Genomic DNA, 144,179 nt, shown 5'->3' on the forward strand with positions numbered 1-144,179 from the left:
AGTCATGGGTTCTATTTCTATGACACATATGTTATTTGCATATTGGTTTGTGTCTGTTCGCTTATATAATGCATAGTACCCTTAAACAGCAGTAGAAGTTAAGTGTTTCAATAGACTTGATAGTAATACCCTATAGATTGTAATTTTTTTTTTTTTTTTTTAAGTATATTACAATTTGCAGCATAATGATTTAAAAGTAAGACAAAATGCCCATTAGTTTAAGAAGTTAATGTGGTTCAATGGGCTAGTGCGCATGTTCTAATCGTCTAAGGTGGGACAGTCGTAGGTTTGATTCCTATGATAGATATGTTTTTGCATATTGCTTTGTGTCTCTTCACATATGTAATGCATCGTACCCTTAAACAGCAGTAGAAGTTAACCATTTCAATAGACTTGATAGTAATACCCTATAGATTGTTATTTTAAGTATATTAAATTTTACAGCATAATGACTTAAAGCTAGGTCAAAAATGCTTAGTAGTCGAAGAAGTGGCTCAATGGGTCAATGCATATATTCTACGTGTTTATATTGGGACAGTCGTAGGTTTGATTTTCAAGACAGATGTTTTTGCATATTGCTTTGTGTCTCTTCACATGTGTAATGCATGGTAACCTTTAACAGCAGTAGTAGTCAAGTGTTTTAATGGCCTTGATTGTAAAACCCTAAAGATTATTTTTCTAAGTATAATATATTTTGCATAGGGGTGAGCGGGTTCGGATTTCTGAATCCGAGCCCCCCCCGATCCGAGGCCGATCCAAGTCAGGCTCGACTTTTCCCGCCTGACACGGATCTGAAATCGAGGCAAAACGTCATCATCCCGCCTTCCGGGTCTCGTGGGTTTTGGATTCTATATAAGGGAACCCGCGTCTGCGCCATTTTCTCACTCGACTGTGGACAGTGAAGAGGGAGGGTGGGAGGTAGGGCTGGCTGGGCTGTGTAGTGTAGTGTAGTGCAGTGTAGTGTTGTGCTGTGCTGCTATTGTCCATAGGGGCTGTGTCTTCTCCTCCAAAGTCCATAGGGGCTGGCTGGACTGTGTTGTGTAGTCAGTTGTCCATAGGGGCTGTGTCCACTCCAAAGTCCTGTGCAGTGTCCCAGTCCTAAAGGGGTGCTGTAGTGTTGTCCAGGGGGTGCTCTGTCCATCAGGGGTGCTCCCCCCAAGTGCAAAAAAATATATATTTTTCCTGTGTTTGTGAATTGTGTGCGCAGTAGCCGCACGTGCATCAACAAAGTAGCGCCAAGCGTGCGCCTGTGTCATAAGTAAAGGGCCGGCTGGCTTGACCGTTAAGGGGTGCTGTAACCCCCAAAGCGCACTCCAAAGCGAATAAAAAATTTTTTCTGTGTTTGTGAATTGTGTGCACTGTGGCTGCACGTGCATCAACAAAGGAGCAGCGCCAAGCGTGCGCCTGTGTCCCATAAGTAAAGGGCCGGCTGGCTCATTTCTTAAAGGGTGGTGTAACCCACAAAGTGCACTAGTCTCCAACAAAAATAAAAAATAATTTTCTGTGTTTGTGTGCGCCTTAGCCGCACGTATATATCAATATAACATAAATGGAGGATCAAACTTTCTCCAATAAAAATAAAATAGGGAAAGATCAAGAACCACTTCCTCCTAGTGCTGTTGCTGCTGCTGGGAGTTGTTCATCATCCCAGAGAGGAAGTAGGAACATCACTACTTTTACTAAACAATTGACCCTCCAACAGTCCTTAGCGAGGAGGATGAAGTACGACAGCAGTCATCCTGAAGCAAAACGTATAACTGAGGCCTTGACTGCTATGTTGGTGTTAGACGTGCGTCCGGTATCCGCCATTAGTGCAGTGGGATTTAGACAATTGATGGAGGTAGTGTGTCCCCGGTTCAAAATCCCGTCTAGATTCCACTTCACTAGGCAGGCAATACCGAGACTGTACAGAAACGTCAGAAAGTGTCCTCAGTGTCCTGAAAAATGCGGTTGTACCCAATGTCCACTTAACCACAGACATGTGGACAAGTGGAACAGGGCAGACTAAGGACTATATGACTGTGACAGCCAACTGGGTAAATGTATCACCTTACGCAGCAACAACAGCAGCGTCACCAGTAGCAGCATCTCAGAAACACCAGCTCCAAGGCAGGCTAATCACCGGTTTCAGTAAGAGGCACACCGCCAACAACCTCTTAGAGAAACTGAGGGAAATCATCGCCCAGTGGCTTACCCCACTTAGACTCTCCTGGGGATTTGTGATATCTGGCAACGCCACCAATATTGTGCGGGCATTACATCTGGGCAAATTCCAGCACATCCCATGTTTTGCTCACACAATAAACTTGGTGATGCAGAATTTTCTGAAAAGCGACAGGGGTGTGCAGGAGACGATTTGGGTGGCCCGACAAATTTCTGGCCACTTTTGCTATTCAGCGACTGCGTGCGCCTGTGTCATAAGTAAAGGGCCGGCTGGCTTGTCCGTTAAAGGGTGCTGTAACCCCCAAAGTGCACTCCAAACAAAATAAAAAATTCTTCTTTTTTTTTTCTGTCTTTGTGAAATGTGTGGGCTGTAGCTGCACCTGAATCCTCAAAGCAGCAGCAACAAGCGTGCGTCTGTCTGTTAAAGGGTGGTGTAACCCCCAAAGTGCACTCCAACCAAAATAAAATAATCTTTTTTTCTGTGTTTGTGTGTGAAATGTATGCCTAGTAGCCGCACCTGCATCCTCAAAGCAGGAGCGCCAAGTGTGCGTCTGTCTGTTAAAGGGTGGTGTAACCCCCAAAGTGCGCTCCAACCAAAATAAAATAATCTATTTTTCTGTGTTTGTGTGAAATGTATGCGCAGTAGCCGCACCTGCATCCTCAAAGCAGCAGCGACAAGCGTGCGTCTGTCTGTTAAAGGGTGGTGTAACCCTCAAAGTGCGCTCCACAAACAATAAAAAAATTCTTCTTCTTTTTTCTGTCTTTGTGAATTGTGTGGGCTGTAGCCGCACCTGCATCCTTAAAGCAGCAGCGACAAGCATGCGTCTGTCTGTTAAAGGATTACATCGGTGACAGCATCCAAGTAGGCATGTCAGACAGTCCGTACCTGTACTGGCAGGAAAAAGAGGCAATTTGGAGGCCCCTGTCAAACTGGCTCTATTTTACCTGAGGGAAATTCCATCTTGCACCTCTTTTTTTTCTTCGCATTATGTACTGTTTGGGGCCTAGTTTTTCAAACTGCCATCCTGTCTGCCACTGCAGTGTCACTCCTAGATGGACCACGTGTTTGTGCCGCTCACTCGTGTCGCTTAGCATAGTCATCCAGCTACCTCGGTGCAACCTTTTGGACATAAAAACACTATTGTGAGGTGTGAGGTGTTCAGAATAGACTGGAAATTAGTGGAAATTAAGGTTATTGAGGTTAATAATAGCATAGGAGCAGAAAAACCCACAAATTCTGTGATTTTAGCTGTTTTTATGCTTTTTTTTTAAAAAAAATACAGATCCAAAACACAAAACCCAGAACCCAAAACACGGAAGGGTGGTTTTGGCAAAACCAATCCAGATCCAAAACACGAAGAAAGATCCAGATCCAAAACCAAAACACAAAACACGAAAAGTGGCCGGTGCACACCCCTAATTTTGCAGCATAATGACTTAAAGCTAGGTCAAAAATGCTAATTATTCTAAGACATTCATGTGGCTCAATCGGTGAGTGTACGTGTTTAAAGTAGAACAGTCGTAGGTTTGATTCCTGTGACAGATTTGTTTTTTCATATTGTGTTGTGTCTCTTCACATATTTAATGCTTAGTAACCTTTAACAGCAGTAGTATTCAAGTCTTTCATAGTAAAACCCTATAGATTTTTTTAAGCATATTACTTTTATGTCATTATGCAGCAAAATGTAAGACAAAATGCTTTTTAATCTGTTAAGTTCATGTGGCTCAATGGGCTAGTGCGTATGTTCTATGTGTCTAAAGTGGTACAGTCGTAGGTTTGATTCCTATGACAGATATGTTTTTGCATATTGCTTTGTCAGGGCCGTAGCTAGGGTAGTGCAGCCGGTGCAATCGCACAGGGCACCACAGGTCAGGGGGCACTGTTTGGGCCTGTCAAATTTCTGTTTATTATCATTCTTGCTTGTAGCTTCCTCTTATTTCATCCCCAGCCTCTCTTATCTCTTCCTTGGCCCTTCCCCGTGAAGTCATGGCCCTTTTTTGGGTGCATTATGTCCCTTTGAAAAAATGAGGGGGGCGCCAATGCTCTTTCTGGCACAGGGCACCAAAAAGTCTAGTTACGGCTCTGTGCTTTGTGTCTCTTCACATATGTAATGCATGGTAACATGTAGCAGCAGTAGTAGTTAAGTGTTTCCATGGACTTGATAGTAAAACCTTATAGATTTTTTTTTTTTTTAAGTAGATCACATTTTGCAGCATAATGACTTAAAGCTATTTCAAAAATGCTCCTTAGTCTAAGAAAATCATGTGGCTCAATGGGTTAGTGTGCATGTCCTACTTGTATAAATTGTCGTAGGTTCGATTTCTATCACAGATATGTTTTTGCATATTGCTTTGTTTCTCTTCACATATGTAATGCATGGTAACGTTAAACAGCAGTAGAAGTTAAGCGTTTCAAAAGACTTGATAGTAATATCCTATAGATTGATATTTTAAGTATATTAAATTTTGCAACATAATGACTTATAGCTAGGTCAAAAATGCTTTTTGGTCTAAAGGTGTGTACACTCAGGATGATTTTTTTGTTGACTGAACGATAACGACGTCGTTATCGTTCAGTCGTTCAAAAAATCGTTCAGTTTCAGGGCCAAAGCAATGAACGGCAACTACCAATGCACGCTCCCATTTGTAGTTGGTAGTTGCCGTTCATCGCCAGATAATGTCAGGTTAAACTTGTTCAGGGATGAGGGAGGGAGCCCGGCACTGAACAAAATCGTTATTGATTTCGTTCAGTGTTGTGCTCTGTGTTGTTAATAACACTGAGCACACCCCTGCCGGGGACACACAGGATGATTTTCGTTCGGGGAGAAAATCGTCCAGTGTGTACACACGTTAAGAAGTGAATGTGGCTCAATGGGTTAGTGCACATGTTCTTTGTTTTTAAATTAGGACAGTTGTAGGTTTGATTCCTAACACAGATATATTTTTGCATATTGCTTTGTGTCTCTTTACATACAGTCAGGTGCATAAATATTGGGACATTGACAGAATTTTCATATTTTGGCCTCTATTCACCACCACAATGGCTTTGAAATGAAACAAACAAGATGTGCTTTAATTGCAGACTTTCAGATTTTATTTGAAGGTAATTACATCCAAATCAGGTGAACGGTGTAGGAATTACAACGGTTTCTAAATGTGCCTCCCACTTTTTAAGGGGCCAAAAGTAATGGGCCCATCAACTCAAAAGCTATTTCATGGACAGGTGTGGGCTATTCCCTCGTTATTTCATTATCAATTAAGCAGGTAAAAGGTCTGGAGTTGATTCTAGGTGTGACATTTACATTTGGAATCAGTTGCTGGCGACTCTCAATATGAGATCCAAAGAGCTGTCACTATCAGTGAAGCAAGCCATCATTAGGCTATAAAATCAAAACAAACCCATCAGAGAGATAGAAAAAACATTAGGTGTGGCCAAATCAACTGTTTGGAACATTCTTAAAAAGAAAGAACGCACCGGAGAGCTCAGCAACACCAATAGACCCGGAAGACCACGGAAAACAACTGTGGTGGATGACAGAATAATTATTTCCCTTGTGAAGAAAAACCCCTTCACAACAGTTGGCCAAATAAAGAACACTCTCCAGGAGGTAGGTGTATATGTGTCAAAGTCAACAATCAAGAGAAGACTTCACAAGAGTGAATATAGAGGGTTCACCAGAAGATGTAAACCATTGATGAGCCACAAAAACAGGAAGACCAGATTAGAGTTTGCCAAACAACATCTAAAAAAGCCATTACAGTTCTGGAACAACATCCTATGGACGGATGAGACAAAGATCAACTTGTACCAGAGGGATGGGAAGAGAAGAGTATGGAGAAGTAAAGGAACTGCTCATGATCCAAAACATACCACCTCATCAGTGAAGCATGGTGGTGGTAGTGTCATGGCGTGGGCATATATGGCTGCCAATGGAACTGGTTCCCTTGTATTTATTGATGATGTGACTGCTGACAAAAGCAACAGAATGAATTCTGAAGTGTTTCGGGCAATATTATATGCTCATATTCAGTCAAATTCTTCAGAACTCATTGGACGGCGCTTCACAGTGCAGATGGACAATGACCCGAAGCATACTGCAAAAGCAACCAAAGAGTTTTTTAAGGCTAAAAAGTGGAATGTTATGCAATGACCAAGTCAATCCCCTGACCTGAATCCGATTGAGCATGCATTTCACTTGATGAAGACAAAACTGAAGGGAAAATGCCCCAAGAACAAGCAGGAACTGAAGACATTTGCAGTAGAAGCCTGGCAGAGCATCACCAGGGATGAAACCCAGCGTCTGGTGATGTCTATGCGTTCCAGACTTCAGGATGTAATTGCCTGCAAAGGATTTGCAACAAAGTATTAAAAAGTGAAAGTTAGATTTAGGATTGTTTAGTTTGTCCCATTACTTTTGGCCCCTTAAAAAGTGGGAGGCACATATAGAAACCGTTGTAATTACTACACCGTTCACCTGATTTGGATGTAATTACCCTCAAATTAAATCTGAAAGTCTGCAGTTAAAGCACATCTTGTTTGTTTCATTTCAAAGCCATTGTGGTGGTGAATAGAGGCCAAAATATGAAAATTCTGTCAATGTCCCAATATTTCTGCACCTGACTGTATGCAATGCATAGTAACCTGTAACAGCAGTAGTAGTAATATTCAAGTGTTTAAATGGACTTGATAGTAAAACCTTATAGATTGTTCTTTTAAGTATATTAAATTTTGCAGCATAATTACATAAAAGTAAGACAAAATGCTCATTGGTCCAAGAAGTTCACATGGCTCAATGGGTTAGTGCACATGTTCTATGTGTTTAAAGTTGGACAGGCGTAGGTTCGATTCCTATGACAGATATAATTTTGCATATTGCTTTGTGTCTCTTCACATATGTAATGCACAGTAACCTTTACCAGCAGTAGTATTCAAGTGTTTCAATGGACTTGATAGTAAAACCCTATAGATTGTTTTTTTTATCAAGTATAATATATTTTGCAGCATAATGACTTAAAGCTAGGTCAAAAATGCATATTAATCTAAAAAGTTCATGTGGCTCAATGGGTTAGTGCACATGTTCTATGTGTTTAAAGTGGGACAGTTGTAGGTTCCCTTCCTATGACAGATATGCTTTTGCATATTGCTTTGTGTCTCTTCACATATGTAATGCATACTACCCTTAAACAGCAGTAGAAGTTAAGCATTTCTATAAACTTGATAGTAATGCCCTATATATTGGTATTTGAAATACATAACATTTTGCAGCATAGTGAACTAAAGCTAGGTCAAAAATGCTTATTAGTCTAAGAAGTTAATGTGTGTCAATGGGTTAGTGCAAATGTTCTATGTGTTTAAATTAGGACAGTAGTAGATTTGATTCCTAAGACAGATATGCATGGTAACCTTTTACAGCAGTAGTATTCAAGTGTTTCAATGGACTTGATAGTAAAACCCTATAGATTTTTTTTTTTTATCAAGTATAATATATTTTGCAGCATAATTACTTAAAGCTAGGTCAAAATACTTATTATTCTAAGAAGGTTTTGTGGCTCATTGGGTTAGTGTACGTGTTTAAAGTGGGATAGACTTAGGTTTGATTCCTGTGACAGATATGTTTTTTTTTATATTACTTTGTTTTTTCACTTATGTAATGCATAGTACCCTTTAACAGCAGTAGTAGTCAAGTGTTTCAATAGACTTGATAGTGAAACCCTATAGTTTGTTTTTTTAAGTATATTGAATTTTGCAGCATATTGGCCTAAATCTATGACAAACTACCTCTTTATCCAAATACGATCACCTGGTTTAATAAGCTAATGCATACAGTATGTGCTATGATACATATGTTTTTTGCATATCGCTTTGTGTCACTTCACTTATGTAATGCCTGGTACCCTTTAATAACAGTAGCAGTCAATTGTTTCAAATGTCTTTTCTCTAAAACCCTATAGATTGTTTTTTTGTTTTTTTTGTAATTGAATTTTCAGAATAATGGCTTAAAAGAATGATTAAAAAAAAATATTTTTTCAAAAGAATATCATGTGGCTCAATGTCCTGCAGCTTTGGAATGGGACAGTCATGGGTTCTAAATCTATATCAGAAATGTTGTTTGCATTTTGCTTTTTGTTTGTTCTCTTATGTAATGCTTAGTACCCTTTAACAGCAGTAGTAGTCAAGTGTTTTCAAAGACTTGATAGTGAAACCTTATAGATTTTTTATTTTTTTTTAAGTACTGTATAATGAATCTTGCAGCAACATTTTTGACAAAGTACCTATTTATTACAAGAAGAACAAGTGGCTCAAATGTCTTGTGCACATGTCCTACAGCTTTGAAGTGGAGTAGTCATAGGTTCTAATCCTATGACAGATATTTTTTTTGCATGATGCTTTGTGTCTTTTCACTTATGTAATGCATAGTACCCTTTAACAGCAGTAGTAGTCAAGTGTTTCAATAGACTTGATAGTGAAACCCTATAGATTGTTTGTTTGTTTGTTTGTTTGTTTGTTTTTAGTATATTGAATTTTGCAGCTTAATAACTTAAAACTATGACAAACTACCAATTTTTCCAAAGAAAATCATGTGGCTCAATGGGCTAGTGTACATGTCCTACAGCTTTGGAGTGTGTTGGTCATAGGTCCTAATTCTGTGACAGATATGTTTTTTGCATATTACTTTGTGTCTCTACACTTATGTAATGCATAGTACCCTTTAACAGAAGAAGTAGTAGTAGAGTTTTTTAACCACTTGCCTGGCAGTCATATCAGATACGACCATGCCAGACAGGGCTTTACCTGACATGCTCGTATCAGATATGACCAGTCAGAAATGCCCACCTGGAGGCTGTGGGAAGCCCCTCCAGTGTGTCCCTATCACTGGTGGCCACAGTGATAAGGCATCCGGCAGCACCCCTCTCTCTGCATGGCTATAGGCTCCAGTGTATTCTAATCACTGTAGTGATCGGGGAGCCTGTGTGACCTTCCTCCCTGGCAGCCGGTGCCACTTTGGCCCACCCTCTCCTCCCGGCACTGCAGTGACTCCCTGCCCTTAGAGAAAGATACTCATTTAGGATATCTCATTCGATTCATGTAGATTTTCATACATATAAATAAAACAAATGAATAATATAAAAAAATAAATAACAAAGAACACCTTTATATCTTATTGCTAAACAGGAGGCTTGGTGTTGTTTTAAATTATTCTTTAAATTGATTTTTAAGGTTATTTCTCTTTTCCTTTTATTATATTTTATTATTTACAAATGTTATACTTACTGAATTATTTATATATTTTAAGTTATTTTTTACTTGTAATAAATGTTAGTGCAGGATTATCATAATGCACCTATAACACAATTATATATTGCAATTGTGTAAAAGATCTATTTGTGAGACAGAGTACTAACAGCATATAAGGAATTGGATTTAGGTGCGGAAGATCAAACAATTAACTAATGAAGCCCTGGAGGAATATAAGGAGACACTATTGATCTAAAGCTGGGTACACACAGAGATTTTATGTCCAACCAGCCAACTAGTTGATTGGTTGGAATGAAAATCTGGTAAGGTATGAAAGCAAATGACAATCTGCAATTTACTCCCAAACGCCGGAAAATGGACAAAAACTGTTTGAACAAATTGTTTAGATCAAACATTTAGCAAACTTGTCTGACGACCATTTTCATCTGTTTTCTGGCATTTAGGAGCAAATTGATGATCATCAGTTGCTCCCATACATATAGGTACTATAATGTATATATGTATATTCTGTGTGGTTTTACTATGTGCAATATATTTCAGTGCCTTATCTATCTCTCACTTTCATCCAATTCTTATCCCCCCCCCCTTTTTCTCTACGCTAAAACTAATGTTATCTGTATGCAACATGTGTCTAAATAGATTAAAAATAAAAAGAAGAATGTTTTTAACATACCGATTATCAATTGTACAAACCTCTGTTTAGCTTGTTAAGATTAACCCCTACTACTGCTATCCATTATTGGGTAATCAATTTATATCTCAGTAATGATTGACCACCTCCTAGTTCAAGTGATATATTTAAAGTTTGCTATATATAAATGAGTCTGTATGTTTTATTTCCATTTTTAGTAATCTAAATGTTCAGCTGTATAATATGCTTCTCCCAATCTGATTATATTAATTGACTGACAAGGTTCGTTTTTTATCATATGTTTTGAATCAACCAATTAATTATTCTAAGTGAGCTTGCAGTGCTATAAATTCGAGACAAAGGCAGCTCACTTACACCTTGACAAAGACGCCTGAGGAGCGTCGAAACGCGTAGGTGCTATTACTTGAACTATCCCTGGATCCTCACTGTGCTATCTTGATACCTGTCCTGCTTGGTTATTACCATCAACGCTGCCAGATTCTTCCACGCATGCCCCGAACCACCTGGCTACCACAGAGCATGGAGACTCTCATTGACTGAGACTACATAGGTTCTACAGTTCCTCGCACTCGGGTTGAGCTGTGCCGCTGCAAGTCATCTTAGCGCCTGTACAGCCCGGTCCCTCTGCTGAACATCACAAGGGGAATGTCAGCAAACATCAGCTGTGCCTCCCGCGCTTCACGCTGTAAGCTGTTCGCGGGGACTGAATCCCTTCACTACGGGAGTTACTGCCGCTACAAACAGAGCCGTCATACGGAGATCCAAGCTCCCTAGACAACAGGTGAGAGCTTTCCATCGTGACACCGTATCATAGACCGCTCACCTATTCACAGGCAATATTGGGCTACTTAAATATTTCTCCTGCCACTTAAAGGATACTTTACAATACGGTGGTGATAAGTGTATCAATTTGAATCCTCATTTTTTTGGATATAATCCTTATACAGCCAGCGGGCCCGCAGCCATTCAATTTGGACATTGGTATTTCTACAGAAAGATCACTAATGTGATATTATGCACAGTCTTTTTTAAACAGATCATCCAGGGTTATATGTTTATTCATCTATTATATCATTTTAATTGTTAATAAACTTGTTTATTTTAACATACGAACCTTGTCATATATTACCTATACCCTCTGACACACCGGCTGCTTTTTCTATATATTCCATACGTTACCAGATTTTCATTGCAACCAATCAACTAGTTTAATGGTTGGACAGAAAATCTTTACATGTGTATGGAGCATATGTCTCTAGTCTTGAGAAAGTCCTGATACCTTACAGGATGAAACGCATTGACCTTTCACCCTTCAGCTACCTTTTGCTCCAGACAAGCCAGAGTGGCCATTATCTATCCAAGAGCCTGATTGCCAGTGGCAGGGATAGACATCAGAGTTTTTTACTTGCCGCATTCATTGCTACCTTCCACTGGTGTCTGATACCTGTTCCTGCATGGACACCATCTTCCCGTCCATAGGAACGCTAACAGCAGCAGCTGCCTATAACCGCACACAGCGTTCAACCCTGGCCACTTTCAGATATCTACTTCTACATACTGATGAAAGTATCCGGTCCTGGACCTTTCTGTGTGGCCATGCTAATACAGTGAGTTGGGGACATTAAAAGGTGGAACTATCTGCTCCTTTGGACAGCGGTAATTTAATAGTTAATACTCAAGCTGTAGGACCAGTGGGATTGTAACTGGTGTCCCAGTTACAATCACCAACAGCTGTGGATTGCAATTTTACAAGCTTGTCTGTGGTTCATCTATGAGAACATTGGAATTGAAACAAATAGCCACTTGCTTCCAAACTTTATGTTCAATAGATTCATTTGTAGCAACTAATGGTGCATACACACGGTCAGATTTTTCCTTCAGATCTGAACGATAACGATTTAAAAATCGTTCAGTCGTTCATATCTGAAGGAAAATCTGACATATCTGACATGCCTGAACGATGGACGATGAACGATGCGCGTTCCCGTTTGTCAGATAACGATATCTGACATCTGATGTGTTTGCAGTCAGACTTGGACGATTCCATTCATTTTAATGCAGTCAAAAATCGTTAAAATCGTTCAAAACTTTGGTAAAATCGTTCAAATCGTTCATCTGACAAATCTGACCATGTGTATGCTCCATAAGTCTTTAACAAGTTGTGGACACTGACTGCTCTTATACACAAATGATGATCTATTAGCCCTGTATACAATGCTCCATAACCAATTCCAATTATATATGGTCATTTTATTATTCTAGGGATAATATATAATTTTTTTTCCCCTATGAAATATGCTGCTATACCAAGTGTGAGTTACTATTTTCAAATATTGTCTAGATGTTTATGTGATTAAACTTATTTTGTATAATTATATACAAGCCTCCTGTGTATAAAGAGAAAGCAAACCCTGATATCCATCAATAATTGTATGGGATTACTTTATACCACTATGCACAGTAAATACTCAAAATAACTTTTGAGCTTTTTTAATAGTGCCCATGATTCACATTATACCACATAGTAGTTTATCTTAAGTTAAGACACACAGTAGTGCCCCTTATACACAATGCCAATAGTACTGCCCCTTATACACACTATGGCTACAGTAGTAGTACCCCTTATTACACAATGCCCACAGTAGTACCCTATATACAATGCCCACAGTAGTGCTGCCCCTTACACAATACCCACAGTAATAATGCCCCTTGTGCATCATTGACCCACATACAACAGATAACATGAATACATTCCTCACACACACACAAACACACACACACATAACAATAATACCCATGCACACACATTAATACACCTTCCCCAGAACAGACAGTATTAACCTTCTCCCCCCCAGTTAAATACAAAAAAAACAAATACAACCGTCTCTTTGCATAAATATATCACCTCCCTAGATATTATTTAAACATTTTCACCCATCCACTAGAACATACCAGATGGAGGAAGTGTCTGGGTATAGAAAGGAATATAGGGCCTGATTCAGAGCCGTTCGCAAGCGGCCCGATGTTCTGCGTACGTGCATGCGCACGCTTCATTATGCGCGTGCGCGAACTACACACTGCGATCGCAACTCTCTCGCTCTCCCAGCAAAGGCAGCCCAGGGTAATGAGTGATAGGAGAGGCTGTTTGTGGGTGGTAACAGGGGCAGGACACTAATAACGGGGGGTTGGAGATGCGAACGCAGGCATGCCTGGGTGTTTCAATGCCATTTTAGAGGCGTACATAATTAACAGGTGTCATGGTACATGTCACTTGCCATTTTTTTTACACTGATTTCCTCGCAACACTTGCGGTAGGGTAAAGCTACCTCAAGCACTGCGTTCACATCCGATGGTGCTCGATGTACCAATGTTTTAATACACTTCCTGGAGATGAGGTGTTGCTGGTGGGCGGTTCTGCCTGTGCGATTGGGAGTACACATACACAAAGTGGCCGCTCGCTAAGACATGGTGGGCGTGCTTATGCCTTGGTGAGCGATCGCTTCCCGTGGCGTCACTTTGAAAAATTTGCATACGCATCTAGCGAGCCTACGCAGATAGCAAATGGGTCTGAATCAGGCCCATAATTCAGAGACAGGGGACTGGGAAAGGGGTGGAGACTCGTGGCAAGGGGACGGGGTCTTGCAAGGAACAGGAGGGAGTTGATTAGAAGAGTCAGACAGGGTATATGGGTGGGCGGGGTTTCGGAAAGGGGGGGGTCTTAGCCAGGAGGGAATAGAATAGTCAGTCAGGGTAGATGAGGGGGCGGGGACTCTGTGTGAGGGGCGGGGTCTTGGCTAGGGACAGGCAAAGAGTATATTCAGTAGAATAGACTCGAGTCAGAGTAGTGACAGACAGGAGGGACAGACACTCACAGTGAGGGGACAGAGCAAGTCAGTGACAGAAGATTCAACAGAACAGAAGAAAACAGTTAGGGACCGGTAGTGACAGGTAGAGGATTGGTTGGGGTGGAGAAACTGGGGTTTCAGGCAGGGAGGGAGGGATCCTGAGCAGGCAGCTGTTCAGAGAGGACACTGAGTCGGGAAGGAACGAGTCCAGTTCAGTCACCTGGCACCCTGCCAAGCCTGCGACCTGCAGGGGGTTGGACGGTGTGAAAAGCCTAAGCTTGGCCACGCTTCTTTGTAGCAGGCCAGTCTTACAGTTTGACAGGCACAGCGGCAGCTGGCAGAAACTGCTGGGAGAGCGCCTCTTCAGCCTGGCGCCTCCCTGAACTGCAGGTGAGTGGTTTCCACCGGCCCTGGTCACGGGAGGTGTGCGGTGCTCACCTGTCTGCTGGAAACAGGAAACTTTATGCCAACTCGTGCAAACCCGGACTGAGCTGGTCCCTGAGAAGTCCCGATGGCTGTCAACTCCTGGTACAGTAGCTGAAAGAGAGCGGAAGAAAAAATGTAAGTACGGTATTATACTGTACTCATAAATGATTGTAATATTTATAAATGTACAATTTGTGGTGTAAAGTATATGTACTGTATTTAATTGTATTAATGACATATACCTGTATACATAAATTATAGAAGGGCTATCTATTTCATGTATTTACAGGAAGTTTATATGGAACTTCTTTCTTTGATGGGGATGTGCCTCATTGTAAGGGATACACACACTAGTAGAAGAGGCGGAGTGATCTAGCTGGGAGTGGTTAGGTTCCTGTCAGAAAAAAGAAGGGCAGGGACAGAGCGAGAGAGATGAGAGGAGCTGCCAGTAGACTGAGAGGGTGCTGGAGTGCTCCCCCCCCTGTGTCCTAGGTGGCAGTTGAGCAGTGGATAGGCTACTGGGCACAGGGGAGTGGATTCAGAGAGGGAGCATGGAAGTTGGTAGAAGCAATGGTTCCTGTCTTGCCAGAAAGGTGGCTGTCGGTGCTGATGTGTGTCAGGAGTGGATACAGGACAGCGGCACCCTGGCTGGTAGCTCTGAAAAAGTAATCTCCTGGACTGGTGAGCAGTGGTAGTGAGGATGCAGAGTGGTATAGCATCCGGTGACCAGGGGTAGAGAGCTGTAGTCGGAAGGCAGCATAGCTCTTTGTCGGACAGCTGATTGGCAATCCTATCTGATGAAGGCTCCGGTGGGCTTTTGAAAATGGCTGGACCAGCCCTAAGCAAGGCAACTGCTGGAAGTAGTGCTGGGGGCAGGTTGGCAGTGGCTGTGGTGCTGTCAGAGTTCAGCCGGGGATCGGCCGTCCCTTACCGTCCCGCCGGCTTCCTCTGACTTCCCAGGCAGTCGGGCGGCTGGCGCGGCGACGTGGGAGGAGCTGAGCATTCACCCTGTAGCTGTGGTGTCAGGCGACCCGGTGAGCGGGGATAGCAGTTTCCATCATGGGCGCCACCATGACACTTTCCTCTTGTCAGTACTTCCTTCCCTGAGTGGCCCGGCTGGTCAGCTGACACTGTGGGCCTATCAGCAGGCTTCCAGGGGTATACATCCAGCTCCTGTGCTCCAGGTAGTTGCCTGAACAATCATTGTCGCCGCTAGTGTAACTAGAGGAGTCTCGTTCCAGGTTCCCGTGCTTCCAGTGTGTTTCTTCCAGAGCTTCTGAGCTATCTCACCACAGCGCCTTTACTATCAACAGCCTGTGTGAAAGCTAACCCCCATCTGTCCACAGTGCCTTTACTAATCAACAGCCTGTGTGCAAGTTTAACCTCCATCTCACCACAGTGCCTTTACTAATCAACAGCCTGTATGCAAGTTAACCCTCCATCTCACCACAGTGCTTTTACCATCACAGCCTGCGTGCAAGTTAACCCTTCATTTCACTGCAGTGCTTTTACCATCACAGCCTGTGTGCAAGTTAACCCTTCATCTCATCGCAGAGCTTTTACCATCACAGCCTGTTTGCAAGTTAACCCTTCATCTCATCGCAGTGCTTTCACCATCACAGCCTGTGTGCAGGTTAACCCTTCATCTAATCGCAGTGCTTTCACCATCACAGCCTGTGTGCAGGTTAACCCCTCATCTCATTGCACCCTAGTGCATGATCTCCGGCCGGCAATCCGGTATATACTTCGTGGGATATCCAGCTGTTACCTCAGCCTACCAATAAATCTCCACACCTCTCTAGACAGCACCTCAAGTGCCTTTCTCCAGTCAGGAGTTCTATCCCACTCCCCACGTGCCTATTCCAGGCATTACCCTTGGGCCACGGGTGTTTTGATTCTCTTTTCCCTGCAGGCCTTGGTCACCAAGTCAAAGGACCGCGACCTGCTTACAGGGAGCCACACAAGCCCATATCCCACTTGGAGGGGTCACTGGCGAACACCTCCTGTGAGTTAGACTCTGCACCATTGACTAGGTCTAGCCAATGACCAAGACTTGTGGATGTGGAGATCATACGTCCAGGCCCCTCGCCTTCGCCTCCTCCCGCAGCCTCAGACCTCGGCTTTCAAAAACCCGCCTCCCAGCGTGACAGTTTGTTCAGGCCTAATGGAAGCCACAGGTGCTCAAGGTACTGGGACTCTTCAAGAGTTAACAAGCCGTATGGATAACCAAGAGACGGCATAGCGACATGTGGCTCAGTACCTGCAAGAATTGTCCGGACAATTAATGACCATACAAAATACACTGGCATCTATGTCCACGGCCTCGCCACCTGTCGTTCCTGCTGGTTCTCCAGGGTTACCTATAGGGGCTATGCCACAGAAGTCTCGTCTCCACTTGGCCACCCCTCAAAGGTTTGTCGGTACTCCACAATGTTGTTGTGGTTTCATAAACCAATGTGAAATCCAGTTAGAGTGCCTCCCCCAGAATTTCCCTACCTCCCGGTCCAAGGTCACCTATGTAATTTCATTACTGACTGGGGCTGCATTGGACTGGGTTTCCCCTCTTTGGGAACGGGCTGATCCGTTAGTTTCTAGATACGAAGACTTTGTGACAGCCTTCAAAAGGATTTTTGATGAGCCCGGCAGATCGGTTTCTGCTTCCTCCGACTTACTCCATGTCCGCCAAGGTACTTGCTCGGTGGGACAGTACGTGGTGCAGTTTCAGACCCTTGCATCGGAACTTAGATGGAACGAAAAAGCACTTAAAGCAGCCTTCCTCCATGGGTTGTCCGAAAGGATGAAAGACGAATTAGCATCCAGGGATTTACCTACGTCTTTTTCTGAGACTATTTCCCTCTACATAAGGATTGATTTACGCCATAGGGAGCGGTGGGGTAATAGAGGTCATGAGGATCGCCCTCGAGATCGTCCGACCTCAGGAAGTCAATCCTATTCCCCCACCTCCAGGGGTGAGGAACCTATGCAGATCAACAGAACCAGGCTAACCACGGCTGAACGCAATCGGCACTTTCAAAATAAATTGTCTTTATTGCGCTGCCCCTGAGCACATGTTAAAGAATTGTCCCCTGCTGGTGGGAAATGCGAGACCCTAGTTGATGTCGGGAGCATTCAATTAGGGGTCATTTTTAAGCACTCCCAATTATCTGACAGTTTATTGCCTGTATCTCTTTCCCACCAGTTCAAGACAAGGAATGTTAAAGCCCTTATAGATTCCGGTGCTGCGGGTAATTTTATTTCCAAATCTTTAATCCAGTCCATTGGTATTTCGGTGGTACCTTTACCTGACAAATTACTGCTCTCCGGTGTAGATGGAAAAACCGTGCTAGGTGAATCCATATCCTTGAAATCCCAGCCCGTGACTCTCAGGGTTGGTTGCCTGCACCAAGAGACCATTGAATTCCTCATACTTCCTAACTCTGCTTACGAGCTAGTTCTGGGTTTACCTTGGTTAAGGAAGCATAATCCTACCTTTGATTGGTCCAATATGCAAATTGTATCATGGGGACCAAACTGTTTCCATCGGTGCCTAACCCAAGTACTTCCTGTACATACCCACTCTGTGCACCCCAGTACAGGTACAAAGTCCCCCCCGACCGACAAGCCAAAAGATCCTTCTGTCTCCAGTCTACCACAAGCATATCAAGATTTTGCCGATGTCTTCTGTGAGCAGGCTGCTGATCAACTCCCCTCCTCATCGGTCATGGGATTGTGGAATAGAACTTCTCCCGGGGAAGATTCCCCCTCGGGGCCGGACCTATCCTTTGTCAACTTACATTAAGGAAAATCTAGCCAAAGGATTCATACGGCCTTCCACCTCCCCTGCAGGGGCAGGGTTCTTTTTTGTGAGCAAGAAGGATGGAGGCCTCCGGCCCTGTATAGACTACCGTGGCCTCAACCAAATTACTGTAAAAAATCGGTATCCTTTACCTTTAATTCCTGAGCTTTTCGACAAGGTCCGTGGAGCTAAAGTGTTCCCTAAACTAGATCTTCGTGGGGCATACAATTTGATACGAATCAAAGCTGGGGATGAGTGGAAGACCGCCTTCAGTACCAGAGATGGTCATTTCGAATATCTGGTGATGCCTTTTGGACTCTGCAATGCGCCGGCTATATTCCAAGACTATGTAAATGAACCTCCTTGTGAGTTAGACTCCGCACCATTGACTAGGTGTAGCCAACGACCAAGACTTGTGGATGTGGAGATCATACGTCCAGGCCCCTCGCCTTCGCCTCCTCCCGCAGCCTCAGACCTCGGCTTTCAAAAACCCGCCTCCCAGCGTGACAGGTGCCCTACCACTAGTGAGTGATCTCCTTACACTGCCCTCACCCAGAGCTTAGCAGCAGCACAAGTGAGAAGGGAGTGGAGGCATAGGGATGTAATACGGGAAATTACCCTGGGCACAGTTAGAGGAGAAATTTTGGGGAGCCCTTTCACATTCTCTTCAGTGAATAAAGGCAGAAAATACTAACATATCTACCTGTAACTAATAGGTAGTGGTTGGAAATAGAGTAAAGCCCACTTCAGCTGATTGGGCATAGGTAGGAGAGAGAGGACAGCTGCCAGCAAATAGCCAGTCCTCCCAGCTTAGTAAAGAGGTGTATCCTATTATTGTACACAGCAGCAGTCAGCAGAGGTTCATCACTATTGGCCGTCAGTGAGTAAATCATATGCACTGTACATATACAGCTCTGGTATAATGAGAGAGAGCTGTGCAGTCACACCAATAGCAGGCCGTGTTACCTGCAGTTACTATCCTCATGCACTGTACATATACAGCTATGGTATAATGAGAGAGAGCTGTGCAGTCACACCAATAGCAGGCCGTGTTACCTGCAATTACTAGCCTCATGCAGTGTACATATACAGCTATGGTATAGTGAGAGAGAGTTGTGCAGTCACACCAATAGCAGGCCGTGTTACCTGCAGTTACTAGCCTCATGCACTGTACATATACAGCTATGGTATAGTGAGAGAGAGCTGTGCAGTCACACCAATAGTAGACCGTGTTACCTGCAGTTACTACCTCATGTACTGTACATATACAGCTATGGTATAGTGAGAGAGAGTTGTGCAGTCACACCAATAGCAGGCCGTGTTACCTGCAGTTACTAGCCTCATGCCCTGTACCTATACAGCTATGGTATAGTGAGAGAGAGCTGTGCAGTCACACCAATAGTAGGCCGTGTTACCTGCAGTTACTACCTCATGTACTGTACACATACAGCTATGGTATAGTGAGAGAGAGCTGTGCAGTCACACCAATAGCAGGCCGTGTTACCTGCAGTTACTATCCTCATGCACTGTACATATACAGCTATAGTATAATGAGAGAGAGCTGTGCAGTCACACCAATAGCAGGCTGTGTTACCTGCAGTTACTATCCTCATGTACTGTACACATACAGCTATGGTATAGTGAGAGAGAGCTGTGCAGTCACACCAATAGCAGGCCGTGTTACCTGCAGTTACTATCCTCATGTACTATATCTCTAATGCTCTCTCATTAATACCAGACTGACTAAAGAGTTGGGGGAGAGAATAGTTTACTGCACTTATTCAGAGTGACAAAGCTGAAAACTGGTATATTGACATTTGATCACACAGTAAAGTAACTATTCAGTTTTGGCTTCTGATAGCAGAGATCCACAGGAGCTATTTCTGCATCTTGGGTTAAATATATTGTTATCTCTAAAAAAAAAAAAATTAACACTCAGGAGGGAAGAGTGTTATATTCACGTGAAATACTTACATTACTAAGGAGCTGCAACTGGACTTTTAGAACTTAGGACCTCATTCAGAGTCAGTCGAAGCGGCCGCACGGTCGTACGGGAAAAGGGGCCGGATATGCAAATGATTCCCTCGCAAGTTGCGTCCCTAAGTTCGGAGCGGTAGCTGGCCAACCAAGGGGAGGATGCGGCCGGAAGACAAAAAAATACGCCCCCTTCTCGTACGCATTACACGTCATCTCCGGGCATATAAGGATTAATCGAGACCATCGGGAACCATCGGAACTGGTCGTAGAGCTTAAGGTTGACCATACCCTCTCTTAAGCTCTACGATCATGTCAGTGTAAAAACCTCCCATGTCACATGTGCCATGATGCTGCTTTGTTAATTATGCACTCCCCTAAACCGTATGCACTCCCATAACACGCCGTTCGCATAATTAGGCATGTCTGCGTCCGGATCTCCACTCCCCCGTTTTCAAGCACCTTCCCCTGTTACCACCCACAAACGCCTCAATCTGTCACTCAAACTACCGACCTGGCTGTGTTCAAGGAGAGAGAAATTTCTGATCGTAGCGGCAAGTTTCCGCACACGCATTGCGAACTTTATGCATGCGCAGTATAGCGAACATCGGTGGCGTACGACCGTGCGGCCGCTTCTACTGACTCTGAATGAGGTCCTTAGTATTTAGGAGGATATCCACATTGATATATTGTTATTATATATGCATGATGTTACTACATTGTGCAGATAAACATATGTATGTCAATATACAACATAGTACACTGTTATGTCATATAATGAGGTAAATGTATGTTCTTATTTACTTGGAATTTCGTCAATCTAAAGAACGTTTTATATATATATATATATATATATATATATATTTATATTTGTGTTTACTGACCTGGAGGTGTGATGCAAGCATCCAAAAAGAATAAGGAACAGATGTATTTGTGTTATAATATTGTTTTCAACTAACATGCCCCTTCTACACACTACACTATAGGGAGTAATATTAATACTTGAGTGTATCCTTGGGCTTACATAGGCAAGTCCTATATATATGTGCTATGGGTTTTCCCAAGTAGGCCCATACCGACAACCAATACTTGGGTGGAGGCACTGATAAAATAAAGGTACACCACATAGAGGGAGGTTAAGGGTGGGTACAGTAGACTATATGGGAATTGGTAACCTGGTGACCTTTAGTGATAAAAAAGGGGTTACACGTACAGCAAGCGAGACCGAAGTGCTTGAGCCGCAGACCCTCCAACATAACCCGTTCCATTAGGTACAAAATACTCTACTCCTGGACTTCCCATGTAATTTATGATTGCAGTCATCTGTGGTGAAACACCTTTCTCATCAATTACCTAGTTCAACACAGGTGTCTGCAATCATACATTAGGTGGGAAGTCCAGAAGCAGAGTGTTTTTTACCAAATGGAACGGGTCATGTTGGAGGGTAGGCAGTACGTGTCAGAGATGGTGAAAGTGGGAGAGACACACTTGGTGTACTGCACACTGTTTCTGCAACCAGGATTTGGGAGAGGGTCAGTCAGGCACTTGGGACAGTCAGTGTCTGAAAGCGTCACCAGGGTGTGCGGTGCACACCTGTTTGCTGGAAATAGGATACATTACGCCAACTCGTGCAATCTGGACTGAGCTGGTCCCTGAGAAGTCCCGATGGTTTTCGACAGTAGCTGAAAGAGAGCGAAAGAAAAAATTAAGTACCGTACAGCAAGCGAGACCAAAGTGCTTGAGCCGAAGTCCCAGACCCTCCAACATGACCCGTTCCATTAGGTACAAAATACTCTGCTCCTGGACTTCCCATGTAATTTATGATTGCAGACACCTGTGGTGAAACACCTTTCTCATCAATTACCTAGTTCAACACAGGTGTCTGCAATCATACATTAGGTGGGAAGTCCAGAAGCAGAGTGTTTTTTACCAAATGGAACGGGTCATGTTGGAGGGTAGGCAGTACGTGTCAGAGATGGTGAAAGTGGGAGAGAGACAATTGGTGTACTGCACACTGTTTCTGCAACCAGGATTTGGGAAAGGGTCAGTTAAGCGCTAGGGACAGTAAGTGTCTGGCAGTGTCATGGGGGTGTGCAGTGCTCACCTGTCTGCTGTAAAAAAGGAAACGCTATACCAACTTGTGCAACCCAGGACTGAGTTGGTCCCTAAAAAATCCTGATGGCTGACACCTGGTACAGTAGCTGAAAGAGAGCAAAAGAAAAAAATAAGTACCCAGCAGCAAGCGAGACCAGTATGCTTGTGCCGCAGTCCGTGTCAGAGGTGGTGAGAGTGGAGAGACGATTGGTGTACTGCACGCTGTTTCTGCAACCAGGATTTGGGAAACGGTCAGTCGAGCAGTAGGTACAGTCCATGTCTAGAAATGTCACGGGAGGTGTGCGGTGCTCACCTGTCTGCTGGAAACGGGAAACTCTATGCCAACTCGTGCAAGCCTGGACTGAGCTGGTCCCTGAGAAATCCCTATGGCTGTCGACTCCTAGTACAGTAGCTGAAAGAGAGCATGTGAAAAATTAAGAACCGTACAGCAAGTGAGAACGGTGTGCTTGGGCCACAGTCCGTGTCAGAGGTGGTGAGAGTGGGAGAGAGACACTTGGTGTGCTGCATGCTGTTTCTGCAACCAGGATTTTGGGAAAGAGTTAGTCAGGCAGTAGGGACAGTCAGTGTCTGGAAGTGTCACGGGGAGTGTGCAGTGCTCATCTGTCTGCTGGAACAGGAAACTTTATGCCAATTCGTGCAACACTGGACTGAGCTGGTCCCTGAAGTCCCGATGACTGTCGACTCGTAGTACAGTAGCTGAAAGAGAACAAAAGAAAAAATGTAAGTACCTTACAGCAAGAGAGACCAGTGTGCTTGTGCCGCAGTCCATGTCAGAGGTGGTGAGGGTGGTAGAGAGACACTTGGTGTACTGCACGCTGCTTCTGCAACCAGGATTTGGGAAAGGGTCAGTCAGGTAGGGACAGTCACTGTCTGGAAGTTTCACGGGGGGGGGGTGCGGTACTCACCTGTCTGCTGGAAATAGGACACCTTACGCCAACTCTGAAATTTCCTGGAATGCAACAATTACAATTGGAGCCTGTGTGAGAGTCCCAGGAGACTAGCTTAAGAATTCACAGATTCACCTTCACCGGTGGATGAAACAATGGCAAATACGCAGCACACGCTGCCAACACGGTTTGGACCTTTGGAAGAAAGGTCACACGCCGCTGGAAGGAAAATAACAGGGCTAAAACCTGTACGGTCACGAGACAAAGTTGTCAGTCGGCCTCCCGACCCCACAGAAGAAAGACGCTGAAAACCTGAGAGGCGAAAACCTTGTAACGGTTACACCCCAAGTGGTAGCGTTTCCAATATCGGAGATAAGCGTGAGATGGCAACTGAGTCCGGGCTTGCAGCCTAGTATGGACCACGAGAGAGAACAACCTACAGCATCATCACTCCCAGGCATAGAAGTTCAGGTGCGAAAAACAACCGAGGAAGCCCCCTGGTAGAAAGGAACCTAGGTGCAGCGAGAATCGAACCTATAACCGCAGTGTGGTGAGGCAACAATGTCAACCATCATGCCGTCTTTGTCAGGGCAGCGGACAGAGACAATGCATGTTACGCTGACTATGCAGCTGCGTAGAGCACCTGCCAGCAGAGGGCGCTGTCCCTTCCCGAACCCCCACCCCCCCCTGCCGTCACCGCCACACTCCTCCTTCCGCCAACCACCCCCCCCCCCTCCGCCGCAGGGAGGCTTTATTTGCCAGGCGCCCGCTGATATTTAATTACCAGCGGGCGCCCGGCTCTTTCCCCACAGCGACAGCCAGAGCTCACTCCTGAACTCCGGCTTCCGGCTCCACCCCATGGGCATTATGGGAGAGACGTCATGACGTCTCTCCCATAGTTCTGATTAGCAGCGGACGCCGTAGCTCACACCTGAGCTCCGGCGTCCTGCTCCCCCCATGGACACTATGGGAGAGAGGTCATGACGTCTCTCCCATAGTTCCGAGGAGCGGCGGACGGCAGCGGATGCAGGATCGGGGCTAAGGGTAAGTATTGTGTTGTTGTTTTTTTTGTGGGCGTGGCACACTTACAGGCATTACTACTGGGGGCACACTTACAGGGGGCATTACTACTGGGGGCATTACTACTGGGGGCACATTTTAAGAGGGCATTTCTACTGAGGGCACATTTTACAGGGGGCATTACTACTGGGGGCACTCTTACAGGGGGCATTACTACTGGGGCGCTCTTAAAGGGGGCATTACTACTGGGGGCACTTACAGGGGGAATTACTATTGGGCCATTATTACAGGGGCATTACTACTGCGGGCACTGATACATTGGGCAATACTACAGGGGGCATTACTACTGGGGGCACTAATACAGGGAACATTACTTTTGGGGGCACTATTACAGGGGTACTACTACTGGGTACACTACTGCAGGGGGCATTGTTAATGGGGGCATTGCAGAAAGGGTACCACTGCTGTGGGCATTATGTGTAAGGGGCACTACTACTGTGGGCATTGCATTAAGGGCACTACTACTGTGGGCATTGTATTAGGGGCACTACTACTGTGGGCATTGTGTATAAGGGGCACTGATGTGGGCATTGTGTATAAGGGGCACTAATGTGTGTCAGAACGCTCGTGATTATGGCTTTTCCCATGATACCACACCCCTTTCCTTTGTCGGGTGCATGCACCTTGGGCGCGTGCAAAATCCACCAGGGGGTGCCAAAATATATCTTCGCTTACCAAAAATATTCGGCTCAGGCCGGCCCTGGCCATAGGGCTGAGAAGCTATGGATATTATCAGAGCCTCCTAATTCAGTAACCTCTGACAGTGACACAGCAACAAGTGTACCTAGGCTTCCAGGACACAGCAGTTGTCTGGGAGAGGGTTGGATTAACAGGTGAATGTAGCAGTCTCAGCTAAGGGGGGAGGCAATCAGGAAGCCGACTGCCTATATACCGGCAGCCGGCTTCCCGACTGTCTTATCCCGGCAAGGGTGAAATGCCGGGCGTCTAGATGTAGACGCCCGCATTTTCCCGACGCCCGGCATCACGATCGTAGTGATGCCGGGCGCCACGAGCGGACAGCCGCGGGGGGGAGGGTTAGGTTTAGGGCTCCCGGGGGGGACTTAGGGTTAGGCACCCCCACGGGAGGGTTAAGCACCCCCGGGGGGGACTTAGGGTTAGGCACCCCCCCGGGGGACTTAGGTTTAGGCAGCGGGGAAGGGGGTGGGTAGGGTTAGGCACTTAGAGGGGGGATTAGGGTTAGGCACTTTGGGGGGAAGTTAGGGTTAGGCACCCCTACGGAGGGTTAGGGTTAGGGGGGTTAGGTTAGTGGATACTTACCTATCCACGATCGGGATTTCCAGCGCTGTCGGGCTTCCGCTGCGTCGCACTCTGCTCCTGTCGGGCTGCCACTGACGGGAATCGAACCGTCAGCGGCCGGCGGTATTTCATACCAATTCCGCTGAGGGAGACATAGCCCTGTTGATCCATGCTGTCCCAATCATAAAGAACTACACTACAGAAGGGGTGCGTAGGCACCATTTTTATGGGCTGCTATCTCCTCAGGCACTTAACAAAGACTGGCATTATGGGATTGCAGGTGGGAGGAGCTAGGAGTTAAAGCTACAGTGTTATTAAGTGCCTGATCCAGCCCAACCGACAATCCCATGGTCCAGTGTCCTCCAGTCTTGATGAAAGAGAAAATTAAGTACCCTACAGCAAGCGAGACCAGTGTGCTTGTGCTGCAGTCCATGTCGGAGGTGGTGAGAGTGGGAGAGAGACACTTGGTGTACTACACACTGTTATTGCAACTAGGATTTGGGAAAGGCTCAGTCAGGCAGTAGGGACAGTCAGTGGATGGAAGTGTCACGGGGGTGTGCGGTGCTCACCTGTCTGCTGAAAACAGGAAACTTTATGCCAACTCATGCAACCCCAGCCTGAGCTGGTCCCGATGGCTGTCGACTCCTGGAACAGTAGTTGAAAGAGAACGAAAGAAAAAATTAAGTAACTAACAGAAAGCGAGACCGATGTGCTTGTGCCGCAGTCCGTGTCAGAGGTGATGAAAGTGGGAGAGAGACACTTGGTGTACTGCATGCTGTTTCTGCATATGGCATTGTAGTTGATTTATGCACGCCCGTTACGCTTCATGCACTGCGATGCATAAGCATGCGCAGAACACAACAATCGGCCGATTGCGTACATAATCGAAATTACGATCGGTAATGTATCAGGCCCTGAATCCTTAAAGGCAGTGGTTCTCAAACTCGGTCCTCAGGACCACAAACAGGTCACGTTTTTAGTTCACACACCAGGAGCACGGGTGTATTTATTACTCACTGACACATTTTAAAAGATCCATAGGTGGAGCTAATTATTTCACTTCTAATTCTGTGAGGAGACCTGGAAAACATGCACTGTTTGAGGTCCTGAAGACCGAGTTTGAGAACCTGTGCTTAAATGTTTTCTTGCAAAATGCAGACTGGAACACATTTAAATGTGGATGTACTATGTTGTGTTGCATAACACTTTTGTTTCTGGTTGCAGGTGAGACATCTAAATTATATGATGTTCATATTAAATCCATGTAACCAGAATCAGCCTTGATAGTGGGGGGTGTTAGAGATGAGCGTTCCGCGCAGCCTCTGTCCGCAGCCCTGCAGGCATCAGGCATTCGGACCCACCGGCTCTCTCCCTGGATTTCTGACAACATGCGCTGCTGTGCATGCATGACTACAGTGAGCGTCTTTCTCCTGTGGCTTCCTATGCGTTTGGACATGTCTCTGAGCTTCTCTTCTATTTGAAGGACATACCAGGTCCCCACAAACAGTGGCGTCACTAAGAGGGTGTGAAGTGTGTGGACCCCACCGGGTATCACCCTCCGAGGCTGTGACACCAAATTACTGGCTTCCTCTTCAGTGACCTGGAGCCCAGAGGAGCCAGCAGTGTGGGGAGTCTCTCAGGCATCCTGTCTTCTCTGGGAGTGCTGAGCACACCCCCAGAGCGATGAAACAGGGGTGTTCCATAAGGCTACACCCATTGTCTGATCCCAGTGATCCCAGTGATGCCACTGAGACCCCATTTCTCTGTATCTTCACTGCTCAGTATAGGGAGCACCCTGCTATAAGCCGATAGGGTGTATATGCCCATACCACCTGGCGCACTACAGTGCCCAGCAAACACCATATACTCCAGGCTGTATCTGACACACCATCTACTGCCTATACCTGTGTTTTACCCTTTGTCATATGCTATCTATGTCTAGCTGTCTGCTGTGTGGACTAACCTCCATACGCACACCCACTGTGCACTCCAGCACTTCTGCCAAACTCTGACAATATATTTTTTTACATCTTTTAAGAATTTAGTTTTGTTATGTATGCAGGCTCTACCCCACCCATTGTAAATGTATAGTCCATCACAGCATTTGTGTTTTCCTTGTGTGGACTGTTGACAATATGCAGATGTCCTTTTTGTCCTTGCACTTGAACACACACACAGAGAGAGCAGCTGCCAGACCTTTGGAAACAGTGCTATAGACATACATAGGGTATGTAATATGTGTTAATTATTAACCCTATCTAGTGTATAAGGAGACCAAAATGTACATTCTAGGTGTTTCTTCCACTACCTCAGACTCCAAAGCTCTGCAGAGCAGGAAACATGGGAGCTCATTCAGAGCCGCTCGAATCCAGCGTCTGCAAATTCGGCAAAGTGACGCCATGGCAGGCACTTGCTCGGAAAGGTATTAGCACGCCCACTTTGGCTGTGCGAGCAATCGCTCTGTGTATGCAGACACCCATTAGCATATGTTGAGACACCCACTAGTGCACGCTATCTCCAGGAAGTGTTTTAAAACATTGGTATATCGAGGACCATCGGTAGCGATCGCAGCGCTTGTGGTTACCTTACCCTGTCGCAAGTACTGCGAGGACTTCAGTGTAAAAAACAGGCATGTGACGAGTACTATGACACTGCCTGTTAATTATGCACGCCTTAAAAATGGCATTGAAACACCGAGGCACGCCTGCGTTCGCACCTCCACACCTCCGTTATTAGTGTCCTGTCCCTGTTACCACCCACAAACGGCCTCTCCTGTCACTCATTTCACTGGGCTGTCTTTGCTGGGTTAGCGAGCGGGCTGCGATCGCAGAGTAGTTCACGCACGCGCCAAAAGAAGCATGCGAATGCACATTCGCAAACCATCAGGCCGCTTGCGAGCAGCTCTGAATCAGGTCCATGGATTGTGGAATGGTTCCCACATCTGAAAAAAAAAATTCAGCTAAAATGGGCTGGCCCTGTAGGTCAGGGGTGGCCAAACCGCGGCTCTTTTGAGCTTTTGATGCGGCTGACGGCTCGGCAGACCTCCCACTAGTACTGAGAATGCTGGTCTCTGAAGCAAAGGCGTGCGCACAAAAATGGGGCATGGTATTGTGACCACAGATATTTTTTGGCTCTTTGCCTCTGACTGGTTGGCCACCCCTGCTGTAGGTGATAATGGGCCCCGTTTACAAACAAAGGGAAATACCAGCGGCAATTTTCGTTTAGTATCACTGTGATACAAACGAAAATTCCACTGGTATTTAGTAATACTTACCTCTCTGGCGAGGTCCTGCGAAGTCCAGCGGAATCCTCGTCCTAGGCAAGGTCCTCAGCTGGGCTGCTGGCAGCCTAAGACTGCCAGCGACGTGGCTCCAGTGATATGCGCATGCGCGACGGTCCATCTGCCGGAAAGGCACCGCCGGGTCTCCATTGCCGGCAATTGGGCCCGCGTCGCTCTCGCCATTTAAAAGATGGCGAGAGCGATGCTGTACAAACAGCGGTAAGCTAAGATTACTAAATACTGAAAAGCGGCATAACCCCGTTAGCGAGGCAGATTATAACTTAAGTGCTACTAGTTATGCCCTCCTCAACACTCTCCCTAAAATCATGCGTTTTTTTAAACCCCCCCTCTAAAAATCCTGCATTTGCCCCTGAAACACATGCAGGAAAGGTGAAGCAGGCAGAGACCTCGTATGTAGGGATGGACATCAATAGTCAATGTTTATATCTATGATATATTTTGGATACTAATGATTTTTCCATTCAATGGACTACGATGATTAACATACGTATCTGATTTTGTTTTCAAGTTTGTATTAACTACTTGCTTGGATTTCCATAAAAAGATTAGTAGATTACAGTAATAATCAAACATTTTTAAAGTTAAAACACGTCAATTTGTTTGCAAGTGACCTTTCTTATCTGTATACATGAAGCCTGTTTCTGCTGCTCTGTTCCTTTAATAGGGGGGAGGGAAGGAGAGGAGACTGTGACTAGTGTAGTGTAGGTGGACCTTCACCCTAGCTGTGCAGTCAGTGTAACTCTCATCATGGCAGACATGAGGATCTGCAGCGTCCTAGTAACTGGTTCTAACCGTGGCATCGGGCTGGAGCTGATCAAGAAGTTCACTAACAAATCAAAACCTCCAGAGAAAATCTTTGCAACGTGCAGGGACCCAGACGGTACCCGGGCAGAGGTAAAGAGGGTTGTCAGTATATCACATGCAGCATGTGTAAAGTAAACTCTGAGCACACCATTAGCTTGGCAAGCAGTGAATGGGATAACATATAATAACTTTGGCTTTTATTGTCTGCCCTTTCATGTTATAGTTGGTTATTCATCAGGTGGAGTGATTGCTTTCCAGATCTTAGCTAGAGAAAAATGACAGAAACGTATCTTTTGCTAATCCATCTCTCTCCTCTTTATGTCTCTCCAAGATTTGATAAATCTCCCCAGAAGTTTACATTTTGGTTCATATTTTACAGCAGAGGCTGTTTTATAATCATGGTGAGCATGGCTTTGCTGATTGCATTCCCTGTCTCCTGCCAGCTGGTTGTCTGTAGTATTTCTCCAGGCCAGGTGTTATCTATACTAGCAGGGGTAGGCAAACTGTTGACACTCCAGCTACTTTGTGGAACTACACTTCCCAGAATGCCTTGCAACAGTTTTGCTCTTAGGGCATGCTAAAACTGTGGCAGGGCATGTTGGGATTTGTAATTCCACAGTAGTTGGAGGGCCACAAGTTGTCTACCCTTTACCATAGGATAGAATGGGAGTTACTGTAGATGGGGGTCATAATATTTGCTCAGTTAGTCATTCAAAACAGCTGCTTGTAACAATATAATATATAGGTGGGTAAGTGCAATAGTAATGACTAAACTTCAATCAGAACAATTTAATATGGGAGATAGTTGGCAACCTCTGAATTAAACACTAATTTCTTTGCTGATGGGCTCAACTAATGAATATGAAACATGCCTTGCTGTGTACTGGAGCTAATTATTAACTGTACAGATGACAACCATATGGATCAGGGTCACAGGTTGTCGCCTATAGAACATCTCTGATAGCAGTGTCTGTGCTGGCTATGGAAGACACATACCAGGATTAGCTGTGATATTGAATGTAATGTTTGTATTATGTCAGTTTATGGTTTTCACAAACACTTACTGTATATATTGACAGTTATTTATACAGCTCACACATTTTCAATATCAGTTTTACAGGGAATATTTAGCCCATAACACATCAGTACCTGCCCCAGTGGAAATTACAAAGTATGTAGGAGTTTTTGTGGTTGGTACTCTCTCTCAAAGCTTCAATCAGCTCCTAACTGTCATTTTTCAAACACATCCTGTAAAATGACAGAAGATGAATGATTGATACTTTATCTCTCTCCACTTTCTCTCGCTCTCCAAGCTTTGATAATCCATCCCTATATTCCCTATCACATATACATAAATACACTAGGTTCCTAAACTCGGTCCTCAAGGCTCCCCAACATTTCATATACCCATGGTTGAGCACAGGTGACTTAATTAGTACCTCAATCAAATTGATTTAACCACCTGTGCTCGACCATTGATATCGCTAAAGGTGTCCATAGGCATGCGATAGACACCTTGCGCTCTGACGGCCGACATATCAGGCGACCCCAAACATGAAGCGATCCGCTGCGCGACCACCAGATATGCCGGCACCACACCCCCCACCCCCCCCGTGCATAGTGCTGCATGGGATCGTACATCGCATCCCCAGATCTTATGTGCAGCACACTGGCCGATATCATGCCCACACATGGTACGATATAGCAGTGATATTGTACCAATTGCCAGATTGGCTGCTATATCGCACCATATATGGGCAGCTTAAGACCTGAACTGTTGTGAAACCTTGAGGACCGCGTTTGGGAACCTCTGCACTAGAGTTACATTTGTCAGTATCCAGTTAACCTATAGTACCAGTGTATTTTTGGAATGTGAGAGGAAGCCCACACAAACAGGGGGAATACATAGAAACTCCACATATTGAGGTCCTTGATGAGATTCAAATCAAAGACCTCAGTACTGTGAGGCAGTAATGCCAACCATTCTGTACACACTTATGTCAGTAACATAATTTTGTTACTTACACAAACATGCTTAGCTAAATGTTAGAACTATGACCTATACAGTATATTTACCTACCTATGCGCTATATAAGTGTGGGCTGTTATTACCGAAGATGCAGCAATAGTCTGTATTCTCTACTGTACAGAGGGGATGATTCCATTCAGTGTGCTGTTAAGCTAAATAAAGGATTTCTTCTTGCACCTTCCTGAGGGTGTGAGCAGAAATACGACTAAAGTGCTGGCTGCAAGGCTGTTTTCTGGCTTACAGCAGCGCTAACAGCCTCACGGCTGGCACTTTCGTCCGAGAATGCAGCTTCTTGTTACTAAACACCAAGGTTAAGTCGAGAGAACCGTCATTCTCAGATTTAAGTTGTTATAGTCGGACTAAACGTGCAGGTGAATTGAATAGTTCCGGGGTCAACTTCCCGGAGCTATTCACCTCGCTCTGAATTGAATCACCCACATAAAGTATCAGTCCTGAATGGATAAGATAACATACTGTGGCAAATTCACAACAATTATTGGTTTAACCACAACCAGATAACATAATAATTCTCACACTATAAATCCTTGAGGTGAATTTTAGAGTAGGGATGGCCATTGATGGGTTAACCATTGATGGTCACCATCAAATGTGCCAATGGTGTTTAACATTGATGGCATATGAAACCATCAAAGGAAGACCATCGATGATTTGTACCATTCAATAAATTTCAATGCTATGAGGAATGGCAGGCAGTGGGCCAATCAGGGACAGTGGTGGAGCTTAGTGGGCCACTGAGGAGTACTATAATGTGGTTGTACTGATACAATCAGGTTACATGGTGACCAGGGAACTGCTTTCCGCATGCACATCTATTGTAGCAGTGTAAATTCCTGTGTATTGCTTGCAGTACTTTAGTTCAAAATTAGGATTATGGGCGAGTGTATCAAATAAATAAACCTAAATATTAAACCCTTTATATAGGGTAATTTTGTATTTGAAGTGGAGCTCTTGGACAAGTTCAGGGGGGTATAATGCACTAATACATTTTATATATATATATATATATAGACGAGTCCCTAAACAGCATCAGTGTATGCACATCGTTGTGTTCTGTAACCAGTCTAGGGCAATACCCTGCACAAACGCTATTCAGTTTCAGATGGTTCAAGAACTGGCAAAAAAAGTATCTTTCTGCTTGTTATTTGCAACTGACCTTAAGCCTAAATTCATGTGCGTCTTTGTGCAGAATATCACACAGTCTGTTTTATAGAATAACTTTGCTAATTTGTTTCAACATTTCAATGTATGGCATACAAAGTGTCTGTACACGTTTCAGCAGAAGAGAAAGCCTTTATTTGCAGTCACAAGTAAAAAGTAATAGTAATGAGGTTCCCATTTGGGCTCTCTTATGGTGACTATATATTAAAAGACTGTTTCTATGCCTAAGATCTTCGTTACACACTTATGTGTTCAACATTGCTCGAAGGCACACAGAGGAGATTAATCTCCTATACTTGTCTCCAAACACTTGATTTTGATACATTTGAGACACACTCTGTGTAAGTTCTAACAATTGAACAAGATTTCAGTCATATTGTGTCGTTATTTGCCACAGGATTTTGGAAGCATATTTAGGGGTCTATTTACTAAGCAGTGTTAGGGGACAGTGTGAAAAGTGATAAGGTGCCAACCAATCAGCTCCCAACTGCCATCTCACAGGCTGTGTTTGAAAAATGACAGTTGGGAGCTGATTGGCTGACACCTTATCACTTTTCACTCTGTCTCCTAACACTGCTTAGTAAATAGACCCCTTAATGTTTGAGGAATGTACATGTTTAAGGTTGAACTGCATTTCATTTATATGTTTAATACATTTTTATGATGCATTATTTTACAGCCTTGGAATTTTGTATAGATACTAGCGCAGACACCCTTTTCTGTATTTGTGTTTTTGTGAGGGTGTTCTGCAGGAATCCCTTAGGTGTCAGCGGCAAGTCTCTATACTGAACAGTATTTGGGCAAACAGCGCACCATTTCTTCTCTTTTCCAAATAAGAAATATCCCTATATAAGGGTTAATATATATGTTTACTTGTTTTATACATCTCACCCATAATCCTAATTTAGGACTAAAGTACTGCAAACAATACACAGTAATTGACACTACTACAAGAGATGTGCATGCAGAGACACCTCCCTGATCACCCTGCAACCTGTATCAGTATAACCACACTGTAGTACAGCAAGACCTGTCCATTTATTATTTGTCTATTTATTTCTATTCCTCTATTTTAATATTCCTGTCACAAAGTATAGGTGTACAAATCATTTTTTAAAACAAAATATATATATATATATATAGTTGTGTATGTATGTGTGTGTGTGTGTGTGTATATATATATATATATATATGTATGTTATTTTTAAATTGATAGACTTCTAGGAATGCACCAAAAAAGAGTCTTTCTTTTTTCTTTTGTGATAAACAAATGACTATATTGACTCCCAGATGCACCACCAACACATGACTGTCTCACTTATCCACATTGTTGTAAGTTTTCCTACCATTACTACTGATACCCAATTGTAGCCGACGCGGAATCTCTCCAGTTGAATGACTCTCCAGTCTGTGAGAGTCATTGTGGGTGGGACGAGTCACAAGCAGGACTGAGGAGTGCAGCTGGGGGAGAGGGGGGCAGGTGGGGCAAATGCCCCTGGGGTCAGAGGGAAGGAGCACCAGTGGGGGAGCCAGAGCTGCAGTTGCAATCCTGAAGAGCAGGGAGGGAGGGCAAGTGAACATTCAGTTATCATCTTCCAGGGGCAGCAATAGACTACACAGCCCCTGTCTCTGTATGGCCTTGTCCTCTTCTTATAGATAGCAGCAGCCTCAGCAGGACCATTCTGGCAGGCAGCTGCAATATATTGTGTGGCAACAGGAGAAGGACAGAAAAGATCTACATCAGGTAAGTTAGAGAAAAGGGAGTTGGGGAGTATAGATTATGACAGACAATACTATCTATTTTCCGGAAGAGCTGTCCCAACAGGTAAGTATTCATGTATACTAGCATTAAAAAATGCAGGTAGGTATGCAAATAGGGGTGGATGTATTGCAAAGTATTTGATGCTTGATACATCCCACCCCGATGGAGATTATTAGTGAGTTAATGTACATAAATGTAATAATTTGTTGCGGCTAATTTATAACTGGGATTATGTATGTACTGTATTGTAAAGGGGTTTGGTATATTAATTACATTGAATGAGGTTGTTACGATGATGCTAAAGCAGGTAATATTGTACTTCTTGAGTAAGGGTGAATTATTGATGAGGGAATGATAATGTAAGGCTATCAAACATACTCCAATATTGAGGGTGGTTGGTTGGATTCTGAGTTAGATAGATTTCTGTGCACACACGCAGGCAGCGGGATTTTGCATGCAGTGCACATGCAGATGGAAACTGATGCATTTTACGTTTGTCTGTCCTGTTCTGAGTCGGACGGAACTCAGATGGGTATGTCTTTCTGTGAAATCGGGTGTTTCAGGGTGGCAATAATCGCATAAATCCACCCTGAGGTGTGGGACTGTTGTGGGCATATATCAAAAGCTCCCATGTGAGTGGTGTGTACAGGGAAGGAAATCCTGTTTCTGATGGATGCCTTGCACCTAGCATGGGGCTGGTGTAAATGTAATGATGACAGTTGCGTCAGTTGGTGTAAAATCAATGGGCGGCCAGGGTTTCCGCTTGCAGACGCACAAATCCCGCATTAGCCCTTCAGATTCCTGTATTAGCATAAAGTAATTGAGTCTTCTGCAGCCATTTTGCATGCGACTCAGATTCAGCCCCATAGTGTTGCTAAGACCTCCATTGGTTTATTGTTAATTAAAACACTTAAACTTAAACTTAACTAAATGAAATAAGAGCCACGGACACAGAAACAGCTTGGCTAAAAGGTTACAGTTTTTATATAGTTAATTAACCTGAGAGAGGTTGCCAGAAAGTGCTGCAATCTCAGTTCTAGCCTTATCAGATGTAACCTTTCTAGAGGATGACTAAAATATTCCTCCTACAGATGCACTTGTTTTTTACGGAAGACTCGCCTCCCCTCGCAGACACAGTACTTCTGCACTAGAAGCACCTATGTCCCTCTGCACTAAGTAGGACAAACTCGCCATATAATAGAGGGTAAGTGCCCTACAACGCTTTCTTGTGCCACAGAAAGCCACAGATATGCTGCGCCTCCACTACATGGGGAAACAGAAAAAGTTAACATCTATGAAATCGAGCAAGGTTTTGGGTGGGAGAGTGGGACTCCAAAACTGCCAAAGAGGCTGTCTGCACAAACAGCCTCTCCTGTATTCTCCTTAGAGAAAAAAACACCCCTAAAGCACCCTACTGTATTGGCTCAACTAAATGATTGACGCCTAAAACCTGACACTAATCTGCCTGGTAACAAGGCTGTCACACTCAGCCAGTCAGCAAAAAAACCCAACATTTTTACATATCTTCAAGCTTATTCAGCTTCTATCTTCATGCCACACAAATTGCTGTAACGACAATACATTGTTTGTGTTACTGTTTTTAATAAAATATCAAGAACAGACAAAAGTAAAGAAATAAAAAGAGAAAAACTAAATGTAAAAATAGAATAATGCAATATTCCTAAAGGTTATTTTTATATGGTACTAGCTGAAGTACCCAGCGTTGCCTGGGTTGAAATCTTCAAGTTATTAAGTTTTATTAAGTTTTATTAAGTTTTATTATGTGATGTCGTCCAAATCCATCCAGTGGAAGGTCCAGAACAGGCTCCCTGGGACAAAGTTCTCCTTAGCGACTGAGACCCTAACCCCCCTAAAAACTGTATATACATCAATCAATCTGAGGAACCACTATTCGGCCTCGGATCGGGGGGGCTCGGGGGGGTTCGGATTTCAGAAATCCAAACCCGCTCACCCCTAATTCAGACATATAAATGTGAGCAGTAATATGAGATGAAAATGTACATTCAGGCACATAAATGTGAGTAGTAATTAGGGGTGTGCACCGGCCACTTTTCGTGTTTTGTGTTTTGGTTTTGGATCTGGATCTTTCTTCGTGTTTTGGATCTGGATTGGTTTTGCCAAAACCACCCTTCCGTGTTTTGGGTTCTGGGTTTTGTGTTTTGGATCTGTATTTTTTTGAAAAAAAGCATAAAAACAGCTAAAATCACAGAATTTGTGGGTTTTTCTGCTCCTATGCTATAATTAACCTCAATAATCTTAATTTCCACTCATTTCCAGTCTATTCTGAACACCTCACACCTCACAATAGTGTTTTTATGTCCAAAAGGTTGCACCGAGGTAGCTGGATGACTATGCTAAGAGATACGAGTGGGCGGCACAAACACGTGGTCCATCTAGGAGTGGCACTGCAGTGGCAGACAGGATGGCAGTTTGAAAAACTAGGCCCCAAACTATACATAATGCAAAGAAAAAAAAGAGGTGCAAGATGGAATTGTCCTTGGGCCCTCCCACCCACCCTTATGTTGTATAAACAGGACATGCACACTTTAACAAACCAAACATTTCAGCGCCAGAGTCTGCCACACGACTGTGGCTGAAATGATTGGTTCGTTTGGGTCCCCACAAAACAAGCTGGCAATTAATCTGTCCCTGCACAAACTGGCTCTACGGAGGCAAGATGTCGTCCTCATCCTCCTCATCCACCGATTCCTCACCCTCTTCAGTGTTGTGTACATCCTCATCCTCACAGAGTATTAATTCGTCCCCGCTGGAATCCACAACCACAGGTCCCTCTGTACGTTCTGGAGGCTGGTCTCCCTGGAAGAGTTGATAATTCATTTTATGAACATCATCTTCTCCACATTTTGTGGAAGCAACCTCCTACGCCTTTCGCTGACAAGGTTCCGGCTGCACTAAACACTCTTTCGGAGTACACACTGGAGGGGGGGCAACTCAGGTAAAATAGAGCCAGTTTGTACAGGGACCTCCAAATTGCTTCTTTTTCCTGCCCGTACAGGTACGAACTGTCTGACATGCCTACTTGGATGCTGTCACCGATGTAATTCTTTAACAGACAGACGCACGCTTGTCGCTGCTGCTTTGAGGATGCAAGTGCGGCTACAGCCCACACAATTCACAAAGACAGAAAAAAGAAGAAGAATATTTTTATTGTTTGTGGAGCGCACTTTGAGGGTTACACCACCCTTTAACAGACAGACGCACGCTTGTCGCTGCTGCTTTGAGGATGCAAGTGCGGCTACATCGCACACAAGTCACAAATACATTAAAAAAATAGTTTTTTATTTTTTGGAGCACTTTGAGAGTTACACCACCCTTTAATCAAACGGGCTCTCAAGACCCACTACTTCATCAAGGCCTTCCAGCACTCCTCCTAACCCACCTCATGCTCTTTCCTTCCTATCTTCCCCTTCTGTGTCACACCTGTCTGTCTGCCCCTCCCCTTAGAATGTAAGCTCTCATGAGCAGGGACCTCTTCCCTCATGTGCTTCTCTTTACATTTTCTTCTACTCTCTACTCCCCATTAGGGCACCTAACACTGGACCGCCAACTCCCGGCAGCTTATTGTGAGTGCTTTAATCACTATTTCAGCAATGTATATAAGTTGTGTCCTTGTCCTGCACTGTAATGTACTGTAAGTTACTTGTTTCTTGTTCACTTATTAGTTCTATGTACTATGTAAGGCGCTGCGGAACACTTGTGGCGCCATATAAATAAAGGATAATAATAATAATAATAATAATAATAACAGACAGACGCACGCTTGTCGCTGCTGCTTTGAGGATGCAAGTGCGGCTACAGCCCACACAATTCACAAAGACAGAAAAAAAAAGAACAATATTTTTATTGTTTGTGTAGCACACTTTGAGGGTGTCACCACCCTTTAACAGACAGACGCATGCTTGTCGCTGCTGCTTTGAGGATTCAAGTGCGGCTACACCCCACACAATTCACAAAGACAGAAAAAAGAAGAAGAATATTTTTATTGTTTGTGGAGCGCACTTTGAGGGTTACACCACCCTTTAACAGACAGATGCACGCTTGTCGCTGCTGCTTTGAGGATGCAGGTGGAATCTAGATGGGATTTGGAACCGGGGACACACTACCTCCATCAATTGTCTAAATCCCACTGCACTAATGGCGGATACCGGACGCACGTCTAACACCAACATAGCAGTCAAGGCTTCAGTTATACGTTTTGCTTCAGGATGACTGCTGTCGTACTTCATCCTCATCGCTAGGGACTGTTGGAGGGTCAATTGTTTAGTAAAAGTAGTGATGTTCCTACTTCTTCTCTGGGATGATGAACAACTCCCAGCAGCAGCAACAGCACTAGAAGGAAGTGGTTCTTGATCTTTCCCTATTTTATTTTTATCGGAGAAAGTTTGGTCCTCCATTTATGTTATATTGATATATACGTGCGGCTAAGGCGCACACAATCACAGAAAATATTTTTTTATTTTTGCTGGAGAGTAGTGCACTTTGTGGGTTACACCACCCTTTAAGAAATGAGCCAGCTGGCTCTTTACTTATGGGACACAGGCGCACGCTTGGCGCTGCTCCTTTGTTGATGCACGTGCAGCCACAGCGCACACAATTCACAAACACAGAAAATAATATTTTTTTTGGTTTGGACTGGAGTGTACTTTGGGGGTTACAGCACCCTTTAACGGTCAAGCCAGCCGGCCCTTTACTTATGACACAGGCGCACGCTTGGCACTACTTTGTTGATGCACGTGCGGCTACTGCGCGCACAATTCACAAACACAGAAAATATATTATTTTTGGTTTGGAGTGTACTTTGGGGGTTACAGCACCCTTTTAACGGTCAAGCCAGCCGGCCCTTTACTTATGACATAGGCGCACGCTTGGCACTACTTTGTTGATGCACGTGCGGCTACTGCGCACACAATTCACAAACACACAAAAAATATTATTTTTTTAGCACTTGGGGGGAGCACCCCTGATGGACAGAGCACCCCCTGGACAACACTACAGCACCCCTTTAGGACTGGGACACTGTACAGGACTTTGGAGTGGACACAGCCCCTATGGAGAACTGACTGCACAACACAGTCCAGCCAGCCCCTATGGACTTTGAAGTAGTGGGCACAGCCCCTATTAACAACAACAGCAGCACAGCACAACACAGCCAGCCCCTATGGTCTTTGAAGTAGTGGACAACAGCAGCGCAGCGCAGCACAGCACAACACTACACTACACTACACAACACTACACTACACTACACAGCCCAGCCAGCCCTAACTCCCACCCTCCCTCTTCACTGTCCACAGCCGAGTGAGAAAATGGCGCCGACGCGGGTACCTTATATAAGATCCAAAACCCGCGAGACTCGGAAGGCGGGATGATGACGTTTTGCCTCGATTTCAGATCCGAGTCAGGCGGGAAAAGTCGAGCCTGACTCGGATCTGCCTCGGATCGGGGGGGCTCGGATTTCAGAAATCCGAACCCGCTCACCCCTAGTAGTAATGTGAGATGAAAATGTACATTCATGCCCATAAATGTGAGTAGTAATGTGAGATGAAAATGTACATTCAGGCACATAAATGTGAGTAGTAATGTGAGATGAAAATGTACATTCAGGCACATAAATGTGAGTAGTAATGTGAGATGAAAATGTACATTTAGGCACATAAATGTGAGCAGTAATGTGAGATGAAAATGTACATTCAGGCACATAAATGTGAGCAGTAATGTGAGATGAAAATGTACATTCAGGCACATAAATGTGAGCAGTAATGTGAGATGAAAATGTACATTCAGGCACATAAATGTGAGCAGTAATGTGAGATGAAAATGTACATTCAGGCACATAAATGTGAGTAGTAACGAGAGATGAAAATGTACATTCAGGCACATAAATGTGAGTAGTAATGTGAGATGAAAATGTACATTCAGGCACATAAATGTGAGTAGTAATGTGAGATGAAAATGTACATTCAGGCACATAAATGTGAGCAGTAATGTGAGATGAAAATGTACATTCAGGCACATAAATGTGAGCAGTAACGAGAGATGAAAATGTACATTCAGGCACATAAATGTGAGTAGTAATGTGAGATGAAAATGTACATTCAGGCACATAAATGTGAGCAGTAACGAGAGATGAAAATGTACATTCAGGCACATAAATGTGAGCAGTAATGTGAGATGAAAATGTACATTCAGGCACATAAATGTGAGCAGTAATGTGAGATGAAAATGTACATTCAGGCACATAAATGTGAGCAGTAATGTGAGATGAAAATGTACATTCAGGCACATAAATGTGAGCAGTAACGAGAGATGAAAATGTACATTCAGGCACATAAATGTGAGCAGTAATGTGAGATGATAATGTACATTCAAGCACATAAATGTGAGCAGTAATGTGAGATGAAAATGTACATTCAGGCACATAAATGTGAGTAGTAATGTGAGATGAAAATGTACATTCAGGCACATAAATGTGAGTAGAAATGTGAGATGAAAATGTACATTCAGGCACATAAATGTGAGCAGTAATGTAAGATGAAAATGTACATTCAGGCACATAAATGTGAGTAGTAATGTGAGATGAAAATGTACATTCAGGCACATAAAAGTGAGTAGTAATGTGAGATGAAAATGTACATTCAGGCACATAAATGTGAGCAGTAATGTGAGATGAAAATGTACATTCAGGCACATAAATGTGAGCAGTAACGAGAGATGAAAATGTACATTCAGGCACATAAATGTGAGCAGTAATGAGATGAAAATGTACATTCAGGCACATAAATGTGAGCAGTAATGAGATGAAAATGTACATTCAGGCACATAAATGTGAGTAGTAATGTGAGATGAAAATGTACATTCAGGCACATAAATGTGAGCAGTAACGAGAGATGAAAATGTACATTCAGGCACATAAATGTGAGTAGTAATGCGAGATGAAAATGTACATTCAGGCACATAAATGTGAGCAGTAATGTGAGATGAAAATGTACATTCAGGCACATAAATGTGAGCAGTAACGAGAGATGAAAATGTACATTCAGGCACATAAATGTGAGCAGTAATGTGAGATGAAAATGTACATTCAGGCACATAAATGTGAGTAGTAATGTGAGATGAAAATGTACATTCAGGCACATAAATGTGAGCAGTAACGAGAGATGAAAATGTACATTCAGGCACATAAATGTGAGCAGTAACGAGAGATGAAAATATACATTCAGGCACATAAATGTGAGTAGTAATGTGAGATGAAAATGTACATTCAGGCACATAAATGTGAGCAGTAATGTGAGATGAAAATGTACATTCAGGCACATAAATGTGAGCAGTAACGAGAGATGAAAATGTACATTCAGGCACATAAATGTGAGCAGTAACGAGAGATGAAAATGTACATTCAGCATACTTGCCTACTTTTGAAAATGACTTTGAGGGAGATTGTAGATGGCTGCAGAATGCGACGCGCCGTTGTGGGGGCGTGGTCTGCTCCACCCAAAGGACGTGTCTAACCACCTATGGGCGTATATATTCCTATAAGCTGACGCCCTAGCTCCCCCACTGACATTAATACATCTCTACCCTGCCATATTGACATTAATAGATTCCCCCCCAGACGCACACATTCATTTATATGAATAGATTCACACACACACACACACACACACACACACAGTCTCACATACACATCCTATGAATAGATTCATACACAGGGGCCCATTTATCAAAGTGCATTTGAGGTAAATTCCCCGAAAACACCTGTTTTCGGGGGTTTACCTCAAATACTTAGTATCCCCCGAATGTATGAAGGAGGGACCGCAGCAGGTATCTCCGATACCTGCTGCGATCCCTCCATTGCCGCCGGCAGCCGCCTCCCCCATAGGTTTCTATGGGGGATGCGATGCTGCCAAATGTATCAATATCTGGAATGCGAAGCATTCCCGATATTGGCCCCAGCAGCTAACGCTATCTAAAGATAGCGTTAGCCGCTGTTTCCTATGGGCACTTACCGCATATCAGCCGGCGGAGGGATGTGCCAGATCCCTCCGCCGGCTATCGGCGCCGCTCATGTGCAGTCCGCGGGACTGCGCATGCGCAGAACCCCCGACTGCCCTCCAGAGACATCGCAGGGACGGGCTCTTTTCGGAGCCCGTCTCCCTGCTTGTCCCGGATAATACATCCGGCAGATAGGATCGCATTTTCCAATGCGATCAGGGGCGGTACTGCATGCCCTGATCGCATTGCAAAATGCGATCATTAATAAATGGGCCCCACAGTCACACACAGACAGTCTCAGCACATCCCATGAATAGATTCACACACACACACACAGTCTCTCACACACAGACACCCAGTCAGTCACACACATCATATGAAGATTTCACCTCCCCACACACATCACATTACTACACACACACACACACATACATCACATTACTACACATCACATTACTACACATACATCACATTACTACTAGGGATGAGCGGGTTCGGTTCCCTGAGAACCGAACCCACCCGAACTTCGGGGATCCGGGGCGATCCGAGCCCAAGCTCGGATCTCCCTGTCTGCCCCGGATCCCTCTCCCGAGGCAAAACCTCGAGATCTGCTGTCGGATCTCGAGGTTTTGCCTCGAGCGGCCATTTAAAAAAAAATGCCTTTGCCTTTAATGGGCAAAGTGCTGATTGGCTGACAGAGCCGTCTGTCACGGCTCTCAGCCAATCAGCATTATGGTGCTCATTTGCATGTAGCACGGACTCGTGAGATCCGTGCTACATGCATCTGTGTGATTGACAGTGACACAGAGCACAGATGGGTCAGTGAGACCCGTCTGTGCTGCTGTGTATTTCAATGACACAGATGCACGCACGGACCAGGAGATCCGTGCTACTTGCATCTGTGTCATTGACACAGAGCACTAACGGGTCCGTGAGACCCGTCTGTGCTGCTGTGGTAAATAAAAAAAAAAAAACCTGTGTAAAAAGAGAAAAAAATGGCGTGCCCCCCCCCCAAAAAAAGAGCAACCAGCCCCGGGCATTAGTGACCCAGTGCTGGGTGTGCTTAAATACAGGGGACAAACGACATAGGGGTCCCCTGTACTTAAACACAACCAGCACCGGGCTAGTCAGAACCAGAGCTGGTTGCCAAAATACGGGGGACAAACGACGTAGGGGTCCCCCGTATTCTGCGCAACCAGCTCTGGGCTCTGATCCGGTCCTGGTTCTGGAAATACAGGGGAAAAAAATGAGTAGGGTTCCCCTGTATGTTCCAGAACCAGCACTGGACTTTTTCTAGCGGGGGGCTGATGCCACAGCCAGGGGAGCCCTTTCACCGGGCCCCCCAGCCGCAGCATCAGCCCTGACCGCTAGTCAGCCCAGGCCGGGGATCCCTGGAGAGCTGGGGACCCCCCCAATAAAGGGGTCACCCTCTCCAGGGCACCCCAGGCCCAGGCTGATAGCCCGGGGCTATCCCCGCCACCCCTGGTGGCGGTGGGTGGCGGGTTGATTGTGTGGTGTGGTGTAAATAAAGAATATCAAACATTGTCTTTACAAGTAGAACTGCAAGTCCCAGCTAGCCTGCCCCGCATGCTGGTACTTGGAGAACCACAAGTACCAGCATGCAGGGCATTAAGGGCCCACTAGTACCTGTAGTTCACCTGTAAAAAAATGTTTAAAAAAAACACAGGACACACACACCGTGACAGTATAAGTTTATTAAACATACATACACACACACACATGTACACATACTCACCTATGTAACCTGTAGCATCGGTCCACTTGTCCGGTAAAGTATCCCTAGGGGACCTGTGAAAAAAACATACTCACCATCTCCTATGCGAGGTTCTGTCCTCTTCGTTCCAAAGTAGGCATCCCCGGACTTGGCAAAAAAAAAAAAACGAAAACGCGATCCACGAACTTAGTACCGTTCTATAGAACGGTACTTCCCGAATGAGAGCTTAGCGGCGGGGTATCACCATGGAAACCCCGCTGCTAAGCGTTCATTGGCTGAGAGAGGCCATCTCCCGTCTCTCTCAGCCAATGAACGGCTCCCTCCATTGTAGTCAATGCTGGGAGCCGCAAGGTTATTAAAGTTTACCCTGCGGTTCCCACCATTGACTACAATGGAGGGAGCCGTTCATTGGCTGAGAGACGGGAGATGGCCTCTCTCAGCCAATGAACGCTTAGCAGCGGGGTTTCCATGGTGATACCCCGCCGCTAAGCTCTCATTCGGGAAGTACCGTTCTATAGAACGGTACTAAGTTCGTGGATCGCGTTTTCGTTTTTTTTTTTTGCCAAGTCCGGGGATGCCTACTTTGGAACGAAGAGGACAGAACCTCGCATAGGAGATGGTGAGTATGTTTTTTTTCACAGGTCCCCTAGGGATACTTTACCGGACAAGTGGACCGATGCTACAGGTTACATAGGTGAGTATGTGTACATGTGTGTGTGTGTATGTATGTTTAATAAACTTATACTGTCACGGTGTGTGTGTCCTGTGTTTTTTTAAACATTTTTTTTACAGGTGAACTACAGGTACTAGTGGGCCCTTAATGCCCTGCATGCTGGTACTTGTGGTTCTCCAAGTACCAGCATGCGGGGCAGGCTAGCTGGGACTTGCAGTTCTACTTGTAAAGACAATGTTTGATATTCTTTATTTACACCACACCACACAATCAACCCGCCACCCACCGCCACCAGGGGTGGCGGGGATAGCCCCGGGCTATCAGCCTGGGCCTGGGGTGCCCTGGAGAGGGTGACCCCTTTATTGGGGGGGTCCCCAGCTCTCCAGGGATCCCCGGCCTGGGCTGACTAGCGGTCAGGGTTGATGCTGCGGCTGGGGGGCCCGGTGAAAGGGCTCCCCTGGCTGTGGCATCAGCCCCCCGCTAGAAAAAGTCCAGTGCTGGTTCTGGAACATACAGGGGAACCCTACTCATTTTTTGTCCCCTATATTTCCAGAACCAGGACCGGATCAGAGCCCAGAGCTGGTTGCGCAGAATACAGGGGACCCCTACGTCGTTTGTCCCCCGTATTTTGGCAACCAGCGCTGGTTCTGACTAGCCCGGTGCTGGTTGTGCTTAAGTACAGGGGACCCCTACGTCGTTTGTCCCCTGTATTTAAGCACACCCAGCACTGGGTTACTAATGCCCGGGGCTGGTTGCTCTTTTTTGGGGGGGTGCACGCCATTTTTTTCTTTTTTTACACAGGTTTTTTTTTTTTTTTTTTACCACAGCAGCACAGACGGGTCTCACGGACCTGTCATTGCTCTGTGCCAATCACACAGATGCATGTAGCACGGATCTCCCGGGTTCGTGCTACATGCAAATGGGCACCATAACGCTGATTGGCTTCCTGTCTGCCACTGCAGTGCCACTCCTAGATGGGCCACGTGTTTGTGCCGCCCCCTTGTGTCGCTTAGCATAGTCATCCAGCTTCCTCGGTACAACCTTTTGGCCTAAAAACAATATTGTGAGGTGTGAGGTGTTCAGAATAGAGTGGAAATGAGTGGAAATTAATGTTATTGGGGTTATTAATAGCGTAGGAACAAAAAAAGGCCCATTTATGTGATTTTAGCGTTTTTTTTTTATTTTTTAAGAAAAAATCCAGATCCAAAACACAAAACCCAGAACCCAAAACACGGAAGGGTGGTTTTGGCAAAACCAATCCAGATCCAAAACACGAAGAAAGATCCAGATCCAAAACCAAAACACAAAACACGAAAAGTGTCCGGTGCACACCCCTAATTACTACACACACACACATCACATTACTACACCCACACATACTGTACATCACATTACTACACCCACACATACTGTACATCACATTACTACACACACACACATTACTACACCCACACATACTGTACATCACATTACTACACACACACATCACATTACTACACCCACACATACTGTACATCACATTACTACACATCACATTACTACACCCACACATACTGTACATCACATTACTACACATACATCACATACAAACACACAGTAATAGATCTCCCTCCCTCCCCCACGGCACTGACATGAGTTATACATGTGGCAGGGGCTGCAGTGAGCTCTAACACTCACAGTCTCAGGCAGCTCCTCTGTCTTCAGTGTCCTCCGGCGTCGGCTCCTCCATCCTCTGTCATCACAGGCTAGCCAGGGAATGCTGGGAGCATCAGTCTCTCCCAGCATCAGTCTGTAAGCAGGGGAAGGCGTGCCCAGGAGACCTCACAGCAGCCACACTCCTGCCTCCCTGCACCCGGTGAGTGCGCCCCTGCGTCTTAAGCTCGGGCCCCGCCCCCTTTACCTCCGGACTCGCGCATGCGCAGTCCGGATTTTTAGACAGGGCAGAGGGAATGCGGGGGATTCAACTTACTTTACGGGGTTGCGGGAGCTCCCACCTTTATTCGGGAGACTCCCGCGAAAATCGGGAGGGTAGGCAACTCTGACATTCAGGCACATAAATGTGAGTAGTAATGTGAGATGAAAATGTACATTCAGGCACATAAATGTGAGTAGTAATGTGAGATGAAAATGTACATTCAGGCACATAAATGTAAGTAGTAATGTGAGATGAAAATGTACATTCAGGCACATAAATGTAAGTAGTAATGTGAGATGAAAATGTACATTCAGGCACATAAATGTGAGCAGTAATGTGAGATGAAAATGTACATTCAGGCACATAAATGTGAGCAGTAATGTGAGATGAAAATATACATTCAGGCACATAAATGTGAGCAGTAATGTGAGATGAAAATGTACATTCAGGCACATAAATGTGAGCAGTAATGTGAGATGAAAATGTACATTCAGGCACATAAATGTAAGTAGTAATGTGAGATGAAAATGTACATTCAGGCACATAAATGTGAGCAGTAATGTGAGATGAAAATGTACATTCAGGCACATAAATGTGAGCAGTAATGTGAGATGAAAATGTACATTCAGGCACATAAATGTGAGTAGTAATGTGAGATGAAAATGTACATTCAGGCACATAAATGTAAGTAGTAATGTGAGATGAAAATGTACATTCAGGCACATAAATGTAAGTAGTAATGTGAGATGAAAATGTACATTCAGGCACATAAATGTGAGCAGTAATGTGAGATGAAAATATACATTCAGGCACATAAATGTGAGTAGTAATGTGAGATGAAAATGTACATTCAGGCACATAAATGTGAGCAGTAATGTGAGATGAAAATGTACATTCAGGCACATAAATGTAAGTAGTAATGTGAGATGAAAATGTACATTCAGGCACATAAATGTGAGCAGTAATGTGAGATGAAAATGTACATTCAGGCACATAAATGTGAGTAGTAATGTGAGATGAAAATGTACATTCAGGCACATAAATGTGAGTAGTAATGTGAGATGAAAATGTACATTCAGGCACATAAATGTGAGCAGTAATGTGAGATGAAAATGTACATTCAGGCACATAAATGTGAGTAGTAATGTGAGATGAAAATGTACATTCAGGCACATAAATGTGAGTAGTAATGTGAGATGAAAATGTACATTCAGGCACATAAATGTGAGCAGTAATGTGAGATGAAAATGTACATTCAGGCACATAAATGTAAGTAGTAATGTGAGATGAAAATGTACATTCATAGTATTGTTTTTATTCCCCTGTCTAAGCGACACTACAGGAAGCATTACTGTTGGGGCATTACTATAGGGACACTAGGGGCACTCACTACTGAAGCAGGCATTACTATAGGGGTACTTCTTTAGGGGCATTACCTCAGAGGGCACTGCTGAAGTGGGCATTACTGTAGGGGCACTGCTGCATGGGACATTTCTATGGTGGCACTGCTGAAGGTGGCATTACTATAGTGGCATTGCTGCAGGGGGTATTACTATGGGGCATTACTATAGGGGAACTGCTGAAAGGGGCACTGCTAAAAGGGGCATTACTATGGGGGCACTGCTGAAAGGGGCATTACTATGGGGGCACTGCTGAAAGGGGCATTACTATGGGGGCACTGCTGAAAGGGGCATTACTATAGGGGCACTGCTGCAGGGGGCATTACTGTGGGGGCACTGCTGCAGGGGGCATTACTATAGGGGCACTGCTGCAGGGGGCATTACTATGGGGCACTGCTGCAGGGGGCATTACTATGGGGGCACTGCTGCAGGGGGCTTTACTATAGGGGCACTGCTGCAGGGGGCTTTACTATGGGGCACTGCTGAAGGGGGCATTACTTAAGGGGCACTGCTGCAGGGGGCATTACTATAGGGGTACTGCTGCAGGGGGCATTACTAAAGGGGTATTACCTCTGGGCATTACTATAGGGGCACTGCTGCAGGGGGCATTACTATAGGGGTACTGCTGCAGGGGGCACTACTACAGGGGGCATTACTATCGGGACACTGCTGCAGGGGGGTCATTATTGTGTGATGTCTTGATAAAAGAGGGAGAGCCTCTGAAACGTTGATTACCACAGTGGAGTGGCCTGCTTTATTACTATTTATTCCGGAGTGCCATCCATCTCTATTGAGATATATATAAACAGTAATCTCTTCTCATATAATCATCCTGACTTTGGTTTAATGACTTGATTTCACAATGTTCTGTAGTTCCGTAGAAATAGTAATGGGGTTAGGGGTGTGTGTATCCTCTTTATCAGAGTTTGAGGATGGAGAAGGGCTGGCAGCCATAGCACATGGATGATACATATCTTTTTTGGCTGAAGGTTGAAGCTGTCTCAGGTTGCATACAGCTTTTCTGCCACATTGCCATTATTCCCCCCACCTTCAAAAGAGTTCAGAGGTTGTTATTATACAGAGCACAAGAACTGGGTGAATAAAAGTTTATTCTACTAAGGTAACCTCTTCAGATGATCATAGGGCCAGGCATCGCCTTCCTCAACTAGATTTATATAGATAATTTGTTTTCCATACATTACATAGAGTCAAATGTCATAGTCTGTTACTTGTTGGCATCGGCGTGATTCAGACGAGTCTGTACAATGTTTTAAAGGGGCAATCTTTTAAAAGGCAAAAACATTTTAATTTATTGGACAGACTGTCCAGAAACCTGCCAATGCCTGCACGTTCCGGGTTTTTACATTTCCCTCGTAGACTAAGAATAGTACTTAAATAGTTCTATGTATTGTCAAATTTCATGGTATTTTGATCACTTTTATTATTATTATCCTTTGTTTATATGGCGCCACAAGGGTTCCGCAGCGCCTTACATAGTACATAAATATAGTACATAAACAGTTGAGCAGAACAAGAAAACAATGTCATACAGTTTAAGACACTACAAGACAAGTACATGGTATATAAACACTGCTGCAACAGAAGCAGGATGGCAAAAGTCACGGGTTAGGTGCTTTTGAGTATAGAGCAGATAATATAAGTAAAGAAAGGATAAGCACAAGAGGAAAGAGGGCCCTGCTCGTGAGAGCTTACATTCTAGAGGGGATGGGCAAACAGACAGGGGTGACACGGATGGGGTAGACAGTGAGCATGGGACAGAGGGATAGGATGACAGATGGCTGGATTCCTATTTTACAGTATGTGTGGAAATCATTTGAATTAAGATTTATGCCACTGACATTCTACTTTAAGAGGCAGTATTTGTAGGTGTCTGTGGAAAGCCATGGCTGTTATGTCAGTGTACGTGAAGTCTGACGGGTAGCTGAAGACACTTCATGAAGGGCTATTTAGAGAGTGTGGTTAACGTGTGAACCAGTAGTCTCAGGTAAATGTAGAAATTGGTGAAAGTAGTTATTGTAAAGAGATGTTCAGATGTAAAATAATAAGTTGTGATCAAGTGTGAATTCTATAAGGCACATTTATTGATTTGGAGGGTGATGGGAGACATGTGAGGTTTGTAGGATATTTATTCCATAGTAAATCCGCTGTATGTGTGTGGGGCCTGGATTTGGTGATATGTCACCAGATAATAAAAGCAGAAGGATGGAGAAGTAGATATAGTTGTAGGTGTGTAAAAGTTTTCTATAGTGACACAATGAGGCTGTAATTGTCAATTTTTGATGAAAAGAAATCTCATTAGTTTTTAGAGGAGGTGAGTGACTCAATAGGGCGGCAGTGTGCCCAGAGAGGTGAGATGCAGGGAGAGTTAGGGATGTTATATCCTTAGAGAAAATACAAAGGAGGGAGTTGATAAAAAGAAATGTGTAGTACATGGTGAGTTTTAGGTTTGTTATTTTTAGACAATTTTTAAAGCAATCAGTTTATTAATCTGAAATTACCTTAGATGTTGGTCAAGGTTTGTTCAACTGTTTGATTAACTGTTATGTAATCACACTTTGTGCATTTAACACTTGGTGCTTTTTAACCCCACCTGCAAACAGCCCCAGCTGCCCCTAGACTGAATATAAGGAGTGGTATCCCTTGATTAGGACAGGCTACAGCTGACTCAATTGGTCTGCTGATCAAAGGAGATAACTTGCTCTGAGTTGGAGCAAAAACCAGGCCAGATATATACCATAAACTATGCTTCACTGACCAATACAGACTATACAGGAAAAAAAAAAAAAAATAAATATCTATGCAAGAGAGGCAGTTACGTACATTAAATCCACACACAATTGCAAGCATAAAGTTCTATGCAGAATATAGGTGCAATAAGCAGGATGGGACAGTTACGTACATTAAATCCACACACAATTGCAAGAATGAAGTTCTATGCAGAATATAGGTGCAATAAGCAGGATGGGACAGTCACGTACATTAAATCCACACACAATTGCAAGCATGAAGTTCTATGCAGAATATAGGTGCAATAAGCTGGATGGGACAGTTACTTTCTAACCTCTAGCTGGAAGAATTTGTTCTTGTGCTGAATTTTACTCTCACGATGATCTTCACAAATTAAGATCATTCTGATGTATTCACTTTGCTTATACTTGGTATATAGTTAGTGGTTTTAGAATGTCACATTATTCTTAAAAAATATTTTTTTTCCTGTGTTTCCAGGAACTAAGGAATTTCGCTTTGAAACACAGCAATGTTGTGCTGCTCCAGCTAGGTAAGTATAATAAGACATCAACCAATAACCATGCCTTGCCCTAATACTAGCATGAAAATAGTATAGATTATGCAGCCGTGTACTAAATTAGCTCACAAGACTATAATGACAACAGTCTAACTTAAGGCATACAGCATTTAATATTAAACATGTGAAAGATAAAGTATTCCCCCTCCCTGTAAATACCACAATTTATAACACTGTATATGTATATAAATAAAGGTGTGTGTGTGTGTGTGTGTGTATATATACACAAGGAATGCCCTTAACTTACACTAATAAGGATTACACTATAACCAGTTAATGAAGATAATGTGTATACAAGCTGCACCTCTCTATTGACCCCCTGTTAGACAAGCCTCCAAAGTAATGTAAAAACGAAAAAAGAGAGGGCGCTAGAATATTGTTCTGAAACTCCGTCTTAATTTGTTTGCACATTCAAATATGAGATATATCAATAGTCAGTCCATAGAATGAAGTTCAAAGGTAGATCAGTCAAGCCTCCCCTGCATGCTGGTACTTGGAGAACCACATGTACCAGCATTAAGAGCCCGCTGGTACCTGTAGTTCACCTGCAAAAGAAATATTAAAATCACAGGAAATCGACACCGAAGGTTTTATTTTATTTCACATACACTAACTTATTTACTCACACTTACCTACAATCCCTGTAGCCATTCACATCCTCTTGTCCATGTAGCATTCCTGACACCAGTAAAATAAAAAAAATCCATATTCGCCTAACCCCGTGTCATTTCCTCTTCTGTCCATGGGACGGAGGTTCCCCTCTCTCAGCCAATAAACACTCAGCCCATGCATTTCTATGGGAAGTTCAGCGGCTTAGCCCTCATTTGCGTAGTACCACCCTTAGAGGATGGTACATGTCTGTGGGCTCCGTTGTGTTTATTATTATTCGTTGTGTTTATTATTTTTTTTTTGTGAAGACGTGGATGTCTACTTGGACAGAAGAGGATACGGCATAGGGATAGGTGAGGTATGAATTTTTTTACAGTTGTCTTGGACAAGAGGATGTGAATGGCTACAGGGTTTATAGGTGAGTATGTGTGAGTGTGCGTGACTTCTACTTTCACAGTGTGTGAGTCTTGTCTTTATTTTATTATTTCTTTTACATGTGAACTAGAGGTACCAGCGGGACCTTAATGCTCCGCTTGCTGGGTTTCCAAGTACCAGCATGCAGGGGAGGCTTGCTGGGACCTCTAGTTCTACTGTAAAAAAAATAATAATATAATTTATTTTTATTTTTTTATACAATCAACCCGGCACCCACAGCCCAGGCGTGCCGGGGACAGCCCTGGGCTGTCAGACCAGGCCTGAGGTGCCCTGGATAGGGGGGAACAACTTTATTGGGGGGTCCCCACCTCTCCAGGGATACTATACCAGGGAAAATACTATAAAATTCAGACACACACTCTATATATAAATTAGTTGAAGAGGTCAGTGGTCTACTCCTGTGCATAGCAGTCAGTTATGTGGACAAGTGGAGGTTGTGGTGGGCAAGGAGGGCTCATAGAGGCAGTGCAGTGTTATGTATAGGCGGCCAGGGTGATAGTACAAACAGCAAAGTGGTTTTGGTGTGAAAGGGTCAGAGGAGTAGTGCAGATAGGTAGTGATGAGTACACAGAAGTCAGGGAGGTAGTGCAGAGAGGTGGTGTTTGGTACGGAGGGGTCACGGTAGTACAGATAGATAATGGTGAGTGTAGAGGGATCAGGGATGTAGTGGTAAGCATGGAGGAGTGAGAGAGTTAGTGGTGAGACACCAGTAACTCTTGCAGTGCTGGTCAGTTGTGGGTAAATGAGACCACTACAGATGTACTAACATTGTGCCACACTGTAGTGCCCCACACATTATACCACACCAAAGTGCCCCCCACTTAAGCCACATTGTAGTGCTTCCCACGTTATGACACATTGTAGTGTCCCCCACATTATGCCATACTCTAGTGCCCGCAGTGTACTCACCAGAAGCCACAGCAGCCTCATGCAGCCGGCAGAGCAGCAGTCACAGCCTCACAATGAGTCACTCCCATGAGGCTGCACTGCTGCTAATCTCCACAATTCAGAGGAGCATGTGATGGGCTCCTCCAGTCAAAGCTCAGCATCTAATCCTCTGACCCCTCTGCAGAGACTACTGGGATTTCTTACTCAGAAGTGCAGTGCTGGGTCTGACTGCAGTGTGCCTCGGTGGTTCTCTGTGTGTAGCTGCCGGCCGGGTCAGTCACAGCTTTGATGACTGCAGCCTTCTCTAGCGGATGGTGCCGTAGGCCACGCCCTCCCACGATAGAGGGCGTGGCTACAAATCAGTTGGGCTCACCGGGATTTCAGACTCCCCGGCTGCCCAGTCCAATCCTGATCTTCTTGCTTCTGAATAGTCACTGTCGAGGAACACCCAGCACATTTCCAATACATTTCTGATACCGTGTGTCTCAATAGCAACTGCACCTCTGTGGGACGCATGCACTTTACAAGTTCATAGGGATTTTTGCGCACACGCAGTATCGGAAACATTTTTAAACTCCGTGAACATTGGCATTGCGTATGACTCCGCATCAGGCCCTCTATCTCCTATGTTCCAATTGTTGTCGGCCTGTGACAATCTATAGTTTGTCTGTTAATTAATAATAATATCTTGTTTTATTACTTGTTCTCATTTGTAATGTTCTTTGGAATATGCTGGTGTCCTATAAATAAATAAATGTAAGTAAATAATGTAACACTACATTCGAGCAAATATGTGTCAGGTAGATGACATAAAGTTAACCTACCTTCATCCAGTTTAAAGTCCTTCCGCAGCTTTGCTCTGCAATGAGCAGCTGTACTGATCTTTTTTTTTTTTTTTTACAACCTTTGGGTTACATTGTTGATAGAGATCGGAGCTCAGCCAGCAGCAGTAAAAGAAGACACAGTGACGCAGGTAGGAGAATCAATGGACACTGAAATTTAGGGGTATATTTACTAAAGTGAGAGTTTTTCGAAGTGGAGATGTTGCCCATAGCAACCAATCAGATTCTACTGAACATTTAACTAGCGCCTTCTAGAACATAATAGCTAGAATCTGATTGGTTGCTGTGGGCAACATCTCCACTTCTAAAAACTCTCACTTTAGTAAATATACCCCTTAGTGTAGTGAGGGGAGAGTTACAGTGAGTATGGGGTGAGACAGGCTTCCAGCACTCAGACCCATCTCCATGTGTGCCTCCCCAGCCATTGACCTCACCGCACGTCACTGATACAGATTAAATATGAACTTGTAAGAAGATTCCCTTAGGAATTAGCAGTGAATAAACAAGGGTTTAAAAAGGTTTCTAAAAAATTATACTTTTTTTTGTTGTTAAATCACGTTAGGTGCATTTGTAGAACAGTGTGTTCCACAAATGTGTGTACTGTACATCAATGGCAAAGCCAGAGCAATCAGTAATGCATGTTAACAATATCATACAATTTAACTGAAACATATGAGCTTGTTGCCGAGTGTAATAGCCCTAAAATATTTTCTACGCAAGTTCTACCTAAATGTTATGGTGATTTTAGGGAATCTTCAGCTGTTTCTTCATTTGTTTGTAGCTTGCAAGGTCTACCCTATTCTGTAGTCAGGCGTAGTGGTATCCTTTGCCTTGAGTTGTACTCCATTGCCACAATTTTTATAGCAACAGCCTTTATTTAATCTGAAACATTTTTCGCTCTTTTTGTCAGGTAATTCCACAATATGGGTAGCTATAGGAACAATATTTTCTTAGGGTCTTACATATTATACAACAATTTCTAAAATATACCTTTAAAATGCTTTAAACCAGATTCTGGTAACAATCCTAGTACTACACTTACTAATTACCTAAATAAGCTTTCAAATACTCTGTGCTTATTTTAGAGATGAGCGGTTCGGATTTCTTGGAATCTGAACCCGCCCAAACTTCCGGGATCTAAGGCGATCACTGGACACAGCAGACAGCACAACAACACCAGCCCAGAATGGATCAGCACCAGCCCAGGACACAGCAGACAGAACAGCATATCACCTCTCCCTAGCCCTACACTACCCACCCTCACTGTTCAGTCTCCACAGTCGGAGTGAAATGGCGCCCGCGGTGTCCCTTATATATAGAGACGAAAGTTCACGAGTCGCGAGATTTCGTCTCTATGGTTTTGCCTCGATTTGAGAAATCTGAGTAGTCATCTGGCACTTGCACACACCTTTCAAAGTTGTACTAATTGTATGTCTGTGCAGCAGTGAGATAACTATGGTCTTCGGAGCCCAGGGCAAGATGGCGAACGCCTCCCCCCTCCCACCCCACACACACATACATATAAGCAACTATATTTGCGCGCCCTCAGCGCGTTGCAAAAATGGGCGTGGTCACATACCAGAAGGGGCATGGTCACTTCAAATAGGGCTTGCCGACATTACATGCCACCCATTTCTCATCACTCTGGGAACATTGGTTTCCATATGCACCTTGCCTATACGGTGGAACCTCTGAAGAAATGTATCCTCCATGGGAAGACGGCGTCTTCAGTCGATATTCACTATTCAGGGTCACATCGTCCGGAAGATGCCTGTTTGTGTAGGAATATTAACAAAGTCATCATCATACAACAGCGGTTCAACCAGAATCGTGCCCCCTATGTAACTTTCTACCCCCTGCGTCTGCCACACCATTTCCCCCTGAGTCGTCTCTTAGAACACCATCATTTCCCCCTCCTGCATTGTCTCTCAGTCACACCATTTTTTTGGACTTGGGAGTGCAAAGTATTTGTACCCTGACATCATCAGTTACTGTCCAACATCATTCCCTACTGTCCATGTGGACAACATAGAAGGGAAATAAAAACTTGTGGCGAGTGAGCAAATTTCTTCTTTTTGTGGACTGTGTGGGCATGGAACATCACTTCCGCCCTCACTGCACGTCACTTCCAGGTACAAATACTGAAGAGGATCTATACAATACCATGTGTATTTGATGGACACAGACATGCACACGCTGACACAGATATACACACTCTGACATAGATCCACAAACACCAGGGCCAGCTTGAGGCATGTTCGACCAGTGCAGTCGAACAGGGGCACCACCCCATAGAGGGCGCACCCCTCCCAACATCCCGATTTCAGTGGGACTGCACTGTCTCGCTGTTCCACCCATGGGCCGAAGTGTCCCGCGGGTGGTCTGGTCGAGAGGTTGGGCACCCCGGAGTAGCTGAATGGTTGCAGGACCCCGGAGTAGCTGAATGGATGCTGCACGCATGGGCACGGCATCCATTCAGTGCAGGGTGAGGGTTGGGGGAAGCCAAGCTAGTGATGGAGTGCTGGGCTTGCCCACAGCCTGAAGTTACACGGGACTCGTGCCATGCGCGACTAGGGGGCAATGGCTACCCATGCTGCACAGAGCGTGGCTACCCCTGGAGCTGGCCCTGACACACGGCGACACAGATACAGACACGCCGACACCGATATAGACACGCTGACAAAGCCTACACTGACACGCTGACAAAGCCTACACAGAAATGATGACACAGACACACACACCACTTTCACACAAATGCAGCCAGCCTAAGCCACATAAATACAGTAAACGCAAAATTCATCCCCTGCCCCCGGCACCTCCCACCACTCCTCCGGCAACACACACAAATACACACCTGCGGTGCGGCTCTAGCGCTGGGGAAGGAGAAATCACTAGCTGACAGCTGTCACCCGGTGCGGCGGCAGCTCTCAGCATCAGCATGCAGAATGATAGGAAGGTTGCCTGGGTGGAGTTGTGTGCTTCAGCTGCAGCTCCCCCTGCAATCAGCCCCAGCAGGTACAGTTGCCTGCTGCTCAAGTCATCCCTGCTCACAGTAGATCTCGTCGGTGCATTGGTGGTGGGGGGAGGGTGGTGCAGGTACGATGCCCCGCCCAACCCCCCCCCACCCCCCTTAATTACGCCACTATTGTGCAGGTCTGCATCTGTTGGCAATTAAGGGAATATGTCCTTATCATCCTTTCCTTCCCCTATCCAGCCTCTCAATACGCAAACCAGACACAATTGTCATATTCAAATAAATCACTTTGTCTGCTTTCTGGGCATGTGCAGAGCCAATTCGCATATTGTATGCTACACAAACTAGTGCAAATCCAACTCATCAGCCCTATAATTCTTTGGGTAACCTCTTCAAAACAATGCAATGTGTCTCCTTAACCACTTAACTGGTGCGGTCGCATGGGATGCAACCTCAGCTAGCTGGGCTTTAGCTGACACCGTTTCATCCCATGTGACCGTGCCATTCCTCAGCTGCATCCCCTGGCTTCTGCTTGTCCTTCCTCTCTGTAGTGATGCGGCAGTCACATACACGCTGACACAGACATCACTATGCATAAGCTCCTTTATCTATTATTGTCTTCTCTAGTTATTTTATTATTTATTTTTTTGGAGCTGTTCTAGATTTAATTGTCCTTTTGTTTATGGTTTTGCACCCTTATTTGTTCTTTTACATTTTACTTCAACTTGCTGAATAACATTATTGGTAAGCTCACCACAGTTTACCTATTATATGTGAGATAATGTTGTGTAGTAATGATGTGAGGCCTATTGTAAAGTGTGAGAAATGATTGATTTCAATGGCCATATAAAGGCATGAGGCCACAAACTTTTACACAGATCACAGAACGGAGGTGATTTTTAAATCTATAATGATCTAAAGTAGGGGGTATAATTACATACACAATATTTAATCAAAAAAAGTCCTTAACACATAGAGCCAAACTTACACACAGACTTGCAATGACTTTCACAGCTCCAGAATGGTACAGACAGAGGGCCTGATTCAGAGCCGGACGCTCTGATAGAGCACTCGCTCTGAATCAGGGCCGGCCGTCTGGTTTTATGAGCGGCCTCCTGGCCGCTCGCATAGCTGCGGGTGACCACCCACAGCTATGGCGAGCGGCCATGATGGTCGTGATGGTCAAGAAGATCGCGACCATTGGGCTTGTAACGAGACCCTTGTGGTAGGGTCTCGTTGCCGCAAGCCCAAGAGTGCTTTCGGCTCTAATAGAGCCGAAAGCACTCCCACTGACATCACTTGTGATGTCAGTGGGGCCGGCCCCAGAAGGTAGGCGTTCCCATGGGAACGCCTCCGTCTGGGCAGCCACCTCCCCCGGCCCGCCCACCAAAGGGGGCGTGCTGTCACTCAACATCGACAGCACGTCCCCTTTGGTACGAGACCCGGAGCGACGGTTTGCCCGCCACTGTCCGGGTCTCGCGCATGCGCACGACGGAGCCAGCTCCGTCATGCGCATGCGCACTGGGCCAACATTGACCCGCTTGAGAGCGCATAGCGCTTGCGAGCGGGTCTGAATCAGGCCCAGAGACAGGCACTTGACACTGCCTCCTCTTACCTTACATGTTGCACTGCGTTCGACAGATCTACAGCCACTGCTACCATCCCTAGTATTCCTCTTAGCCGCTGTAACTGAGGATGTCAGTGTTGGCTACAGACCATAATATTGGTACAGTATACACTGTGTTGTTTTGTTGCCTGCAGACAAAACTCCTTTTCAGTCAAAGTCAAGGCAACACACTGGAACAAATGCTTCTTACTAGCGGCTATTTAAATCCACAAAAGCCAAATAACTGAGATCAGTAATCCAGCCCACTACCACAACATCTGGGGAGAGTGGGACGGTCCAATGTGAGAAAAGGCTGTTAGGGTTTCCAGGACAATCTGCCCTAAAACCGGAAGAGCCATGACGTCCGCATGTACAGCACTGGTGTCCATTTCCATTCACTTGCCATGAGTGCAGTGAGAACAGCTTCCACCTCTAATGTGGGGTACACACTTGAACTACAAATAGTTAGATTGGGTGATCCGCCAACGATCTACTGATTTGGCAAAGTTATACACAAATTATTTTGTGCAAAGACACTTACTAATTGGCTATCCGATCTGGCCAGAAGAACCAGCTGTAACCAGCTCATTATCGCTGGTTCCTGTGACCAGCATATGGGTTTGAAAGATATATCTTTCAGATATCGTATCTGATATGCAACACGGCCAATGCAATATATCTGTGAAATATGTCACTCTTTGCGATGCTTTACCAAGGTGAGCTATACTGTCCCAAAATGCTGTCAATTTATTTCTTGAGGTTCATAGGCGTAGCCATGTTGTCTCTGATCAGGTGAGCACCAGTATCCAGTCTCTACCTATCGTCTATGCCAGTGTTGGCTAACCTTGACACTCCAGCTGTTGTGGAACTATATATCCCAGCATGCCCTGCCACAGTTTTAGCATGCCCTAATAGCAAAACTGTAGCAGTGCATGCTGGGTTATGTAGTTCCATAACAGCTGGAGTGTCAAGGTTAGCCAACACTGGTCTATGCTTACATGACCACTTCAGCCTACAGTATCTTTGACAAGAGTGCCTCAATTAAGCCTGCATCTGACACAACACATTGACGGAATAGTGTGGTTCTTATCCTCCCATTGATTTTACTCACTAGTGAGTAAGGGTCTGAATTAGCTTGGATCGCAGTTGCTAATATGCACTCAATCGGGCGATTGTTCCGTTCTGCATATACATCGCTGCAATGGGCACTGCGATCTCAGTGGCTACGCAGACTTATTGCTGAGTGATTGACAGGAAGTGCCGTTTGTGGGGGATGATCGTGGGAGTGGTCAGCCAAACGCAGGCGTGCCAGTGTGTTTGCACGCCTTTGCAGGGGCATGCATAAATTATCCACTACAATCCCATATGCAGTGTGAGGTCTCATAGCGTGCGTGGAAGTTAGCAATTTCTCAGTAAGGTCAGGGCTTGTGCAAGTATGCGTAAGGCTGCGATGGTACTCAGTTGTACAAATGGTTTCACTATTCTGCTAAGCATTACTGATGTGTGTAAGGTAAAGTGGGTGTCCTTATGTTGTGTTCAGTTTGCATTGCTATCGCAGTTGAACGGCGTGCATAAGCAATGTTGCGATCCATAGTGAATCAGGCCCTAAGTGCTAACTCTGATACACTACCTGAATCAGCACTGCCGGACTCCTGCAAGCTGCTGTCTCTGAGTTACTACATTCACGTGGTGTGAGAGTATGGGGAACTGGTGGACTGAGAACCGGCAGATGAATACCTTACAAAGGTCTTAGAACTGGCTAAAATCAGGGCAAATAGCGGTTATTAAAAGCAATAATCTGATTCAGGGACCGGCAGCAGTCAAAGGTCAGTACACCATCCAAGGTCATGGCTGGTGGCAGGTAAGGCAAGGTCAGTACAAAATCTGAGGTTAGGCCTGACAGTGAGCAAAGGCAGAATCCAGTAACCAAGTTAAGGTCAAGGAAGAGGAAAGTAGAAAATCCAAAGTCAGTCCGGGTCAACAACAATTTAGGAACACATGTTTAGCACACTAGCACAGGTGGGACAGAGATGAAGCTGATTTAAGCCTAAGGAGCCAATCGAGTGGGGTTTGGAAAATCAGCCCGGTCCTAATGAAGGGGATAGCAGCACCTGAGATGCAACCCCCAGGGGAGTAGAGATACTGCCTGTGTTACCTAGGTAACTGGCCATGAGGCCAGAAAAGCGTCTGTGCTAATGTAACCCCCCTTTACCCACTAAAGGGACACTAGGTTACTAACTCCCATGTTGTATAACATACCCACCCTTAACCTCTCTCTAAGGGTTGTACCTTTTCCCTATCAGTGCCTCCACCCAAGCTCACTTAACTGGTATCACCTGTCTCGCTTGGGTAAGCCAAGTGTCTAGTTCTCTACCCTCTATCTCCTAGTATGTAAGATACTGTGTGTATTGTATACTGTTGCCAACATACAATTATAATAACAAACCATCTGTGTCTTTGGATTTCGATGACATCGGATTCCCCTCATCACTCCTCCAGGTAAGTAAGACAATATTACAATATTAGATATATCTTAACACCTTTTCTTTATATAGACTAGGGGTGTGCACGGGGCCACTTTTCGTGTTTTAGATCTGGAACTTTCTTCGTGTTTCGGATCTGGATTGGTTTTGCCAAAACCACCCTTCCGTGTTTTGGGTTCTGGGTTTTGTGTTTTGGATCTGTATTTTTTTTTAAAAAAGCATAAAAACATCTAAAATCACAGAATTTGTGGGTTTTTCTGCTCCTATGCTATTATTAACCTCAATAAACTTAGTTTCCACTCATTTCCAGTCTATTCTGAACACCTCACAATAGTGTTTTTATGTCCAAAAGGTTGCACCGAGGTAGCTGGATGACTATACTAAGCAACACAAGTGAGCGGCACAAACATGTGGCCCATCTAGGAGTGACACTGCAGTGGCAGACAGAATGGCAGTTTGAAAAATTAGGCCCCAAACAGTACATAATTCAAAGGAAAAAAGAGGTGCAAGATGGAATTGTCCTTGGGCCCTCCCACCCACCCTTATGTTGTATAAATAGGACATGCACACTTTAACAAACCAATCATTTCAGCGCCAGGGTCTGCCACACGACTGTGGCTGAAATGATTGGGCCCCCACAAAACAAGCTGGCAATTAATCTGTCCCTGCACAAACTGGCTCTACGGAGGCAAGATGTCGTCCTCATCCACAGATTCCTCACCCTCTTCAGTATTGTGTACATCCTCATCCTCACAGAGAATTAATTAGTCCCCGCTGGAATCCACCACCACAGGTCCCTCTGTACGTTCTGGAGGCTGGTCTCCTTGGAAGAGTTGATAATTCATTTTTATGACCATCATCTTCTCCACATTTTGTGGAAGCAACCTCCTACACCTTTCGCTGACAAGGTTCCCGGCTGCACTAAACACTCTTTCGGAGTACACACTGGAGGCCGGGCAACTCAGGTAAAATAGAGCCAGTTTGTACAGGGGCCTCCAAATTGCCTCTGTTTCCTGCCAGTACAGGTACGGACTGTCTGACATGTCTACTTGTATGCGGTCACCGATGTAATCCACCATTCTGTCAATGGTGACAGTATCATATGCAGTGACAGTAGACATGTCAGAAATTGTTGCCAGGTCCTTCATTCCGGACCAGATGTCCAAACTTGGTCCTGCCTCCCCTGCTTCACCGCCAGCGGGTTACTTAGGATACCTAAGTTGTTTCCTGGCAGCCCCAGTTGCGGGAGAAAATGAAGAAGGAGCTGTTGACGTGTCACATTCCGCTTCAGCTGACAGTGTTTTCACCAGCAGGTCTTTGCACCTCTGCAGGCTTGTGTTGGCCAGAAAGAGAGACACCACATAGGCTTTAAACCTAGGATCGAGCATGGTGGCCAAAATGTAGTGGTCTGATTTCAACAGATTGACCACCCTGGAATCCTGGCAAAGCAAATGAAGGGCTTCATCCACAAGTCCCACATGCTGAGTGGAATCGCTCCATCTTAGCTCCTCCTTCACTTTCTCCAGCTGCTTCTGCAAAAGCCTGATGAGGGGAATGACCTGACTCAAGCTGGCAGTGTCTGAACTGACTTCACGTGTGGCAAGTTCAAAGGGCTGGAGAACCTTGCACAACACGGAAATCATTCTCCACTGCGCTTGAGTCAGGTGCATACCCCCTCCTTTGCCTATGTTATAGGTGGATGTATAGGCTTGAATGGCCTTTTTGCTGCTCCTCCATCCTCTGAAGCATATGGAGGGTTGAGTTCCACCGCGTCACAACCTCTTGCTTCAGGTGATGGCGGGGCAGGTTCAAGAGTGTTTGCTGGCGCTCCAGTCTTCGGCACGCAGTCGCTGAATGGCGAAAGTGGGCAGAAATTGTTTGGGCCACCCAAAGCATCTCCTGCACGCCCCTGTCGCTTTTCAGAAAATTCTGCACCACCAAATTTATTGTGTGAGCAAAACATGGGACGTGCTGGAATTTGCCCAGATGTAATGCCCGCACAATATTGGTGGTGTTGTCAGATATCACAAATCCCCAGGAGAGTCTAAGTGGGGTAAGCCACTGGGCGATGATTTCCCTCAGTTTCTCTAAGAGGTTGTCGGCGGTGTGCCTCTTACTGAAACCGGTGATACACAGCGTAGCCTGCCTTGGAACGAGCTGGCATTTCTGAGATGCTGCTACTGGTGATGCTGCTGTTGTTGCGTAAGGTGATACATCTACCCAGTGGGCTGTTACAGTCATATAGTCCTTAGTCTGCCCTGTTCCACTTGTCCACATGTCCGTGGTTAAGTGGACATTGGGTACAACTGTATTTTTCAGGACACTGAGGACACTTTTTCTGACGTTTCTGTACAGTCTCAGTATCGCCTGCCTAGTGAAGTGGAATCTAGACGGGATTTGGAACCGGGGACACACTACCTCCATCAATTGTCTAAATCCCACTGCACTAATGGCTGATACCGGACGCACGTCTAACACTAACATAGCAGTCAAGGCCTCAGTTATACGTTTTGCTTCAGGATGACTGCTGTCGTACTTCATCCTCCTCGCTAAGGACTGTTGGAGGGTCAATTGTTTAGTAAAAGTAGTGGTGTTCCTACTTCCTCTCTGGGATGATGTATGACTCCCAGCAGCAGCTGCAGCAGTAGGCGTAGCAATGCAGGATCCTCCGGAGGAATCCCGGATAGGAGAGTCAGTCGTGCCAGCGACATGGCCTGCAGGACTACTTCCGATCCTGACTAAGGAGAAAATTAACGAGGAGGGAGTTGACGGTGTGGTTGGCAGGCGCTTGGATACAATAGGACAAAGGGATTTAGGTATCCCTGGACTGCTTACGGTCTTAGCCAAAGTTTCTGAACTTGACAGTAACTTTTTATGAACGCGCTGCAGGTGACGTATAAGGGAGGATATTCCTAGGTGGTTAACGTCCCTACCTCTACTTATTTCACCTTTACATATGGTATACATATGGCAAGACAGTTGTTGTCCGGATTTGGATAGTAATATTGCCAGACCAAAGAGGTGGAATGTTTGGTCTTCTGCCCAGGCATGACCGTGATGGGCTTTTTCATCCCACGGACAACAACTGTCTCGCCCGGAGCCTGATTTAAACAAACCACATCACCATTAGAATCCTTCTCGCCAACTTCCTCCTCAGCACCAGCTACAACAGTATCTTCATCCTGTTGTACTTCAACAGTGACATCTTCAATTGGCATATCAGCAAGTGGACTGTGGGTGCTCCTTTCAGCACTTGCAGAGGGCGTGCAAATGGTGGAAAGAGCCACCTCTTCCCGTCCAGTGCTGGGAAGGTCAGGCATCGCAACTGCCACCACACTTGGACTCTCCTTGGGGATTTGTGATATCTTCTTAGAATGCACAGTTCTTCGCTGTGCTTTTGCCAGCTTAACTCGTTTGATTTTTGTAGCAGGAGGAGGGCTTCCATAGTCAAGTGAAGCTGAACCACTAGTCATGAACATAGGGGAGGACCTTAGCCGTTCCTTGCCACTCCGTGTCGTAAATGGCATATTGGCAAGTTTACGTTTCTCCTCAGATGATTTAAATGTTTTTTTAAGGTCATTTTCCTGAACTTTGTCATTTGGGATTGTATATGCCCTCTACTATGACATTGGGCATCAGCCTTGGCAGACGACGTTGATGGCATGTTATCGTCTATGTCATGACTAGTGGCAGCAGCTTCAGCACTAGGAGAAAGTGGTTCTTGATCTTTCCCTATTTTATTTTTATCAGAGAAAGTTTGGTCCTCCATTTATGTTATATTGATATATACGTGCGGCAAAGGCGCACACAAACACAGAAAATTTTTTATTTTTGTTGGAGACTAGTGCACTTTGGGGGTTATACCACCCTTTAAGAGATGAGCCAGCCGGCTCATTACTTATGGGACACAGGCGCACGCTTGGCGCTGCTCCTTTGTTGATGCACGTGTAGCTACAGTGCACACAATTCACAAAGACAGAAAAAAAAGATTTTTTTTATTTTTTGTGGAGCGCACTTTGGGGATTACACCACCCTTTAACAAACAGATGCACGCTTGGTGCTGCTGCTTTGAGGATGCACGTACAGTGCACACAATTCACAAACACAGAAGAAAATGTTTTATTTTTGTTGGAGTGCACTTTGGGGTTTACACCACCCTTTAACGGACAGACGCATGCTTGGCGCTGCTGCTTTGAGGATGCACGTACAGTGCACACAGGGCCTGATTCAGACCCGGCCGCAAGCGCTGAGCGCTCGCAACCGGGTCGATGGTGGCCCAGAGTGCATGCGCATGACGGAGCTGGCTCCGTCGTGCACAGGCGCGAGACCCGGATAGCGACGGGCATTCCGTCGCTACAGGTCTCGCAACAAAGGGGGCGAGCTGTCGATATTGAGTGACCGCTCGCCCCCTTTGGTGGGCAGGCCGGGGGAATGGCTGCCCAAACAGAGGCATTCCCATGAGAACGCCTGTCGTTTGGGGGCGGCCCCACTAACATCACAAGTGGGGCTTGCGGCCATGAGACCCTACCACATGGGTCTCGTCGCAAGCCCGATGGTCGTGATGGTCTTGACCATCGCGACCATCATCATGGCCACTCGCTGTGGGTGGTCACCCACAGCTATGCGAGCGGCCAGGTGGCTGTTCTAAAAAAAGAAAAGCCCGGCCCTGATTCAGAGCGAGCGCTCTGTCAGAGCGACCGGGTCTGAATCGGTGCCACAATTCACAAACACAGAAGAAAATGTTTTATTTTTGTTGGAGTGCACTTTGGGGGTTACACCACCCTTTAACAGACAGATGCACGCTTGGCGCTGCTGCTTTGAGGATGCACGTACAGTGCACACAATTCACAAACACAGAAAAAATATATTATTTGTTTTGGAGTGCACTTTGGGGGTTACACCACCCTTTAACGGACAGATGCACGCTTGGCGCTGCTGCTTTGAGGATGCACGTAAAGTGCACACAATTCACAAACACAGAAAAAATATATTTTTTTTTTGCACTTGGGGGGAGCACCCCTGATGGACAGAGCACCCACTGGACAACACTACAGCACCCCTTTAGGACTGGGACACTGCACAACACAGCCCAGCCAACCCCTATAGACTTTGGAGTGGACACAGCCCCTATGGACAACTGACTGCACAACACAGCCCTGCCAGCCCCTATGGACAACAAACTGCATAACACAGTCCAGCCAGCCCCTATGGACTTTGGAGGAGTGGAAACAGCCCCTATGGACAACAGCAGTGCAGCACTACACTACACTACACAGCCCTAACTCCCACCCTCTGTCTTCACTGTCCACAGCTGAGTGAGAAAATGGCTCCGACGTGGGTACCTTTTATAGAATCCAAAACCCGCGAGATTCGGAAGGTGGGATGATGAAGTTTTGGCTCGATTTCAGATCCGAGTCAGGTGGGAAAAGTCGAGCCTGACTCGGATACGACTCGGATCGGGGGGGTTCGGATTTCAGAAATCCGACTCCGCTCACCCCTAATATAGACCTAGGTAAATACATATGAATAACAATACATTAACACTCTGTCACAATCTGATAGACTTAGACTTATAAGTACATACTGTTCCTTTACTGAACAATATATATTCTATAGATAAACAAATTCCCTTTAATATCGCTGAGAATGTTCACAACCTAGTATTGTAGATAGTGTCTCTTTCTAAGAACAAAGAAGTCAAGTCCGTTCCCCAGAAGTATGCCTTTGGAGAACAAAATCCTTTATGATATCCAACTGTACTTAAGTGTTCCTGACAAATGGTTGGTGTATGCCAGGGGTAGCCAACCTCTGTCCTCGAGAGCTACCAACAGTTCACGTTTTCCAGATCACCTACCTTGTACACAAGTGTATTCATTACTCACTAACACATTTGAAAAGATCCAAAGGTGAAGCTAATTATTTCACTTGTGATTCTGTGAGGAGACCTGGAAAATATGCACTGTTGGTAGCTCACGTGGACCAGGGTTGGCTACCCCTGGTATATGCTATCTGTTATGTTCCTGGCTATAAGTTGGCTGCTTTTCTTCCATCGGTACTTTCCATATGCTACAGTAAGTGCTTACATAAATAAATTACTGAGTATAAGAGTTCAAACTTAAATGGCTCCTTGGTTGGCTTTGAATAACTGTGCTCTCGTTCTGATCTGCAATGAATGACCTGTCCCTAGCACAGTGAACTTTTACATAAACATACAGTCAACTCAATACTCCTGTAGGGGTAAAACCCGTAGATGAAAGCTTTAAACTTGTAATATTTACATATATTTTTTGTAAGTTTCCTAAACCATACTGTGCTTGCTCACTATTCTCTAGTCTATTTAAGCAGGGAAAATGTATCTCCTTGATAACTTAATACTTTTGTCGCAATTTGGAGTTACTACAACAGAAATACCTCTTTAAGCTGAAAGTTTGAATTTAATTCAGTAATACACTGTCAGTTTATCAAGTGTACCCTTATCATACTTTTTAAAGTGTCTCACTGTGCCAATAACCTGGGGATGCTGAGAATATATATATTAAACTGCGCAGGCTTCCAATCCCAACTCTCTACAACAGGGATGGCCAGACTTTAGTACTCGGTGATCCACTTTTAAAACAAAAAAACATTTGTGAGAGGGCGTGACCTCACAGCAAGGGTCCTGCTGAAATCACACAATAGTATCTCCAATTCAAATTACTACACACAGCAGCATAATCTTATTCACATTACACCACATAGTAGTCGCTTCATTCACGTTACAACACAGTATTGCCCTTATACACAACACAATGCCCACTGTAATGACCCTTATGCTGTGCCCCTCAGTAATGCCCTTTATGCTGTGCCACCAGTAATGCCCCTTATGCAGTGCCCTATATGCTGTGTCCCCAGTAATGACCATTATGCAGTGCCCCTTATGCTGTGCCTCCAGTAATGCCCTTTATGCTGTGCCTCCAGTACCCCAGTAATGCCCCTTATGCTGTGCCCCAGTAATGCCCCTTATGCTATGCCTCCAGTAATGCCGCTTATGCAGTGCCCCTTATGCTGTGTCCCCAGTAATGCACCTTATGCTGTGTCCCCAGTAGTGCCCCTTATGCTATGCCTCCAGTAATGCCCCTTATGCTATGCCTCCAGTAATGCCCCTTATGCTGTGCCTCCAGTAATGCTCCTTATTCTGTGCCTCCACCAATGCTCCTTATGATGCGCCTCCAGTAATGCCCCTTATGCTGTGCCCCCAGTAATGCTCCTTATGCTGTGCCCCCAGTAATGCCCCTTATGCTGTGCCCCTTCCCCTGTTTAGTACTTACCTCTCTTCACACTCCCACGTAGTCGCTGGCTGCCTGTCGCTGACTGGATCTAACTAGATCCAGCCGGCGCGCAGGCTTCTCACATGGTGGATGACATCACCCCCTCAATGCATCACTGGGAACGCTAGCCTCTGAAGCGAGGTAACTTCAGAAACCAGCGTATCCCAGTTGCTGCAGCAGGTTGGTCGCGATCTACCGACAGGAGCTCCGCGAGCTACTGGTAGATTGCGATCGACCTACAGTATTGGCCAGCCCTGCTCTACAATATTCACAAGTCTCCTGATGTTCTGTTAGGCTTTGTATGGGATGCAGTGCATTGCGATTATTCACTACTACTGGTGGGCGCTACTGCCACTTGTCACTATTGGTGCTTTTCACTGATTCCCCTAACAAAGGGGAAATCCCGCCTCCTCTGACAGTATCCAGACCTGCCTCCCAAAGCTCAGGATGGCACCTGGCCCTGATCGGCAGCTGACCTCTTGATGCAGCCACTGCTGCTCCACATGCACGCTTGCAGACATGCCCCTCTTTGGGACCTAAGCCTCTCAAAAGCAGGGGTGTATTGCAACTCCGCCCCACTCACATCCTCCGGTCGCCACCAGTCCCTCCTCGTGGCTCTGCTGACGGGACCGCCCTGCAGCTCCACTGCCGGGACTTTCACCTTCCTGTCAGCAGTAAGCTTGACTGATGCCTCCTCACTGACTCCACCTCCCTGTGCCCGGCAGCCTACTAAGGCTCCGTTACCCAGGCCACAGGGAGGTGGGCACCCGAGGAAGGGAACTCCAGACTAACTGTCAGCTGCTGCTAACAGCTGTTATTAATCTCCCTCTGAACTTGGCCCTTCTTTCCCTGACAGGAACCCAACCACACCCAGCCATATCACTATGCCCCTTTTTCTCCAGTGCATCCAACACACTGTAGTACATCCTCACCACAGAGAAAAAAAAGTACCACATAAATTGATATGTTAATACATTAAATACACATATCATGAATCGTGACTACATATATATATATATATATATATATATATATATATATGTATTACCTCATAAATTGTACATTTGTAAATATTACATATATTTATAAGTACAGTACTTTTTTTAACCCTTAACCAGGGTTACACTAAGGCCGCCACTAAGGGCAGTATTCAATTAGTATAGCTTCCATGATATAGTTTCGCCTGTCCGACTTTCCGCCTACATGGTGTGTTTTGGGTGCGGAAACCCCCACTGTTCGCCTTATTCAATTTCAAACCACTCAACAAAAGACAAGCCGCAAAGTCGGAACAGGCAGAAAGTGCTGTCAGAAATGGGAAAATCAGCCTGAACCCCCCCAAAAAGATGCACGAACATTGGGGATCAATGTAGAAGTGCCAGAATAGCCCTAATAAAGCTATTTGGGGTACTTAAGCTGTTTCAATAGCTTCTTATTAGCGTCTTCGCACAAGTGGTAAAGAATGGCATTAAGCAGTATTTTTTGGTGAAAATAAGTAGTCCTGTCAAATTTGGGGTACTTGACAATGGGTGTTAGCATATTTTAATGTCTCTAAAGTGAATAACACTTGGCCCCTTCTTAGAGCACCCCCAGAACCTTGTTTCGCTAGTTTTTGAAGTTGTCCCCCACTTTGAGCTTTTTTACCCCCAAAATGAAAGTACTCTTTTGGCTTGTTTAAGTTTTTTTCCTAGGATTTTTTTTGACACAGTTGTCCTTTGGGGGTCTGTCCCAAGGGTTCTGAGTGGTTTCCCCACCTTTGCACCCCAAAATAAAAATTTTGCACTTCTTTTCTCCTGCTATTCAGTGGCGAATCTTTTCCACCTATTACATTGCATTGACTTTCCAGGTACGTGAAATCCGGCTGGAATTGAATACGGAGATAAGTTTCCTCCACACGAAAAGCCCCAATCCGCAATACTTTTCCACGGATCTCGGCTTTTCGTGTCTAATTTAATGCGGCTCTTAGCCTAAAATTATGGAATCTTTAAGTCCTCTCCTACCAAGATTTGTGTGTGCAAAGTTTGATTTGTGTTTCCTTGTTGTTGCTTAAGAGGCTTGTGTGTTTACCTGTTCATCAAATTCAGCATTATCCCTTACAATCCTACCTTCTACAATCAATTGATTTCTCCTGTGTTTCATAAAACCCACTCAAGATTAAATGGCTTGGCCAAACGTTGTGTATCTCTAGAGTATGTGAACAGCGCTCAAAAGGAAAAATGATAGATGGTATGGGAGCCGCTTAGTACTGGAGATGTCCTATCTCCAAGGGGTTTACACAGAAATAAGTTATGTACTAAGCGCTCACCTACATGCAAGGAATGGGTATAGTGTTGTAAGAATGTTGAATAAGGATTGAAAGAGGTGGGTTTGTCTAAAATGTATTGTTTTATTTCTGGTAGACACAATGCTCCAGTAACTCAATTTTGATGTATAAAATCTCCAATATTGGGTGTGTTGCTAGGATAGTTAGAGGCTCCTTTAGGGTGACTATCCGTAGTATAGATATACTACGTTTCCTCTGAGGCACCTGTGGTGCAGCAACTAAAATAAATGTGTAATCCAATGGGAAAGTCAATTAATGTCCGGGTGATAGGTGTGCCCTTTGAGGGGCTTACCTTCCGTAATTTTATACGTTACCTTAAGTCTTGTGTGAAAGACCGGTGTGTGTTCACACCTAATTGCTGCGATGGAACTGGGGATGTGAGGGTAACCTTATGACTAGGTGCCTATCCGTATGTGAACCATACGTGCCCCTACTCTGTCATTAATGGTGTCCTGTGGGACAGTGTGTCACATGCAGCCGCGGCGTCCCATGTGTAAGGCTTACCGGTGGATGTCTTCAGTAGCCGTGCAGTCTTTTCTATCCTTGCGCTGTGTGGGCTGGATAGCAGTGTGTTGGTATGCTCTTAGCAGCTGATGAGTGCAGCCGCACTGACCGGAAGGTGTCCGTCCCTCCGGCTACTGCAAATGGTGTGGCCCGGATGCACGGGTATGCCGGGTGATGTGTCAATAACTGGAGAGAGAGTGGAGAGTCTGCTGGCTACACATGTGCTCAGTGTACTTCCAAAATGTCAAGAATTGTGTATCTCTGCTAGCCCTCCCGAGACAAGTGGTTCTTTCTTAGCTGCAACAAGCACCATATCAATATGTCAGTGCACATAAGTGTTTGTTTCTTCTTCAGGGTCCATAGGGAACCACAGGGATATCATGAGGATATTATGGTTGGAGAGATCCAGGAACCAAACAGTTAAAGCTTCAGCTCCCAGGATGCCTCGGGTCCTCCTCCATATATACCCTGCCCCTAGCCACAGGCCTTCAGTTGTTCGTTTGGTGCAGCAGGATTAAGATGTACCTTTGTAACAAGATACTGCTCAGGCAGTCCTAAGTTTTTATTTTATGTTTTGTTTTATTTCGATGTTTTGGGGTTGGAAGTTCGAAGTGTCTGGGTTAAGAGCATGTACTGCAACTCCATCTACCTCTGCCGTTAACACCAGTAATAAGGCTGGTGATTCCAGCGGGTCAGGGCTGAGCTTGCTAGCAATGCTGCGACCCGTACTGCACCGGAAGCATGGAGATGTCAGGTAAGGCGATTCCTCGTTTATGGTGAATTGCGTGCGGCAGTCTGAGACACATCAGAAGCCGCTGCAGCCAGGACCCGGGATTGTCCGCGCCCTCACTAGACTACCGGGCCTTATCGTCTGATGCTGGGGATCGGCAGCAGATGCATATCTGCGGCCATGAGGCCAGCGTACCCGGCTGGTTGATGCAGTTTAGGGGGGGGGTAGGTACTCCCCGCAGCTCCTCCACCGACACAGACGCAGTCCCTACGAAGGGTTTTGCGCATCTGGGTTGTTTCACTTACCTTCAACGTGTATATGAGACGCTCACGGTCTGCTTCAGTGCGCTGCTGTAGCTGTTGGTCTCAGGAGGGTTTGGGTCAGTCTCCCTTGGTTAAGGTATATAGGCCCTCATTCAGAGCCACTCGCAAACAGCAGTACGCTCGTTGCATTCCGATGTTGAATAACCGCGCATGCGTCGGTGTAACACTGCGCATGTGCGTACGGCAGATTGCGAGCTTTTTTGGTCTCGTTCGTCAAATAGCGTACAGGAAGTGACATGTCAAATGTGATTGACAGAACAGGGCGTTTTTGGGTGTTGACGGGGGTGGAGATGGAAAAACGCAGGCGTGGCGAGGCGTTTTTGGGGCGTACATACATTAGCAGATGCGAGCGTAAAATGTGTTCAGACCGACTCATACGTCACTGGATGATCCTCTTTCCCTTCAAAATGCTCGCACAGCTTAGGGTCTGGATTACTCGACCACATTGGCGATGGCCTTCTCCTCCGTCCCGGGACTCCACGATGTTGTTGCGATTAATCGCGGGAGGGCTGAAAAGCAATTCGTGTTGGATTGAAAACCGGCTTGGTATGTGTTTTGAAATCAGTTTTTTGGGATAGCACAAAACCGTACGCAGGTGGAAATCAGAGCTGCTAATGTCAGGATGACACAATCAATTTGCGTACATTTGTGGGGGTTTATTTTGCCCTCAATTTGGTGGTTAGGGCCTATTGTAACAATAATGTCATCATGTTTTAATTTTCTCACCATTTTATTTTTGCCTCTTGAATTTGCCTCGTTATATGAATTTTTAAACGTTCCTTAAAGAGCCCATTTTTTTTTTTTTTTTTGCCAGTTTTTGCCTTTTGGTCCAGGATTAAATGTAACCCATTTGTACAATAATTTCACAATCCAATGTCAGATTTTTGGTGTCAATTTATTGCTCAAACAAAAAATAAATGAATAAAAAATTTGGGGACATCTTTTTTTGGCAAAGATCTGTCCCAAAATCAAACAAATTGGCCCAACATAACTGTTGACATAAACATACAACAAAAAATTAAAAACATTTCACAAGAAAGGAGAGGGAAGTTTTGACCAGAAAGGAATATGAGCCAAGCACAGAAGGATTGTGGGAAAAGTCACCATTGCTGTCACCGTTTTTTCACCCGTTTGGATGGGGGAGGGAGGGCGCCAGACCGGGTCCGGGATGTTATCGGGCTGGCCTGTCCAGAGGCAGATGTTGTGGCCTCTGGACTAGGCACAGGGCTAGGCACATTTGGAGGATTGGCTGATGTTGTGCCAGAGGTGGAGGATCCTGATGTTCCGGCAGGAAGGGAGGTCGGCTCTACCATGTGCTGGCGAACGAGCTGCTCCAGGGCATTGGCGATGCGGATGTTGGCCCTGGTATTTTCCGCCAGGGCCTGACCAATGGTCACGTTGGCCGCAGCATTTTGCTCCAGGGCCTCAGCCACCCGTAGCAGACTGGCGTCCATCCTCTGCAGAATCTCCGTATGGAAATCCGATTTGAAATTGAGTTCTGTGAGGGACACTGCCTGCGAGGGGGATTGCCCTGGACTGGCTTCTGCAGGGTCCTCAGCCAGATGTACTGGTTCCTCCCCTGCCGAGCCAGCAGAAATTCGGCGGCCAGGCTCCCCTCTGGAGCAGACTCATCCGCCTGTGTCTCTGTTAGGAAAAAAGAGAAAAGACTCACATTAGAATCTACATATTGGCACAATAACATTTCAGAGTTGGTGACATCAAAAGATTTACCTGGGACAACATGAGGAGCCGCAAAGTCTGGCATGTCCGTATCCATGTTGGACACGCCAAACGCCTCCACAGGCTGCACACACCCCTGTGCCAGCTCTTCTAAATCCGTCAACTCCAATGACACGGGTGGGACCCCCACCTGTCCCCCTTGCATGCCTAGCCCTGTCCGCGAGTTTTTGCTTTAGGCGATATTTGAAGTCGCCCCATCTGTGGGAAAAAATGGAAGCCATTATCCTTTTGTTTAAAATGGTGTTTGTTTTTAGGGGGGGCAAGTGTTTACTTACCGCCGTTTGACATCCCGGGCTAGACGGACATAATCACCCACCCTATTGACAGCAACGGCTACCTCTTCCCACATTCTCCCCTTCTGGCTTAGACTCATATTCCTGTCTGCCTGTGGCAGGATGTCCACACACTTCTGTATCAAAACCTCCATCTCCTTTCTTGTGAAATGTGGCTGCCTTTTTTTTCTGGCAGCTTTGGCCGGAATACTGGGCCCAGCAGCCTCTTCCATGTCATCCTCCTCACCTATTTGTGTAAATATTCATATTTCACAAAATCACAACTTGCCCAATCTTATGTTTCAAATTAATCATTGATACAAAATGCATGAAAGACTTACCGCCTGACTCTTGGGCATTGTTTCCCTGGTCTGTCGCCATGTCTGAGGTCCAAACAAGAAATACACCAGAATTTTAATGTGTTTTCGTGACGTATTTATACATGCGTCCTTATTTTGCGGCCGCATCATTGATTGTGCGTTCCTATGATCCCTCCTTAATTTGTGCGGGAAACGAAACACTATTTATGGCTTGGTGTGTCTCGAGTCGAGGTGGCGTTTTTGGATTGTTGGAGGTTACCTTGGCTGGAGTTTCTTGTTTGCGGATAAAGGAGTTGGCGGTTGGAGTTTATTTTGTTTGGTAGATTTGCGTTTTTATTTTCCGTTCTCTTTTTTTTTTTTTTTTTTTTTTTGGCCTCGTTTCTTGATTTGGTAAGTTTTGTGAAGTCTAACTTTTGATCAATTGTTGTCTCATTGTGTTTCTTCTTGTTTTTAATTTTTGGATCCATAATTTCATATATTTTAGCTTTTTATTAATTTCGGACCCAAAGACCTTTTGATTTGGACTCATATATTTGCTCTTGGTAAGTCCATTTTTTTATCTTGTATTTGTGAACTATTTAGCAAATTTTTCTCAGTTTGTATAGTGACTTGTATTTGCGAACTAATTAGCGCATTTTTACTACTTACTATTGTGACTTGTATTTGCGAACTAATTAGCGCATTTTTAAATGCTTATTAATCCTGTAAAAATTTTTGTGGTTGCCCTTTCGCTTTTTTGGCAAACATTTCAACCCATTTTGATGTACTGTGTGCAATGTCGTTTTGCTCTTTTGCCAAATGTGTGTTTCGCATATTTTAAGTTTTTGTCTAGCACAAAATTTAGAAACAAAAATGCACAGAGTGAAATTTGTCAAATTATTTTTGTGATTAATTTCAGTTTGGACGTATCATGACAATACCCCGGCATGTAAGCAGCAATGGATGGTATCATCAAGCTAAGTTGTTTTTAATTTTCTTTTGGGGTGGGTCCAAAGCCTTACATTCCAATCTTGCCATTTCAGGTTGATCTTGGGCGGATTGTTCTGGCCATGCTCCCGGAAGCCGACCAACCTCAATCTCGTCCCAGGCGTAGGCATCGTAGGCATGCAAGGCCCCAGGTATTTCGAACACGTGTCACCCTTTTTGGAATGCCCGATGATGAGGTTTTAAGACGCTACCGTCTTCCTCCCAAAATCATCATAGACACTCTCTCATTAATAGAGAGTGATCTTGAGCGGCAAATTGACAGTCCTACAGCAATACCACCACTTACGCAATTTATGGCGGTGTTACATTTCTGTGCCTCAGGATCGTTTCAAACAACGGTGGGAATAGTGGCGGGCATCTCACAATCCTCCTTTTCCCGGATCCTGAGGGCAGTGATGGAGGCACTTTTCAAGCACCTCCATCATTTTATTCAAATGCCTTTGGATATGGGTGCCCTTAGTGTGGCCAAGGCCAATTTTTACCAAATAGCTGGCTTCCCACACATCATAGGGGTTGTGGATGGTACTCACATACCACTTCAGCCTCCAGCACGGCTGGAGGCCATATTTCGAAACAGGAAACACTATCACTCCCTGAATGTAATGGTGGTATGTGATGCCTCCCTCCAGATCCTGTCCCTGAATGCAAAATTACCAGGAAGTGCACATGACTCCTTCGTCATCCGGCAATCAGGGATATGGCACAAATTAACCAACCTACAAGCTGGTGATGCGTGGCTTCTGGGTAAGTGGAGACCTTTAGTACATAACAATGTTAAGCTGATACACAGTGATCCTGATGTTGTCTATTCTTTTTCACAGGAGACAGTGGATACCCTTGCATGCCCTTGCTGCTCATTCCTTATTTGGCTCCCACACTAGGTCCACAAAGTGAGTTTAATACCGCACTTACAGCCACCAGGCAAGTGGTGGAGCGCTGTATCGGCCTTTTAAAAGGCCGATTCAGATGCCTCCACCGCTCTGGTGGCGAGCTCATGTATTTGCCGGATATGGTTTCGAAAATTGTGGTCCTGTGTGGGATCTTTCACAACATCGCCATAAGGAGTGGTGTTCCAATGCAGCCAGAGGATGCCTTACCTGAGGATGGCCCCCCCGAGGTTGGTCGGAGGTCAGTATGTGGGGGGGCCATACGCGATGATGTGGTGGCCTGATATTTTAGGTAATTATTGATCAAACAACAGTGTGTATACCCAATGTGTTACAGTTTTTTACAGTTCATCTTTTTTTATATTAATTCTTGCACCATCTTCTGTTTGTTTGCATAATCTTTGGCACTCCCACGATGACTACTTCCTGCTATCCTTCAAAAACCTTTCTGTTGAAACTTCGGGAATATATTCTGACACCAATATTGCAACGCCATATTTTTGAAATCATGTGGGCATGGACCTTCGTCAACCAGTTCTTGATTTGTTGTGTGTTTGTTTAGTGTTTTTGGTATGTGGTGTTTTTCTGATTATCACTGTGTGTTTGTTTTGTTTGTGAGTGACCACTTTGTATTTTGATTTCTGTTGTGAATAAATATTTGGAGAGTGTAATTTGTTTCCTATTTGGGCACGTTAGAAGCAAGTGTAAACAAACTCCCAAACGTTCATTTTACCTAAGGGATAACCCAGTAATGAAGCAAGTGGAGCTAAAATGTAATATGTTTTCGGGGTACTAACTAACACAACAAGGAATCGTGTACAATCAGTTGCCTTCGTAAGATTGTCCTAAGCAGTTTGGCCACCAAATAGGAACCTGAAAAATGGTGTAAACTATCATGTTGACCACCACAAAAAAGGAAAATGACATTGGTACTGGGAGGTGTTTCTTGTGCCTGTTTGCATTCAAAATACAACACACAATCTGTAGTGAGATTCTGTGGCAAACATTGCTTGAAGAGTCTACTTATGTCAGTGTAAAGAATCTTGGATTTACTCCAAACGCATGAGACAGAGCTTGATTTAAAACAGATTTATTAAGAAACAATTTGTAAAAAAATAAAAAAATAAACTAATTCCTAAGGAGGACCAACAGATGGTCAAGGCCCTGCATAAGCCATAAGCCCGGTGACCTGCTCCCGCATACGGCCCACACAATTCACAATCTCTTCCCGACGCCTCTGTTCCTCTGTGGGTGACAAAAGTTTGGGGATTAATAAATCGATAATGAAGCAACATTGTAAAAAAACACAAAACAAGCAAACCAAAACTTACAAGCTTGTGGGCCAAAAAAACATTACACGGATAAAACCCAGCACCCCAAAATGTCTAAGGGCAAAAATACAAGGGCCCTAAAAAAAGGCACACAGGTGTGATATGTGTATGGTGACATCAGCAGGAACAGGTAAAGACAACCCCCAAAAATACCCTAAGGCGACAAAAAGTCAAAAAAAATGGGGACGACACATGATTACATACAAACAGTTTGTGGTGTCCAAAATAAACTTTAAAAACATACCGTTCTCCAAAACGACAGAGCCAGAAGCCACTCCCTGGACCACCTCGGAGGTGGCTACATTCCCCAACCCGAGGGGCAAGGTGTTTTCGGGATCCTGGGAGGGGGTATTTGGAGGAGGGACGGATGGAGGAGAGGGGGAATTGGGCTGGAGAGGAAGTAGGCCTGAAATTTCGGCCACAGGGTCTGGGGAGGAGGGGGTAATAGAGGAATTGGGGGTTGGAGAGAGGGGCCGGGACCGGCGTCTTGTGTGGCGATGCCGCCGTAGTGTTTGCTGTGCCCCTAAAAAAATGACAAAAATATTGTGGTTAGTTTCAACAGGAAACCAAAAAAAATAAATAAATAAAAAAAAAAAAAAAAACACAATAGGACAGACATGAAAACATGCACATGCAGATATGACTACAATGACTCAATAGGACAGACATGAAAACATGCACATGCAGATATGACTACAATGACTCAATAGGACAGACATGAAAACATGCACATGCAGATATGACTACAATGACTCAATAGGACAGACATGAAAACATGTACATGCAGATATGACTACAATGACTCAATAGGACAGACATGAAAACATGCACATGCAGTTAGGGCCCACAAGATAAACTTGAAAACCACAGTCCAGAACACTTACTTTCCGCAATCTGCATGCGAAAGCATGCCAGCAAGCGGGGCGTCCGCCGGTGCAGGTCCGACCACCTGCGCTCCAGCTGGCCAATATGTCGGCGTGAGCCGAAGGAGCGCAGGCGTCAATGTACCTCCGCATATGCGGAATGCTTGCGCCTATTGGAGATGGGTGGAGGCTGACTGGTGATCCTCCTGTCCATCACCTCCGTCAGCACCAGCAGTTCGCGCCTGGTGAATGCGGCGGATCTCATGATGGCAATGGTGTTTTTTTGACAAAATATTTTTAATAAAGCACCCCAAAAAAATTTGATTGGCTAATGTATTTGGGAAATTAACAGGACAAATTCTATTGGTTAGTGTATGAGTCATGTGTTCGACAGGGCCACAAATCTCTTGAGAGTTATGATAGGCTTGATGCAGTGACATGCGTAAGCAAATTTAAATAAAGAAATGAACCACAGAAAAATTGTGGGGAGACAAACAAATAGAACAATTGTTTAATTGGGGCTAACATGTCTTTTGAACAATAAAAGCGAAGGTTTCAGCCGTACGTATTCTGCGAGCAAATACAAACACGGACAAGATTAAAGTTTATTGCATTGTGTTGAAAAAAAACAAACAATTAAGCTAATTGATACATTGATTGGCATGATACGATTGAGGGAGGTAGGCCGAAAAAACGAGCAGGTAATCGGAATCTGACAGTCCCACTTCCGGTTTGTACTTGTGCGTGCGTTCCCTTCAAGCCATTTCGGGGATGTACGCTCGCTATTTGGCACGCTCGTTAGTCAGAGGAGGGGTCGCCTGAGTTTGGGGCGGATTTTTAGCTGCGTAGGAAAATACGAGCGAGTGCTTGAATTTAAATATTTTTTTACGTATGCCGAACGTGCGTACGCCCACTTGCGAGTGGGTCTGAATCAGGGCCATAGTGCTCTATATCCTACCATTCCTGGTGTTTGCGTAGTTGATTTAGAGTCGATTGTAATTATAATACATATGCATTGTATGTGACTGTCTGCTAGCTGCTGTATTGACACTGGCCGTTATTTTTGTCTGTCAATTATAACTATCACTGTTTTTTCTCTCCATCTTCTTGGGGTGGAGGTTTTTCTTTGAATATTTCACATTCATTATGATTTTATAAAGGCTGTCACATAACATTGTATTTATTACCTTTTATTGAACATGTCAAAAGATAAAGGGAAACAGGAGGGGGGGGGCCCTGTGCTGGTTTCATGTAAATCATGTATGGCCTGTTTGTCCCCTCAGGAGGTAAAGGATGGTTTGTGTGTTGTCTGTTATAAAGAGCCACCTCACCAGTCCAGTTTACCTGTCCCTGGACAACAGCCATCTTGGGAATCCTCTTTGTCACAGGTAATGAAGCAGTTTGTGGATCATATGGCTGCTTCCACAATGGATGGAGTGTCCACAGCATGCCATGTTTGCACCTCCTATGCATCCTTCCTGGAAGGATGTTTAAGGCCATTCTAGTCAGAGTATGGCACCATCTAATGTTGATAGCAGACCGCTAGTTACTAAGGCACCTAAGCGCCTTGTTTTATCAGTCTGCCCAATATATGGATTCAGATGCATCATCAGAGAAATCAGGTGATGTGCAGGGTTCTTCTTCAGGGTCTAGCTCGAGGGAGGACCATCCGTCCACAGTGGATTTTCCTTCTTTTGAGGGTAGTTAAATCAATCCTAGATATTTGGGATGACGAACCAGCTCATAGTAAGAAGGCTCCAGTGTTTAATCACAACCGGAAGGTGTTCAAAACGGAGTTTCTAGTATCTGAACAGCTCACTGAGCTTATGGATGAGGCATGGGGTAACCCTGACAAATGAGTTTGTGAATAAGAGAATAACATTGTTGTATTCTTTCCCAGCTTCTGTATGTAGTAAGTGGGAGGTACCTCCTACTGTGGATGCTCATGTGATGCTTTTAATCAGAAATGCTACATTACCTATTCTGTCAGCATCTTCTCTGATGGATTCCACAGATAGAAAAATTGAAGCATGTCTTAAAACAATATTTTCATCAGCTGGAGCTGTTACTCGTCCAGCCTCCGAGAAAGATTCTTAGAACACAGGAGGAATATTCTGATACAATCTCTTACAAAGTGTATCGAGGCATTTTGTAGAAAAACATGGGGGAGATGTCACTTTCTTAAGAGTAACAGGACTTGATGTAATTTCATCCATGCTAAGAAACTTGGGAACGATATAGGACATTGTGTAAACAAGCAGTCTTCTGGATTTTTAATATGAACAGCTTGTTCCCTGATGGCCTAAATCAGGGGTGGGGAACCTTTGTCTGCTGAGGGCCATTTTGTTACATATAACATTATTCACGGGCCCAGTGCAGGCCACGTTCCCTCCGTGTGATGTCACATGGGGGCAGGGCCACAATCGCCATTGATTACAGCAATGCCAACAGCATCTTGAGGATGCTCCAGGTAGCTGTAAGGGCAGCAGTATGACCGTCTGAAGCGTCCTAAGGACACTCCATGTGGCACTGCTGCATAGATTCTGGCTGCAGGGTGCCATTCTAGGCATACTGCTAGCCAGATGAGGCTAGCAGAAAAGAGCTCAGAGGGCCAGACCAAATTGTTCCGGAGCCTTATACGGCCCCCGGGCCTGAGGTTCCCCATCCCTGGCCTAAATGAACAAATTGAATTAAATACTGTTTTCTGAAGTATGTGATTAGAACCTCGATCTCCCTAAGAGTCAAGCTAATATATGAGCACCCACTTTTTTAGATACTCCATATTCTATTTTTCTACATGAATTTATCCTTTCTCTCTCTCTCTCTCTCTCTCTCTCTTTTTTCTTTTTTTTTTTTTCCTTTCCCTTCCCTCCCAGATTTTTTGTTTGATTACACATACTTCGGTCCTTTGTTCATTAAGGAAAATATGTTACAGAGGGCCTATTCATGCCAATTATATTTGCATTTATTTTTTCCTTTTGATTTATCTGTTCTTTTTTCCTCCAAGTTATATACCTTTACAAATATCTGTGATATATGCAGAATATATACACCAAATATTTCTGATCCCTTTGCCCATAATTGTTATAGTTAGTTCACTGTGTGCTTATATTAGCATAGAAGGTGAATGGAATAGTGGGCCTGATTCAGAGCCGCTCGTAAGCGGCCGCTCGTTCGCTCTGAGCGATGTTCACACAACTGTGCATGCGTATGGTTCGCAATGCGCATGTGCAAACCAGTCATTTCGGTCGGAAATTGTGCGCTCGTAAAACAACGAGGGGCTGCTAATTTGATTGACAGAATGTACCGTTTGTGGGTGGTAACAGGGGAAGGTGCTTGAAAACGGGGGAGTGGAGATCCGAACGCAGGCGTGCCTAACTGTCAAAACGGCGTTTAAGGGGAGTGCATAATTAGTAAAGGAGTGTCATCGACTACGTCACTTGGTTGTCTTTTAGCCTGAACTGCTCGCAGTGATAGCGGGAAGTAAATCCTACCACAAGCACTGTGAGCAGTTCAGATGCCTTTCGATGTTCCCGATTAATCTAATAAATAACGGAGATGACGTGTGATGCGAACGACAAAGAGGCGTCTTTACAAAATAGCGAGCGCATTTTTCAGATGCTCGCTCAGACATCAGGCGTCAACACACCGCAAAGAGCGAGCGCTCAATTTAAATATCCGGCCCCTTTTTAAGAACGAGCGTCCGCAAATAGCGTCCGGGTCTGAATCAGGCCCTCATTTCCCATGGGGGTAGAAGATATAGAAGTTGTGTTTATATACAGGTATATTCCCTCTGAATTGGCTTTTGCAATTTAGAATGTGAGCTACACATATATGTTATATAACTTCTGTCAATAAGGGATTAAGGGCCTGATTCAGAACCGCTCACGAGCGCTGAGTGCTCACAAGCGGGTCGATGTTGCCCGCATGCGCACGACAGAGGCGGCTCTGTAGTGCGCATGCGCGAGACCCGAATAACGATGGCCAAGCCGTCGTTATGGGTCTCGCACCAAAGTGGGCGTGCTGTCGATGGTGATTGACAGCACGCCCCCTTTGGTTGGTGTGCTGGGGGCATGGCTGCCCAGACGCAGGCGTTCCCATGGGAACGCCTACCGTCTGGGGCCAGCCCAACTGACATCACAAGTGATGTCAGTGGGAGTGCTTTTGGCTCTGATAGAGCCAAAAGCACTCCAGGGCTTGCGGCAGACGAGACCCTACCACAAGGGTCTTGTCGCAAGCCTGATGGTCGCGATGGTCTTGACCATCGCGACCATCATTTTGGCCGCTCGCTATAGCTGTGGGTGGTCACCCACAGCTATGCGAGCGGCCAGGAGGCCGCTCTAAAAAGTAAGAGGGACTGCCCTGAATCAGAGCCTAAGAACCTTATGCTTGCATACCCGACTAAATCAATGTGGAGGAATCTTGAATTAAGGTGCCTATACATTCATGATCCTTTCTGACGGATTTCTCTGCAGAGAATATGAAATACGTATTTACATCCTCCCACAAAAAGGGGTTAAAAATTAACTTGTGGATAAAAAGGTTATCTGAATGTGAAAAGTCTGCCTTATAAAATGAAACAGACTTGGAATCCATAAGATTATTTTTATAAAACATGCTCATTTCTAACGAATATTTATACCTAAACATTGTCATTATGAACTCATGCACTGGAATTTAGTATGCAATATGAATATTGTTTTTGTTTGGTGTCGTTTTTATAAATCAAGTTAATGGTACATATACCCTGTCTCCTTTTGAAATCTCAATACTACTACAAATGATTACACTCAAATCAATGGTCTTAATTAAATAACAGCTGTTCTTCATGCAGCCAATTAAGAATGCTATTTAATACATGGACATGCTAACCACTCATTCACCTTGAAAAAGATGTCCTAGAGACGTTGAAATGCGTAGGTGTTGTGCCTGCATCACTGCGTTCCTGTGGACACGGCTCATCCTTGCCATTTACCTGCATTTGGAAGACTTTATGACCACCTGACGGTCCTACCTGGCCACGGGTGTGACACTGATCCACCGCCTGCTCACAAACCAGAGCTGAGAACTGAGCTACTGGGCGAGCTCCATTACAGCACTTCTGTCACTCACTGCAGAGCGACACACCGGCACAAGATGGACCTATCGATTGCGCTCCCGTGCATACCAACAAGTAACCAGCTGGAGCTGTAGCAGATTTGGAGCACAGCTCCCACTACCGCTGACACACGCAGCATCAGGAGCATCCTAATGCCAGTCACCGGCATGAGACCTTCCCCGCTGGTCAGGTTGAGCGTATCTCTATCTGGGCTGGAATTTCACATCAAACACCAGCCCCTACTACATGCTCCCTACACATACAGGACAGGAGCCTGCAGGTAATAACAATTACTGAAAGGATATTCTTTACTCATCATATGGGTTCTTTTACCCTTCATTATTAACTCAGTGACTTTGTTAAAAAGACTATTTACACTTTCCTGGAGGAAAGAAAGTAACTAATATTGAGCCACATCCAGGGATCACGCAGTGAATGCTACATGTTTAAATTACTAATGAAATCCTTCAAGATTATTATCTATTTTATTTGTGTTTGTTTATTGTCTTTGTGACATTGCTGATAATTTCTGTTTCATTGTTTTCAATATAAATAAATGTTTTATACATAGATCTGATACCTTGATCTGAGTGTAATAAGTGATACCTCCATACTCTGTGGCTGCGTTCTCGTTATATATATGTACTTATTTTTATGAGGATGACTACCTCATTCAGCCACACTGAGATTGGAAGGATTTTTTAACTGTTTTAACTCCTTAGCGCCTGGGCTTCATTTCTGGTTACTCGTCCAGCTATGGCTGGAGCCTGGGTAGCCAAAGCTATTGGAGAATGGATGGGGGCATTGGAAGATTCTCTACCAAATGCTACCAGAGAACAGATGACTTATATCTCCCACATACGGGAAGCGGCTTCCTATCTGGGAGGAGCAGCAGTAGATGCTGAAATTTTAGCTTCTAAGGCATCAGCAGCTTCAATAGTGGCACGCAGGGCCCTTTGGTTAAGATCCTGGAAAGCTGATACAGGATCAAAGAAGGCGCTGGAAGTTTTACCTTTCTATGAAAAAAGTACTTTTTGGAGAAGAGTTGGATAAAATAATAGCTACTCTGGCGGCTTCAAAGTGAGCAGGTCTGCCATCTACAGCAACTATAAAGTCTAGGCAGGTTTCTTTCTGGTCCTTCCGTCCTCAGGGACAAGCAAGGGAACAGTCTTTCTCTAAGCCGACTAGTTTTCGCAAGACAACAGGGCAACAAACTAAAAGGTCTGGCCCGACAAGACATCCATCTTCTAAACTGGACGACAAACCCTCAGTCTGATGGGGCGGGCCTCCTCCTGGGGGATCCCAGGGTGGGAGGCCGACTTCTTCAGTTTGCGGATTACTGGCATCAAATAACAGTTACCTGGGTCCAAGAAGTAGTCTCTCAGGGGTATTCCCTCACTTTCTCTCAAGAGTATGCCCTCACTTATAGTAGGGATCCTCCCCAGAAGTTTATTTGCACAGATCCTCCATCAGATGCGGGCAAGGCCTTGGCCCTTCAGGAATCTATTCAATCCCTGCTGTAGGTGGGGGTAATAATCCCGGTTCCTGTGTCGCAAGAGGGAAGGTGTTATTATTCCAATCTATTTCTGGTTCAGAAACCGAATCTCTGGTCAATTATTTTGGCAATGGAGCCGGGGGATTACATGGTTTCCCTGGACATTCAGGATGCATATCTGCATGTTCCCATTATACCATCCCACCAACAATTTTTACGGTTTACTGTCCTTCAGCAATATTACCAATTGCAGGCTCTACCCTTTGGCCTATCTGTGGCTCCCCGGGTATTTACCAAAATATTGGCAGTCATGAAGGCCTATCTCAGGCGTTAGGAATTCAGAATTCTGCCATATCTGGACGACCTTCTGATATTGGCGCAGACTTCAGTTGTTTTATAAAACCATCTTCAAGTGACCATAGCCTGCTTACAAAAGCACGGCTGGATCATCAGTTGAAAGAAATCATCACTTTCTCCAACACAGCAGATGATACATCTGGGAGCTCTTCTGGATTCTCAGGCACAGGCTGTTTCTGCCAGAGGACAAGATTGTGGCCCTATTGTTGCGAATACACAAGTGAAGAGTATCCATTCTGATAGCAATGCAAAGGCCTGGGATGGAACTGTGCATACCCCACCTTTTGACATGGTGGGGCATGCGCAGTTCCATCCCAGGCCTCTGCAAAAATTGATTCTCTCCAAATGGAATGCAGTATCATCTAAAAAGGTTCCTAGAGGATCCTTCTGCTCTATGGCAGGCCAGTCCAGATCCAGTCCGGTAGTGCAGCTACAGTGGCCTACCTAAATCATCAGGGAGGCAAGAGAAGTTATGCAGCCATGAAAGAAGTGACAAAGGTTCTGATTTGAGCAGAACGTCATCTTCCGGCCATCTCGGCAATATTCATACCGGGAGTACTCAATTGGGAAGCAGACTTCCTAGGTCACCAGGACATACACGCCGTAGAGTGGTCTCTCCATTCAGGAGTGTTTCAGCTCCTGGTAAACAAATGGGGTCTACCAGAGATAGATCTCATGGCGTCATGTCACAACCACAAGGTCCCCATCAGCAGCCTTCGTGGACGCACTAGCAGTAAGATGGGTTTTCAAGCTGGCGTATCTCTTTCCTCTTGGCCCAGACATCATTGGTGCACCGACATATAAAATCTATAAATAGACAATCCGTATTCTCTTCCTCTATGGAAGGATCTGCTAAGGTAGGGTAGGGTTCCTGCTGGCATCCAGACTTACCTCTTCTGGCTTTGATGGCCTGGCTCTTGAATCTTTCATCCTAAAAGTGAAAGGTTTTTCCAGTTCTGTAATTAAAACGATGTTTAGGGCATGGAAGCCTGTCTCTGCCCGCATCCATTACAGAGTTTGGCATTCTTTTGGTCAATGGTGTTCCCATAGGAAGTATGATACTAAGGTGTTAATTTCAGGATATTGGCTTTTCTTCAGGCGTGTTTAAACAGTGGTCTCCGCCTGGCCACTTTGAGAGTGCAGGTTTCTGCACTGTCAGTCTGGTTCCAGAGGAAGATTGCCTCATTACCAGATGTTAGAATTTTTTTCCAAGAAGTTCTGCAAGTTCAGCCTCCTTTTATTCCACCAGTAGGACCATGATATTTGTCTTCAGCACTTAAAGGGCTACAAGCACCCCCATTTGAACCTCTGGACTCTGTAGATTTGTAATGGTTGACAGCAAAGACACTGTTTCTCCTCGGTATCTCTTTTGCATGCAGAGTCTCTGATTTGGCAGAGCTTTCTTGTCGCTCCCCATTTTTGATTTTTCACCAGGATAAAGCTGTTCTTCGTACAAGGGAGGGTTACCTTCCTAAGGTAGTATCCTGTTTTCATGTAAATAAAGAAATTGTAGTTCCAGCTTTTCAGGCTCCAGATCTTTCTGTATGTGAAGCCCCCCTGAATGTAGTTCGTGCTCTCCGTATTTATGTGGAGCATACAAACTCTGTTAGAAAATCATATGCTCTTTTTGTATTATATGGTTTTCACAAATGAGGATGGCCAGCTAGCAAGCAGACTCTGGCGAGATGGCTACGCATGACTATCTCTCAGATGTACACACAGGCTGATCTCCCTGTCCCAAACACAGTGACAGCACATTCTACTCAGTCTGTAGGGCCATCGTGGGCATTTAGTCGTGGTGCCTCCGCTGAACAGTTGTGTAAGGCAGCCATATGGTCTTCTGTCCACACTTTTGTTAGGTTCTGTGCCTTTGATACTTTTGCCTCTCAGGATGCTTCCTTTGGGCAACAAGTTCTCCTTTCTGCTTAGGAGCGTCCCCCACCCTAGGCGAACTGCTTTAGGACATCTCAGGCTAGGGGCGGGGTATATATGGAGGAGGACCCGAGGCATCCTGGGAGCTGAAACTTGAAATGTTTGGTGCCTGGATCTCTCCAACCATAGTATCCCTTTGGACCCTATGGACCTCAAAGAAAAGGAGTTATCTAGGTAAGTCTACCATAACTCTAATTTTATTATTAAACTGTCCTGTCAGTATTATTAATGTGTGACAATACTACAATGAAACAACAGCTTGATGATGCAATCTGAATTACACTTGCCGACTTTCCAAAGGGTGAAGGAGCAGATGGGCGAGGGGCATGGCTGGCACTCTCATAATCAGAACCTCCCCCCACTCTAAATGCAGCACATTGTGTAGGGGGCAGAGCTACAATTCTAAGCATGTTGGCCCTGCCCCCCCCCTACACATCATTGGTATTTTATATCAGGGGGTGGGGCTGGAATAATGCAATTCAATGTGAATTGTGCCATCCAACTGCCCACATGCCTACTTCAGTCGGGAAGTAGGTGGCACCAGGAGACTGGTCAACTCTGGAGACCCCCCCCAAATTAGGGACACTACCCGGAGCTTCTGGGAGAGTTGGCAATATGACCTGAATGCAAGTGGTTTGAGTATGGACAGTTATGGTTATTTACAGTATATTATGGTAATATAACCAGATTTGGAGGTCCAAAAATGACAGATCAGACAATGAGAAGGCAAAACCCTATATTTACTGAATGCCTGCAATATAAGCTATGTCTAGCATATACTTTAACCAGATACTAAACAACATTATGCAGAAATGTTTAAACTTAGAATTAATACAGTTGTAGTTAATTTAATCATTGTTTTTTTTTAACTTATTCCCACAAAATGTTTAATATGTTTATTTACAGATGCCACTAATGCTGACAGTGTAAAAGGAACCGTAGCCCAAGTTGAAAAACATCTGAATGGCTCTGGGTTAAATTTGCTAATAAACAATGCTGGGATAATGTCACGTGTAGACTTGGAAAACGTGGATTGTGATGACATGATCAATGTGTTCAAAACTAATGTGGTTGGGCCCCTGCAAGTAAGCCAGGTACTAATCTAAGCCATAATTACTTACTTTTTAATGGTGCTCTCTGAAAGGGGGAGGTGCGGGAGGACATGGTGCTGCAATTCACATCATCGTGTTCTAGCCCCCAGCCCAGCGGCGTATTGCCATGATATAGCTACTGTATATTTATTGCAGCATATTCTATTTTAATTTATATTATTTTCTGTGATATATGTAGAGATAAGTCTTATTAAAAATAGTATGAAAACAGGCTGTGTGATCCCATACTGTATTTACTTTCACATAGTTTGGTCTAGTTCAAACCTGTTCCCTAAAATTGTATAGACTGCTTCTCCCAATTATAGCAATATCAAAATATCTGATGGGACAATTCAATTAAACATGATGTATCACCAACCATGAAACCTTGTCTAATTAAATAAGTATAAGAAACAGTGGTAGAATTAGATAAAAATACTTGATAGAGTAAAAAAAAATGAATGAACTCTCATATAAAAGAAAAGCATGATACGCAGAATAAATTACATATACAGTAATTAAAGAAATAAACCATAAGATTGATGTATATGATTAATTAAATATGCAATTGCAGAGGACCACTATCAGGAATCCGTAGGTAACTGTGTATGGCAGTTGAGAAATCAGTCGCTGGCGGACCAGCTGCTAATAGAGTATATTTAATAAAATAAAGTATTTGTTGAAATAAATTGACTTACCAGCCAGATATTGTTCAGTATTAGAATTACCAAATAGATAAGGTAGTAAGTCTGTGCAGTCCATTTAGCAATGGTAGCCTCTTACTGGTTAAGATGGAGATCTGCAACAAACCGGTCTGCAAGAGACGATGGCAGACTTATAGTTCAATTATAAGGTCCACGTAAGGTAGGTGCTTGATGCATTTCACTATGGTAAATGTCGACAGCTTCCTCATTTAATAAACAATCATACAAAATAAAAGAATGTTACTGTGTGTCATGCTTTTCTATTATCTGAGTGTTTATTAAACTTATTTTTGCTCTATCAATCTGTTTGATATTAAACAGTTTTATCTAATTTTAGTGCGGTTTCTGATACTGTATTGAGTCTTCAGTCTGGAGGTTAATACCCTCCCTTAACAGCTGCATCCACCTCTCCTGGTAGTGCTTCAATTGGGTTACCCCTGTTTCATCAAGCCATAGGCTGCATACATATATGCCTATAACAGCAGGCATCTTTATTGCAAGTGTTCCTGGGAAAAAATTTAGATGTTGCTGGATGCAATGTACCGTTCCTGAGATGTTGCTGGAAACAATATACCGTTCCTGAGATGTTGCTGGATGTGATGTGCTGTTCCTGAGATGTTGCTGGACGCGATGTGCTGTTCTTGAGATGTTGCTGGACGTGATGTGCTGTTCCTGAGATGTTGCTGGACGCAATGTGCCATTCCTAAATGTAACATTATGGGCGTCTCATTAATTTGAATCAGCCCCTTAGTTTGATGTAGTTCTAGGAACCAGGAAAAAAAGGACACAATAATTGTTCCCTCTTGTGTTTGTTTGTGCAGTAGCAAATAAAGGGGGGTTCCTCACACATTGTATTACCTCTGCTATTGTACTGACACCATTTTATTTTTAGATAGCCCCGCAATTAGCATATCACCAGGAATTGGGCTGAACATCTCTAATTATTGAGGCATGTTAAGCACTTTTCCAGGCACAATGCTTATTGTGTGGATATCTAATTCAGTTGAATAGGTGTTGGCATTTAGCAGTGTTAATACAGGTGTGCAAAGACAACTCACACTTAATTGAACCTCTCCTAATTGTTTTGCCAGCTTAGCCTACCTATCTATCTATGTAATTTTAAAAAGGCCTCACACAAGTCATTTCTGTTTCAATAATTAAAGTGCAATAGGACATTTGCCTGTATAAAGTAAAGAATGTCCTGTCTGAATTGTATTTTTATTTATATTTAGGCTTTTTATCCATTGCTGAAAAAATCTGCAGCAGATCTTGCACATGAGACGTTAGGTTGCAGGAGGGCTGCGCTGGTCAATATGTCTTCTGTGCTGGGTTCTATTGAAAAAACCTCTATAACCTTTGACGTATCCAAACAAGTAATATCCTACAGAATCAGCAAGGTACAGTCTATAGTGGAGTTTTAGTTACTTACAGAGAAACTATCCTGAGGAACTTGTGAAGGGGAAACATTTAAAATTATTTTAATATGACCATAGGTTAGTTGAAGATTTAAATTAGTACCTTTTCTGGTACTAAAGTATTCACACTATGTCAAATGAAAGATTACTATCTTGGATTACCATTAAATAATTTTTTACCTTAACAAGGGTTATTTAGTAAATATAAGGGGTACTAAGAATCGTGTCTGGTTGAGTTTTTTTTTTTTTTTCAACTCGATTAGCATCGACAAAACTCGGGTGACTTGAGGCTTCTGAAACTCACAAATTTGCTGAGAGTGAAGCAGATCGAGATATCTCCCCTGAGTAGTAAGTTTAGATGAGATTATTCACCCGAGATTGCAGTGTTTTCTCTCTGCCAAACTCTCCCGAACAATCAGTGAGATATGTGAAGGCTGCTTATGTGGTCAGTTAAATGTATAAAAAAAAAGACGTAGGGTCCCCCCCAAAGTAGACAACACTGCTCAGCCAGTCCTAGTTCCTAAAATTACGGGGGAAAAAACATTTAGCTTTCCCCTGTAATTTAGGAACCAGCACCTGGCTGCAGGGCCAGTCCTGTTTTTAATTATAGGGAGAAAATTAAGCGTAGGGGTCCCCCTTTATATGTAGCGGCTGGTTACACATGGGTCCCAGCCAATAAGCGGCCGCTATATGTTAAGCGGCCTCTGATTGGCTGGCAGGCCGTGGGGTTTCCCGAAGTGGCCCGGCAAATGTCACTCGCGATGTATTGGTATATGTGACAACACATATACCAATACTTGTCCGCATGGAACGGGTCACTTGTTTGTTTTTTTTGGCCAAGTCCGGGGATGCTACGTAGACCAGCGCAAGGATAGCGTTGAGTATGGGATCTTTATTCCAGGTACTCCCATTGGATTCTACATGGAGAAGTGGACGTGAACAGCTGGCAGCAGGTAAGTGCGTGAGTGGGATAGGTGTATGTATTAAGGTTTTACTGTATACGGTGTGTGTACTGTGGATATTTATCTATTTATTTTACAGTGGGGATACGGATACCGGCCGCCTGCTGGCACTTGTAGTTCCACTGTAAAATACAATAGTTTTGAACTATTTTCACCATTATTACCCCCGTACCCACAACCCAGGGGTGCGGGAAAGAGCCCCGGGGTTCAACCTAAGCCTGGGGTGTCGGGAAAGAAGGGGCCCCTTCTTGGGAGGGGGCCCTCACCTCCCCTGAGATCATCGGCTTGGGGTGCTAATGCTTTGGCTGGGGAGATCCAGTGATAGGGTCTCCTATCACTGGTCGGTTTAGGTCCGGTTCTGGTCTTACATATAGGGTGACCCCTACGCATTTTTTTGTCCCCCTATATTTAAAACCAGGACTGGCCCAGCAGCCAGGTGCTGGTTCCTAAATTACGGAGGAACCCTAAATGTTTTTTCCACCGTAATTTCTCCTTCATCCACTAGGGGACACTGGAGCTTCATGACAGTAGAGTATAGACGGACTGAGTAGAACCTGGCACTTTAAAAATCTAAAAGTGTGACTGGCCCCTCCCCCTCTATACTCCATCCATCAGCCCGTTTTTAGAATGTGCCCGAGAAGAGCCAGTGCACATGAGGCTGTCTCCAGCACTATAGTTATATTTGATATTATATGATTTTTAACAAGCAAGCATGAGGACAGGCAGACTGCTGCTGTGACAGTCTGCCTGCATCGCGGGAGGCCTGTGTCCAGTTACCCTTATGAAGGGGTCTCTAATAACTTATTGATTCCACAGACTCAGCGGGGCTCACAACAGCTGAAACCAGCTTGTGTCCGGGTCCCCGCACCCTCCCCTTGCTGCCCAGCACTCTGGCCGCAACAGCAAATGTGAGTATTGCACACCTCTCCTGATTAGCGGGAGAGGTGTTAATATCAAGCTGGGCAAGTGACACATTGTCACTATAGGTGCTCCCTGTTCTCTGGGGATGTAGTCTGGAACCCGACGGTCTACATGTCGACCGCCGGCTTCCAGACTGCTTTATCCCGACTAGGGACGAATGACAGGCGTCTAAATCTAGATGCCTGTCATTTGCCCGACGTCTGGAGACCGGCGCCCGGCATCCCGATCGAGCGGATGCCAGGCGCCGCAGCGGGGGGAGGGTTAGGTTTAGGGCTCCCGGGGGGGGGACTTAGGGTTAGGCACCCCCCCCGGGAGGTTAGGGTTAGGCTAGGGGAGGGAGGGTTAGGGTTAGGCACCCCCGGGGGGAGGTTAGGGTTAGGCTCCCTCCGGGGGACTTAGGTTTAGGCAGCGGGGAAGGGGGGGTTAGGGTTAGGCACAGGGGGGGAGGATAGGGTTAGACACCCCTAAGGAGGGTTAGGTTAGTAAATACTTGCCTTTAGGACGATCAGGATTTCCTCCTTTGTCGGGCAGCCGCTGTCGGGAATTGAAGCGCCAGCGATGATACATATCACACCCGTTCTATCACTCTTGTAGCTGTCTGACTTGCGGTGCCGGGGCTTGTTAATGGCGTCACCGGTGCAGGGTGAGTCTCTAGTACTGAGCCACCTCAGCTCGGCTGTCAGTCTTGCTGCGCCGTTGCTTTAGTGATAGAGGCATCGGTGCCGGGTTGTACATATATGTACACAGCACCCGTTTAAGACGACATACCGGAGGTAGGGGGCGGAGCTTACTGACGACATGGCTCTATTCCCAGAGAGCCATGCACAGCCACCTCCTTCTAACTGCCCAGTGATATTGGCACTCTCTGCTCACTAGGAGCGGCGCCATCTTTAGCTAGAGACGCTCAGGGGGTGCTAGTCCACAATTCCAGCTCCAGTCTGCAAAGTGATCTGTGAGTTCTGCAGTGGGGTAGCATTATATTTAATAAATCCTCCACATCTGTTTTTATTATTGTATAATTAGTGGAACTTTCCACCTTATAAATTGAGTAGCATTATTGTTGAAATTCTGCTCCTCCCCATCTGTTGCTCTAACTGCCTCTGTTTGCACATTATCTACTGAACTGTGTGTGGGCTGTGAGAATGTCTTCCAAGGCTACAGACAAGACTGCTTCACAAAAACTGTATGCCTGCATTAGGTGCAGAAAGAAATTTACCCATGCTCGAACTGATGGGTCTTCCCGTGCGATGCTTGTGAGGCGGATAGTACGAACACAGCACATACTGTCATGCCCTCCTAAATGGATAATTTGGCAGGGGTCATGGCAGAGCTTACATCATAATTAGCCGCTTCCCGTAGGGAACAGGAGGCTGCCAGGGATAGTCCTGGCACCTCTCACCCTTCCTTTCTTGCTACAGAACCAGCGTGGGCTCAGGACCTAGCCCGCTCCGTGAATAGCCTTAACCAGGTTATGGGTAAGTCTCCTGAGGCTGCTGTAAGTTGGCCGTCCAAAAAGAGGACATTTCCAGCTGTTCTCCAGTCAGATGAGGATTCTGAAGCAAATCACTCGTCTTAGGAGGGAGGGGAGATGCTAGACGAATCGGATAAAGAGGCTGCTTCGCAGGAACCGGAAGCAATGCAGGGTGTCGAAGCGCTTATCCTGGCTGTGAGGGAAGTGCTTCACATTTCTGACCCAGAGACTCCAGAATCATTGGATGATTCGTTGTTTGCTAAGAAATAGAAGTCTTCAGCTACCTTTCCCGGTTTCTGGTAAGTTAGATGAACAGATGGCAGCGGCCTGGCAGAATCCAGACCATTAGTTCCAGATCCCTAGGCAGTTTTTCTCCCTTTATCCTTTTCCTGTGGAACAATTAGTTGAAGGTTTAAAGTCAAACACTCTGCAGACAGATCTGATTATCTTGGCGGAGCATATTCAAGAGTCAGCTGTATACTTGGGAGACGCCTCCAGAGATATCGGCCAGGTAGGCGCTAGAATCTCTGCTTCGGCTGTCGCTGCTGGCCGGGCACTTTGGCTTCGTGCTTGGGAGGCGGACGCTGAGTCTAAAAGAGCGGTTGAAGCTCTTCCTTTCATAGGTGAAATTTTATTTGGTCCAGAGTTGGACAAGTGGATCTCGCTAGCCACTGAGGGTAATAGTACTTTTCTAACTTCTTCAGCACCTCCTCCACGTCGCTCATTTAAAGGGTCTTTTTGCTCCTTTCGAGCTCCATTAAGGTCGACCTTGAGGTTCGTCTTCAGCAGGTTGAGGAGGTCGTGCCAGAGGACGTCAGGTGGCCAGTGCTAGCTGTCCAGATCCCAAGCTAGCAGATAAACCAAACCTGTGGCATGATGGGCTCCCATCTCAGGATTCCAAGGTGCGTGCTTGTCTCCAGCGCTTCTCGGAGGCTTGGAGGCAGACTTTTTCCGACAAGTGGGTTCGGAATCTGGTATCTCATGGATACAAGATTGGGTTTGCCTTCTGTCAGGGCCCAGGCTGGGATCGGCACTGTCTTACCATCACGCCGGCTTCCTTTGACCTCCCGGGCAGCTGGTGCAGTGGCGGAGGAGGAGCTGAGTATTCTCCCCGAGGGTAGGAGACTGTGGGTGGTCCGGTGCCGGCGATCGGAGTTCCCGTCATGGGCGCCACCATGACAGTCTGCCCATGTGACAGTACTTCCGTCCCAGGATAGGTGAGTAATCAGCTGACGCTGTGCACCAATGGGTCTTGTAGGGTATATATTCAGCTCTCATTCTTCAGGTACTGCCCGAACAACGGTTATCTCCTAGTGCAGATTAGTTGAGTTCCTGGTCCGGGTTCCTTTGCTCCTTGTGTCTGCTACAGTGTGCTTAACATCTCCGCCTGTGTGCCAACGTATCAAGTGATCTCCCATGCTACAGTGTTTACCATCTCTGCCTGTGTGCCAATGTCTCTAGTGATCTCCTGTGCAACAGTAACAGTGCGTTTACCATCTCTGCCTGTGTGCCAATGTTTCTAGTGCTCTCCCGTGCAACACTGTGTTTAACATCTCCACCTGTGTGCCATGTCTCCAGTGATCTCCCATGCAGCAGTGTGTTCAACACCTCAGCCTGTGTGCACAACTACCAGTGTGCTTCCTGTACTACACAGCATCATCACGCTACGGTTGGTAAAGTACTGCAAGTGCCTCATATTACGCATTCCTCCCAGTGCCCCTGTTATTTGTGTCTCCATTCCCATGGGGCTTGGGTACCTGGTCAAAGGACCGCGACCTACTTGCAGGGTGCAGCTAAGCCCATATCCCGCTTGGAGGGGTCACTGGCAAACACCACCCTGTAGGTTAGACTCTGCACCATTGCCCAGGTCTTGTCAACACCCAAGATCTGTGGATGAGGAAAACCTATATCCAGACCCGTCGTCTCCATTTCCTCCCGCAACCCAGGTCCACAGCTTCCAATACCTCACCCCCAGTCATGACCACTTCACTCCTCCAGTGCGATATTTCACAACAGGGTTCCCTGACGATCCTTTGAAACAACTAGTTTTGCGTCAGGCGATCTACAAACTTCTGCTAGCCAAAGTTCCGGTGCCATTGGTAAAATAAATCAGGGGTTTTACTCAAATCTTTTTGTGGTTCCGAAGCCGGACGGGTCAGTCAGACCCATTCTAAATCTCAAGTCTTTGAACCATCTCTATCTCTCCTTTCACAGGTTCAAGTTGGAGTCCCTTCATTCTGTGATTGCGGGACTAGAAGCAGGAGAGTTTTTGGTGTCATTAGACATCAAGGACGCCTATCTGCATGTTCTGATTTGGGAGCCTCTCCAGGCTTTCCTCAGATTTGCCATCAGGGAAACTCATTACCAATTTCAGACCCTGCCGTTCGGTCTCTCGTCTGCTCCCAGAGTATTCACCAATGTAATGGCCGTAATGGTGGCTCTTCTGCACTCTCAAGGGGTAACGATTGTCCCGTACCTCGACGACTTGCTTATCAATGCTCAGTCGGCAGAAGTCCTTCTGCACCATGTGTCTCTTACACATCAGATTCTTATACAACACAGCTGGATTGTCAACTTCCAGAAGTCTGTTGATGTCGTCGCAGAAACTTCAATTCCTGGGTATGATTCTGGACACAATCCTGCTTCAGATCTTTCAGCCTATGGACAAGGCCATAGCCATTGAGGAGCTGGTTCATTGGTACTCAGAATCAGACGAGTGTCAGTTTATCTTTGCATTCGTCTCCTAGGGAAGATGGTGGCCTCCTTCGAGGCCATCCAATTCGACAGATTTCACTCCAGAACTTTTCAATTAGATCTTCGGTCTCAATGGTCGGGGTCACACCTACAGATGCATCAGCTGGTGCGTCTGTCTCCTCAGACCCGCATATCCTTACTCTGGTGGCTTCAGATGGACCATCTGGTAGTGGGTCGACGCTTCGGAATTTGGAAGCGGACCCTGGTCACCACGGACGCCAGCCTCTGCGGATGGGGAGCCGTGGTCTTGGACAATCACTTCCAGGGGCGTTGGTCATGGCAGGAAGCCCTCTTACCAATCAACGTCCTCGAACTGCGGGCGGTCTACAGGACCTTGATACAGGCTGCTCCACTACTACAAGGCCTTCTGGTTTGGACGTGGCGTACCTAAATTGACAAGGAGGAACTTGCAGTCGTCTGGCAATGAGAGAGGTCAGCCGCATTCTTCCATGGGCCGAAAGACATGTCAAGGCCATTTCCGCAGTCTGTATTTCCGCAACTGGGAAGCGGACTACCTCAGTCGTCAGGATCTTCAACCCAGGGAGCGGTCCCTTCATCCGAGGTCTTCCTTCAACTAGTTTGCCAATGGGGGAGGCCACAGATCGATCTAATGACGTCCTGGACAAATCGACAGCTACCCCTTTACTGCTCCAGGACCAGGGATTCGGCAGCGGTGGGAGCAGATGTTTTACTGATTCCTTGGCCGTGTAGCCTTGGTCTACCTGTTCCCACCTTTTCTGCTTCTTCCTCGTGTTCTCAAGTGGATCAAATGCTAGTTGTCCATAGTCATCCTAGTGGCTCCGGATTGGCCTCGTCGAACTCTGTATTTAGATCTCCTACTCCTTCTAGTAGACTAACCCTGGTCCTCTTTTGTAGCAGGGTCCGTTCGTATACCCGGATTTACATCTTCTTTGTTTGACGGTGTGGCTGTTGAGAACGCCATCCTAAGATGCCAGGGCCATTCCTACCATGCTTAGAGCTCAGAAACCAGTGACATCTGCGCATTATCATCGCATTTGGAAGGTCTGAGAGTCGTGGATATTCCACTTCTTCCTTTCATTTGCCAAAAAGGGGCTTGACGCGGGTCTACGGCTGGGAGCGCTTAAAGTGTAGATTCCTGCTCTTTCCATTTTTTTCCATCGTCGCCTAGCTCTGATTCCGGAAGTACAAACTTATCCTTCCTTCAGTCATCCACGTTTGAGCCTTTGAAGGACATGGATTTGAAATATTTAACTTGGAAGTTGGTCATTTATTGGCCCTAGCTTCGGCTAGGTGAGTGTTGGAACTTGAAGCTTTGTCCTGCTGTGCCCCTTACTTAATTTTTCACGATGATCACGTGGAACTGCGCACCCTCTTCTCTTCTGCCTAAAGTGGCCTCAGCGTTTCACCTGAACCAGCCGATTGTGGTGCCGGCCTTGTTGGATTCTTCTGGGGGGTTTCACTCACTGGATGTTGTACGGGCGCTTCAAATTTGTGGCCTGTACTGAAGGTTTATGTAAATTGGAAGCTTTGTTCGTCCGTTATGATGCCAATTGGCATGGCTGGCCTGCGTCTAAGCAGACTTTGTCCAGGTGGATTTGTCTGACCATTTGTCAGGCTTATGATGTTTCTGCTCTAACTCCACCTGTATCCATGTGCAATTTTACGCACTCCATGGGTACTTCTTGGGGCGGCACGTAGGGCTGTCTCAGCTTCTCAGCTTTGTAGGGCAGTTACGTGGTCTTTGATACATACTTTTGTACGTTTCTACAAATTTGACACTTTTGCGGCATCTGCTTCTAGTTTTGGTCGCAGTGTGTTGCAGGATGTTCCGCACTCTCCCCCCCAGGAGGGTAGCTTTCGGAAGTCCCCACTGTCATGAAGCTCCAGTGTACCCTATTGGATGAAGGCGAAAACAGGATTTTGGTACTTACCGTTAAATCCATTTTTCCGATTCCACAGGGGACATTGGATGCCCACCCAGTGCTTCTTACCTGCTTCCCAGTCCTTTGTTCTGCTTTGGTTCTGTTACAGATTGGTCTGTTCTAGTTGTGTGACTGTTTATCCTGCAGATTGTTGTTTTCCTGCAGTGTGGTGTTCCGTTCGGCCTGAGTGTTCTTATTCCTTTTCTCCTTCCCTGCCGTTCTGTCTGTTCTCTGTCTCCTCTCAGGCTCCGTTCTTAAAACTGGGGCTGATGAGGCATAGGGGGGGTGGAGCCAGTCACACTTTTAAATTTTTAAAGTGCCAGGCTCTAAACTCACCGTCTATACCCCACTGTCATGAAGCTCCAGTGTCCCCTGTGGAATCAGAGAAATGGATTTAACGGTAAGTACCAAAATCCTGTTTTTAGGAACAGGGGTGTATCTAGGGATCCAAGCGCCCCTGGCAATGTAATGGACTGGCGCCCCCCCTACGCAGTGCCCCCTGTAGTAACCCTCAGTAGCAATTCCCCTATGCTGCATTGCCCCCATTAGTAGCCCCCCTATACAGTGCCCCCAGTAGTGGCCACCCCCTAAATTACCCCTATACAGTGCCCCCAGTAGTTGCCACCCCTATACAGTGCCCCCAGTAGTGGCCACCCCCCTAAATTGTCCCCAGTAGTGGCCACCCATATACAGAGCCTCCAGTAGCAGGCACCCCCCATAAAGTGCCCCAGTAGTGGCCACCCCCTATTTCAGTGCCCCCAGTAGTGGCCACCCCCCTAAATTGTCCCCCGTAGTGGCCACCCATATACAGAGCCCCCAGTAGCAGGCACCCCCCCATAAAGTGCCCCCAGTAGCGGCCACCCCTTATTTCAGTGCCCCCAGTAGTGGCCACCCCTATACAGAGCCCCCTGTAGTGGGCACCCCCATAAATTGCCCCCAGTAGCGGCCACCCCCTATTTCAGTGCCCCCCCCACCCTGCACACACACAAAGAAAAGAAAAACTTACCTGATCCTCGCTCCTGACGCGACCGTCGCTGTCCGCTCAGTCCCGCCCGCTCTTCTCCTGCATGGGAGAGACATTATACGTCATGACGTCTCTCCCATCACATGCTGCAGAGGGAGCCAGAAGACAGAGCTCATTAGTGAGCTCCAGCCGGCTCCCTCCGCGGACGATGCAGCAGCTAATGAGAGTCAGGCAGACTCTCATTAGCTGGCTGCTATTACAAACACACAGCTGCCGCTGGCGGCTGCGTGTTTGTAAACTGTGTAGGGCAGACCGCTCTCACTGCGGTCTTCCCTACATTTGTGGGGCCGAGGGACTTGTCCACCCCTTGGCTACTGGTGGCACTGCTGGGTGGCGCCCCCCTTTGGTCGGCGCCCCTGGCGAGTGCCATCCTGGCCAATGGGTAGATACGCCCCTGTTTAGGAAACAGGACTGCTTATGCCATTTTTTTATTTTTTTTTTTAAATTAACCATTTTTAGACTATTTACAGGCAGAAACATACATGGATCACACTGATCTGTATATGTTCTGCAGAACTCGCAGCTCACAGGCAGTTGAATTGATTTCACAAATTTGTTTTTTCAGAGTTTTGTTTGTTCTCATGAAAGTTTTGAAATTCTCATCTTGGTAAATTCCCATATCCTATCTTCACTAGTGAAAAGTTACTTGAGTTTGGCCCATGGTAAAGTGAAGAGTTTGCTAACTCTCTAGAATTTTCCTGTAGCAAAGGAGATTTCTCTCCTGAGTTTGTCATTGCGAGTGGAAAAAAATGCCTAAGCTATCCAGAGAATGCTAACTCGACCAAACTCAAATCTTAGTAAATTTACCCCTAAGGGCCGTATTTGAGGCGAAAACCTGTTATCGCCATTTTCGCCTGTTTTAATTATCCCCGTATTCAATTTCAAAAACTTTTCGCTGGTACGAAAAGTCTTTGTAAAAAAAGGGGATAACTTTTCTCCACACAATAGGTCGTAAAAAAAGTGCATATTTGGGGTTTAGGGGTGCAGGCTTAAAAAAAATACCCTGCACTCCTGGGAATGGCCCCTAAAATCAATGTCAAAAAAAGTTTAAAAATAAAATCTGGACACCCCAAAAAATTTACTTGAATTTTGGGGTTAAAAAAAAATTGGGGGGACAAAATCCTAAAGTAGCGAAATAGATTCCAAAGGGGTTCCCAAGTATGCGGCAGGTGTTTTCTTCATTGCGGGTAGTAGCGGCATGTGCATTTTTGAAGAATTTAAAAAAATAATTTTAGGGACTTAAAGATATGCTTGCACCCATTATTATGTACCCCAAATTTGATGGGCATAGTTATTTAAAAAAAAAAAAAAAGATAAATACTCTTCTTCACCTGTTCTTCACAGGTGCATTTATGTACCTGCCGAGGCTATTTGAAAACCCCGACTCCCTTCAGCAGGCAGAAACGTGGGTACCCATAGTGACCCCCATGTCAGGACATCTTTAGGAGGTCCCTGATGATTTCCCGAAAATTCCCTGCACTTTTCCATACTGACCTTTCCACCGGGTCCCGTTTTCGCTGGATCCTAATTGAATACTGGGATAAAGCGGGCACACGCCCTATACTTTAGCCCAGAAAAATCAGCGTAGATGGCGAAAAGTCTGAGGTTGGACTTTTCGCCATCAAATTGAATACCCCCCTAAGTGTGTAAATCTGTGCTATAACCACATTAGTGCAGATCTGCATCTTTTGGCAGTGTTACTAAATAACCATTCATACCTTTACACGTTTCAGTAACATGGTAACTGAATAAAAGGGCACACAACAGTGTTTTCTATGGTACCTTTTACATGTTTGTGATGTATTGTATTGTACTGTTACAAAGGCAGCATATTGCATTTTCCCACCTAGTTAAATTAATGTAGTCCAGGTTAACACATGAAAAATCCATACATTGTTATGTAATTTTTGTGTGAATACACATTAGAAATGTTGATTTATATATACTGTACCTTTCCAGTAAGCTGGTCTTCTAGAGCAGGGGTTCCCAACCAAGATCCTCAAGGCGCACTAATAGTTCAGGTTTTAAGGCTAGCCTTACTTGAACACAGGTGTCTTAATTAGTACCTCAGTTATTTTGATTTAACCATCTGTGGTCAACCATGGAAATCCCTAAAACCTGGACTGTTATTGTGCCTTGAGGACCGAGAACACTGTTCTAGGGAGAATATAAAACAATGTGAACCATGAAAAAAAACTAAAAACACAATTCCTTATGTCTGTTAAAAAAAGAGGAAATATGGTAAGAACTTACCTTTGTTATCTCCCTTTCTACGAGATCCTTAGGGTCCACAGGTGACCTTGGGGTATAGGTGGATGACGTAGGCATCGGGCACCATGCAGTTAATTTCTTTACCCCAGGATGCACGGGTCCCCCTCCATACCACGCCTCCTAGCCAGGGCATAACTCAGTTTAGTAGCAAGCCAGAGGCCGTAGGAGAGTACTGTGAGAGAGAGAAAGAAGTCTGGAACATACAAGAATCACATTCTCGCTAGGAAGGAGACAGAGACTGTAGACCAGACAACACCATAACTACCATACAAGGTGTAAAGGCGGGTGCCCTGTGGACCCTAAGGACCTCGTAGAAAGGGAGATAACAAAGGTAAGTTCTTACCATAACTCCTCTTTTCTACTTCAGGATCCTTAGGGTCCACAGGTGACCTTGGGGATGTCCCAAAGTAGTTCCCCTTAAGGGTGGGTATGCTCCTGTACAGAAAGGAGGACCCGCTGCACAAAGGAAGCATCCTGAGAAGCGAAGGTATCAAATTAATAATACTTCGCAAAGGTCTGGACTGATGACCAGGTGGCCGCCTTGCAAAGCTGTACAGCTGAGACACCATGCCGAGCTGCCCACGAAGGGCCCACAGACCTCGTAGAATGAGCAGATACAGAAGGTGGAGCTGGAAGGCCCTCCCTAGAGTAGGCCTCCGAAATAGTCAGACAAAGCCATCGTGCCAAAGTTTGCTTCGTAGCAGGCCAACCCTTTTTATGGAACCCAAAAAGGACAAAGAAGGAGTCTGACTTTCTGTATGACCGAGAACGGTCCAAATAAATTCTGAGGGCTTGCACCACATCCAAAGAGGCCTCACCTGCTGAAAGACCCGGCCCAAGACAAGCCAGAACGACAATTTCCTCAGATATGGAGAGCGACACGAAAGGGCCCCAAAATCTGACACTCGTCTAGCCGAAGCAATGGCCAGAAGGAAGACGGTCTTAAACGTAAGCCATTTCAAATCCACTGATTCCAGTGGTTCAAAAGTGGGCCCTGCAAGAACCGAAGGACAACCGTCAAATCCCAAGGCTCCATCGGAGGCACAAAGGGTGGCTGAATCCGCAGCACACCTTGTAAAAAGGTGCGCACATCCTGCAGAGTCGCAATCTGTCTCTGAAACCACACAGACAGGGCCGAGACCTGTACCTTCAGTGGAGCCAGGCGAAGTCCTAGGTCCAGGCCTGCCTGGAGTAAAGCCAGTATCCTGGAAATCCTAAGCGTCCAGGGATCATACCCTTTAGGGGTGCACCACTGAAAGTAGGAGTAGGAGCAATGGCTGGCTACCGTGCACTCTTCAAGGTGTTAACCACCATACCAGAGAAGCCCTTCGACCTTAAGAGGGATGCCTCAAGAGCCATGCCGTCAACGCCAAGCGGCCCAGATCTGGGTGAAGGCAGGGACCCTGTGACAACAGGTCCCGACGTTGAGGTAGCAACCACGGAGTGTCTATCGACAGACTCTGAAGGTCTGAGTACCAGACCCTCCGTGGCCACGCTGGAGCCACCAGCAGGAGCCTGCCTCCTTCCTGCTTAAACTTTCTGAGTACGTGAGGAAGAAGGGACACCGGAGGAAAAAGGTATGTGAACCGAAAGGTCCACCTGACCGACAGAGCATCTACTAGTAGAGCGCCTGCGTATCTTGTCCTTGATCCGTACACCGGTAGATTGTAATTGTGTCGGGAGGCCATTAGGTCCATGTCCGGAAGGCCCCATCTGTCCACCAGGAGTTGAAACACCTCCTGGTGAAGAGACCACTCCCCTGGATGCACATCGTGACGGCTGTGGAAGTCCGCCTCCCAATTGAGGACCCCGGGTATGAATACCGCCGATATGGCCGGCAGATGGCCTTCTCCCCATGTCAGGATGCGTGACACTTCTCGCATGGCTGGCTGACTTCAAGTTCCTCCCTGGTGGTTGATGTACGCCATGGTCGTGGCGTTGTCTGACCGCACTTGCACAAGACTTCCTTGTAGGATGTGTCTTGCTCTTGTGAGAGCCAGGAAGACTGCCCTTAGATCCAATATATTGATTGGAAGGATGGTTTCCTCTAGCGCCCACCGACCCTGAAAGGAGTGGGGACCTGACACTGCGCCCCAACCCCACAGACTGGCATCCGTTGTCAGTAGTGTCCAGTCCGCTATCCAAAAGGGGCGGCCCTGGGTGAGATGCTGAGTTTGCAGCCACCAAGCCAGAGACAACCTGACTTCCGGGGAGAGCATAATTGTCTGTGCCTTCAATTTCCAAGGTGATCTGTCCCATCGGGCAAGGATCAATGTCTGTAGAGGTCTCGAATGAAATTGCGCATACTCCACCATGTCGAACGTTGACACCATCGACCCCAGCAATTGCATTGCTGCATGCACAGAGACCTGGCGACTGTGGAGACATTTGCGTACCTGCGTCTGCAACACCGAGATCTTGTCTGTTGTCAGGAAGATCCTTTGCTGCTGTGAGTCCAATAGAGCTTCTAGATGCAGCATCCTCTGCGACGGAGTTAGAGACGACTTCTCCTAATTTATGACCAATCCATGTGACTGAAGCACCGAGATGGTCATCTGGAGGTGATGGAGAAGTACCTCTGGAGATCCTGCCAGGTAATAGGCGGATCCACTGTAGCCGAAGATGGGATGCCATTACTGCCATATTTTTTTGTAAATACCCGAGGGGCCATGGATAGGCCAAAGGGTAACGCCTGGAACTGGAAGTTTTGCTGTTGCACAGCGAACCTGAGAAACAGTTGATGCGAAGCCGCAATCAGGATATGCAGATAGGCATCCCGAATGTCCAGGGATACCATGAAATCCCCTGGTTCCATAGCCAGTATGATAGTACGTAGCATCTCTATCCGGAAACGAGGAACCTGTTTAGGCACTTGAGGTTCAGGATAGGGTGGTAGGTCCCATTGGGTTCTTGCACCAAAAACAAGTTGGAATAAAACCCCATGCCTTGCGCAGGGAACATACCGCCTCCTGTATCAATAAGGCTTTGTCCTTGTTGGAGATGTCTGAGTGGAAGAATTGGTGAGGGGGTCTGCTGCAAAACGAGAAGGCATAACCCCGAGAGACCACCTCTCTTACCCAGGCATCTGTTGTGGTTTGATGCCAGTACTGGGCAAACTGAAGAAGTCGGCCTCCCATTGTGGGTCCCCCAAAGGGAGGCCCGTCCCTTCATGCTGTGGACTTGTCGTCCGGTTTAGAAGCTGGACGCCTTGTATTCCAAGCTTGCTTTTTGGGTCTGCCAGTCTTCCTGACAGCCGTCTGCTTGGGAAACGACTGGCTTTTAAGCCTAGGGCCGAATGGATGGAGTTCGGGAACCAGAGGGGACCGAAGCTGATGGCAGATGAGCCGACTTGGCCGCTGCTAAAGTGTCCACGATCTTGTCTAGATCTGGGCCAAACAATACTTTCCCGTTGTAGGGTAAAACTTTCAGTCCCTTCAGGACCTGCTTTCTGTGACAGCCGCGGCTGACACTCTGGAGAATAACAAGCTGACATCCAAAGCTGCTTCATTCATATAGGTAGCCGAGTCACGTATCTTGCCCACCAGGGACAACTGATCCTCTGAAGCATCAGGAGACAGGGACTCCTCCAACAGATCTGCCCATGATTCCACGGCCCTAGCTACCCAAGAGATAGCCATCGACAGTCTGGCCACTGTTCCTGACAAGGAGTAAATGGACTTTAGGCAGTTTTCCACCTTCCGGTCAGTTGAGTCCTTTAAGGATGCAATGGAAGGCATAGGTAAGGTCGCACTTCTGACTAAGCGTGTTACATGGGAGTCCATTACAGCAGGTGAAACCCATCTCTTGAAGTACTCCTCAGGAAAGGGGTATGCATTGACCAGACTTTTTTGCAGCTGGAACTGCAATGCCAAAGCCTTCCACGCCTCCTCCAGATGAACCACTAACTGATCTGACAGAGGGAAAATGGCTGTAGAACTTTTAACCCTTTTAACCACTTAACTGACTAATTCACTTCCTCCGCTATGTATTCTTCCGGAGGCTGCTCTGACATCTGCAGCCGCCGGGAGTGGGTTCCGCCGGGCACCCGCTTACAGGGCAGAGGGAGGTAGTAGATGGCAGCGCCGACATCGCTGTACTGGTCTTTTGTTATTGTACAAAAATTTTATTATTTGATGATGCTTTTAATGGGATTCTGTAAGTGATTATTGTAAAGCCGTAACTTTTTATATTAATTACGATAAATGAGGTTGTTACCAGCGGCGGCTCCTACCCTCTTGGATGAGGGGGGCTGCCACTGTTGCGAAGGGGACTGGGGAGATACTCACTCCCCAGCCGGCGTAGCCCCTACTAACTGGTGATATACGCATCGGCTGCAGCCCCTAGTAAACGGGGAGGGCTGGCTAAAATGCAGAGGAGCGGCTTCCTACAGGAAGTTGCACTCTGCTAATAGTCATCTCATGTGCAGTGCAGCGGGGGACAGGGATATTTTATTTATTTATTAAGTTTCTTATATAGCGCAAACAAATTCCGTCGCGCTTTACAATTTGAATTAACATACTGGGTTGTAAAAGACATACATACATAAAAGACATGCATAAGGGTAAGAGGGCCCTGCTCGCAAGCTTACAATCTATAGGGAAATAGGTGTTGATACACAAGGATAGGTGCTACATATGCAAATCGGTCCAGCCCGATTCCAGATGTTCTTGGTGGGCTGTATAATCCAATCACACTGGAAAGTTGGCCTAGGGTTAGGAGGATGTTAAATTGAAGACAGAGAAGATGTGATAGGTGTTTACTATAAGAAGAGAGCTAGATAGGGAGATATAAAAGGTTAGGTGGGCGGTCCTGGAATCTGATAAGCTTGTCTGAAGAGGTGAGTTTTCAGAGAACGCTTGAATGTTTGGAAACTAGTGGAAAGTCTTATTGTGCGTGGGAGGGCATTCCACAGGGTGGGTGCAGCCCGAAAAAAGTCCTGTAACCGTGCATGGGAACAAGTAATGCACGGGGATGAGAGACGCAGATCTTGTGCAGAGCGGAGATGTCGGGTTTGAAGATATTTTGAGATAAGTGAAGAGATATATGTTGGTGTGATTTGGTTAATAGCTTTATGTGTGAGTGTAAGTATTTTAAATTGAATACGGTAGAAGACCGGCAGCCAATGGAGGGACTGACAGAGTGGATCAGCAGACACTGAACGTTTGGTGAGAAAGATCAACCTCGCAGCTGCATTCAAAATGGATTGTAGTGGGGAGAGCCTGTTTTTGGGAAGACCAATAAGGAGACTATTGCAATAGTCAATGTGGGAAATTATGAGAGCGTGTATTAAGAGTTTTTACAGTGTCTTGCGTAAGATATGGTCGAATTTTGGCTATGTTTTTTAGATGTATGTAACAGGATTTAGAGACCGATTGAATGTGGGGAACAAAAGACAGTTCAGAGCAAGGATGACACCTAGGCAGCGAGCTTGTGAGGTGGGGTTGATTGTCGAGTTGTCAACAGTAATAGAGATATCAGGTTGGTAACTACTATTGGCCGGTGGAAATATAATTAATTCTGTTTTAGAAATATTAAGTTTGAGGTGGCGAGATGACATCCAAGATGAAATGGCAGAGAGACATTCAGTGACACGGACCAGCACAGATGGTGACAAATCTGGGGAGGATAGGTAGATTTGAGTATCATCTGCATACAGATGATACTGAAAACCAAAAGAGCTGATTAGTTTGCCAAGAGAGGTGGTATATATTGAGAAAAGCAGAGGACCTAATACTGAACCTTGTGGTTCTCCAACTGATAGAGGTAACGAAGTGGCGGTAGAATCAGAAAAGCGAACAGTGAAAGAGCGATTAGATAGGTAGGATGAGAACCAAGAAAGGGCTGTGTCTTGAAGACCTAGGGATTGTAGTGTTTGTATGAGAAGAGAGTGGTCAACAGTGTCAAAGGCAGCAAAGAGATCTAGAAGAATTAGAAGTGAATAATGGCCTTTAGCCTTGGCAGTGACCAGATCATTTACTACCTTAGTCAGTGCTGTCTCAGTGGAGTGTTGGGAACGAAAGCCTGACTGAAGTGGATCCAATAAGTTGTCTGTGTTAAGAAAGTGTGTGAGGCGAGTGTAGGCAAGTCTCTCCAGTAGCTTGGAAGGCCAAGGTAGCTGGGAGATAGGACGGTAATTTGAGAGTTAGGGTCAGAATTTAGTTTATTCAAAATGATCACTGCATGCTTGAACAGTGATGGAAAGATACCAGTAGAGAAAGAGAGATTACAGATTTTAGTTAAGTGTGGAATGAGCACAGGAGACAGAGCTTTAATGATTTGTGAGGGTATAGGATCAAGAGGAGAGGTAGTAGAGTAGGAGGATGAGAAGAGTGTAGCTACTTCATCTTCATTAGTGGGGTCAAATGATGAGAATGTGCCACTGAGTTCAGGTAGGGAATTGAACAAGACCCTGGCTGAGGAAGTGCATACCATTTCATTTAGGATATTATCAATCTTGTTCTTGAAATAGGAAGCGAGATCTTGTGCACTGATAGTAGCAGGTGGGTTGGGTGACGAGGGGTAAGAAGTGATTGATTTAAATGTATTAAAAAGTCGCTTGGGGTTAGAGGCTTGGGCAGAGATAACAGAATGGAAATATGTCTGTTTGGCATTATCCAGTGCATTACGATAAGAGTGGTAGATCATCTTATATGTGAGGAAGTCACTTGGAGTATGAGACTTTCGCCACTGAAGTTCTACAAGTTATATCACTGCTGCAGCATTGGGATTTTTTGATCAGTTCTATCAGTAAATTATGTCTTCAGAATCAATCCTACAAATCATTATGTGTTACGTATGAACATCACTTGTTATATTTCTTAAATATACAATGGTATTTTCCTCACCTTTTTGTCTACGTATCTATTCTCCATGTAAGATAGTGTCTTATCATATGTACATTTAGGCCTGTATTCAATTTGGAGCGAAAAGCCTGGCAATGCCGGACTTTTCGCCATCATCGCGGGTTTTGGGTGCGAAAAAGTATCGCGTTTATCCCCGTATTCAATTTGGAATCGGCGAAAACGTGACCCGGCGAAACAAACAGGCGAAAAGTTCTGTCAGATTTGGGGAAATCAGCCTGACACTCCCTAAAAGAGACACTGACATGGGGAATCACTCTGGATACCCCTGAATAGCCCTGCTGAAGGTATTTGGCCACTTTAAATGGTCTCAATAGGTGCTATTTTGCGTGTTTTAAAAAGTGGTGAAGAATAGCATTTTGGAGTTTTTTTGGGAGAAAATAACTAGTCCCATCAAATTTGGGGTACATGAAAATGGGTACTAGCATATTTTAAAGTTGCTAATGTGAAGTTTTGAAAAACGTGAAAAATCCACCTGTCGCAACCACCTGCAATCATAAAAACACCTGCCGCATACTTGGAGACCCCCCTGGAGTCTCTTTTGCTAGTTTTTAACTTTGTACCCCAACGTTGGTTTTTTGTATGAAGGTACTTTTTAAAAAAATTTTGACACAGATTATCTTTAGGGACCTGTCCAAGGGCTGCAGGGTGGTTTTTGAAAGTCTGCACCCCAAAACCCCAAATCTGGACTTTCTCGCCACCTATTCATAGGCGATACTTTTTCGCCGGGTCTGATGCATTGACTTTACGCATCGTCGAAAAGTCAGCCAAATTGAATACGGGGATAAATGAAATTGGTGAAAATGACGTCAACGCCAAAAAAGTATCGCCGAAACGGACTTTTCGCTCCAAATTGAATATTTGACTATATTAGACTATGCTATCACAGGTATTATTTGGTTAATTGTTTCAATTGCATGGCTTTCAATTATGCTGTCACAGGAATTATGTGTGTGGTTAACTGTTTCAATTGCATGCATATACAAGATACTTTTCTCATTTTTGTATCTGTATTTTTATATAGTTTCTGACTTTAATTTCACAGCCAGTACTAGCCATATATTAAGGAATTACTACAGTAATACGTTATATTTTATATTGCTGGAAAGTGTGCCCCACAAGGGAATACTGTTTGTTTTTCTCTTTTTATTTTTTTGCTTATACTGGGCATAACTTATACAATTATCTGTCAAACATCTGTCCAATCTGGCTGGTTGGAATAAAAACTTTGTAATGTATGGAAGCAAATGACAGACGACCATAACACTGTGTTTCCCAAACACTGGAAAACGGACAAAAGCAATTGTTCAAATTGGTTAAATTCATTTGATTTAACCAATTTGTCTAAATTACCATTTTTTCTGTTTTCCAGTGTTTGTGAGCAATTGGTCAATTGTCATTCGCTTCCATACATTACCAGGTTTTAATTCCAACCAGCCAGATTGGACAGATATCTGACAGATAATTCTATAGTGTATGCCCAGTATAACATATATCTATTTGACTCCAGGCAGCACCTTCCATTGGACATGATCCATAAGTCAAGAGACAATTATGTAAAAATAATTGTTTGAATCGATAATAAGAAATATACATTTGCAGGATCTCCTGTGCATCAAACCCATCCCCTTACTCTATTTTCCTATATAGTTGACCTACTTGGAGCGATAATAGGTAAGGCAGGGCCAACAAAGCTAAAAGCCCTAACCAAATTAGAGGGCTAATGGAGTATCATTAGTGTGTGGAGTACACGTGCTGCACAATGTGGTCATACACATTTAATTCACAAATTGAACATACATTTGGATGCTAGATATGTGTAAACAGTGAGGTTTCCTACCTAATAAAAGTGTGTAGAAAAAAACATGGCTCTTATTTTGGATTACTGATTGTATGATTCTAAACTATATTTAAAAAAAAAAAAAAAAAGTTTTGTTCTTTCTTATAGTTTCCAGAAACTTTTACCATCTGTTTTATAGGCTGCACTTAACATGCTTACCCGTTGTCAAGCTGAAGTGTATAAAAATGATGGCATTCTATGCACAGCTATTCACCCAGGCTGGGTCAAAACAGACATGGGAACACAGAGGGTAAGTTACAGATTTGCATATGTTACTCATGTACGGCCTGAACAACACATTGTGCCTGATTAGGAGTAACTTCGCATGCAGCCGCACCTAGTGGGAGTATTTTTGCATACTGTGCATGTGTCGGGTGCTACATAGGCATTTTTGCAAATATGTCCACAATTGAGAATCATATGCACCTCAGATATTTCTTTGCAAATGCAACGAGAACATTTCTGAGTAGCAACTGGGCAGTAACAATGTGAACACATGAACGAGAACAGTTTTGTGGTTGTGCACCCAGAGTTACTTGCTATCCTAAGTTGTGCATAACCAGTTTGGATGCCAAATTCCTGTACCTAGCGTGGGGTAGGTGTAAGTGCCAATGATATGATGATGGCTGCTCTTGTGTATGGAAGAGTGGACTGGTGCCGTCACATAGATAGTACACTTACTGGCATAGTGGCATTAGCATTCCACTCACCTATTATTCACATTCCATTCGCAGTGGGAGCGCAGTTGTGCGTTCGTACTAAATATGACTTAGAATTAGGCCCATTGTGACATCTAGTCTATAATAAGAAAATGATGGTGTTAGCAAATGCTTTTAGCAGTGTTACATTAAAAATAAATTGATAGATCGGGACTCACTCCTACTATAATCCTAAAGGGAATATTTATCAATCTTTTTACTAAAATAATGTAGAAAAGTGTTTACGTCCTTTTCATATTATTTTAGTATTCCTGAAATGTATCAAAGCAGGGGCGTTTCTAGAGAGGAGGGGGCCCGTGTGCAGTCTCCGACACGGGTCCCCTCCTCTCTGTACGGTGGCCGGCAGCACACTGAGCTGTGCGCGGCCAGCGCCGAAGTTATAGACTCTGGGCACTTAGAGTGCACCCAGAGTCTATAGAGAAGGCGCAGGTCACCGGGAAAATGGCCACGGTGGCCATTTTCCCTGTACTGCACATGCGCAAACAATGGGAAAATGGACGCTGCTGCCATTTTCCAATCGTTTTTACAGCGCTGGACCCCTGCACCGACGTGGGACTCCGGAGAGGTAAGTAATACTATGGGTGCAGAGTGTGCGGTGCAGGGCCCCCCTGGACCCAGGGGCCTGTGTGCCCCGCACACCCTGCACCCATTATAGATACGCCCCTGTATCAAAGTACTTTTGGAGCAGTTTTCATAAAAAAAACTACTCAAAGCCCTTAAATTTGCATTCTTTTATTAAGCAATTTGCATTTCTCATACTTTTCTCAAACACACTTAATCTGATCTAATAATATATATAGTTATATTTATACAGTATATAGAATGTAAATTCCAAATGGCTATAAAATGCCTTTAATTCTATATAATGATTAGTATATTACACATTATGATGAGTCAAGGCTATCTTGTTTGATACAGGGAGTAGTAACTATGGATGATACAGTAGTTACTACCCTTTCAATTTGTTCAAAACACATTTAGGGACTGTTCAATAAGTGAGAGAAGGCAGCTGATGTGAAAAAAGATCAGAACCTGTTTCCTTGGTCAGATTTGGTGTTGACACTTTATAATACTGATATTTACATTTAAAGGCTCCCTCACACTGTATGACTTTTTAAACGATATTGTCGTTTTCAACCAATTGGAACGATCTATCGTTTAAAAACTGCCCGTGTGTAGGCATGATCACGTTGGTCGTGGTCGGTGATCTCTTCAACATGCAGAAAAGATCACCGACCTGTCTTTCACGTCTTGCTACACATCGTTCCATGTGTATGAACGATGTGATGGCTGACACAGATGCACGCATCTGTGTGGGAAAAAAAAAGACACAGATGCACGGACGGATCAGCAAGATCCGTCTGTGCTTCTGTGTTAAAAAAAAAAAAGTAAAACAGTGAAAAAAGTTTAAAAAAAAAAAAAAGTCCTCCCCCCCCCCCCCCTCCTTCCCAAAGCGCAACCAGCCCCGTGCTTTGGAGACCTAGTACTGGTTTTGCTAAATACAGGGGACAAATGATGTAAGGGTCCCCTGTGTTAAGCACAACCAGCACAGGGCTATTCAGAACCAGCCCTGGTTACCAAGATACAGGGGACAAACGACGTAGGGGTCACTGTACGTCATATGTCCCCTGTATCTTACAACCAGTACTGGTTGTATTTAACACAATCAGTATTGGTTGTGCTAAATACAGGGGACAAAGGACGTAGGGGTCCCCTGTGTTAAGCACAACCAGCACAGGGCTATTCAGAACCAGCCCTAGTTTGCCCAGATACAAGGGACAAATGACGTAGGGGGTCCCCTGAATTTAGCGCAACCAGTCCCTGTACATCGTTTGTCCCCTGTATAATACAACCAGCCCTGTGCTTTGGAGAACCAGAACTGGTTGTGCTACATACAGGGGACAAACGACATACTGGTTGTTTTTAGCACAATCAGTACTGGTTGCGGTAAAAACAAGGGACAAACGACGTAGGGGTCCCCTGTGTTAAGCACAACCAGCACAGGGTTATTCAGAAGCAGCCCTGGTTGCCAAGTTACATGGGACAAACTATGTAGGGGTCCCCTGTATTTAGCTCAACCAGCAGTGGGCTCTGAACCGGACCTGGTTATGGAAATACAGGGGACAAAAAGCGTAGGGGCCCCATGTATTTGCCATAACCAGCACCAAACTTTTTCTAGTGTGGGAGGGGGGGGGGGGGGGTAATGCCACAGCCAGGGGAACTCTTTCACTTGGTCCCCCAGCCAAAGCATTACCCCTGACCGCTAGTCAGCCCAGGCCGGGGCTCCCTGGGGAGTCAATGGTGAGAACCGCGAAAGTAACCTTGCGGTTCTCACCATTGAAGTCAATGGTGGGAATTGCTCATTGGCTGAGAGGCAGGAAGGCTCGCCTCTCTCAGCAAATGAGCGCTGAGCACAGGGATATCTATAGTGAAATCTCGCGGCTGAGCTGTCATTTGGGTAGTACTGTCCCCTTAGAGGACAGTACAAATGTCCGCTGGGCCACTAATTTTCGGTTTGTTGTTTTGCCAAGCCCGTGGATGCCTACATGGAAAGAAGAGGACATGATCCATGGATAGGAGGAGGTGAGTATAGATTTTTTTTTTTTTTTACAGGTACCTATGGATTACTACTGGAGAAGGGGACATGATTGGCTTCAGGGATACTAAGTGAGTATGTCAGATAGTGAATGAGAGTGTGCATGTATGCTAATAAAGAACTTTCACGGTGTGTGTGTACTGTGTTTATTTTATTATTTATTTTGCAGTAGAACTACCAGCGGGCCCGTAATGCCCTACATGCTGGTACTAGTGGTTCTCCAAGTACCAGCATGCGGGGGAGGCTTGCTGGGACCTGTAGTTCTACTGCAAAAGATAATATTTGTACTTCTACCAATTGCACTACACGATTAACCTGGCACCCACCGCTCCAGGGGTGCCGGGGACAGCCTGGGGCTATCAGCCTGGGGTGCCCTGGAGAGGGGTACCCCTTTATCGGGGGGGTGGGCAGGGATCCCCGGCCTGGGCTATTGGTCAGGGGTAATGCTTTGGCTGGGGGACCCGGTGAAAGGGTTCCCCTGGCTGTGGCATTACCCCCCACCTGCTAGAAAACATTTGGTACAGGTTATGGCAAATACAGGGAGGGGCACAACTTTTTTCTTTTTTTACTTTTTTCACTGTTTTAAATCTTATTTTAACACATAAGCACAGACTGATCTCACGGATACGTCCGTGCATCTGTCACAGATGCATTTAGCATGGATCTCCCTGATCCGTGCATGCATCTGTCTGCTATTGCACACGATCTAATGAATATGCAAATCATTAGATCATGCCCGATAGATCTAGTGTACACCGTGCAGATTTTGCTGCACATCGTCCACTAGAGCTGCCAGGGAGAGTTCAAGGGAGATTGTTAACTACATCGTACCATGTGTACCCGCGTACTAACAACACCTGAGAAAACACACTAGATATACTTTGCAAATGAGCCACTTATTTTCTAAGCACACTTTTCTATTTAATGTTTTTATTCCATTGGTTTTAATACAATGATCACGTAATATTCTTTTATTACTAATAAAATCTACTGTATGTTTTATTATCAGTATCTCAACAGTACGTCACAGAAGCAAACTTCTTTTCTTTTTCGTAAATTGTTGAAGTCTACTGTTAAGCATGACAGCACCTAGGAACACAGTTATTGACCGCCTATTTATTTACCCCTACTGAGGACTATTGGAAAACACAAACAATGGAGAACGTACAAACGCTACACATACAATCTCTAATAGGAATCAAACCCATGCCCCAGTATTGTGATGTAAGAATACTCTATGCAGAATCGTGCATGCCCTGTGTGTGTATGAACATTTATTGAAAGACGAAGGAAAAGTGAAACCAAACTACTATTGAATACTGAATTTGTTTTTCCTACAGGCATCACTAACCACAGATGAAAGTGTGACAGGAATTATGAATGTTCTAAGTTCCCTTTCTGAAAAACAGAATGGCAGCCTAATGAGCTGGGATGGAAATGTTATACCTTGGTGAAGCTTTCAAGATTCTTCTGTAGCTTAAGTGTGACCTGAATGATCTAAATAAAAGCACATTGTAGATAACGGTGATTAACACAAGCTGGCTGTGGCTTGATATGCCTGAGTAATGTAATGCTGGGTACACACTGGCAGATATATTGGGCGATCATTTCATAAGCCAATATATCTGCTGGCCGTAGGACAGTGTGTACAGGCGATATGTCTGTGAACCGTGTCGTTCAGACATATTGCATTGGCTGTGCTGCACAGCTGATGGACAGATATGTCTGCAGACGGGATGCAATCGGGAAGCCGGCTGACATTATACCGACAGCCGGCTTCCCGACTGTCTTATCCTGGCAACGGTGAAATGCCCGGCGTCTAGATGTAGATGCCGCTCATTTCACCGACGCCGGGAGACAGGCCGAAGGGATGCCGGGCGCCGTGAGCGGACAGCCACGGGGTGGAGGGTTAGGTTTAGTGCACCGTGGGGGGGGACTTAGGGTTAGGCACCCCCCCGGGAGGGTTAGTTTAGGGGGAGGGAGGGTTAGGGTTAGGCACTTACAGGGCGGATTAGGGTTAGGCACTTGGGGGGGAGGTTAGGGTTAGGCACCCCTAAGGAGGGTTAGGGGGGTTAGGTTAGTCATTACTTACCTTACAACGATCGGGATTTCCAGCGCTGTCGGGCTTGCTGCTGTCGGGTTCTGTTCCAGTGTCGGGCTGCCACTGCCGGGACTCCGGCAGTATTTCATACCGATTCCCTGCAGACATATCTGTCCATCGGCAAGTGTGTCTGCAGACCACCCGTACACACATAGAGGCAGTCGCGGGGAGTGGGGCGACCCCGCCCGTCCCACATCCCTGCCAGCGGATAGATGATGGCCGCTCAGTGTGTATGAATGACTATCATCTAAAGATATATCTGCAGATCACTCCATCTGCAGATATATCTTTCAGGTGTGTACCCACCTTAAAGCAATCAGATTCCTGTGAAATGCTATATACCTCAGTAATTAAAAGCACAATAATAGTGTTTGATAGTTTGGTAACAGGTTTTATTGTGATGAAGTTACTTTTTATTACATTTTCATCAATTTATGCAAACCTTACATTAACCGAATAAAAAAAAAATTGCCATATTATTGCATATACATTTTTTATTTACTGTTTTTGAAAAAAATCAAAACAATAAAAACTGATTCCAGGTGCTTTTCCCCATTTAAGGGTTAAAGCATAGGGCCTGGTCCAGCTGGCTGGAAACTGGGGGTACATATGCTCCTGAAATGAGGGCTTGATTCAGAGTCGGACGCTCTGACAGAGCGCTCGCTCTGAATCAGGGCCGTCCTTCTTCATTTTTAGAGCGGCCTCCTGGCCGCTCGTATAGCTGTGGGTGACCACCCACAGCTATAGCGAGCGGCCAGGAAATTGGTCGCGATGGTCAAGACCATCGCGACCATCGGGCTTGCGACGAGACCCTTGTGGTAGGGTCTCGTTGCCGCAAGCCTTGGAGTGCTTTTGGCTCTGTCAAAGCCGAAAGCACTCCCACTGACATCACTTGTGATGTCAGTGGGGCCGGCCCCAGACGGTAGGCGTTCCCATGGGAACGCCTCCGTCTGGGCAGGCACGCCCACCAAAGGGGGCGTGCTGTCACTCACCATTGACAGCACGCCCCCTTTGTAGCGAGACCCATAGCGGCGGCTTGCCCGAGTCCGTCGTGCGCATGCGCACTGGGCCAACATCGACCCGGCTGAGAGCGCTCGCGAGCGGGTCTGAATTAGGCCCTGAGTGCATAGAATAAAATGTGTATATTTGCTTGATGCATTTACCCCTTATGTGTGAGCTTGGTTTGCTCTGAGTCATATCATCAGTGCATATTTGCACCTACTGTATACTAGGTGTAAAAACAGGCATATTTTATGCTTATGTGCAGCTCTGCATAGCCCACAGCTGCATTGACCTAGTCCCACTGAACCTTTCCTAAGTGAGAACGCCCCATTACAACCCAGTTCCGCCTCTTTAATGGTAAGGATAGATGCAATTGAATTCGGATGACTCTACTTCACCCGTGCTTTCATAGTGCACATTTCCAGGGCATGTGCAGTACATGAAGATACTGTATGCTCTATAAACAGGCGTGCGTTCAACTCTGCATTAGCCCAATAGTAACCAAGGTACTCTCTTTCCAGATAGATCACCACTACTCTTGTTACATGTAACAGACTGACTGGACCCTGAAGTAGAAATTCAGTTTTTACTTAAATGCAATGCATAGGGGGTCCACAGGGTGACCTTGGGGTATAGGTGATACAAAATTATCGGGTCACCTTACGTAGTAAATTTTTCTCCCAGGATGCACTTGGGTCTCCCTCTATACCCAGCCCCCGGGCCAGAGGCACCTCAGTTTCGTTGGGTGCCCGGTCTGAGTTGGGTCACTGACGTGCAGGGGGGCTGTTAACATAGCCCCTGAAGATTTTTTTATTTTTAAAAGAAGTTTTCTTCAGAATAGCGGCAGCGCGGACAGTCCAGGGAGCAGGAGCAGAAGGCAGGCAAGCTGCTGCCAGTGTATCCACAATTTTGTCCAAATCAGGGCCGAACAGGACCTTACCATTATAGGGTATATACTCCAAGCCCTTCTTGGAGTCCGCATCTGCCCTCCAAGAGCAAAGTCACAGGGAGCGGCGAACCGCAATTGCTGCTGTGGAGATCCTGGCATTCAATACGCTGACATCCAAGTCCGATTCATTTATATAGGTAGCAGAATCTCACAAGTTTCCCACCAGATTCAACTGCTCCCTGGTCGCATCTGAAGACAAAGACCCCCCCAGGGTGTTTGCCCAGTATTCCATAGCCCGAGCCACCCAGCAGATAGCCATAGCTGGTCTGCATGCAGCACCTGAAAGGGAATAAATGGACTTCAGGCAAACCTCCACCTTCCTATCTGTGGCATCCTTCAGGGATGATGTGGAAGACATAGGGAGAGTGGCGCTTTTAACCAAGCGCGTGACGTGGGAATCCACCGCCGGTGAAGTTTCCCATGTCCTCAGCGAACGGATAAGCATGGGCCAGACGCTTCCCAGGATTTTTCCATACCACCTCCAGATGGTCCACCAGCTGGTCGGACAAAGGAAATATGGCAGCGGCCACCTTTACAGGCTTAAAAAGGTCATGTCTGGACTTAGGTGCTGGAGGATGGTCCTCCTCTATGACCAAGGCCGCACGGACAGCTTGTGTCAGACCCAGAATATATATCTTGGACTTGGAATCCCTCCCCCGTGTAGAGTCGGAATCAGAGTCATTTGGGAGCGCCCCATCTTCATATGAGACCTCGTCATCAACATATAGAGTAGATTGGGACGAAGGCAAATAATTTACTGCGTAATGTGCCCGGATGACTCTGCATCACCTATACCCCAAGATCAGCATGTGGACCCTATGGACTTCGTAGAAAGAGAGATAACAAAGGTAAGTTCTTACCACATCTCTCATTTTTGCCCATCAAGCAAAACCTTATGGGCATTACTAAAGCAGTGATTCTAAGCCCTCACACTAACATAACAGTAATGCACTAAACTAACCTAAAAATGCACTACACTAGCTTGGGTATGCTGTCATGTCGATAATTACAGAATGATATGATATAATGTTGTCATTGTGAATGTCAACAGCATATTTTTTTTAACAATTTTAGCGTTAGATTTAGGCTTTGGTTAGGGTTAGCCATTCTTGCCTCGCCAATGGACATCCGTATGGTCTACATACATGCTGACTGTCGACATTCACAATGTTGACATTATGCTATTGACACTGCAAATGTCGACATTTGCCATGTTGACCTCCTGTCCATATTGACATTCTAAGGGGTACATTTACTAAAGAGAGAGTTTTTAGAAGTGAGTTTTAAAAGTGATGTTGCCCATAGCAACCAATCAGATTCTACTTAACATTTAACTAGCACCTTCTAGAAGATAATAGCTACAATCTGATTGGTTGCTATGGGCAACATCACTTTTAAAACTTACTTCTAAAAACTCTCACTTTAGTAAATTTACCACTAAATGTCAAGATCCCAAACGGCACCACACCCCTAACTTGGACCTCACTTGTGTTATACTGTATGCAGTACATAAATTATTTCTAGTTCTTGAGACTCTACAAATGAAATCTACAATATGACTGTGTAAAAATACAAATGAATAATTAAATTTTTATTATGCAAATTAACCTATTTATCCACATCATTCATACATAGGTACACTCACATATTCCACTTTTGGGTACTACAACCATAAAACTACTTGCACCTCTTCAGCATATATCTATTATTCATATTAATGTGAAATATTTGTATTCTTCATTCGGAGTGATACTTCAAAAGTAGTTAAAATTTATTTTGGTATACAGATGCACAACATTTGCAAATCGTGAAGCACCTTAAATAGAAAGCTTTCTGAAAACAACCTCAGATACATGTACATTTATCAATTTCACAATTTCATAGGAAAGGATTATCTTAACATTAGTCTACATTGTCTAGAGGAGTATATACATCAGGGACATATTTAATTGGATGATGATGACATTTGTATTTTGACATATATATACAGTCAGGTGCATAAATATTGGGACATTTACATAATTTTCATAGTTTGGCCTCTATTCACCACAATGGCTTTGAAATTAAACAAACAAGATGTGCTTTAACTGCAGACTTTCAGATTTAATTTGAGGGAAATTACATCCAAATCAGGTGAACAGTATAGGAATTACAACGGTTTCTATATGTGCCTCCCACTTTTTAAGGGGCCAAAAGTAATGGGCCCATCAACTCAAAAGCTACTTCATGGACAGGTGTGGGCTATTCCCCCGTTATTTCATTATCAATTAAGCAGGTAAAAGGTCTGGAGTTGATTCTAGGTGTGACATTTGCATTTGGAATCAGTTGCTGTCGACTCTCAATATGACATCCAAAGAGCTGTCACTATCAGTGAAGTAAGCCATCATTAGGCTGAAAAATCAAAACAAACCCATCAGAGAGATAGCAAAAACATTAGGTGTGGCCAAATCAACTGTTTGGAACTTTCTTAAAAAGAAAGAATGCATCGGAGAGCTCAGCAACACCAAAAGACTCGGAAGACCACGGAAAACAACTGTGGTGGATGACAGAAGAATTATTTCCCTGGTGAAGAAAAACCCCTTCACAACAGTTGGCCAAATCAAGAACACTCTCCAGGAGGTAGGTGTATATGTATCAAAGTCAACAATCAAGAGAAGACTTCACAAGAGTGAATATAGAGGGTTCACCACAAGATGTAAACCATTGGTGAGCCACAAAAACAGGAAGACCAGATTAGAGTTTGCCAAACAACATCTACAAAAGCCATTAGAGTTCTGGAACAACATCCTATGGACAGATGAGACAAAGATCAACTTGTACCAGAGCGATGGGAAGAGAAGAGTATGGAGAAGGAAAGGAACTGCTCATGATCCAAAACATACAACCTCATCAGTGAAGCATGGTGGTGGTAGTGTCATGGCGTGGGCGTGTATGGCTGCCAATGGAACTGGTTCCCTTGTATTTATTGATGATGTGACTGCTGACAAAAGCAGCAGAATGAATTCTGAAGTGTTTCAGGCAATATTATATGTTCATATTCAGTCAAATGCTTCAGAACTCATTGGATGGTGCTTCACAGTGCAGATGGACAATGACCCGAAGCATACTGCAAAAGCAACCAAAGAGGTTTTTAAGGCTACAAAGTGGAATGTTATGCAATGGCCAAGTCAATCCCCTGACCTGAATCCGATTGAGCATGCATTTCACTTGATGAAGACAAAACTGAAGGGAAAATGCCCCATGAACAAGTAGGAACTGAAGACATTTGCAGCAGAAGCCTGGCAGAGCATCACCAGGGATGAAACCCAGCGTCTGGTGATGTCTATGCGTTCCAGACTTCAGGCTGTAATTGCCTGCAAAGGATTTGCAACAAAGTATTACAAAGTGAAAGTTAGATTTAGGATTGTTTAGTTTGTCCCATTACTTTTGGCCCCTTAAAAAGTGGGAGGCACATATAGAAACCGTTGTAATTCCTACACCGTTCACACCTGATTTGGATGTAATAACCCTCAAATTAAATCTGAAAGTCTGCAGTTAAAGCACATCTTGTTTGTTTAATTTCAAAGCCATTGTGGTGGTGAATAGAGGCCAAAATATGAAAATTCTGTCTATGTCCCAATATTTATGCACCTGACTGGGTGTGTATGTATATGTGTATATATATGTATATGTGTGTATATATATATATATATATATATATATATATATGTCCATAGTCCGGCACTCAATGAGAACTCAGCAAAAGAAGCTGGGTGCCCTCCGTAGTCAGCCCTGGGCACAGGGTGGACCAAACATAGTATCCACGTGGCGGCACTCCGTAATGAAAAAACTTCAAAGACAACAGCTGTACATGCAACGTCTCAGCGCTTTGTGTGCTTTTATCAAGCATAAGATACATACATTTAAAACACTTACCACACTTAAGTAGCAGCTAAACACCATGTGCCCCGGAAGCATCACTTCCTGGTCCCGAAAACGGAAGTCACAGAACCAGGTTGTGAGCTCATTTCCCCCACCTCAAACAAGTTACCTTAGCAACCTTCAAAGCTAAAATAAACTTTAATATACACACTACAAGACGAACAACATATAACAATTAGGGGTGTGCACAGGCCCCTTTTCGTGTTTTGTGTTTTGGATCTGGCTCTTTCTTCGTGTTTTGGATCTGGATTGGTTTTGACAAAACCACCCTTCCGTGTTTTTGGTTCTGGGTTTTGTGTTTGGATCTGTATTTTTTTTTTAAAAAGCATAAAAACAGCTAAAATCACAGAATGTGTTGGTCTTTCTGCTCCTATGCTATTATTAACCTCAATAACCTTAATTTCCACTAATTTCCAGTCTATTCTGAACACCTTACACCTCACAATAGTTTTTTTATGTCCAAAAGGTTGCACCGAGGTAGCTGGATGACTATGCTAAGCGACACGAGTGGGCGGCACAAACACGTGACTCATCTAGGAGTGACACTCCAGTGGCAGACAGGATGGCAGTTTGAAAAACTAGGCCCCAAACTGTACATAATGCAAAGAAAAAAAAGAGGTGCAAGATGGAATTGTCCTTGGGCCCTCCCACCCACCCTTATAAACAGGACATGCACACTTTAACAAAGCAATCATTTCAGCGCCAGGGTCTGCCACACGACTGTGGCTGAAATGATTGGTTCGTTTGGGCTCCCACAAAACAAGCTGGCAATTAATCTGTCCCTGCACAAACTGGCTCTACGGAGGCAAGATGTCGTCCTCATCCACCGATTCCTCACCCTCTTCAGTGTTGTGTACATCCTCATCCTCACAGAGTATTAACTCGTCCCCACTGGAATCCACCACCACAGGTCCCTCTGTACGTTCTGGAGGCTGGTCTCCCTGGAAGAGTTGATAATTCATTTTGATGAACATCATCTTCTCCACATTTTGTGGAAGCAACCTCCTCCGCCTTTCGCTGACAAGGTTCCCGGCTGCACTAAACACTCTTTCGGAGTACACACTGGAGGGGGGGCAACTCAGGTAAAATAGAGCCAGTTTGTACAGGGGCCTCCAAATTGCCTCTTTTTCCTGCCAGTACAGGTACGGACTGTCTGACATGCCTACTTGGATGCTGTCACCGATGTAATCCACCACCATTCTGTCAATGGTGACAGTATCATATGTAGTGACAGTAGACATGTCAGAAATTATTGTCAGGTCCTTCAGTCTGGACCAGATGTCCAAACTTGGTCCTGCCTGCCCTGCATCACCGCGAGCGGGTTGCTTAGGATAGCTAAGTTTTTTCCTGGCAGCCCCAGTTGCGGGAGAAAATGAAGAAGGAGCTGTTGACGTGTCACGTTCCGCTTCAGCTGACAGTGTGTTCACCAGCAGGTCTTTGCACCTCTGCAGGCTTGTGTCGGCCGGAAAGAGAGACACCACATATGCTTTAAACCTAGGATCGAGCACGGTGGCCAAAATGTAGTGGTCTGATTTCAACAGATTGACCACCCTGGAATCCTGGCAAAGCGAATGAAGGGCTTCATCCACAAGTCCCACATGCCGATCGGAATCACTCTGTCTTAGCTGCTCCTTCACTTTCTCCAGCTGCTTCTGCAAAAGCCTGATGAGGGGAATGACCTGACTCAAGCTGGCAGTGTCTGAACTGACTTCACGTGTGGCAAGTTCGAAGGGCTGGAGAACCTTGCACAACACAGAAATCATTCTCCACTGCGCTTGAGTCAGGTGCATACCCCCTCCTTTGCCTATGTCATAGGTGGATGTATAGGCTTGAATGGCCTTTTGCTGCTCCTCCATCCTCTGAAGCATATAGAGGGTTGAGTTCCACCGCGTCACAACCTCTTGCTTCAGGTGATGGCGGGGCAGGTTCAAGAGTGTTTGCTGGCGCTCCAGTCTTCGGCACGCAGTCGCTGAATGGCAAAAGTGACCAGAAATTTTTCGGGACACCCAAAGCGTCTCCTGCACGCCCCTGTCGCTTTTCAGAAAATTCTGCACCGCCAAGTTTATTGTGTGAGCAAAACATGGAACGTGCTGGAATTTGCCCAGATGTAATGCCCGCACAATATTGGTGGCGTTGTCAGATATCACAAATCCCCAGGAGAGTCTAAGTGGGATAAGCCACTGGGCGATGATTTCCCTCAGTTTCTCTAAGAGGTTGTCGGCGGTGTGCCTCTTACTGAAACCGGTGATACACAGCGTAGCCTGCCTTGGAACGAGCTGGCGTTTCTGAGATGCTGCTACTGGTGACGCTGCTGCTGTTGCTGCGTAAGGTGATACATCTACCCAGTGGGCTGTCACAGTCATATAGTCCTTAGTCTGCCCTGTTCCACTTGTCCACATGTCCGTGGTTAAGTGGACATTGGGTACAATGGCATTTTTCAGGACACTGAGGACACTTTTTCTGATGTTTCTGTACAGTCTTGGTATCGCCTGCCTAGTGAAGTGGAATCTAGACGGGATTTGGAACCGGGGACACACTACCTCCATCAATTGTCTAAATCCCACTGCACTAATGGCGGATACCGGACGCACGTCTAACACCAACATAGCAGTCAAGGCCTCAGTTATACATTTTGCTTCAGGATGACTGCTGTCGTACTTCATCCTCCTCGCTAAGGACTGTTGTAGGGTCAATTGTTTAGTAAAAGTAGTGGTGTTCCTACTTCCTCTCTGGGATGATGAACGACTCCCAGCAGCAGCAACAGCAACGGCGGCAGCAGGAGGCGTAGCAATGCAGGATCCTCCGGAGGAATCCCGGATAGGAGAGTCAGTCATGCCAGTGACATGGCCTGCAGGACTACTTCCGATCCTGACTAAGGAGGAAATTGACGAGGAGGGAGTTGACGGTGTCGTTTGCAGGCGCTTGGATACAACAGGACAACGGGATTTAGGTGTCCCTGGACTGCTTACGGTCTTAGCCAAAGTTTCTGAACTTGACAGTAACTTTTTATGAATGCGCTGCAGGTGCCATATAAGGGAGGATGTTCCTAGGTGGTTAACGTCCCTACCCCTACTTTTTTCACCTTTACATATGGTACATATGGCAAGACAGTTGCTGTCCTGATTTGGATAGAAATATTGCCAGACCAAAGAGGTGGAATGTTTGGTCTTCTGCCCAGGCATGACCGTGATGGGCTTTTTCATCCCACGGACAACAACTGTCTCCCCCGGAGCCTGATTTAAACAAACCACATCACCATCAGAATCCTCCTCGCCAACTTCCTCCTCAGCGCCAGCTACACCAGTATCCTCATTCTGTTGTACTTCAACAGTGACATCTTCAATTTGCATATCAGCAAGTGGACTGTGGGTGCTCCTTTCAGCACTTGCAGGGGGCGTGCAAATGGTGGAAAGAGCCACCTCTTCCCGTCCAGTGCTGGGAAGGTCAGGCATCGCAACCACCACCACACTTGGACTCTCCTTGGGGATTTGTGATATCTTCTTAGAACGCACAGGTCTTCGCTGTGCTTTTGCCAGCTTAACTCTTTTGATTTTTTTAGTGGGAGGAGGGCTTCCATCGTCATGTGAAGCTGAACCACTAGTCATGAACATAGGGAAAGACCTTAGCCATTCCTTGCCACTCCGTGTCGTAAATGGCATATTGGCAAGTTTACGTTTCTCTTCAGATGATTTAAATGTTTTTTTCAAGGTCATTTTCCTGAACTTTGCCATTTGGGATTGTATGTGCCCTCTACTATGACATTGGGCATCGGCCTTGGCAGACGACGTTGATGGCATGTTATCGTCTATGTCATGACTAGTGGCAGCAGCTTCAGCACTAGGAGGAAGTGGTTCTTGATCTTTCTCTATTTTATTTTTATCGGAGAAAGTTTGGTCCTCCATTTATGTTATATCGATTTGATATATACGTGCGGCTAAGGCGCACACAAACACAGAAAATATTTTTTTATTTTTGCTGGAGAGTAGGGCACTTTGTGGGTTACACCACCCTTTAAGAAATGAGCCAGCCGGCTCTTTACTTATGGGACACAGGCGCACGCTTGGCGCTGCTCCTTTGTTGATGCACATGTGGCTACTGCGCACACAATTCACAAACACAGAAAAAAATTTTTTATTTGGTTTGGAGTGTACTTTGGGGGTTACAGCACCCTTTAACGGTCAAGCCAGCCGGCCCTTTACTTATGACACAGGCGCACGCTTGGCACTACTTTGTTGATGCACGTGCGGCTACTGCGCACACAATTCACAAACACAGAAAATATTTTTTTATTTGATTTGGAGTGTACTTTGGGGGTTACAGCACCCTTTAATGGTCAAGCCAGCCGGCCCTTTACTTATGACACAGGCGCACGCTTGGCACTACTTTGTTGATGCACGTGCGGCTAATGCGCACACAATTCACAAACACAGAAAATATATTTTTATTTGGTTTGGAGTGTACTTTGGGAGTTACAGCACCCTTTATCGGTCAAGCCAGCCGGCCCTTTACTTATGACACAGGCGCACGCTTGGCACTACTTTGTTGATGCACGTGCGGCTACTGCGCGCACAAACACAGAAAATATTTTTTTATTTGGTTTGGACTGGAGTGTACTTTGGGGGTTACAGCACCCTTTATCGGTCAAGCCAGCCGGCCCTTTACTTATGACACAGGCGCACGCTTGGTACTACTTTGTTGATGCACGTGCGGCTACTGCGCGCACAATTCACAAACACAGAAAATATTTTTTTATTTGGTTTGGACTGGAGTGTACTTTGGGGGTTACAGCACCCTTTAACGGTCAAGCCAGCTGGCCTTTTACTTATGACACAGGCGCACGCTTGGCACTACTTTGTTGATGCACGTGCGGCTACTGCGCACACAATTCACAAACACAGAAAATATTTTTTTATTTGGTTTGGAGTGTACTTTGGGGGTTACAGCACCCTTTAATGGTCAAGCCAGCCGGCCCTTTACTTATGACACAGGCGCACGCTTGGCACTATTTTGTTGATGCACGTGCGGCTACTGCGCACACAATTCACAAACACAGAAAATATATTTTTATTTGATTTGGAGTGTACTTTGGGGGTTACAGCACCCCTTTAATGGTCAAGCCAGCCGGCCCTTTACTTATGACACAGGCGCACGCTTGGCACTACTTTGTTGATGCACGTGCGGCTACTGCGCACACAATTCACAAACACAGAAAATATTTTTTTATTTGGTTTGTAGTGTACTTTGGGGGTTACAGCACCCTTTAACGGTCAAGCCAGCCGGCCCTTTACTTATGACACAGGCGCACGCTTGGCACTACTTTGTTGATGCACGTGCGGTTACTGCGCACACAATTCACAAACAGAAAATATTTTTTTATTTGGTTTGGAGTGTACTTTGGGGGTTACAGCACCCTTTAACGGTCAAGCCAGCTGGCCCTTTACTTATGACACAGGCGCACGCTTGGCACTACTTTGTTGATGCACGTGCGGCTACTGCGCACACAATTCACAAACACAGAAAATATTTTTTTATTTGGTTTGGACTGGAGTGTACTTTGGGGGTTACAGCACCCTTTATCGGTCAAGCCAGCTGGCCCTTTACTTATGACACAGGCGCACGCTTGGCACTACTTTGTTGCTGCACGTGCGGCTACTGCGCACACAATTCACAAACACAGAAAATATTTTTTTATTTGGTTTGGAGTGTACTTTGGGGGTTACAGCACCCTTTAACGGTCAAGCCAGCCGGCCCTTTACTTATGACACAGGCGCACGCTTGGCACTACTTTGTTGATGCACGTGCGGCTACTGCGCACACAATTCACAAACACAGAAAAAATATTTTTTTTTAGCACTTGGGGGAGCACCCCTGACGGACAGAGCACCCCCTGGACAACACTACAGCACCCCTTTAGGACTGGGACACTGCACAGGACTTTGGGGTGGACACAGCCCCTATGGAGAACTGACTGCACAACACAGTCCAGCCAGCCCGTATGGACTTTGAAGTAGTGGACACAGCCCCTATTAACAACAGCAGCACAGCACAATACAGCCAGCCCCTATGGACTTTGAAGTAGTGGACACAGCCCCTATGGACAACAGCACAGCGCAGCACACACACCTCACTGTGGTTAGCAACGGAGTTCCGCTTGGCCGGATCTGACATAACGGACGCAACGGAACTCAAACAGCTACCCCGCCTAACACCGGACAATGCTGTATGGTTCCGTCTAACCAGAAGTGATGTCATAGTCATTAACATCCTATAACTGACCCTTGATGAAGGTGGTAACACCGAAACAGCTGTCGGGGCTGGGAGCTATCACTATGCTTGAGACTGCATTACTTTGATAAGTATCGATATACCACTCAATATTTTTGACATGCAGTTTGATGCCATTTTTTCTATGACTAAATAAATGGATTAACTTTTGCTATAAGGCTGGTGTGCTGGTCTATCTTGCCTGTTTCTAAGGATACAGTTAAGTGCTTTTTGTATGGAGATCTATTGACCCTGCACCCAATTGTTGACTAAATTGTGTGCGATTTTTCCATGAATTGTTATAACACAAAGAAAGGAATCCTTTTTTTGACTGAAATTGCACCAAGATTATTATCATTATTACTATATTTTTTGTGGACTTTTTTTTGAAAATATATTTTTTTCTGTAATCAAAATACTACAGTCTACCTAGAGAATGGATATAGGTGTTGGGGATTTGACCGGCACCAAGAGATTTCTTGAAAAAGACATTTCAAAAATTTTGTTTGCAGAAACTGATCAGTTGGCTTTTGATGTGGACAATCCCACTGATGTTTTTTCCGATTTGATTAATTGAAAAAAAGATTTATTGAGTTAGAGCTTCATGGACTAACACTGTCACAATATCATAAAGACAGATTAATTCCTAGGGGTTTCCGCATTAGGAATCAACCAACAATTGGCAGAAATAACAAAGAATTCTTCAGACAATGGTGTCTGATATTAAACCAATGTAGTTTTGATCTTATGATTTTGGTTATCCAACAGGTCAATTCTGACATTGAAGGTTTAAAGAAAGAGTGAATCCACTGGTTTAGATATATTGAAAGCTGATACAGGCACCGAGTGGCTGTCCAAATTAGAAAACAACATTTCCACATTTAGGGCGGAATTATTAACCTTTAAAAAAACAAAATACAAAAAAGTAAAAGAGGATTACAAAGACTTGAGGGTTTACTCCTGGTTGTCTAATCAGACAACCAGAAGACCCTGGAAAGGGGGTTTTAATAATAGAAGGAGATTTGATAATACCTTTACAGATATAGAATCACACACATCATTGAGTGATTCAGACAATTCATCTACACACAAAGGGATTTTTTTTAAAGAAAAAGTTTATACACGCAGCAAGAATTACACCCCTAATACAGCAGAAATGTCGGTGCTGTCAAAGGGGTTATCCTTTGTACAGACACATAGACAGAATGCTTTTAGGTGGGAGACTGAATTATATCATTTTCAGAGGCAACTACGCTTAAAAGATTTTTTTGCTAGACAACCCAAAAGTAATGCCACAATTTCTCCTTTTAGAATGAAAAGCTCTTTTGATCCCCCAGCTAATAACCCATCAATTGAAACCTTTATTAGATTGGTTAAAAGTGAAACTATACCAATACTTAAACAACGAGGTAAAGTTCATCAAAACCTCAAACAAGAGGAAATTAAGGCTATTAGTACATTGAGAAATAACCCTGCTATCATAATCCGCCCAGCCGATAAAGGCGGGGGTGTGGTTATATTAAATCGTTCCGATTATATTGATGAAGTTTTACGTCAGTTGAATGCATGCTACCAGAAACTCACCTATGATCCTACAGGTCTATATAAACGAGAAATAGACAATATAATTGAAATGGGTATTTCCAATGGGTGGATTAATGAACCTACGGCAACCTTTTTGACGCAAGATTTTCCCAAAATACCATTGCTGTATATATTACCGAAGGTGCACAAGTCCTTAATTAAACCGCCTGGGAGACCAATAATCTCCTCCAGGGGTTCCTTAAGCCAATCCCTTTCACAATATGTAGATTATTATCTACAACCAATTGTACAATTAACGCCCTATTATGTTAAGGACACTATTGATTTTTTGAATAAGCTAACAGCTTTTGGACAGCCACCAGTGAATTGTCTGCTTGTAACAATGGACGTTAGTAGTTTGTACACTAACATTGACAATACTGAAGGTATGCAGGCCATTAGAAGGGTAGTGGGTGCAAGCACGCTTTACAATGGCCCACCGAGAGAATTTCTCTATCTTCTTATGGAAGTTATCTTGCATAAAAACTACTTCCTGTTTGACAATGCATTTTATATTCAACGCAAGGGTACTGCCATGGGTTCTAATATGGCTCCGGCATACGCGAATCTTTACATGTTTGATTATGAGACCGAGTATATGATGTCAAATCGTATGTACTCTCGCTTTATTGCTTTTTATTTGCGTTATATTGACGATTTATTCTTGATCTGGACTGGCAGTGCCCTTGCGTTGAAAAACTTTGTGGATTCTTTGAATTCCTTATCGGGTTCTATAAGATTTACATTCTCCTGCAGTGCACTCAGCATCTCTTTTTTGGATGTTTTGATATCAATTGAGACAAATACATTTACTACAGCAATTTTTAAGAAGCCAACTGATAAAAACACATTACTACTGGCTAGTAGTTTTCATCCTCAACCCTTGAAAAAGGGATTACCGTATTCCCAATTACTGAGAGTAGTAAGAACTACCTCCAACATGCAACAAGTCCGGGAGGCCCTACAGTTGATGGGTCAAAGTTTCATTGATAGAGGATATGACACTGGAGAAGTGCAGGAAGCCATTCAAAAATGTCTCACATTGAAAAGAGAAGATTTGTTAAACCCTGATACTAAAAGGGACAAGCCTGAAAGGATGATAATTTCCAGTACATATTCCATCACATCAGCATTGATGAGAAAAGTGATCTTGAAACACTGGCATATTTTGCGAACTGATCCTATATTGGGTCCACATTGCCAGCAAAATCCATTATTTTGCTACAAGCGTAGCCCTAACTTGAAAGAAAGGATCACTTTTTCTGATGTAAGTCCAAGGGTCAGCATTCACACTAACTGGCTTACACTTAAAACTGGAGCTTTCAAATGTGGCGGATGCATCAATTGGCAATATTTATTAACGGGGGAATATTTTTGTCATCCTACTACCGGCATACGTTACCAGCTTCGACATCGTATGACTTGTGAGACAAAATATGTGGTATATTTGATACTATGTCCATGTAAAAAATTATATGTAGGCAAGACCATACGAATGGTCAAGGAACGTATTGCACTTCATCGATCCTCAATTAAAAAAGCTGTTACTTTAATTGACACCAGTACACCGCCTGTAGCGAGACACTTCATTGGACATGGTCACAGCATGAATGATTTTGTTTTTATGCCAATAGACCACATTCCGCCACTGAGAAGAGGTGGTGACAGACATAAACTGCTTTTGCAATGGGAATGCGAGGGGATATATCGATTGGATTCGATGTCTCCTTTGGGACTCAATGAGGAATTTACCTTTTCATCGTTTCTATGATGCACTATGAGTGACTGCAGGGGTTAACTATAATTGCATTAATATAATGTTGGTTATGCATTTACTATACTCTTTCTTTAAATGATCCATTCTCTAATTGATGTGTGCACCTTACAGTGATTAATATTGTTAGTGATGCATTATCTGAATTTAACTAATATTTAGCGTAACTATGAAATAGGGCTAATTTATCAGTAGCTGCTAATGGTTCAGTCGTAAAGATTTTACAATGGATAAAAAAAATTTTTTTTTGCAATTTGTTTACAGTTTAGAACTTTGTTTATATTAAGAATTTTGCATATTGACCTTAATATTGGAATATGATTGCTTCACTGTAGAGATTGTTTATCACTGAATGAGGCTGCTATTGGTGCTAATTTTTTATGAATGTTACTATGGTTCTGATCCTGGTTATAGTTGTCCTTGATGTTCTGTGCCTCATGGGGCGGTCCTTTGTTGATCGCCCCCTGTTGTCATGGTGATCAGGGCCGATCACACCACGGGATATCTTTTATCCAGTTATAGGATGTTAGTGACTATGACATCACTTCCGGTTAGACGGAACCATACAACATTGTCCGGTGTTAGCCGGGGTAGCTGTTTGAGTTCCGTTGCGTCCGTTATGTCAGATACGGCCAAGCGGAACTCCGTTGCTAACCACAGTGAGGTGGGGTGGCGACGTGTGTTCCGCTGTCCGCGGCTAGACTTCCGGTCACGCCGAGTGATGCCAGAGTTCAGGTGTGCACACAGGTGATTGTTTTCACCATTAGGTGGTTTGGTATTTATATGGCCTCTGCTGACATGTTCAGTATGGCTGACCCTTGATGAAGGTGGTAACACCGAAACAGCTGTCAGGGCTGGGAGCTATCACTATGCTTGAGACTGCATTACTCTGATAAGTATCGATATACCACTCAATATTTTTGACATGCAGTTTGATGCCATTTTTCTATGACTAAATAAATGGATAAACTTTTGCTATAAGGCCGGTGTGCTGGTCTACCTTGCCTGTTTCTAAGGATACAGTTAAGTGCTTTTTGTATGGAGATCTATTGACCCTGCACCCAATTGTTGACTAAATTGTGTGCGATTTTTCCATGAATTGTTTTATATATATATATATATATATATATATATATTGTCCACACAAGTGAAACTTTCTGTGGTTAGACAGTTAGTGAGTTATTGTTTATTGCTTCCGTAGTTTATACTGTGATATATAGTTAACGAGATGTCAGCATCCCGGCATGTGGGATGCTGACGGTTTAAATACTTGCGCCGAAATCCCGACTGCAAGCATCCCGAAGGTAAGTATCGGGAGTTAAGGGAGAGTTAGGTTAGGGGTTAGGCACTAAGGAGGGGAGGGTTAGGTTTAGGGTACAGTAGGTTTAGCACTAGGGGGGTAGGTTAAGTTTAGGCCTCGGGGAGGCAGGGTTAGTGGTGGTATACTTACATATGCTGCTGTTGGTATTCTGACCAGCGGCATCCTGACCGCCGGGAACTTCTACCCGACCCATAGTTAACAAATGGATACAACTGAAAGACCAGGTGAAGGGTGTGAACTACAGTATATTATAAAAACACATTTTTGTTACTCAGAGAATTAGGGCTTGACTGAGAAGTGCACGCAATGCTGTTGTTTACGTGGATTTGTAATTATTTGCTGCTGTGCATGTGTGAAACATTTTGGAAACCCGTACGGCGCATGTGCTAACTTCTGTGTATGCACAAGTGTTCTGTTGCATATGGGAATGCTGACATCAGAAATAGCAAGGGAAAACCATGGCCATTCCTGTGTCATGACTGGAGGGTTGCTGAAAGAGTATGCAAAAGAATCTCTCATTGGAATGTTGCTATTATTATTTTATTTATTAACAGCTATTTATATAGAGGCAGCATATTCTGTTGCGTTTTACAATTGGGAACAAACCGTAATAAAACAAGATTGGTTTATAATACACAGACAAAGAGGTAAAAGGTCCCTGCTCAAAAGCTTACAATCTATAAGTGCTACATATAACATAATGGTCCAATCAGACTGCATATGTTCTGATCCAGTCACACAGGAATATTGGCTTAGAATCACCAGGATGTGAAAGTGAAGGAAGAGAAAATATGTAAAGTTATGTGTGGTCTATATAGAGGGTATGTAATTGGGTACTATAGCTTATTGAGGTTATGTAAGTGGTTCTGGAATTTGATCATTTTACCTGAAGTGGTTAGGTCAGCTGAAAGGTTTGGAGATGAGAGGAAATTCTTAGGGGTAAATTTAATAAAGTTAGAGAGTTTTTAGAAGAGATGTTGCCCATAGTAACCAATCAGATTGTAGCTATTATCTTCTAGAAGGCGCTAGTTAAATGTTAAGTAGAATCTGATTGGTTGCTATGGGCAACATCTCTTCTAAAGCTCACTTTTAAAAACTCTCACTTTAATAAATGTACCCCTTATTGTACATGGGAGGACATTGCACATAGTGGGCGCTGCCTTAAAAAAGTCCTGTAACCATGAGAAAGAGCAGGTAATGTGTGTGGATTAGAGATGCAGATCTTGTGCAGAGTGGAGAGGTTGAGCTGGGAGATATTTTGAGAAAAGCAAAGTGTAGTCTGGTTAATAGTCTTATGTGTAAGTAAAAGTATTTTATATTGAATTTGGTAGAGTACAGGTAACAAATGGAGGGACATAGTGGAGCAGCAGACGACGAACATTTAGCGAGGAAGATCAGCCTCGCCACTGCATTCAGAGTGGATTGTGGTGGGTTAGAGTCGGTTTTATGGATGACCTGTAAGGAGACTATTGCAGTAATTAATGCTGATGAATTTAGAGTTTTTGTAGTGTCTTATGTAAGATATGGGCGTATTCTTGATATGTTTTTTGATGTATGTAAAATGATTTGGAACCCGATCGAATGTGTGGAAGAAAGGATTGTTCCGAATCAAGAATAACACCTAGGCAGCAAGCTTGTCGGGTAGGGTTGATTGTAGAGATATCAACAGTGATAGAGATATCAGATTGGTAATTACTATTTGCCGGTGGAAATACTATTAATTCTGTTTTGGAAAGATTTACGTTTGAGGTGGCGAGATGACATCCAAGATGAAATGGCAGAAAGACATTCAGTAATTTGGACCAATGCAAATGGTAACAAATCTGGAGAGGATAGGTAGATTTGAGTATCACCCGCATACATATGATACTGAAACCCGAAAGAGCTGAAAAGTTTGCCAAGAACTGTGGTATAAATTTAGAGAAGCAGAGGCCCTAAGACTGGTACTCCAATTGATAGAGGTAGCAGAGAAGAGGCGGATTCTGACAAACGTACACTGAAATAGTGATTTGTTAAATAGGAGGGGAACCAGGATTGGGCTGTGTCCTGAAGACCTAGGGATTGTAGTGTTCGTATTAGAGGAGAGTGGTCAACAGTGCCAAATGCAACAGAGAGATTTAGAAGAAAAAGCAGTAATGGCCTTTAGACTTAGCAGTGATCAAATCATTCACTACTTTAGTGAGTGCTGTCTTGTGGAGTGTTTGGAATGAAACTTTACTGAAGTGGGTCCAATAAGTTGTGCGAGTGAAGAAAGTGTGTGAGGCATGTATAGGCAAGTCTCTAAGCTTGAAAGGGCATGGGAGCAGGGAGCAGGGAGCAGGGAGACTGGACAGTAATTTGAGAGAGAGTTAAGATGGCCACACATCTAAAGATTATCTGTCCAACCAGGCAACTAGTTGATTGGTTGGAGTGAAAATCTGGTAAAGTATGAAAGCAAATAACAATCTGCAATTTGCTAGCAAACGCGGAAAAATGAACAAAAACTGTTGTTTGAACACATTGTTTAGATCAAACATTTAACAAACTTGTTTGACGACCATTTTCATCTGTTTTCTGGCATTTAGGAGCAAATTGCTGATCATCAGTTACTCCCATACGTTACCAGATTTTCATTCCAACCAATCAACTAGTTGTCTGGTTGGACAGATAATCTTTAGATGTATGGCCAGGTTTAGGTTAAGATTTCTTTTTTTTTTTTTTGAATATTAGTAAAATCACTGCATGCTTGTATAATGTCAGAGAGATACCAGAGAGAGAGATTACTGATTTTAGTTAAGGTTGGGATGAACACGTGGCCCTTTTCTGTGGGAGGTCATGCTTAGTTTTGGGTTTGGACCTGTATATTTGAAATGGGTAAAACTACTCTATGCAAACCCTACTGCTAGATTTTCTGTAAACGGGTTTATTTCCCCATCTTTTTCCCTGTCTCTGGGTACATGTCAGGGATGCCCCTTATCTCCAACTTTATTCACATTGGCTATAAAGCCGTTGGCCTGTATTATATGTGATCGCCCTGACATTATAGGACTGCAGCTGGGTAGTGGAATAGACAAAGTAGCTCCGTATGCAGATAATTTATTACTTTTTTTTTAATCTGATTATGTGACCGCTATTCCTGTAGCTCTTCAGGTTATAGAACATGTTAAATTCTCTGGTTTTAGGATTAACTGGTACAAATGGTCTATCCTTCCTCTTAGAGGACTATGTCTGACTGCTCCTCGTATTACTCTCCTTCTGTGTTGGTTAAGTCAATTTAAGTATTTGGATAACCAATTCCCCAAAAGAATACATAGCAATGAATGTTGAACCTCTGTTTATCTATTTAATAGATAAACTCCTGTCCTGGTGCAGGCTCCCCTAACAGTTACTGATAGAATTAATCTAATTAAAAAGGTGGTGCAGCCAAAATTTTTGTATGTCTTGCAGCACTCTCCAGTATTTATTCCAGATACAATGTTTAGGAATTTGATCAGCTTTTTGTCATCAATGATATGGGCGAATCGTCGACCATGTATTTAATTGGCTGTCCTAAGTAGACCAAGGTCTGCGGTAGGTTTGGCCCTTCCTAATTTCAAATTTTACTACTACACAGTGCAAATGGAGCCTTAAGGTGATGTCTTCAAGATGAGCCCCCAGAGGCTCTACATGTTTTATTGCTCTCTCAGGTTTTTCCTTACTTTACACCTCTGCAGGCTTTGCTTGCAGGTAGACTTACATGCAATGCCCTCCCCCTGCTGTTGAAAGCTATTAAATTTGGAAATTGAAATCTAATATTTTACAATTTATGGGATTGGATCCAGACAATGCAGCTATAGTGTATTGCTCGAATTGGCTTTCCTGCAACCTGAGGTGGTATGGGGATTTAGAGGGGTAACTACACTGGGTCATTTATATGACACATCCAGGGGGGTGGTCCGGGGATGCACAGGACCACCCATTAGCCCAGTTCCGCTATATTAATGAAGGCAGCAGTGATTGCCCCCATAGCACTAGTGTCTGTATGCTTTCCCGGGATCACAGATCAAAGATTGATTGAACGGTCTGCCACAGTCTGAATCGATCGAGTACTGAGCTGCTCATTAGCCTGCCGACACTCTGCTAAGACACCCACCTGCAGCCAGCAGCTCCTGTATACATCACTGCCTGCAGGAAGACCTGCTGTAAGATGATCAGATAGTGAATACTGTGCTAATGCACTGCAGATCGTTTAATGACAATGTGGAGCATGCAAACAGAGGGCTGACTAGCATATACAGTATGGTTACTTGAAACTACTAATGTCTGCATGGGGGGGGGGAGACAGTGTGAGCAGAGCAGGATGATTCACACTGCCACACATGGCATGCTGGAATTTGTTGTTGCACTACAGGTGACAAGCCACACATCACAGAAGCTTTTATTGAGCAGCCAGTTACAGTTATTTTAAAGCTCAGATTAATTACTGTGTAATAGATGCAAAAGCCATTTAATAAGTGTTAAATTAACTATTAAATAATCATTTATTTTAAACATGCTGTGATTTTAGTATTTTACTTTACGATTTACCACAAGTTGCTATTTTATTAGAAATGCGGTTTTCAACATCTCTAAATATATGGGATGTAGTCATAATCCTGGCTGTTGGGATGCCAGCTCTCAGAATGCACCGGAATTCACGATACCAGTCAGAAGCCTGGCACTGGCATCCCAACTCTGAGTACTGGGGTTGGGAGAAGGTTAGGGTTAGGCCCTAGGGGGAGGGTTAGGTTTATGCTGTGGGGAAGGGGGGGAGGTTAGGTTTAGTCACTAGGGGGGTGAGTTAGGATACTGGGCTACAAGTGTCTTTATCCTAACCCTGTCAGGATCCAAGCGTCGGGATTTTGACTGCCAGGATCCCGAGCGCCGGCATCCCGTACCCAATCCCATATAAGCAATAGTAAAACTGAATATAGTTATTAATATACTATTTCAGGCCAGTGACAAGATTATGTTCGATCATCTTGGATTTATGAACTATCCTGATTTGTGCATGCTGACGTATATAGAGCACCAGTGATCTGGGGTTTTTATGGGAGGGGCCAGGACTGGAAGTGGGAAGAGTAATAAGTAGATAAGGGAGGAGTTAAGGTTAATTCTTACACCATCCCCCCTAAAAGAAAAGTCTAGACCCACCCCTGGACAGTGATGCCTATTTGGCCGAGTTGCCTGTGGCAGCCGGGCACGCTGAAACAGTGCTGGCAGTATATCAAAAATGGTGCCGGCCACGAGCCAATCAGCTATGGCCGCTCCTGACTGGCTGCTCTTTCGTGAGTTGTGATTGGCTCGCAGCCAGCGCCATGTTTGAAATGCCGCCAGCGCTGTTTCATGGTTGCGGATATTTCCCCTTCAGTGCTGTTTCACCATGGCTGGCTTGCTGCCAGTGCACCAGGTACATATATTATTACCCTGTCCCTGTGCACACCCCTGTGCAGTCACCATTCTCTGTGGCCCCCGCCCCCCATCAAGGTCCAGCCTTTGCTGCTTTGTGCCCCAACAGGCCCTGTGCCCCCCCAGTCCAGCCTTCCCTGCCCCGTGTCACTCCTCCACCATGTCTATCCATCTCTGTGCTGTGCCCCCAATAGGTCCATCCCTCCCTGCCCTGCACTACCCCTTAGTTGAGCCATACCTTCCCTGTGTCCCCCAGCTCCAGCCTTCCCAGCCCTGTACCCGCCCAAGGACCAGATCACCCTGACCTGTGCTCCCCATTAAGATCCAGCCTTCCTGCCCTGTGCCACCCAAACACCATGTGTAGCCATCCCTGTGCCCCCAATAGATCCAGTCCTCCCTGTCTTGCACTACCCCTTAGTCTAGTCCTCCCTGCCCTGTACCCACCAGGTCTATCCCTCCGTGTTGCATCCCCCCTTGCTCCAGCCCTCCCTGACCTGCAACTCCCAGGTCCTGTATTTAATTTCCTGTGACCCTTCAGTTACAGCCCACCCTGCCCTCTCATATCCAGACAGCACTGATCTCAAAAACAACTTTTCCTCTTGCCATGCACCTCATCCTTGCCACCCCCTTTCATCTGCCATTTCTCCCTTCTTCATCCCTTAATATTCCCCTCCTCTTCCGCTGAAGGTGATGGAGTCCTACTGCCCGATGATTAGAAACGACGTGGAGAAACTTAGGCATGGCAGGTAAGCACAATCTTCTGGCTTAATTTTTTTTCCCTCGAACGCTGGCAAAAACAATAAAATTTGCCAGGTTTCGCCAGTTAAGACTTCACAAGTGTTATGGTGGATCTGGCTTTTTGGATGTTTTTTGTAATAAGTAACTGGCTTCTTATATGTATTTTATGTGGAGCCGACTTTTAATGTCTATTTTGTGGATCTGGCTATATATTATATATATATGAGACAAACAAATGCCCTCTCTTTGCCCTAATATTTGTAAAATATAATAATAATAATACTAATAATAATAAAAATCTAGAGTATACCAAATAATACAACAGATAGCTGCACCTGTCTCTTAATATCTCTGTTAGACAGGTATACAATAGATAGTAACACAAAAAGAAGAAAAATGGCGCTCACACACATTAAATACGAAGATTTATAAAACCAGATGTTGTACAGTTAATATAAGTAGCAATCTAAGTGCTCAAATGAACAGTTATAGATGAAGAAATAGATGGTAGAATCTTTTTCTCTCAAGAATGTTCTTATTATTGATTCTTTGTTGATCATATTGTTTCAAAAAGACATTAGAGGAAATGGAATCGGTATGATTTATCGCCGGACCCCTGCCCGGCGGTTGGAATCCCGACAGCGGCATCCCGGCAGAGGAGGAAATCCCGAACGTCGAACGTAAGTATTCACTAACCTATTCCTAACCCCCTAACCCTCCCTTTGGGGTGCCTAAACCTAACCCCCCCTTCCCCGCTGCCTAAACCTAAGTCCTCTTGGGGGTGCCTAACCCTCCCTCCACCCCTCCCACCCCCACACCCCGGGGGTGCCTAACCCTAAACCTATCCCTCCACCCATTACCTGATCTCTAACTTCGCCAATGGACACATCTGTTCTTAAATCATTTGCACATCTCAAAGAAGCCCATAATCTACCTAATAAATATTTCTATATATATTTACAATTACGCCATGCTTTCTGCTCAATTTTCAGATGGCCCTCCCGTAATTCTAATATCCTTTTTAAAGTCGTTCCTCTTATCTTTAGGTCCCAGTAAGACTCTTTCCTAGTCATATTCCCATATCTTATCATCTCACCATAAGCTATGGGAGCTCCTCGTACCTCCACGAATGCTGTAAGATTTCAACAGATTCAACTGTTCATTCTACACCCTACTTATTTAATTCCGGTTTGCTTAATGAAGTTTGGGGGAAGAGCATCTGTAATGTCAAACAAGTGGTGGTACATTCTGACACCTTCTATGGGACTGTCCTGTGGTCAGCAATATTGGGGGTAAAGTTCTGAGTTTGGGGGTGTGGCCTGGATGGACTGGAGGTAGGAGGTTGACTCCATAGCACCTAAGCCCCAATATCCGCAAAATCAATCCTGTACCACATGCCCAGTCCCTGGCACTAGCAGACATCTACCTACTCACCTCTCTGTACTCCAGGAGACCTGAGATCTGCCTATGTTACTGGCCTGCTGTGCTGTGGATCTCCCTCTGCAGTGTCTCATCGCGGGCGCAATTTTGGATCCGTCCCCGGTGTTTGTTGTGGCTCCTGACTCCAGCGCTTACCTCCTCTGCTGTTTGGAGAGTGTCCTGGGGAGTGTGCCAACTTGGATTCGGCCCCAGCTGTTATTGTGGCTCCTGTCTTCCTGCTGGATGTGGCACACTGCTGGGTTCTGTCCTGGGTGACTGGGAGGGTGCCTGATCCTCTCCCTGGAGTCCTGAGGATACCTGGGGTGTCTGTAAATAACGTTTATCCGGGTCCAGCCGCCATCATGCATCAAGATGCCTGTGGGCTGACTCTGCTGACAGAGGGCCTGATTCGGACTTGGGAATAGAGAGAGATATCTATCTCAACTGTGAACCTGAACAAACCATATTGCAATGCATGGGGTGTAAATACATACATTTTTTACATGTGGGGTAAATACTGGCTGCTTTTGCATGTTGCCCACAAATACTGCACAGCTTTAATATTACTCTACAATTTAGATGTCAGTTTGGAAACACTCCTCCCAAATCTAACTCTCTCTGCACATTTTAAATCTGCCCCACATACAGTGCAGCATGGTTTCACCAAGATGACCAGTTGAGAGAGATATCTCTCTCTATTCCCAAGTCTGAATCTGGCCCAGAGTGTATCTGTGGTGCTGGGTCTGCACTCATACTTCACAGGTGATTTCCCTGCCTGCACAGCCTGTTGCTGGTTGCCTCCCTGAACTGTTCTCCCCTGCCTGCTGTTTCTGCCTTCTGACCTCTGAACTGGTGGTGAGGTCTTTACACCCCTGATCCCTGCTGTTCCTGTGCTATACATTCATTGCTGTATCTGACTCCTCTGTCCTGTGGAAGTTTGTGATTTAGAACAAATGGGAAAGAACTCCCAGCAATTGGCCGCTGCGCGGCTGGAGAGATTTTCCCATTCAGGAACGGGTGGGGCTACGGGATCCAGCTCTTCAGATACTCCATCTGATTCCTCCTGAACCCTCCTCTCCGTCTGCTCCTCCGGATCCTACTTTGGAGCCTGAGATCACTATGCATAACCTAATGCAGGCAATCCCTTCTTCTGAGAAAACGCTGTCTGGTAAGATTTCTGAAGTTCATGTGGAACTTTCCCTTATCCGTCATGATATGCAGACCATGCGAGAACAAGTTTGTGAGGCAGAGACTCGTATTTCAACATTAGAAGATGTCACCGCTCCGGTTGTGGGAAGGCTTTCGACCCTAGAGTCCCAGATGGCAGCTTGTCGCTCCAAAATCTCTGATTTTGAGGGTCGCCTTCGCAGAAACAATGTCGGATTTGTTGGCCTACTTGAAAAGGCGGAAGGTTCTTATCCGGAGACGTTTCTGGAAAAATGGTTGGTGGACACCTTTGGCTGGGAATATTTCATTGCCCACTTTGCGGTGGAAAGGGCACACCATATCTCTACTAGGGCTCTTCCTCCTGGTGCTCTCCCTCGCACATTCATCACCAAGATCCTGTATCTCAAGGACAGAGATGCGATCCTTCGTCTGACTCGTCTTCATGGTTCTTTGGAATACAATGGGAATAGGGTGGCTGTGTTCCCGGACTTTTCAATGGACATTCAGAATTCTAGGTCCCAATTTGTACAGATTAAATGTTGTCTATGTGATCTGGGCCTCTCCTATGCCATGTTGTTTCCTGCCTGTCTGCGTGTGGTGGCTGATGGACGATCTCATTTCTTTGATTCCCCACGTGAGGCTTCGACATGGCTGGATCTTAGGGGCCGTGGCGGTGATGTTCTTCCGGACTGACCTGGATTTCCTGACTCGTGAGCTATGCCTACTAATAAGCGTTATCTTTCTACATTATTCTGGTGTATAATATTTTGAGGTATCTATTTTATATTGTGATCTTTATGGTCTGCTGTGTTGGGTGCCGGGGGTGGGCAATCCTACCTTAGGCCTGGACGATACTCCACCTTACGGCTGAGGAAGGATTAGCTCCCTCTCTTACCCCTTATATTAACAAGGGTTTGTTAATTAGGTATTTTGCTTCGGGGTTTGTAGTTGTAGGTTAGGGATCTAGGTATACCTGGTTGGGATGGGTACACAGGGTGGGGGTCGGGGGTATTTTTGGGGTTATTGTACGGGATTTCATTTTATGTTTTTATTTTTTGTTATTGCCATGTTTTACTAACAACTGTTATGACTCTATTTTCTGTATTCTCAGTTCCTATTGTGCCTTTTTTCTGCTGTGTTGCCATGTCTCACTGGGTGCCTCAATCTGTGCTGTTTCAGGTGTCTGTATCTCCTCTTCCCCCTGGTGTATGGCTGACCTGATGATGTCTACTAGCTTAGGTCACCCTCTCCAAATTCTCTCCTGGAATGTCCGAAGCCTCAATGACCGGTTCAAGCGCTCCTTAGTTTAGAATCAGATGAAGAAGGCTAAGGATGATAATATTTGTTTGATGGAAACACACTTAGTGGATGAGAAAGTCTTGGCTTTGCGTAAACCTTGGATAGGCTGGGCCTATCACTCCACACACTCCTCGTATTCCAGGAGTGTCAGTCCTTGTCCGTTGATCCCTCGGTTTTGTGCTTGATAAAGTTAGGATTGACCCCTTGGGTAGATCTGTTTTCATATGGGCATCTATTCACTCCTCCCCACTCCATATCCTTGCTGTTTATATTCCCCCTCCTTATACTAGTGAGGGCCTGAAAAAGTCTGCCGAATTTATTTCCTTCTCCTGTGATACTCCGGTTTTTTGTGTAAGGGATTTTAATAATGTGTTACACCCTACCCTGGATAGGTGGCATTAGAGTTCAGTTGTGTCTGATCCCTCCCCTCTTTTGCCAATTTAGTGGATGAGCTTGGATTGGTAGATATTTGGCAGGTTCGGCATCCTCACCTGGCTCAATACTCGTGCTATTTGGCCTGTCATCATTCCTTTTCTAGGATTGATCTCACTCTGATATCCGGGAGGCTGGTCCCGCAGGTTGTAGAGGTCCCGTGTTGTGTTGGATCATGCCCCTTTGCTATTGACTCTTGATGTTGCTGCTCCACGAGGTCACTCTTTTTGGAAGCTCAACCCTTTCTGGAATACATTAATGGGTGCTGGTTTGGAACTAGAGTCCCAATGGTGTGATTTTTTTCTCTGAGAATACTGGTTCCATTTTCTTTGATATTTTGTGGGATGACTTTAAGGCTGT

General features: G+C 45.0%; 1 protein-coding gene across 2 annotated transcripts; it reads left to right on the forward strand.

Moving 5' to 3' along the window:
• The first annotated feature begins 29,460 nt into the window (after nt 1-29,460).
• On the forward strand, nt 29,461-117,019 carry LOC148477421 (uncharacterized). 2 transcript variants are annotated; one of them, XM_088456770.1, is made up of 6 exons: nt 29,461-29,648; nt 51,529-51,580; nt 88,817-89,004; nt 90,938-91,102; nt 111,267-111,377; nt 115,783-117,019. In XM_088456770.1, exons 1-6 carry the CDS (start codon nt 29,502-29,504, stop codon nt 115,894-115,896), a joined length of 777 nt encoding a protein of 258 aa, XP_088312896.1. In that variant the 5' UTR covers nt 29,461-29,501; the 3' UTR covers nt 115,897-117,019. The 2 variants fall into 2 exon arrangements, with proteins under 2 accessions (XP_088312896.1, XP_088312897.1); XM_088456771.1 differs by lacking the exon at nt 90,938-91,102.
• Nucleotides 117,020-144,179: the final 27,160 nt, after the last annotated feature.

This window comes from Taudactylus pleione, unplaced genomic scaffold, assembly GCF_031769625.1.
Source record: "Taudactylus pleione unplaced genomic scaffold, aTauple2 ptg000717l, whole genome shotgun sequence".
Taxonomy (NCBI): domain Eukaryota; kingdom Metazoa; phylum Chordata; class Amphibia; order Anura; family Myobatrachidae; genus Taudactylus; species Taudactylus pleione.

What these genes read in the sequence shown, in the direction of transcription:
- LOC148477421 (XM_088456770.1), top strand. Translation starts at nt 29,502, where the DNA reads ATGGCAGACATGAGGATCTGCAGCGTCCTAGTAACTGGTTCTAACCGT. An exon ending in GGCCCCTGCAAGTAAGCCAG is followed by an intron (nt 89,005 to 90,937) that starts GTACTAATCTAA and finishes ATTTATATTTAG; the next exon opens with GCTTTTTATCCATTGCTGAA. An exon ending in TATCCTACAGAATCAGCAAG is followed by an intron (nt 91,103 to 111,266) that starts GTACAGTCTATA and finishes TCTGTTTTATAG; the next exon opens with GCTGCACTTAACATGCTTAC.